Source organism: Mustela putorius, unplaced genomic scaffold, assembly GCF_011764305.1.
Source record: "Mustela putorius furo isolate JIRA1106 unplaced genomic scaffold, ASM1176430v1.1 tig00003909_pilon_pilon_pilon, whole genome shotgun sequence".
Classification (NCBI taxonomy): Eukaryota; Metazoa; Chordata; class Mammalia; order Carnivora; family Mustelidae; genus Mustela; species Mustela putorius.
Window position 1 is genome coordinate 10,164,464 of NW_025422057.1, and position 128,779 is coordinate 10,293,242.

The window sequence follows — 128,779 nt, forward strand, 5'->3', positions numbered from 1 at the left end:
GCCTGAGGAAGATTCCTCTTCCCCTTGTGGACAGACACAGCCATCTCCCAGAGCCTTTTCTTTCTTTTTTTTTTTTTAAAGATTTTATTTATTTATTTGACAGAGAGAGGTCACAAGTAGGCAGAGAGGCAGGCAGAGAGAGAGAGGAGGAAGCAGGCTCCCTGCTGAGCAGAGAGCCCGATGTGGGACTCGATCCCAGGACCCTGAGATCATGACCTGAGCCGAAGGCAGCGGCTTAACCCACTGAGCCACCCAGGCGCCCTCCCAGAGCCTTTTCCTTTTCATTTTCCAGGGTCCAAATGAAGATTACCTTTCTGACCTTGGACTACCTTCATAATTGGACAAAGATTCTAAGAAAAGCTATCAAAAAAATGTATAGACAGAGTGGGAAAGGGAGTTTAGTTTCATGGCCGATAAATTGGCTTCTATGGACTCATGCTGGTGACAAGAAGACTAAAGTTCTCACAGACCCTAGTGAATTTCTATCTACTGGCAGAGATGTGAAAGCTAAGGTGTCCTGGCCATTTCTGGGACGGTTGAAAAATAATGACTATATTGAACAGCTCCCTCTATACGCCAGAGGCAGAGTCTACTTCCCCATCCTCAGAACTTGGCCAGGCTGTGATTTGCTTTGCTTTGACCAATAAAATGTGGTAAAAGTTGTGAAAGTTCTGGGGTCTAAGCCTCAAGAGGCCTTGCAGCTTCTGCCTTTTCCTTCTTGGGATCCAGCCACTGCATAAGGAAACCCAGATGATGTTTCTGAGTGTTGAGAGACCATGCCAAAAGAAAGACCAAGCTGCAGCCGGCACCAAGGCTCCGGGGCATTTGAGTGGGGTCCCCTTTGTCTCTCCAGGCCCAGCTAAGCCACTGGCTGACTGTAAGTTGCCTGCAGTGAAATGTGAGCCCAACAAGACTAGTGGAACTTCTCAGTCAACCCACAGAGTCATGAGAAACAACAAATTATGGTTCTAAGTCAGGGTCTGCAGGCAAGATCTGAACAGATACATGTTCATGTCAATAAAGTTTTATTGGAACACCACCAGACTCATGCCTTACAAATTGTCTGTGGCTGCTTTTGGGCTCAACAGCAGAGTCAAGAGGTTACAACAGAGACCACAAGGCCCACAAAGCCTAAACTAGGTACTGCCTTGCTCTTTGCTGAAGTTTGCCTACCTATGTTTCAAACCACCAAGTTCTAGGGGTGTTCTGAAATGCAACAATAAAAACACATAGATTTAGTGTATTAGTCAGTGTTGTCTAGGGAAACAGGACCAGTAGGAGGTGGCTTAAATGATTACAGAGAAATGCCCGAGAAATGCTTTGAGCTATAGTCAGCAAGCTGGAGATCCAGGATTGCTGACGATGTAGTTCTAATCTGAGCCTGACAGCTTGAGAACCAGCAGAGCCAATAGTGTAAGTTCTGGTCCCCAAATCAGCAGTCTCAAAATCCAGCAAGAGCAAGCTTGTGTTCCAGTTCAAGTCTAAAGGCTGGAAAAACTTATGTTCCAGCTCACAGCCAGGCAGGAGGAATCCTCCTACTCTTGGGAGGGCCAGCCTTTTCATCCTATCCAGGCCTTCAGTGATTGGATGAGGTCTACTCGGAGAGAGCGGGCAGTCTATTCTCCTTGATCTGTCAAACCAAATGTTAATCTCATCTAAACACCGTCACAGACACACCCAAGTATGTTTGGCCAAATATCAGAGCACCCCATCATTCAGTCAAGTTCACCATGACATTAACCATCACAGTTGGGTGCCCATCATTCAGTCAAGTTCACCATGTAGTTAACCATTACAGTTGGTACCTAAAAGTGAGGTTCCAGAATAACAGAAACCTAAGTTAATGACATTGGCTGTGGACGAGGAGGTGGGCAGGAGATGGGAAGGATGCCATCAGCAGGGCTGGAAAGAAGGGGTGGAAACTTCTATTGGCAGCTGGAGAAAAGAGAAGCCTGGGCTATATAATGGTGGAACAATAGTCCCAAATAGTCCTGATTGTCACCTAAGGTAATTTGGAAGATAGAAAATTACCTGTTGAATTCATAGATCTGGTCAAGGAAATATCTGGACAGAATGGTGAGAGTACCCACTGTCTTTTCTTAGCTGCATATGATAGTATACACGAAGAAAGAGATGAGCTAAAGAACCTCTAAGTTTAGCAGCAGAATACAGAGGAAATGGACAAGACTCAGGACATGTCTGATTAGAAAACAAGACCGTCTCTCATTTCCAGCACATACTCCCCACCCCAGCCAGTAAGACATTCTCCAAGTGAAACAAGGCACAAATCCATCAAGGTTGTGGTTGTGAGGTCCCTTTTTAGGACCTCAGAAAGTTTTAAGATTATGCCTAAAGGAACCTCTCAGCTAGACAAAGGCTTCTAAGAACCTTAAGAGAGCATCTCACAGCAGGTCCACAGCCCAGATGAAAGAGATAGCTGTCTCAGGAAAGAACAATAGTTGTGGGGTACCTGGGTCACTCAGCCAGTTAAGCATCTGACTCCTGATTTTTGGCTCAGGTCATGAGCTCATGAACTTGAGCCCCACGTCAGGCTCTGCTCTGAGTGTGGAGCTTCTTTAAGATTTTCTCTCTTCTTTTGACTCTGCCTACCCCCCACTCCCTGCTCATGCTCTCTCTCTCTGAAGAAGAAGAAGGAAGAGTAGGGGGAGGGGAAGAAGGGGAGGGGGAGGAGGAGGAGGAGGAAGAGGATAGATGTGCTTATATGATTTTGAGGCCATAGATTCTACCCCAATCAGAATAAAGGGAAATTGACAAAGTTTTAGACACTGTATTGGTGAAAACACCCCCTACTTGTGCCTAAATGGGCAAACACAGTTGAAAATGAAAACAGCCTCTGGGTCCCCAACTTTCTAAAGGAAGGAGGCAGGCAGGAAAAAAAAAAAAAACCCACAAAACTAATCAACTGCAAGCATGTGCCATTTCCTATGGAGAAGGAAGGACAACTCAGAAGGCAGAGCCAAGACCCAGGGAGAAGAATGAAGAGCCAAGAAGAAGAACAGCTTATGGAGCAGCTTTACTGTGGACTGGGGGTTTGGGTCCCTCCAAAATCCCTATCTGGAAGCCCTAATCCCCAGTGAGGCAGTGTTTGACTTTGGGAGGTAACTGGGTTTGTGGGAGGTCATGGTGATGGAGCCCCCATGATGAGATGGGGGCCTCATAAGGGGACAAAGAGACTAGAGCTCACTCTCCTTCTCTCTCTGTCATGTGAGAATGTCATATACCAGAAGATAGCCATCTACAATCACAAGAGGGTTCCCACCAGACACAGAATCTGTGGGTGACTTGACTTGGACTTCCTTGCCTCCAGAACTGTGAGGCTGTGAATCCATGTTTGCTGTGCCAGCATCTCCCCCGTCCACCGCAGTCTGTGGTATTCTGTTACAGCAGCCCTCACTGACTGAGACCAACCCCAAGGGAGAAGTGGGCCCCAATGGAATGTTGTTTGATTGCAAATTGGAAATTTGTGCCTAGCTGCATGTCAGAATGCCATCGATCAGCAACCACCATGTACTTCCCATTCTTCTGCTTTTGAATGGAAATATCTACTGTGGTGACACACTTTACCAAGTATGTTTCCAACTTGGGGCAGATAGTAAGTCCCCTTAATTGACAGTTGACAGTTCCAGAAGAGCTGCTTCTGGAGAACAGCACCTGAGGACCTGCATCCAGGGCATCTCAGCTGTGTTTGCTTTGAGACAGTCAAGACCCTGGACTTTGACACAGAAACTGACACTCGTGTGTGGTAAAACCTCTAGGTAGGAGGTGAATGCATTTTTCGTGGGGGGGTCAATGAAAATAATTTTCCAATCCCTCCTACATGGAATCTATCCCATCACCCCTGATACTGACGCTGGCCTTGTGACTGCCATTGACCAATAGGTTATGCCAGACATGACATCAAGGGGTCTCAGGGACTTCACAGCTTCAGCCCTGTCCCTCTTGGCACATGACTGCTCCACAATAGAAAGCCCCAGCTCAGCACCACCGAGTGACAAGAGGTCTCACAAAGAGAGAGGCACAGCCAAAAACCAGCACTAATGCCCTAGACATATATATGAGTTAGGCCATCTTAGTTAAATTGAGTACACAGTCAATTTACAAACCACAGTCTAGGTTTACAGAGCTTTAAGAAACAATAAATTGTGGTTTTAAGCAACCATATTTTGGGGTGGCTTGTTACGTGGCAAGGAATAACTGATACACTTTCCAACTAATTACTTTTATGTTCACATTCAACTGAATGAAATTCAGGAAGGAGGGCATGTTTAATCTTGCCATTTATGGGGAAGTAATTATTGCATACAAATTCCAATATCACGCCTTTCTTTCTGTTCAAACCTATCAGAATCATGGGCACTATACCCATGTAATAGAAATCCAAAATTGTGAAAACATATTTGGATCCAATAGCTAAACAGAATGGTTCTAAGCCCACAGACCAAGTCACTTTATTTTTATTAAGAAATATATACTTGGATAGTTGTTCTTTAAAAATGACCTCAGAGACCTTTCATCCAAATCAAGAGCAAGAGTTTCCATCCCAGAACCTATCTGGGACAACCTAGAGAGACATATTTAGCTCAGAAAATACTGGTTAGCCACACAAAGCGAGAAAGCATTTTACTCAGCTGTAACAACATTGTCACCGCAGTGAAGGCAGGGAAAGAATTTGGGGTCATTGTCTTAAGTGTGGCTGATTACAGTCCTTGCTACTAGAGAATTAAAATAGAGCTTGACATTTGAACAAAAGTCTCTATGAGCAAATAGAGCTTTCTTCTTATTGGGAAAAAAAAAATGTATAAGCAGTGATGAATTTCCTTTTCGCGACATTTTAACAGAATGAGGGCGCATGGAAGCCATAGGAATGTTCAGTCAGCTGCTGGGGGTTTCATGTGTTTACTGGCATCCTGCCCACCTCTGGAACTTCTGTGAATCATTTTGGTTTGTGTCTATGATTCTGTTTGTAAGGAGGGAGCTTCTTTCCCCACCCAGGGCTTGGCCCATTTCAGCCCCAGGCTGTCCTGAGCAGGCAGGAACTGATAACTCCAGGATTAAATACCATTTCAGAGATTCTCCTAGTGTTACTCATTCTTCCTTAGTAGGGTTGAAAGTGCATCTCTGCTACTGACTGTGGGACCTTGGGCAAGTTATAAACCCTCTCTGAGTCCCAGCGTCTCATCTATGAAGCCAAAGAACCCCTGCCCCTTCTAGGATAGGTGCGACTATTAGAGGCAATATGGGTACAACACCTCCATGTTTCCTCTCATGTAAGGGTACTTATCTTATAGGGTTTTTATGTGAACCTAGCAAGTCAATACTTGTAAAGCTCTCAAAACATTGGCTTGCCATGGTAAGAGTTTGTTGAATAAGATAAAAATCTTCTAGATGCTGTTGTCACCAGCTAATGCTGGATCTCCAGGACTTTGCCTTCAATGGTGTCCAAGAAGCACAGAGTCAAAACCCTGATCACATTACGACCCAGGGCCAGAATGCAACTGTGCCCTGGTTTCTGTGCAATCCCCATGCAGTGGACGCCTACTGTATGCGCCATGCTGAGTATCCCGGGGAAGAACAGGGGAGGGCACAAGCATCAGAGGAGGAGAGCTTAGCCGGCCATTCTCTGAGTGTTCCCAAGACAGGCCAGGCCCACTCCACATCAATTTGGGCTGCTCTAACAAAATACCACAGGCTGGGTGGCTTCTAAACAGCAGGCATTTGTTCTTGAGACTGGAAAGTCCCAGATCAAGGCACTGGCAGCTTCAGTCTGGTGAGGGTCCACTTTCTGGTTCAGAGATGGCCATCCTCTTGCTGTGTCCTCACTTGGTGGAAGGGACAAGAGAGTGCTCTGCAGTCTCTTTCAAGGGACACCAGTCCCATTCATGAGGAATGGCCACCCTCATGACCTAATCAGCTCTCGAAGGCTCCACCTCCAGGTGCCATCCCATGGGGGCTGGGCCTAGAATTTCTAACTGTGAATTTCAGTGGGACACACACAGTCCGTAACAGCATCCGTGCTCTTTTCATCTACCTGTCCCAAGGGATATGGTGTTGGTAGGACTGTCCATCAAAGTGTCTTCCCTTCTCTGACCAAGAGGTGGCCTCCCACTCATCTAGGCCAACCAAAAGCTCTCTTGCCCTGGGATCGGAATCTTTGTCCCAGTGATACCGAACCCCGACCCGACACTCCGGCTCTGACCACTCTCTGAAGTGGTATCAAGCCTCTGGTGAAAACCCTGGAAATATGCACACCGGTCATCTATCACGGGCCCTGACGATTCCTCAGCGGGGAGCTAGAAGACCAGAGTCTGGGGGTCGCCGGTCCACAGCCAGACAGAGAGATTCCCATGACAATCCTGCCCCAAACCAGTGTTTTTCCAATCGGCAGCCGGTTAATGAAATAGATGGCTGGGTGGTAACAAGCACTTTTAAAGATGAACCAGAGTATAAGCAGGGAACAGAGTGGCGTGAAAGGGAGCGGACAGAGCACGCAGCAGACAGGGTAAGCGCAGTGTCAGGAACATTTCCGTTGTTGGTGTGAGTGTGTGCTGACTTGCAACGTCAAGTGTAAAAAATTAACGTATTTTGTCCTGTGGGCCTTGGCAAAAACCCAAAGTGTGAGCCCATGTCCTGAGGTATATTTCTCAGCCTCCCGCACCCCTGGTGATGGTCATCATCACGGAACATGGGGGAGGGGGTGCAGGGGGAAGGGGCTCCCCTGAATGCACCTAGCTCTGCGATTGACAAATAAGAAGTGCGCAGAGAAGGCTGAAGGCTCAGGAAAACTGGTCGTTAGAGCAGGAAGCCTGCACAGTTCGGACCCAATAGAAACCACTGGGCAGACGAGTGAGAAGTGGGGAGCTCAGAAACAGGTGATGACCCGGCGGGTGCCTGCTTCTGCCCCTCCTTAAGACCAAGTGTTCATTCCCCCTTTCAACTCACACCTCCAAGACGACCAAAGGGCTCTGGACAGGCTGGCTCCTTTCATTCCCGCACGTTCTGTGAGCACAAGCGTGCGAAAGCTGGACCTCTGACGTCACCGTGGGGAGGCAGAAATGGACCCTGGGCCCCTTTACCTGACCCTGCACTAGGCCCTGTGGGTCTCCCTGTCCCCCGGAATGCTGGCACCTTCCAGCAGACTCCCGCTGCTCTGTCTCCTCAGCTGGCCGGCTGTGTCCTTTTGACCTTTGCAGTCTGCTCTCATTCTCTGTGGTGACAGAAGATCCCCTAAGAGCAGGGACAGCAGAGGCCCATCGCTGGTGTCTGTTACCTGGGAGGAGATTAGCTCGGGCCTGGTATGCAAAGCTGCTGGGAAGAATCTTAATTCTCCGTCTTGTCCCTGTTCCCCAAACCCATAGCAGCTCTTACCAAAAAGGAGACTCAATGCCTCCCCATTGGGACACGGCTGTTCCTCACCACGAGATCGAATGAAACCCTGATGTGGCAACAGCCTTAAGATCTCTGCCTGATCTTCCTCTCCTGCAGGAGAAATCTTTGTCCCTCTTGGCTGAGGCTTAAGGAGCGAGCAGGTGGGTCTGATTCTTACTCTGCCTCCTGTCCAGAGGACGCAGCTGCCCCTTTGGGGGGTCTTAGGAGGAGAGTGCCCTGGCTCGGGGTTCATTCCCTGAGACCTGACAGAAAGGTGTTTGCTTCACTGTGGAAAGAGCCATCAGCGAGATGCCCTTTGTGGCCGGCAGGGAAGGCTCAGGGCCGAGCTCACCCTCTACAGGGTGTCTATCTGAAGCCTTTACGTGGGGCTTTATATCTGCCGGCTGAGTAGAAAAATGAAGAGTCTGTTCGGCAGAGATGTTCATTTAATTTTAAAGAGTTTAATTTTATATTTAATAAATGGTAAACCACGAAAATGCATGGAGTGGGTATGAGAGAGAGAGAGAGATTGTTCTAGAGAAGAGGCAGACAGAGCTGTGATCTGAGGTTCATCCTCCTGAGATGTGGGCACGACTTCTGGCTATACCGCTTCGATCTGCCTTGGAACGCTACCTGTGAGACTCGGTTTTCTTTTTCTCTGACACAGAGGAAAAGACAAAAGCCATCTTGGGTTCGGGAATGCTTGTGTGGACTCCTACCCCATGCCAGACCACACGTGGGAGCCTCTCATGCTCAGAAATGAATGCACGCCGTGCGATCCCGCTGCGGGGAGGTCATGTCCGTGGCACAGGTGCAGGTGTGGGGAGTCAGTTTCAGGGATTTCTGTGCGGTAGGCCATCGGACCTCTTGGATGTACAACTCTGCTGTACCACGGGTGCCCCAAACTTCTGTTACTGTGAAGACAAGGCTGTACACCATCCTCTCATTCATTCATTCACTCACACGAGAGCCTACACTCTGCCAGCCTCTATTCCAAGATGGAGATATGTCGGTGAATAAGACAGATAAGGTCCCTGCTCTTGTCAGACTCTTCCCTCTTCTAGGGAAAACAGATTATAAACAAGCAATAGGCATAAGCTAAGAATAAGTGCTGTGAATTATATCAACAGGCCATGGGATGGAGTGAGTTCAAAGACCGTTACTTAAAAGGGACGTGGCCTCCTTCAGAGCAACAGTGTGAAAACACAGGCTGAGTCTGACTGACTTCAAGGAACAAATGTGCTCTTCCTAGTGCCCCAAGGCCTTGGATGCCAAGTGCCCTGTGACTCTGGAAGCTTATCTTTATACCATTCCAAGCTGTTTGCTGCTAATCCTTGGTATTTTTGTCTGCTATGATAGATGTGTGTCTTAATCTTCAAAAGATCAGATAATTAGATTAAGAGAGGCCACGGGAAAGAACAGAATACATGGTTTTATGCCAATTTGAATCCAATTTAGAAAGAAACATAAAGCATCATCTCAATAAACCGTGATTTTTCTAAAAAGAATAGCCTGTGTATGTGTGGGTGTCTATGTGTGTGTGTCTGTGTGTGTGCGCACAGTGCAAATGCGGAACATCGCTTCCCGTTAACAGAAGTTCTTCCGTGGCCACAACACATCGAGGAGTGTTGCTTGTCAGCCCTTCCCGGACACACCGTGCCTGCTGTCCCTGGGACTCCGAATCACTCGGAGCTGAGGACCGAGGACATCAGGGTCTGGGTGTGGAGGGGGACTCAGCAGCAGAGCCAGATCCAGCCCCTTCCAGGCCGCACACCAAGGCCATGAGGCCCCGTCTCTGCCATTACACAGGAGCAGAGGAAGGCTCCCAGGCACGTGCCCAGCTCGGGTCCCCTCTGGCATCGTCTTTGGCCCCTCATGAACCATTTTCCGGCTGTCTCGGTGTCCCTGGCAAATACCAGAGAAGAGTGCGGGCGGCGCGGTCCCTCCTCTCACTCCACAGTCCCCCTGCTCCGTCCTCTGCCGATGGCGCAGACAGGAGCTTCACACTACAGCGGACCCGAGAAATCACGTTGCTCAGCAGTTTGATGTAACGGATTTATGCATTTAACTATTTAATTGCTTAATGGGTTTTTTGACCACCAAGCCCTTTGTTGAAACAAAACTTCATGCAGAGTTCTAACAATGTAAAACAGACACATGTAAGCCCGGGGACCCAGAACTGGCGCTGCCCTCCCCCAACCCCTCCCCAATGCCGTCTCCCTTTGGCAGCCTCTAGGGAGGCCCTCAAAAGGCTAGAGCTCTTCTCAGAAGCCCAGTTTGGAAAACCCCCAACTCGTCCAAACCCCTTCCTGTTCTAGAAGGGCCGTGAGGAGCAAAAGGCGCCGTTTGCGTGGGGAATTGGTAGGAAAATAGCTGAACGAGTCAGAGCGGGACAGCAGAAAGCAGCCCAGCGGTAGCACGAGGAGGGCTGCTCTGGGGAGGTGGGGGTCATGGGGGGAGCCAGGAGTTGGCCTGGGAAGCAGGGTCCCCACTGCCCAAGAGCTCTGTGTGCATTACCCACAAGCCCCAGGACTCTCGACCAGTGGTGACAGCTGGGGAATACATTTCTCCCCGGGCCCTCTTATGCACGTTCTGAGTTTTGATATTTTTCTCCAACTGGAAGCAGTCAGTCTGGTGTTTGTGAGGCGTGGAGGATGGGTCCCCTTCCCACCAATAATGCTCCTGGCCTCGGAGTGCTGCAGGCCCCCTGGGCACGGGCATCACACTCAGGCTCATTCCGAGATGCTTCTGGCTTCATCTGACCTGAACAGCCACCTCGAAAAGGTTTGGTCCCAAGTATCCTTGCAAGGGAGACAGACTGGGGCTAAGTGCCCTGGGTTGGGAGGCTGTGTGGCCCAGGGGAAGTTTCCCAGCCTCTCTGGGCCTTAGTTTTCTCTTTTGTAAAATGAGGTCGACAGTGACAGAGTTTACCTTGCAAGGTCAGTGTAATGACACATGAAGCAAACCCTAGAAGTGTTTCGCACAATGGCCAGCGCACGCTCAGGAAGTCCCCAGAAAATGCTGGCTGTTGTCACTGCTGCTGCCTCAGACCTGGTGAAGCCCCTTGTCCCACTTCCCACGAGAGGAGGCCAAACTGCGTTTCTGAAAACTGCCCAGAGGGCTGTCTTCTAATGACCCTCAGGAAGAATTTATAAGAGAAGCTTCTATGCGTGCTAACAAGAAAGGAGCTCTCTGCGGGGCATTTGATCTGGGTTTTGTTATTTATTTTTAAATTTATTTATTTGAAAAAGAGAGAAGGGGGAGGGGCGGGGGAGAAAGAGTCTCCAGGAGACTCCAGTCAGTCCAGAGCGACGCGGGGCTCTCTCTCGTGACCCTGAGATCGTGACCTGAGCCGAAACCGGGCATTGGGCGCTTAACCGACCTTGTGACTCAGGCGTCTCTGCATTTTGTCATTTAAACCTCGTGCTGCACCAGTGAGAAGGAAGGGTTGAAGCTGGGTCCGGGGGAAGAGAAAACTGAGGCTTGGGTAATTCTAGGAACTGGCCTAAAGCCACACCGTAGGCAGGGGAGCCAGGACAGAAACCTGGGGACTTGATTCCTCTCTGGTTCTGTTTGCTTGTTGTTTTGTAGATTTGTTTTGATTTTGTAGATTCAGGAGAGACAGGCACCCGGGAAAACAAAACCACGACTGTGCTCAAGAATGAGATGCCGGAACTCCAGTGGGGGCAACAGGGCCCCACAGACGGTGCGGGGCTCAGGCAGGCAGAGCCCGGCTCCCCCTTCGGGGGGTCCCAGGAACCACACCGGTGGGTGGAAGTCCTGGCGGCGGTGGGGGGAACAGAGGCACTGTGACCGCGAGCAGAGCTGGGGAGCCTCTTGCTAGGTTAGCCCATTCCGCCCTCCGGCAGGTGCTGGAACGGAGACCCAACTCCATTATGATCCAGCCCCATGGCCTTCAGCAGACCTCGTACCCTCCCTGCAATTTCCTTTCCTCCTTCACCAAACGGGAACATCCCTGCTGGCGTCGAGTCCTAGGCCACGCAGTTTTATGTAATTACACTCTGTAGTCATGCCCTCTCTTCTTGTAACACAGAAGGATCCCAGGTCCTGTGTGCCATGTAGCACTTGGGGAACGGCAAGTTCAGGGACGAGGAAAATGCCAGATCTCTGCACTGTTCAAACCAGAGGGATGCTTGCCATTTGGGCTAGGACAGACTTTACTGTCACCATAGAAACTCCTGAGATGTAAACCTCTCGTTTTTTTGAGTAGGAATACTTTGTGCTGAATGCTGATTCACAACCACGCTGTGGACAGAAGAGAAAGGAAGCTTGCTGGGAAGGGGCAGAGGGCAGATTTGAACCTGGGTCTGTCAAGGAGCCCCCGATGGTTCTACTACATCACGTGATCCCGCGGGGGCATGGGACTTGGGCACAAAGGAATAGTGAAGGGGATGTGATGGCTTGCTGCTTGTCCATCTTCTTCTTCCTTGCATCCTGTCTAACACTCTGATTGGTAGATGCGGTCTCTCGGGATCCTGGTGGAATTGTAGCGTAGAGAGAAAGGGCCAGCACTGTTCTGTCTTCTCCTGCTTCTGCCAGGTGAGTGGTTGCCGGGGCTCCCTGAGACCCACTCGCCCAGCTGTCTTTGCCTACCTGAACCGCACACCAATCTAGAGCTGCCAAGACGATGGTTACCTGTGAATCAAGCTTATAGCCACCCAGTCTTTTAAAGTATAGAAAAGCATCTCTCCCCAGCTCAGCCTGTGCAGATGGGCTCATTTTTCAATGCTCTCTGCCAACAAGCCGACTCTATGGTTGATTAGGGTAATGAGGCTTATGCAGGCTTCCTCTGTCCCTCCCCATCTCCTTGGCTCAGAAAGTTAGCCCACTGTCTATCAATACTGTCTGGCACCAGAAGAAAGCCCCTCTCCCTTCCTGCACCCAGCATCTGGTTGCCTGGAAACCAGGACAGAAGCCTAGAGCATCTTGGGTTTCTTTTTAATTTCCCTGCCAGGTCCCAAGAGCAAGCAGTGTTTGTTTTAAACAGAACCTTTGCACTGGAGAGACTTGTCTTAACCTTGCCCAGAATGATTTCATCAACCTGCATAAATGTCATGTGGAGAGAGACAGAGACAGCCACTCCAGGCTCAGTGTCATTTGGTGATTGGTGCACAGAGTCATAATTAACAGTGAAGGCTGAAGATGAATTGTTTCAGAGGGAGCCAGGACTAGGATCTCCTCGTGTGTGTGTATGTGTGTGTGTGTGCGCCTGTGTGCGCGTGTGTGCCCATGCACATGTGTTGAAATTGGCAGCTTTGTGACTTGCAGCTTTTGCTGTAGCCACATGCAAAAGGGAAGAGAGATTTTTCTTCTCCCCAAAGAACAAAAGCCCATCTTGAAAATGAATGTCCGGCAAAAGCCGCACAATTCGGGACAAAGGTTCCAAGACGTTGCTTGGCTCACCACCGCCCCTACCCGTTCCCCCGTTCCCCCCAACCCCTGCCCTGCTCTACCTCAACTGGAATGTGATTGTCTTCAGAAACAGATATAGGAGAGGGGAGGATTTAGAAAAGTCACAAATGGGAAGAGAATCTCCCCACCCCCAACACTTTGGCTGAGCACTGAGAGGGCCTGCCAGAGTTGGAGCCTAAACCTGGCACCCATCGCCTCGAGTATGTTCTGGCTCACGCCACCTGGGTGCTCTGTGTTTCCAGCACTGAGAGAGGCATTTCACTGGTGGTGGGTAGGGTAGCATTTCAGATCCTGCACTGCCTGTCCTCTGTGCCCCAAATGAGGCATCTTTGCAGGAACCAGCAAACCACGCCCCACTAAGGAGAACACTTCCTAGGGATTCTGAGCCAAACACCCTGTCTTTCACGGTACCTTGTCACCATAAGTGCCCTCTCATTTTACAGACAACGATGAAGAGGCCCAGAGTGGTCAAGCGTTTTGCCTGAGGTCACAAAGCTGGTGGGCAGTAGACTTGGAACTACATAGCGTCCTCAGAAATCATTACAAGGGCTACTTTATTGGACTTCCTCAATCTAATGATCTTAAAAAAAAAATCTTTCCAGGAGATACTGGTCTTTGCGCCCGCAGTCTTTTAGGAAATTCTTATCACTCAGTGACTAAATTGAAATCGAGCGAATCCTAGGCAGGTATGTAAGGTGTCTAAAAAGATCCATTTGCTGTGTCTTCTTGCTAGAGTTTTTTAAAGTCCTTTGATGTTATAAAAAAATAAATAAAGTCCTTTGATGTACTTTTTACGGACAGGTGGAAGTATAGAATATGTATGTTCTGTAACTAAATCCATATTTCCTCAATCCATGACTTTCCTGGACTTCCTTGGTCTGTGTTTTGGTGGGTCCTGTGTGTTTAGTGGTATTTTCTTAACAGCAGTTTTTCTCTTTGCTCGAAGAGTATTTTAGAGACAAAATGATGTTGAAGACAGGGGCCTCATAGGTTTTCCTCTTATAAATGGGCAAAGTGGTGGAGCAGCAAATCACTGGGAGGCTCCGTGTTCATACCCAGGCTCTGCCAGTTTCTTGCCCCGTGGGATGTGGAGCACATCAATAACCCATCCAAGCTTCAGTATGGAACCTGTAATGTGGGGATGATAATGGCTCTGAGTTATTGTAAAGTGTAGAAGAATTAACATGGGGAGTGAGGAGAATGGTGTGTGACCAACAAGGACTCCCTAAGAGGTAGCCACTATTATCTTATCAAAATAATAAGGGATTGGTGGCTATAGGGCAGGAGACTGTAGGGCAGACTAAGGCTGTGGTATAACTCAGATCTAAAAATCAGAAATTCTTAAACCTTAGAGAGCTGCTCAGAAGAGGCATTTCCTGATACAAAGATGGTTTTGTCACTGAACATGGTCTGTTTCATGACTTCTTTATTTTTAAAAATTTTTAAATCTTTAAAGTAGGATGGACTTATAGGCAAATATCTCCATAGCACAGAGAGATACTGAACACCTAAGATAATTTCTACTTGAAAACACAACACTCTAAATTTCGGTAAAAGATTTGGAAATTATGGCCTTAGAGAACAAAAAGAATTCAAGCCCAGGCCCCTTGAAGAGAAATGTCCCTTCTGCTATTTCCTATTCATGCAAAGACAGCAAGAGAGAAGAATGATGTAAATGTCAAGGAATGAATTCTTCTCATTTCTGGGCACAAAACACATCATTTTCATCTTTGCAGCTTTTGTTTTCCCTGTGCAAACATTATCTGGACCCCAACGTGTAGACATCAAGGGCGAAGGGAAACAACACACATTAGAAATAGACCTCCCTTTCCAAGGGTTAGTTTCTGGGCTCAACAGCCTTTGTCTGCATCCCCTAGGACTCTGCTAAGCCTCACTGCCCAGCCCAGCTTGCCTCCATCCCTCAGCCTCACACAGCCCCTCTCTGCTTTGGGCCAGGAGAGGATTCTACGACTGTGAAAAGCTCCTGCTTTCCTGCTCCTTGCCTTTCTCCTCCAGGACCCCAGTCACTCTGCAAGCCCCCACACCACCTATTACACACAGAACCCATGCTCTACTCCTGGGGCTCGGCAGAAAGAGAACTAGCTTCCTATAGAAAGATAAAGCTTCCTGTCTCTGTCCTTTCAAATTCTCCCTTGTCTGTCTCACCCCAACCTCCCCCAAATAAACCCAGCTCAGCATTTCACTAAAGAGGATAACTTAATATGTTTCCCTTTGAAGGGAACTGATTTGCATTTTAATGTCGGTTTCCTGGAGCCTCCAAGACCATTAGAGACACCTAAAGGATGGTGTCTAATGGTGTGAACGTTAGGCACCAAGACCTAACATCTGGGTTCATAATTTAAAACATATGGTTTCTTTCGAATCATGCCATCCACCAGCCGGCTGCTCTGCTCCTGCCAGCCTTTACCTCAGCCAGACTCTTAGCACCTTTGCTGCATCAACTTAACCATTCTTCAGTCTAAAGGTAGTTGTCCTCACTGCTGAGTCGGGGGAGCTTTGGGATGGCTGGAAAGAGCTGCCGTGTATGGCCACGAAGGCTCGGCCCTCCCCGGCCCTCCCCTCTGCCCTCCCCTTGCCGCTGATTGTCACTGCCTGTGAACGGCGGTGTCCTGCTCCCCACTTCGTAGATGAGAACAATGAGAGCCCGGAAAGGGGAAGTGCCTTGTCTGATGTCACACAGCTGGAAGCCGGGATTCGGATCATGGTTCACATGATTGTATCTGTCTCACGATAGCCCTGTCCTGGGCAGAGGAGACCCTGAGATCCATTGCCAGCTACCAGCAGCCACGAGAACAATGGACCCCACCCCCACAACACCCATGACAGTTACTAGGAACCAGGCAGTGGGCTTTGCCCACATTTGCCTTTGTCCCAAGTACCTACCCTGGAGGGCACTAACCTCACCCTCGAGGCTTGAGGGGAAACTGAGAGCTTTAGGGATTTGCCAAAGCCAAGGGTAACAGAGACCTGCTCTGTCCCTAGCCACCACATTTTCTTGCTTTATGGTTGACTCCCTGTGTGACTTTTGTCAAGTCCCTTAACCTCTGGAAGGGGAGGGGCCATTTCTCGTCTGACAAATGAAGTCGTTGGCCTGGAAAATGGTTAAGGTGCCTCCCGGGGCTTCCACACGGACCCCCGCCCCCCTGCGATGAGATCAGGAAGTGGAGGCAGCCTGGCCAGCCTCCCATCTGTATTCCCAGGGTTTATTTATGCTCCTTGTCTCTGGCGACAACTGCTAGACCATATGGGCTGGCCTGGCAGAGGACGGCCTCAGTGACAGCGCTGGGAACCAAGGTGCTGGTGGCCCCGGAGGAGGGAATTCAGTCCTCTGTCCTGCTGGTCTGTTCGAGGCCTGCAGTCCCCGCCTACACCCCGAGCGGGAGCCTTCGGACAGCTGCTCTTGCCCCGACAGCCCCACGGGGCCGAATCCTTGCTGGCGGCCTCTGCTGCTTTTACTGCTTCATTATCTCTCAAGTCAGAAAACATGAGGGCTGCAGCTTTGGCTGCAATCTGTTAACCTGCCAGCTCTCGGGGAGCGCAGCCCTGATAGCATCCAGCAAATTACCCCATTCCTGACCCTTCTCCACTGCCTCCTTAGCGTGTGTGCCCAGAGCTCTGAATCCTGGACACCCTTCTCTTCTTGGTCCCCAGTTTCACCAACAGCACTGCTCAGGCGCACCGAGGGGGAGGGTTGGGAAGAGTTCTGTAAATTCTCATGCAAGGTACTCACACCCATCGTCTTGTTGCCTGTGGCCCTGGTCGCGCAGTTCGGGAGAAAATGCTCCCCTCCCGGACACCCAGAAACACAGTATCTATCTGCAAGCCCCTGTTGTGGGACTTAACAGATTGTTCGTCGACTGTGGGTGGTTCTGCCAGATCCACAGCCGTCCCCCACCGTGGCTTTGGGGCCTGCAACAGGTGCTGAGGGCAAGCGTGACATCCGTACGGAATGAGCAAGCCTGGTTGTTTTCCTGCACTGGACGAAAGGGCCACTTCTTCAGGTCCAAATCCCCTGGCCATCCTTGGAAAAACTACGGGAAATTTGTTTCAAAGACTGGCATTATACCAATACCTCTGTTTTTAAAAAGGCTGAAAACAGCAGGAGAGTTGGGTTTCTTCTGTGACGCAGAGGAGTTCCACCTTGTAAAAACAGTATTGAAAAGAAAGACAAAAAAGGAAGAAAAGGGAAAAGAAAGAAAGCCCTTTCCAGGGCATCTGGCCTGTAGAGGCGCCCAAATGGGGCATTGCATGGGCCCTGGCTTTCTTTGGGGGTGGGAGGCTTTTCTTGTCTCCCAGGGTTTGTGGCTAACCCTAAGAGGTACAGAGCAGGGCACCTGGGGCTCCTTCTGGACTGTGTCAAGGGCAAGGGGCAAAGTATGTAAACAGCACCTGTAATTGTAACTGCCCGTTCTTATCCCCAGTGAACCTGATCTGTGGCAACCTGATCTCTGGGGCCTCCCTCACACAAGCCAGAAACTCAGCCTCCCACCCTCCGAACTGCCTCCTGTAATGGGCTAGGTTTGACGACCCTGATGGGATTAGTGCCATTTGCTTAGTTTAATTTCGGATTTGTGCTAGCTCACATAAGATCAGCACTGCTGGATGGTTGCAAGGTTTTTTCCAATGAGGGCTCTTAGAAACCACTTGAAATGGCTGCCTCTAAGGTTCTGTGTGGGGCTGGGCTCTGGAGGGCAGCAGGGCGGTGCAGGAAGAGGTGGAAGGGAGGAGAAGGGGCATCAGGCAGCATCAGCCTAGCAGGCAAGCCCACCTAGGTGCCAGGCTCACACCTGGACTCAAGGAGGCGAATGAGCTCGCTGCCCCCGCCCCCGGCCCACCCCACCAAGGAAGACAGCTGGGGCTGGAGCAGGACCAGGGAGAGGGATAAAATTAATTGAGAGGCTGAGGTGTGCATGAGGACTACCAGGCACGACAGACTGGTCTTTGGGTCTGGAATGATGATGACCCAGGGAATGTAGATATCAGCCCATAAACATGTGAAGGGGAAGCTATGGCCATGTGCACATGCCAGAAGATTTCCACCGGGAAGAAGAGGCAGTCCCTGAAACCGGAAAGAGGTAAATTGTGAGGGTTAACTCACACGGCTGCCTTTGTGCCAAAATGGGGCGGGTTTGGGGACATACCCAACAGCAATGAGGAAGTCTTCAGTGGCCGGAGGTTCTGGGCCCACGATGACGTCATAAGGTCCCCCATGAGTGGAGAAGCCCATGAGCAACATTCTGTCTTCTTCCCGCACAACGGAGGGTCCCTCTTGGCCAGGCTCTGTGATCCGCACTGGTGACAAAAGGCTACATACAGTGTCTAGCATCAAGGAGCTAGCACACCATCAAAACCCACGGTAATCATTGCCCACAGTGGGTTTTGTGTAAGACCCTGCGGGAGGACGGGAGCAGGAAGGTCTGAATGGAGCCAGGAAAAGCAGAGAGAGGGGCGTGAGGAAGGTTTGCCAGATGGACAGGTTGGGGGGTGGGGCTTAGTACATCAAGGTAGTAACTACCCTTTGTTCTGTACTTACTTAGTGCCCGGCACTCTGCCAGCTGTAGAGTAATGCGGCACAGTGCAGGGAGTGGAGAGCGGAGTTGTGCAGCGTGGCATGGGAAAGTGTGGTGTAATACACAGTAGATAACCTGGTTCAGGGCAGTACTGTATAATATCTTATTAGGTGGGAGCCAAGATAAAACCCAGTATGGCTCTGTCCACAAAGCTGGCCCTTTGCCCACAGTATTGTATGCCTTTCCTATATATAGCATCAGTCCCCAGAGGGGCAGCAGGAATTGGGCAAGCGATGGGCATTAACAATGGTCTAGGGACATGGAGGCATTCTCCCCAGCCTCTGAGGTTGGCATCTGAAATAGCAAGTGTGGCCGCCAGGCAACCACCTTCACTGCCATGGGTGAGACATGTCTATCTGGGTAAGACAGCTCCGCAGGTGGACCCAGGCACAGGCCATCCTTGCAGACCTCGCACTGCAAGTGTTAAGAAACCTCCCCAGGCAGCCAAGCTTCTGCAAATCTCTTTCTCACCCGTGATCAGCTTTGCTGAAAGCAGCCATCTAGGGCTCTGGTGGCTTAAACTCCATTCTCCGTGGAGAGAGGGTCAGTTGTCAGCATGATCATCCTTTCTCTCCAGTAATAGGCAGTGGGGAGGGGTCTGCCACCAGGCCTTGTCTTCCGCCAACATGGAAACTTGGACACTGGAACATTCTTGCTACTGGCTCCTCCTGGGATTGAGAAACTGGAGAAGACAGGGCTGCTAGAAAATGAAAAATGGTGAGCAGAAGCAATTTTGCTCATGGGCTCTGGCCCCGGAAGGACTGTCAGTCCTTGCTTTGGATGCAGGTCCCTGTGTGCTCTGTTCTTAATTTATCCTCATGGATCTGCCCAAGTGTAGTTAAAGTTAATGAAAAAGAGGAGAGCAGACAGGCAGACAGATTGGAAGGTGTTCAGACTGGGCTCCTGAACCACCTGTGTTAGAGCTAATAGTGCTACATAGAACATTCCATTCTTAGAGAGGAGCATCCCTATGCCAAGGGGCCCTTCACAGGGACACCCAGGGGGAATGGGCCTGACCTGCCTGCCCCAGCCCCTGGGAGAGTCCTGTCTGTGACCTCCCTCTCTCTGGCTTTATCAGTCATTCTTCAAAATGGGCAGGGGAGTTTTGGAAATGGTGTCCACAGTGGAAAGGAGAGAGAGTGGCTGACAGTGATGTCTGTGTTGATTGTCTATCCAGTTATACTGGAACAGATTTGGGTTTTCCAGATACTGGGCTGTTTCAAACTCCATCTTGTAGCCTGAGAGTCCAGTGAATAATGAGAGTGATTAGAGAGGATAGGGCATGAACTCTGGAAGTCCTACCCCAGGCCCTTTGCATCTCTCGCCTGAACTCTTTAGTGCATCCTGGCCCTCATTTGCCTCTGTTTATGCTCCCCCAGATCTACTTTCTATAGGAGGCTGCCAGTGAGAGTGCTCTGAAGTCATGTGGCTTAAAACCCTTCCATGCTCCCCAGCTACGGGACTAAATCCAAGATCTTAAATGTGGTGTGTAAGGCCCCTCCAGACCTGGCTGCACCTGGCGTCCAGTCAAGCCTCTCTGCCACCTCCCTGCCTCCCTGTGCTCCCTCCGACAAAGGCACAACTACTGGCACGCCCTGCCTCTGCCCCTGACCTTGCCTCCGGCTTCAGCCATGATGCCTGCTCTCCCGGAGACATTCTCCTGGCCAAGCCCTATTCCTCCTTCAGTACTTGGCTTCAGATGACTTGTTCCCTAGGAAGCCATCCCCCTCCTCCATTCCCCACTGAGTGGGTGCTCCTTTCTCTGTGCTCCAGCAATGTCCTGTGGGCACCTTTATTCCCACTCAGCACAGAGGGCACTGTCCTGTCTTGTTCCCCTGCCCTGAACTGGTGCTCAGCAGATATTTACAGGAGGAAAGAGAGATGAAGGGTGGGGGGAGGTGGAGAAGGACGGAGAGAAGGGAGGGGATGAGTAGGGAGCAGGAGGTGTCCCTCTCCTCCTCTTCTATGACCTTTATTAAGATCTTTATGGCTGTTGTCATTCATTCCCATATATTTTTCCACGATGGCCAGAGCAGTTGTAATAGAATGTAAATCAGACTCATTCATCAGTTAAAACTCACCAATGACTCTCTGGCTCTATTGGAACAAAAGGTGCAGATGATGACCGACAAGGCCCTGTCTGAGCTGGGCCCACCCCTCGCCTCCTGAATGTTCTCCCTCCCTCGGCGCCAGACCCACTTGTTGAGTACAGTCTTGGATCTCTATGGGAATGATGCTGTCGGCACCCCCCCACCCCAGGACACAAAGATCGGTTCTCATGAGCAAAAAAAAATTACTGTTTTTATTTATAAAGCGTATGTATACACACAGTACCTAAACAGGTATATATATATGTATGTATATATATATATATATATATATATATATATATATATATATATATCTGTGGTTTTAAAATTTCACTAGGGGAGCAATTTTTTAAAACTCTAAAAAGGCTCCTCAGGACGGTGATAATTTAAAAAAAGCTGGGAAACTTAATCCAGAAAAACCTTAATCATGTCAAGAAAAACCATCCCAAAACACTGCCTAAATCATGTCAAGAACAAACCACCCCAGGGCCTTTGCACTTGCTGTTTTTATACTTAAAATTCTGTTTCTCCAGATTCTTGCCGGGTTCACTCCCTCATCTCCTTCACTTCTCTACACAAATGCCATCTTGGTAAGGCCTTTGCCAGCCACATATCTAAATTGCAATATCTTGTGCTTCCTGTTTCCATTGGCTACTTCTTTTTTCTTAGCGATAGCCTACCTGGCACACTCTACATTTTACTTATTTTTCTTACTTATTACCTGGAATGTAAGCATTATTGTGTTTACAGGTCTACCTTCAGTGCCTAGAATAAGCTGGGGTGCAGAGTAGTCACTCAACACATACTCACTCCACAAATACCAGGATGGAGCAGGCGTGGGTTGGGTACTTAGTGCGCCAGTGACCGGAAAGGCCCATCCTTGTGGTTGTTTTAAATTACCCCCCAGCCGTGACGTGGGGAAATGCTTGTAGGCAGCACAGGTGACCCGAGTTCAGAGAGAGGAAAACAGTCGGAGATTCTGAAAACACAAACAGCCCTGGACAATTGAGAATTAACCGAGGGTGTCCCATCACCTAAGGTCTGTGAGGGGTGTGGGACGCCATGTTCTCCACGCCTCCTGGCCTCCTGTGACATGGCAAGGCTTAGAGGGGATGGTAAATCCTGCTAGATGGGGTATGGGAGACTCCCCCTGCCCCCCCCCCAGAACCTCCGACCCATGTGCCCACCCCGAGAGCCCCAGCAACAGCACAGAACTAGGGACAGGGACAACAGGTGGGACGTCACCACTGCCCCTGCTGACAGACCACACTGGCCAACTTTCCCCTGAGAAACGTGTGCCTTGAAGGTTTCCCCCTGCACCAGCCAGTACCTGTCATCAGGAGCTGCAAGTCTTTCTCTGGCAGTGGACCGCAGAGCGTGTGCTCTGACTAGAGTGAAAACTTCCCGCTTCTCAGCTTTGTCATCACTTCCGTCATGAGCAGGAGGCCCTGCGCCGGGCCCGTGTGAACTAATAGACTCACGGGAAGCTTGAGGCCGGGCTCTGACGGATTAATGAGCATTCAAGAAAATCACACAAATTTCTTTCTACAGTATGATGAATTATTTATAATCCTTCACAACCTACGAAGTCAAGGTTGGTTATGAAGTGCGTCTTAGGGAGCCACACTCTCTCCAAAGACATCTGGGGCTTGAGACATTTGTTGGCACGTGTCTATGCCAACAGCTTCTTAGATAATTGCTTAGACCTTCTAAATCTTCCTTTTGTTTCCTTCTCTACTCTTGTACAAGAATTGTTTTAACCCTCCATGAACCTTGTAGAAGGGCTTTCTGGTCCCATCAGCCTTGATCGATCAACGGATCTTTCTCTTCCCTTCTCGCAATTTCTTCTGAGAGACTCACCTTCTCCTCCTCCCCGCCCCACGCCATTCTTCTCCCTTTCTCCTGCCCCTCTGTTATATTTACTATTATTATTATTATAAAATTTTAAAACTGCCAATGGATGGAGGCTTGTTGTAAGAAATTTGGGGGGGAAAGGGCAAAATCCAATCCCTTGGTGATGAAACTATAAAGGTCTGTATCCTGAAAAACATTTCTATGTATAGACTTTTCATTCCCTCCCTCTCTTCCTTTTTCCTTTCATTTTTTAAACATGAGATTGACGTCCTACTAACATTACAACCTTTCCTTTTTCCCCAATTTCCTTAATGTTTTGTGGCCATCTGTAAAGTTCCTGTATCGTTGGCTAGTTTTCCACAACGTGTTTGGAATGGATGTTTCGTGTTGTCTTGCAGGGCTGAGCTATAATTTATTAAACGAATCTTGTGTTGTTGAACCTGAAGGTAATCCACCCCACCCTTTTTATTGCTATAAATAATGCTGCAAAGGACGTCCTCAAACAAAATAAATCTTTGTGCAAACGTTGGCTTTTTCTTAGAAGAAATTTCTAGAGGTGGGGTTGCAGGTCATAAAGTATGAACGCTCTGCACTCTTTTTCTTAGACGTGTGAGTTCTTGGGACCGAGATGTCTCCCATGCCCTCCATGGCAGGTGTGGTGGGGGAAGCCTGTTGAGTAGAGTGAGTTCTCAGTGGTCCCTCTATCTTTCCTCCACTGGCTTTAGCCCTGGAGATCGCCCTTCTTTCTTCTCTAGGGAAGCCATGCCAGGGAGCAGCTGTATACCTGTAAATCCACATTCCCGTTCACGCTGACCTAGGGCTAGCAGTCTTCAAAATCTGCTGGAAAAATCCTAGCAATGCCAAGTCCTGGCTAGAGTGGCCATGGTAACAGACAATGACAACAACCCTTTCTCTACTTCTCACCTTAAATCTTTAGAAGTTCTCTGAAGTCAGTTAGACACTAGGGAAATGTGTGCTTTCTTAGGGGGGCAGTTTCAACCCATCCCATCTAGCTGGGGGTCTCATAGGGGCAAAACTTAATGGCCAGCAAGATTTCTCATGGATCCTATAAAAATACCACCACTGTTTTTTTTTCTTTTTTCTTGCCTCTCCTCTGTTTTCAGGTATAACCTAAATAATCCTCCATTTCCAAAAGTCAATCCACACATATGCCTGGGGGCCTGATGTAGAAGAGGCATTAAAACATGAGGATAGAGACCAGATGAAAAAGAGCCTCTTGAGACCATCAGAGGGTATGTTAAATCAGTTTCATATCATAGAATTTTAATAAGAATAAGGTAATATGTTTTATAGTCATTATTCCTAACAAAGCATTGAAATGATCATGAGAAAAAAGCATCAGACCTCTTACATTTATTCTGTGACTTAGCATTTTCTTTTGCATTGTATATGGCACTATATTGTACTAGCGTCATGTAAGGGCCCTAGTCCCAAGCCCCCAGTCCCCAAAGGAATGGGGAGACCTCCTCCACCAACCTACCCTGGTCAATACCAGGCAGGCCAAGGTGACCCCCGACCTCTCCTCCAGGGTGGGCCCTACACACAACTCTCTGGTGGGGGTTGGCCTTAGTGTCCCATATACCTTCTGTAATTTAACACTCAAAATACATTATTCACACAGAAAAAGACTTTTACTGCAGTTTGCACACAAGGACCTGGGAAAGTCAACACTCTTCCTTCAGCTCTCCTTTGTTCTTGGTTGCTAGGCATTCTATTGCTTGGGAGTACAATATTTACTTCTATTTATTTTATTTGCCCTTGAATTTGAAGAGTCTGGGCAGCGCCCAGGATGCTGGAGCGTTGGATTTTCTGGGGGATCAAATGTTCATGAAGCCATGTGTCTGTGCCTGCGTTTCAGGGCCCAGTTCTTCCCACACAAGGTCAAGGCCCTGGATGGGTGCTTGGGTCTCTGCTTAAAGCACCAAGTGAGGCATTCCTACAGAAGTCATGAGTTCAAGGGGATTATGAAAGCTGTGCAGAGGGTTGGCCAATTCACCACCCCTCCTCAATTATTCCCACTAAGGGTTCTCTTTGCAAAATAAATACTTTAAAATAAATAGTTATGATTAAAGACTCAAATAATAATAATAAGAAGAAAATAAAATGTAGAAATCCTGCTCATTACCCAGCCCCCATCCCTTGCCGTGGTAACCATCGGGACAAGATGGTGTGATTCTTGATTCTGTAAAGCCCACAGCTCCTCAGAACTCATTCTAACGACCTACTGGGGGTGGGGGTGGGGTACAGATCCAAGAGAGACAAGCCCTGGTTTCTATGCTTAAAGAAGGTCATGAGGTTTGGGGTTGAGAAGACCTCCTCTAAGGACCCCTTTGAAGGATGAGTTTGATTCAGTTAGAGGTTATAATCCCAACCATTTGGAGAAGTGAAGGGAAACCTCACAACACTTTTTTTTTTTTTTAAGATTTTATTTATTTATTTGACAAAGATCACAAGTAGGCAGAGAGACAGGCAGAGAGAGAGGGAGGGAAGCAGGCTCCCCACCAAGCAGGAAGCCCCATGCAGGGCTTGACCCCAGGACCCTGAGATCATGATCTGAGCCAAAGGCAGAGGCTTTTGAGCCACCCAGGTGCCCCAACCTCATGATGCTTCTGATCTTAAACACATGGGCTTTTCCCCACATGATCCAATTCTCCAGCTCTGCAGACAATAGCTGGGTGTCCTAAATTTAGTTCTGACACTGTCTTCCCAGAGTCAGTGAAGACCCCGCACATTAAGGACTCTGTCCCACAAGACTGCCCCCACTTTGGATGCCAGTCCCAAGCTGTCATCGGGGCTTTTGATTGGCTATAAATCAGAGTTCCCATGACCTCTTCCTCAGGTTCAGTAATTTGCTGTAACAACTCAGAACCTTAGGGAACAAACATTTACCAGTTTATTAGAAATGATATAGTGAAGGATATAGATGGACAGCCATACAAAGCAATATACAGGGCAAGGTCTGGGAGTTTCCAAGCCTGGGAGCTTCTGTCCTTGTGGAGGTGGCATGTGCCATCTTCCCAATGTGTGGATGTGTTCATCAATGTGGAAACTCTCTGAATAACACAGTTGAGGGATTCTTATGGAGGCATGACAAATTCAACTCAAGCTCCAGCCCCTGTCCTCTCCCTGGAAGTCCACTTGTGAGTCGGGCTGAGAATTCCAAGCATCTAAATATGGCTTAGTCTTTGGTCATCAACTCCCATCCCAAAGATACCTAGAGCCCACTAAGAGTCATCTCATTAGAACAAAAGATGCTCCTATCACTCAGAAAATTCTAAGAGATTTAAAACCTCTGTGTCAGGAGCTAGGATCAAAGCCCAAATTTTAGAACAACAGTTGCTCTCAGCACCCCTATCCCTCAGGAGGTTACAAAGGTTTAAAGAGCTGTATGTTGGGAACTAGGAGCAGAGGCCAACTATATATCTTATTATGTCACAAGAAGATAGTTTGCAAGGCCAGGAGAAATCAGATGGTGTTCCAAGTTAACATTTGAGAAATACTCCAAAGAATGGGAAAGATGTAGATCATGGAGAAGGAAGACTGGCTTGGTACAAGGAGGAGGAGGAGAGCAGGGCCTGAGCCTCACATATGTCCAAAGATACAGGGATTGTGTCTGATAGGAATCTTTTGGGTGGAAATGATGGAAAATCTAACCTAAATTGGTTCAGGCCTCCTAAAGAATTTATCTATCCATGGAATTTAAAAGTTCAGGGGATAAATGGAGTTTAGGCATGGCTTGATCCAGAAAAATGTCTTTATCCCTCAGCTGTATTCTCCTTCCTTCATATGGACTTCATTTTTAGACTACATGTGGCAGATGAAGATGGTGGCCAGCAGCTCCAGAGTCCAAAGTCCTTCCAGGGAAAAGCTGTGGAGAAAAAGAACACATCTTATCCTGTTAGCTTCTGAATAAGTAGCTGATTTATTATAAAAGGACTCAGGATATGAGCCAGTCCCTGAAGCAATCACTGTCGCCAGAGACTGAAATTATGCTGACTAGTCTGAGTCATATGCTCAGAGAGAGGGAGATTAGTTGTTATTTAAAGGAGATTGGAGATTCTGATCAGAAGAGGGGTGTATTGGTATTCAAAGAAAACTATAGAAATTGGCCTCCATGGAGACTCTAAACATAGTGAGATCTTTGCTTGTCCTACTTGCAGGAGCCTGTTCAGGATCAAAAGTCTACAATAAAAAGATTAAGTTGAGCAAAGAATCATCACTTGACTCCAGGGAGTCCCTTGTGCTCTGAGAGCTCTGGGTGGGCGGGGGCCGGGGTGGTGGGTGATTTAGGAGGGATACACCTACTTCAGTCAAGGGTTTCCAGAGGCTTCTAAGGAGAAGCTAGTTGCTTCATGCACAGATCCAAGCCTCGGGGCTTAAGGTGACTGAATTGTTTTGGCTTCTGGAGACAAGTAATCATCCAACGAATCAGGATACAGGAAATCCAGGGACATCTATTCAGAGTTTCTGGCTGGATGTCTGGGTGAGCTGAATAGTGAATTGGGGGTCCCTGCCATTGGCCATGTCCGAGACAGCCACACTCTGAGCACAGAGAACACTGGGAAAGAGGGTGATGTGGCCCAGAAGCCCCAAGGGCCAATAAAGAGGCAGCCCCTTCAGTTGCCACACTGGAGCATGCCCTCAGGAGAGGCCTGAGGACAGAATCCTACTTCCGTGTCCTCCAGTAGGTTTCCAGCTACCCCCATGGGGAAGCCTTTAGTCCAGCAGGGTCACAGAGCAGGTTCATCAATGTAGCTTCAAACAAACCCCCTGAAGCCCTTGTGAATACCCTTTGATCCTTTTTCTGCTCTTCTGTAAAGACCAGTGTTGTTTTACCCTGGAATTGAAAAAGTATGGAAATAAGAGTATAGTGGAGGGAGACCCATAGAAATGAGGAAAGGAAGATGAACTAGAGTTTGGAAGGAAACCAGGAGTAGGCTTGAGATGTAAGCATTAGAAAGATTATAGATTGAATATGTTGCTTTCAACTGTCAACTGAGAATAAGCAGGGAGAGGCACCTTGGGGCTCAGGTGGAAGCTCAGGCAGAGGAATTGGGGTTTGGGTGGGGGAAATGGGTCAGAAAGAGGAATTAGCCTTTGGAGCAGCTACACTTTGCACTTTACCTAAACCATTTTGGACAGAAACACTTCAGAGTATTCTATATAGAGCTGTGCCTCCTAAAACATGGCATGTAACAGAACGATTTCTCTTTTTGTCTTCGAGTTGTCGTTATGACTATCAAATACAACCACACCTTTCAGAGTGTATAGAATGTTTGACAAACTCAGAAGTAAGCACAACTCTGAGCTGAGTATAATTTTATTTTTTAAGGAAATAAATTGAAGAACACTCAAAAGCTAGTAATAAGAGGGAACTGCCTAAGGCTGATAAAGGGCATCTATAAAAAAGCCCAGATCTATCATAATAGTGAAGACTGAATGTTTTCCTCCTAAGATCAGGTACGGGACAAAGATATTTGTTCTTGCCTCTTAGAGCCAACATTGTGCTAGAGGTTTTATCCAGGAAAATTAGCCAAGAACAGTAAATAAAAGGCATCCCAATTGCAAAGAAAGACATAAAACTACCTTTATTTGCAGATGATACGATTTTATGCATAGAAAATTCCCAGAAGTCCAAGTTTGAAAAACTATTAAAACTAATAAATAACTCCAGCAAAGTTGCAGAATATATGATCAATATACAAAATGAATTGTGTTTCTATGCACTATCAACAAACAATCTAAAAATAAATTAATAAAACAATTCCATTTATAGGGGCGGTTGGGTGGCTCAGTTGTTTAAGTGTCTGCCTTCAGCTCAGGTCATGATTCCAGGGTTCTGGGGGCTCCCTGCTCAGCAGGAAGTCTGCTTCTCCCTCTCCCTCTACCCGTCCCCTCCCCACTCATGACTCATGTTCTCTTTCTCTTGTACTCTGTCTCAAATAAATAAATAAACAAATAAAATGTTTTTAAAAAGAAAACAACTCTATTGATAAAAGTATCAAAAAGGAAAAAATGCTGAGAAATAAATTTAACCAAAGTAGTACAAGATTTACACTGAACACTATAAAACATGGTTAAAATAATAAAAAAAAATTAAATGAATAGAAAGACATCTTTGTTCATGGATTGGAAGATAACATTGTTAAAAAGACAATATTGTTTAAAGTGATCTATGGATTAAATGCAATCTTTATCAAATCTCCAACTGCCTTTCTCCCCCCAAATTGACAAGCTGGTTCCAAAATTTATGTGGAAATACAAGGGACCCAGAGTAGCCAAAATGGTCTGGAAAAGGGAGAACAAAGTTGGAGGACTCAAACTTCCTGATTTCAAAACTTACTACAAACTTAGAGTAATGAAGACAGTGTGGTATCAGCATAGGAAGAGACAGTTCAATGGAACAAAATTGAGAATTCAAACATAGAAGGGTGCCAAGACCACACAATGGGGCAAGAATAGTCTTGTCAACAGATGGTGCTGAGAGGACTACATATCAAGTGCAAGCAAATGAAGGTGAACCCCTACCTCACACCATACATAAAAATTGACTTAAAATGGATCACAGGCCAAAACAGAAGAGCTAAAACTATAAAACTCTGAGAAGGAAACTTGAGTAAACCTTCATGGCCTTAAGGTTAACCAATGATTTATTAATTATGGCATCGAAAGCACAAGCAACAACAGCAAAATAGACAAATTGGACTTCATCAAAATGAAAAAACTTTATGCTTCTAAGGATACTCAGGAAGCAAAAAACAAACAAACCATCCAATGGGAGGAAATGTTTGAAAATTATATATCCAATGACAAATTTACATTCAGAACATATAAGGAACTCATATAACTGAACAACAAACAATCCGATTTAAAAATGGGCAGAGGATTTGAGTAGATATTTCTCCAGAGAAGATACACAAATAAGCACATGAAAGGATGTTCAAGATTATGCCTCATTAGGGAAAGGCAAGCCAACATCACCAGATAGCACATCAAACCCACTAGGATGGCTACACTCAAAAAGACAGACAATAACAAATATTGATGAGGATGTGGAGGTATTGGAACTCTCATCCTCTGCTGGTAGAAAGAGAAGATGTAGCAACTTTGTAGAAGGTGTAGCAACTTTGTGAAACAGTTTGACAGTTCCTCAAAAAGCGAAACATGAAATTATCATGCGATCCATCAATTCCATCCCTAGATATAGACTTAAGAGAACTGAAGATATAAGTCCACACAAGAATTTGCATGTGACTGTTCCTATCAGTGTTATTATAGCCAAAAAGTAGAAACAACACAAATGTCCATCAATTGATGAAGGAATAAATGAAATACAGTATATTATAGAATGGAGTATTATTCATCTGTAAGAAGGAAAGTCCTGATACTGATAAATACGGATAAACATTGAAAGCATCATGTTAAGCAAAGGAAGCCAGATGCAAAGGCCACATATTATGATTCCATTTAGATGAAATGCCTCGTACAGGGAAATCTATAGGAACAGAAAGTAGATTAGTGGCTGCCTAGGGCTGGGGTTTGCCAGAGCGGGTTAGGGATGGGGAATGACTGCTAATGGATACAAGCTTTCTTTTTAAGGTGATGAAAATATTCTGGAATTAGATAGTGAGGACAGTCACACAATTTTGTCAATATACTGCAAGGTACTGCCATTTACGTTAATAAGGTGAATGATATGGTAGGTGAAGTGTGCCTCAATCAACCTATTGATGAAAAAGGCAGATAAAAAGTAACCAAGGGAGTAGAAAATTTGGGCCCTGAGAGATCTGGAGACCAAAGAGGGTTTTTGTTTTGTTTGGTTTGGTTTTGTTTCTCCTTTATTCTTCGTATGAAGTGATTGTATTTTAAAAACTGATTTATACATTTTCTAGATCATGCCACCCTGGTTTCCACCCTCTGTTTCTCTTAAAGGATTTGTTCCTGCATGTGCCATGAATTATTTTTTCACATATCTGTCCAGCACTGGGCTCCCCGGGCCCTCCCAACATTTCTAGAAGCAGACACAGAACTTGGTTTATGACTGGGCATCTGAGTTGAAGGGGAGATGTTTCCACCCCTCCTGTGAGCTTTCTCAGGGATGAAGTGGTAGGTAGTGGCATTCGTGTCCAGCTGGTGTTGTAACAAAGTACCACATACTTGAGTACCATGGCTCAATACCAGCCGTCTTGCAGCTCTTGGAGTTAAAAATCCAATGTCAGTCTCACTGGGCTGAAGGCCAGGTGTGTTGGCAGGGTTGAGTCCAGCAGGAGATCATCTCTTCTTTGCCTTTGTCAGCCTCTAGCGGTCACCTGTACTCCTTGGTTCTTGGCTCTTCAAAGCGAGCAGCTCAGTGCGTCCTGACCCACCTCCGTCCCTCTCACTGCTCCTGTTGGCACATCATTCTTTACTTCTCTAGAGATTAATCTCTCTCTATGCTTTATGTCTCCCTTGTATGTGACTTAAAAGGACCTTTGTGATTTCTCTGAGGGTCCACCCAGGTAACCCAGGATAATCTCACCATCTCAAAACCCTTCACCCAATCACCTCAACAGAGCCCCTTTCGCCATGAGTAACAAGCACAGGTTTCAGGGATCCGGGCCTGGAGCTCTTTGGGGGCCATCATTCAGGCTACCACAGTGCTGATGACATCCATTTGCAAGTCCCCGCTGGAGGCACAGAGAATGGCCAGGCCTTCATCTCTGGCCTTCAGTTGTAATGTTAACCACCCAACTGACATTGCTTCTGGACAGAAATTTCTCCCAGGGACTTTGTAACTCTGCTTGTTGCAATAATGCGAAATATATCTTTGTGAGGCAGGTGCATGCAGACCTTGCTAGAACTACTTGGAAAGGGTGGTGGTGGACTGCCAAAATCCATTTGCATTTGCTTTCCAAGAGAAAGGCCTGAGTTGTCAGCTCTGTGGTGAGTATTTCAGGGCTATTGGCCTAGAGAGGGTCTCCTAGAACTCAGACTGTCTGAATCAGGGACAGGCCCGCTGCCTCCCCCACAGAATGGCTCCAGGCTGCGGTCCTTTGATTTCTGATGTCAGCTCTGTGCTGATTCTCCCTTGTCTCCTTTGCTTTCTGCTGTCCACACCCCTCACTGAGCCTGCTGTGCTTGCCTCTCTGAGGTCCCCATGCTGTGGGGATGGGGAAGCAGGTCACATAGCTTTGGTTAAAGCACAGACAGGTAAGCTTGGCCAGGTTCCCTCCTGCATCTTGTAAGTCAACTCTGATATTTCTCTTTTAACTCCTGCGCTAGCTCTTGTGGGAACTTCTACATTTTCTAAAAACATTCCAGATACAAGGTGTTGCTACAAAGCTGGGTTCTGCATAATTGAAGCTTTAGAGAATCAATCATCCCAAAATTAACTCAGTTCCCCCCGAGGCTGACACATTTTTAGTCTGTTCTGACTCTTGAGGTAAAGATTCTATCCTTTCGTCTTCATTACAAAGATCACTGTGAGCAGGAGAAACAGACGCAAGAAAGGTTAGGAAGATTTCTGTAGAATTTGCTCTCAACTGTCCTTGAGCTCTTTGCTCTGAACAAAAAGAAAGCCGACTTTCGGCCATCTTTGACATTTGTGCTGGGATGACACTTCCCAGAAGTCCATGTGATGTTTTTATATGAGTTCCCTTCTCCCACTTTTCATGGTCTCTCTATGGTACCAGTACTGTGTAACAGCACTGGCTTCAGCAACCACCACCCAAACTCGGATGCCCATGGGGCCCTCGAAATGGTATAGTCAGAACCCACTGTGGAGATCACAATCCTCCAGAGAAACAACAATCACCGAGATGACCACAAATGGGGTACCCAGCACTGTGCTCATTTACTCTTGCTTTAAACTCTAGAAACAACTCCGTGAGGAAGCTAGTAGTGTTTCCTTTTTACAGATCAAGACACGGAGACTCAGAGGATTTCACCTGCCAAGAATCCCAGTGATGAGGTGGCCAAGATGGGACTTGAATACAACCCACTCTGGTTTCAATGCTTGCGATTTTAACCACTATCTCAATGCCCGAAGCTGTGACCCTGCTTTTCTCTGTACCTGGTGACCCTCCCCATACTGAATCTAGAGTCTGTGGTTGCCTTTGCTGAACTTTTTCTGGGGCACACGGGTGGAGAGATACCTGCTTTCTCCTGTGGTCTCTGTACAACTCTGCAAATGAAGTCCTTGCTAGAGTAGAGCCAGGGCAGGCGGTTGCTCCATTCCTTGTGAATGCTGAAGACTTGTTCAGAGAGGGGCTTCCCTTTGGGAAGGCTCCCAGTACAAGCCTTGAGGTTTCTATCCAAACAGTTTCTTTAATCATTCCCTTAAAAAGGTGTTATCTCTGGGGATGGAAAGAGTGGAAAGGTGTTAAAGTGTTCGTCTGAAATCCCCCAAAACATGGAGCTCCTGCATTAAGTTTTTGGCTTTGTTTCTTCTTTTTCAACGAAGCATTTACATCCAGCAAAATCCCAAGCCTGAAGTGTGCACCATGATGAGTACTGACAGATATATATATACCGATGTAATCCACACCTCCAGTCAAAGTACAGAGTATTTCCATCACCCCGGAAAGTTCCATCTGGTCTCTTTTCCATTAATCCACTTCTCTTCCCCTTCCCCACCCCCAGTGTTTCTTATGACATCATGTAATCAGATCTGATGTGGTTGATCCCTATATCTTTACTGGGTTTCTCTCCCACCCTCAGGAGTCCTGTGTTTAACCAAAGCCTCCCAAATCCCTTTCTTGCTTATCTGTTTTGACTAACATGATGTCATTGATGTACCAGACGAATATGATGTTCTGTGCGATGGCCAGATAGCTCAGATCCCTTCAGAACACATCATGACCAAGGGTGGGAGGGCTAAGATAACACCAGGTCAAGATCATAAATATATATGATAGTTTATCTCATGGGAATACTGACTGCTTCTGGTTCTCCTTCCTGATAGGATGGAAGAGAACACATCCTCCTGATCCGTGGCTCCATTCCCTGTACATGAGGGCATGCAGTCTTCTCTAGTGAAAATAGCACATCTAGCATCACAGCTGAGAAGGAGGTTACTGCTTGTTGAGTTCGTATTAATCTTCCAGGATCCATCTGGGTCTGCAGGGACCAAACTGCTGAGTTACATGAAAATAAGATGGCATGACCATCCCCTGAATTCTTCAGGTTTTTCTCGTCCTCCACAATTTCCCCTGAGAAGAAACATTCATTTGGGTTTACTGTCTTGGTTGGTTGGGGTGAGGGTGTGAGGAGGTGAAATTCCAGAGGCTTCCACTTGGCCTTCCTTACTCTGATAACCGCAACCCCACAGGCCAAAGAACCAACGTGTATATGTGGTGGGTGTAGGCGGTAGTTGCAGCTTGCCAATTCCAATGAGATATTCAGAGACTGGGCAAATAACTATGGGGAGGATTGATAGGCCCAATGAACTGGCGTGAACTGGGCCTTAACTGGGACCTTGTTTATTATGTGGGCCTTCTATTCCCCCTCTAATGGGAAGCACAATAAAGTTTCAGGTCCTCATATAGCAATGGCAGCAACAACCTATGTCTGGCAATCCTCAGAATATGTGAGCAGAGTCCAGACAGCCAAGTAGTGTAGGACCCTCAGGGGAAGGACTGGAGAACCATCTCCAATCATCCACCATCAACCAGTCATCTCCAGTGAGTCTGTTCCGGGTGTGAGAAAGCAGACAAGGACTGGTACCTATGTTGGGAGGGCGGCCCTCAGCCTCCTGAGCATCCATTCTTGATTTATTTCAACTGTGCCGATTGTACAAATACCCTTGTTGGCTGCCTATCTTTCCTCTCAGGATGCAAACTTCTTTTAACGATTTCCAAGGCTCTCTGTGGGTCCCATCCCCCACCTTGGTGCTCAGGAAGATAGTTACACTTTCCTTGCACCTCATGACGAGTGCTATTTCTTGGCCTCTATCACCCTCATTGCTACCAGGGAGCCCAGTTCTATACCATGATCTCCCCCAGCAGCACTAACCTTCAGGGTCAAGGGTCAACCTTGAACTTCAAGGTCATTCTTTTGCTTTGGCCAAGGCAGTGTTACTCTAGGCCTTCCTGTGGAACATATCAGCTGGTGGGTTCTATGGCTTTACATAGTATATTTACTCTAGCTCACCCACTGTTCCAAGCCTTTGGATCCTTCCTCCACCATCTGCCATGACAGATCAGGAAATCTTGACTTCACTTAGCCAACCTCACAGGACACCAGCTCCATTTCCCGGGTCCCTTGCCAGGATGTTAAATGCTGCATCAAAGGAGAGTGCTCCCCTATCGATAATGCTTCCTCTACCCAATTCCACATTTCATCTCCCTCTGCCTTGCATCCTCACGACCCCCCATGGCTCCTGCAGGGGACATGTTGACTGGGTCCCACAGCTCCTTAGGGCCATAACCCCTTTCTTCCACCAGCAGGACAACACTTCCCTGGCCAGATTATGTTGTGACTGGCCGGTAGTTATTGTTCCAGCGGAAGGGGGCGGAGCTAGGAGATTTCCAGGGACCCAGGGGAGGTGTAGGAGAGAGTGGTCACGTATTGTCTTGCAAAGCCGACCTTGTCTTTGTCTTTAGGCAAAGGCTGACAGCCTGTAAAGAGAAGAGCAGGATACTCTTTCAGGCCTGGAGAATTCCAGGGGATCTGGGCTTTACAGTGTTTTCATATGTCAACCCATTTGTCCTCCCCCTGCAACTTCCCCACAAGGTCCTGACCTTGGTATGGCAGACCTGCTACCACTGAGACTTCTCTGCTCCTTTGGGTACCTCTACTCCCCAACTCAGTTTGGGGCCAGCCTCTGAGCCACATCTGCCCTCCAGTCGCAAAAGAGAAAGGTCTCTTTATATGCTGCCAAAGAGACTCTCTGCTTTCCATATTCTGCTTTATATTGATGTTCAGTTATCACCGGCCCATTATCACCCTTCTCCAATGCACTGGAAATTCCCAGCAGTGACCGCCATTGTATAGTGTTTCTAATGACAATTTCCAAGAAATTCTAAACACCTGAGCATTCCATCAGGGCACTTTCCTCCCAAGTATGGAGTCCTAAGTCACCAGCAGTGAAAATTTCAGCAAGAGTACCACTATGGCAAACACCTACCCCAAGGGACAAGGTGATCATAGCAGGTTCTGGCAGCTGACCCAGCTTCGGCAATTCCGTAGGTCAGTTTCCCCAGCACACAGTGTGCCATGCTGTCCTGGGAGTGGTCTCCGGACCAACACCTTCAAGAGGTAGGGGAGGAGGGAGCAAGCCGAGGGAGAAGCTAAACTGTGGTCCAGTTGCAAGGAAGGCCTTAGCCAATCTGACCAGGAGCTCTGGAGCTGGACTCTCTCCAACTGAGGCACGGGGGCTGGACCTCTAGAATGTAGGCTGCCCCAGGAAAGGGATATAGCCTTGAGTGAGGCTGCTTTCCAGGGCCAAGGCCAATTCTACAAAGAAATTCAGCAAGAAGCTGGTCGCCGGCTCTTACAGAACTGGGGGAATGAGTGTCTGGATGCTGAAGGCACATCTGGGCAGCACATCTCTTCACTTTTCAAAGAGACTGAGAGATTAGCTTAGTTGTTCTTTTTTAAAAAATGATTACACAAAGACTGTAATTTGCATCCTTAATATAATATACACTGAATGAATGTTCCACCACTTCAAGTGTGAGATTTTAAGAGTAAATTCACATTTATGCTCCCCATCTTTTGTGTTATGATATCCTATGTTTTACTTCTAAATATGTCATAAACCCCATAGCACGTTGCTACTATCCCGGCTTTAACGATCACCCTTCCACACACTTTTACTAAAATCAGTCTGTCATATTTACTCACTTATTTATACTTCCAAGTGATCTTCATTTCTTCTCATAGACCTGCCTTTCCGATCCTGCCCCTACTGGAGCTAAGAAGGGGTTACGTTGGGATTCCAGAGGCTGGTGCTTCTTTGTGGGTTAAAATCTGTCCGGGCTTCTGACTCCGGGCACCCTGGGGCCTGTTTTCTGGCTCTTCTCCCACTCTGCCTCCTCGAATGAGGTAGAATATGCAAGAGGCTATGCCGGGATGGGTGATTCGTCTGGGGCTCTTCCTGATCCTACCTTCCCGCCAGCCCCAGGTCCCGTCAGACTCATCCGAATCTCCCCACTTGCGGGGGATCCTCGCCCACCTGCTCACCTAGAATCCGCTCCCTCCCCCGGGGGAGCAAGCTGCTCCCTAGGAAGGACCCACTTCTCTGGTCCTCAGTTCATTGGGTGCTCCTACATCCCACTGCTTTTAAGGAGCCTGACAGAAAATCCCACTCTTAACGTTTGCCAAGTTTCTCTGGCTGTTACCCCAGGAACAAAGGTCTTTCTCATTCTTCGATGATCTAACTGGAAGCAGAAATCCTCTGCTTCGTGGCTTCGCTTCTCTTTTCTCCTTTATCAGCTGGTGGTTGTGAGGCGCTAAGGAGGAACATAGGGTCTGGCGAGACCGGGGTGATCACAGAGCTCTGGTTGAGCCAGGCCAGTGCGTGACCGACACACGTCCCCCCAGCTGAGAGGAAGCACTGGGCAGTGAGGACACACGTCCCCCCAGCTGAGAGGAAGCACTGGGCAGTGAGGACACCCGTCCCCCCAGCTGAGAGGAAGCACTGGGCAGTGAGGACACCCGTCCCCCCAGCTGAGAGGAAGCACTGGGCAGTGAGGACACGCGTCCCCCCAGCTGAGAGGAAGCACTGGGCAGTGAGGACACCCGTCCCCCCAGCTGAGAGGAAGCACTGGGCAGTGAGGACACGCGTCCCCCCAGCTGAGAGGAAGCACTGGGCAGTGAGGACACGCGTCCCCCCAGCTGAGAGGAAGCACTGGGCAGTGAGGACACGCGTCCCCCCAGCTGAGAGGAAGCACTGGGCAGTGAGGACACGCGTCCCCCCAGCTGAGAGGAAGCACTGGGCAGTGAGGACACCCGTCCCCCCAGCTGAGAGGAAGCACTGGGCAGTGAGGACACGCGTCCCCCCAGCTGAGAGGAAGCACTGGGCAGTGAGGACACCCGTCCCCCCAGCTGAGAGGAAGCACTGGGCAGTGAGGACACCCGTCCCCCCAGCTGAGAGGAAGCACTGGGCAGTGAGGACACCCGTCCCCCCCAGCTGAGAGAGGAAGCACTGGGCAGTGAGGACACGCGTCCCCCCAGCTGAGAGGAAGCACTGGGCAGTGAGGACACCCGTCCCCCCAGCTGAGAGGAAGCACTGGGCAGTGAGGACACGCGTCCCCCCAGCTGAGAGGAAGCACTGGGCAGTGAGGACACGCGTCCCCCCAGCTGAGAGGAAGCACTGGGCAGTGAGGACACCCGTCCCCCCAGCTGAGAGGAAGCACTGGGCAGTGAGGACACCCGTCCCCCCAGCTGAGAGGAAGCACTGGGCAGTGAGGACACCCGTCCCCCCAGCTGAGAGGAAGCACTGGGCAGTGAGGACACCCGTCCCCCCAGCTGAGAGGAAGCACTGGGCAGTGAGGACACGCGTCCCCCCAGCTGAGAGGAAGCACTGGGCAGTGAGGACACCCGTCCCCCCAGCTGAGAGGAAGCACTGGGCAGTGAGGACACGCGTCCCCCCAGCTGAGAGGAAGCACTGGGCAGTGAGGACACGCGTCCCCCCAGCTGAGAGGAAGCACTGGGCAGTGAGGACACGCGTCCCCCCAGCTGAGAGGAAGCACTGGGCAGTGAGGACACGCGTCCCCCCAGCTGAGAGGAAGCACTGGGCAGTGAGGACACGCGTCCCCCCAGCTGAGAGGAAGCACTGGGCAGTGAGGACACGCGTCCCCCCAGCTGAGAGGAAGCACTGGGCAGTGAGGACACCCGTACGTGCTGCTCCCAGACCGCCGGCAGGTCTCCGGCTTGTCATTGCCTCTTTGGTCCTTTCTCATTCGCAAAGTGAAGAATTCCATCATTCTACCTCAGTGGGGAATTAAGTGGTAGCACTTTAAGATTCTAGCTCTGTTTTGCCTGAAAAAAAAAAAAAAAAAAATGAAGGGAGCATTTTGTGGTATCCGAGTTCCGTTCTGGTAACGTGAGAGGCTCTAGTCATGCTCCCTCCCTCATTAACTTGTGATGATAATGTACACACAAGGCACTAATTCTTTATTTTTAAAAAATAAGATGGTGTCTAATTTTATTTGAATGCTCCAGTCTGAGAGTACGCTTCATGATTTTTAATCCAATTAGTGTTGGAGATACTTCTGATTCTAAGGGTATCTGGTTTCTGCGTATGGTATAAGTTCTAGGCCCCGGTTCTCATGTTTCCAGAAGGGAGAAGTTGGGGCCTATAGTCGATTAAAAGGGTCTGTTTATATGGTTGCTTTGTGTTTTGTTATTAAACCCAAGCGGCAGGGGGCAGAGGCCTTGCTTTTAGCTCAGATTTCCAGAAGCAGCCAAAAACCCACCGAGAATTTCAACTTGAAAAGTTTCCATACAAATCAGCATTACTTATCAATAGGGTCTCAAAACATCCTCCTTGAAGGTAAACAAAAGCTGCCACCATGACCGCCACATTGAAGGACGTTCTGGAAGTCTCGGTCCAGAGGTCAGGGGTCAATAAGCCGGTGGGTCAGCTCCCCACTTGAGCTGAATGGCACAGGGCCAGCTTCGCCCAGTCCCTGCAGGCTTTCTCTTCACATTAAACCTCAAAGTCACTCTCCCAATAAGTAGCCTTTTCACTAAGAAGAGAGAGCCCTGAATTAAATCCTCAATTTTGTTTTGTTGGCGCAACATCACTAACACTCAGAAACTGTCTGAAGAGAATACACGCGTGAGGTAACCTGGGCTGTAGTTTTCACACTTAACATTTTCTTTAACCAACAAAGCTCTGTATCACTCCCAAGGCAATTTCCTAATGAGAAACTTTCTTCTGTCCTTGGCTGTTGTTGAGAAAAATCAAATTAAACCATCCTAGAGAAGACACAAGGTGTGTGCCCCGGGGATAAATCAGCCGACCATCCAATTTTTATGTGCCAGGAGAGTGAAAAGAAAACAGAGGAAGTGAAAATGATAAGGCAGGAAAACACTCAGTCGAGCCCATCTGCTTGAGAACGTGTTGTCTGAGCTGCGATCCTGCTCGTATATTGGGGAATAAAGTCTGTGACAAAGCACAAGTCTTGTTTAGCACTGTTGAGAGGGGAATGTTGCTAAATACTTTTTCGTGTTATTTCACAAGATGGAATTTAATATGTTTGCCGCTGCTGTGGTTCTCGGGTGACTAGAAAAGAACGAGAAGAAGAATCTTATATTTTTTTCAGCAGGAAAGCAGTTCCTGGGATATAACTTACCCACAATGCCCTCTACCACCAATCTGGGTCCGTATGTTCAATTAACTATAAAAACATAGATGAGACCAACCAAAATACTGTACAGAAATTAAACACAAACACTGTGCCATCAGTAAAGTGTTGTGGAGAGTATGAAAAACATACCTCTGTCAAGAATGTGGAAAACAGGGAGTGGCCTTGAAATAACATTTCTTTTTTTTGAAGACTCTAGGAAAATCAAAAGCATATTGAGCTTTGGATCAGGGCTCAGGGCAAAGGGGGTGGTTGACAAGATTATTTCTTCTTGGCACTCCGAGGAGAGGGATTAGTTAATTGAATCTGTGGTTTTTAGATTGAGCTGGTGCTTCTGGCATAGCTGCTGGATGGGCAAGGTTCTTGGGTCCATTTTGCTGCTGGGTCCTATGCCCAGTTCTCCAGTATGAGAAGGAAGATTCTGTGGTCCGGCAGCGCCCCGGCCTGTTGAGACAGCCTGATGCGAAATGAGACACATTCGTTATTGGAGCAGCAGGAAACGTAGATGTTGCTGAGTACCAGGAAAAAAACGGTTCTTTTTCTGTAGATGCAATCCCGTATAAGTATCTCAAACCCAAAAGTGACGGTGTGGAAAACAGTAGGATTGGTTGGGAAAGTTGGAATAAAACTTCCTCCTCCAAAGGATTCCCCAATCTTAAGATAGGAAAAAAAAAAACACACTAAAATATTTAAATACATGAGACAGAGGGTGGTAGAAAACTCACTGATTTCCCTCTTAGACCTAACTTTAAATGTAACAGTCTTCTAAAATGATTGAGCACTTAAAATGTCCTCTCACAAGATCCCCGAGTCTGGGGGGTGTCACTGAAGTCATAGGAGTTATATCTAAAGGGGAGGTGTAAATTTCGTTTCCATTGCCCTACCCTGTGTTCATCAGCACGACTGGTTATTAATCTTTATAATAAGTATGAAAAAGGTGGGCTTTTTCTTTTCTTTTCTTTTCTTTTTAATGTAGGCTCTACACCCAGCATAGAGTCTGACCTGGGGCCTGAACTCATAACCCTGAAATTGAGACCTGAACTGAGATCAAGAGTCAGGCGCTTAACTGACTAAGCCACCCAGGTGCCCCAAAAGGTGGTCTATTGTTTGTTTGTTTTTTTTAGATTTTATTTATTTATTTGACAGACAGAGATCATAAGTAGGCAGAGAGGCAGGTGGCTGTTGTGGGGGGGTGGGGCAGGCTCCCCTCTGAGCAGAGAGCCCACTGCGGGGCTCGATCCCAGGGCCCTGGGACCATGACCTGAGCCGAAGGCAGAGGCTTTAATCCACTGAGCCACCCAGGTGCCCCAAGGTGAGCTATTCTTAGCCTTAGCTTATAATCAGGGCATGTATGACCCAAATAACTTCTTTCCTTTAGCAAGATTACTGTGTCCAGTCTATTTCTCTAAGAAACCCAAAGCAAACAGATCGTGACAGTGCCTTGGAGAACATGGAGTCCTCAAACTTTATGGTGACAAGCTACTCTGATTCTTTCCCCCCACCCCCCACCCCCAAATTCCCCAAATATAAAGTTAAAAGTCTGAGATCAAGGGCAGTGCTAATGATTGGCAGACCATGCAACATCAACACACACATTTCAACTGAATCACTGTCCCACCTCTAAATGGTTAGATGATAGCAGAAAAGTCAGATGACAGGGACTAGGTCTTAATTCCTCAATCATAAAGTGATACAGCTGGAACAAGATAATCTCAAACATGTCATCTTCCCCTACCTCCAGATCTACTAGTCTACATGTTGATAAAAACTGTTTTTCTTTTTTCCTTAGAAGGTTAAGGCTCATGTTTTTAAAGTAGCCTCATGTTCTAGCACATAGGTATTTATGAATTATATACTCGAATTGCTTTTTAGAAGGCTAAATCAAAACTCATGATTCTGGAAAAATATGTAGAATGGTTTAAAAATATGAATAACTAATGGACATCCTGGTTGTATCCAAATTCTTGCGTTAAGTTTGAGAGATGAGAAAATTATTTTCCTATGGCTAGTTTATAATTTTCACCAGCAGCATATTCTTTGTGTAAGTGTGAGTGATTATCTTTCCTAAACTGTCCAACTTTCTAAATGTCCAAAAAAACCCAAGCAACCAAATGCAAAATAATAATAATGATAATAAATAAACAAGAAAGCAAAACAAAGAAAAAACAATATCCAAACTCTTGCCTCATACATCATACTAAGACAAGATCATGCCTTCAGATGTTTCCTTTTAGAATTCAGACATTTCAAGTGTTTTGCATATGATCACTCCAGACACTGGCCGCTAGGGAGAAAGGAGAACAGGAAAAATGGTTTCTCTCCAACCTACCTCTCCCAGTGGGGGGTCCAGAAGAGGGCACTTGGTAGAGTTTCAACAATAAGCAGGCTTGCCTTGATTCTTTCCCCCTCTCCTCCTTCCCCACATTCTCTGCTTTATTCCAAAAAAATGTAGAGTGTAGCATGGCATCTTTTTGAGCTTCCCATGTAGAAAATTCAGAGAAAATACTAAGACCTTGATCTACTTCCAGTGTAGGCATTCAACAGTCATGTGATTTGGGGCAAAATTTCCCCATCTGTGAGTGGAAAAGTAAAAATACCTGAATGGTCTCCAACATCTCATTCAGTTCCCCCATTGTATGGCTCTGACTCTTTGTTTTTAAATGTTTGGTAAGTTTCTTGGAGCTTTATCCTTCTTGTTTGCAGAATCAGAAACTTCTAGAAAGGTTAAAAGAAAAGGAGATGAACGTCATACTATCTAAGAAAGCTTAGAGAAGTTTTCAGTATTTCTCTTCCTCTCAAGAATTAAAAATCTTTAGAGACAATTATCATTTAAAGTTAATTGTTGAACTAGTTTAGAGTTAATTACTAAAGAAACATATTGGCACTAAGTACTTGCCCATTCAAAGATGACTAAGGTTTTAAATATTTAACTTGTAAATATTGTGATTCAGACAAACATAACTCTGAACAAGGAAATTGAGGAGATTAGAATCCAGGAACACCATGCTGCCATTGGGTCATGTCGTAGATTGTACAACCTCGTGAGCATATATTTATTGTTTGGGATAAGAGATTATAACTAAGGATACACAGCTTTGAGTTGTGGTAACCTGTTTCCTCAGTTCGTGCTCCAGTATTTTTTTTCCTTCCTTTCTTCTTTTACAGTAAGAACTGGGTGGCTCAGTCAGTTAAGGGTCCAACTCTTGATTTCAGCTTGGGCCATCAACTCAGGGTTGTGAGATGGAGCCCCACATCGGGCTCCATACTGGGCGTGGAGCCTACTTAACATTCTCTCTCTCCCTCTCCTTCTGCCCATCCCTACCCTGTTCTCTCTCGCAAAATAAAATAGTAAAATAAAATTAAATAAATAAAGTGCTTTAAAATTCTGTATCTCTCTTTGGACAGGCCACCTCAAATATCACTAAGTTTTTCGGTTTGGCATTTAACGGGGTATAGAGCACTCGTATAATTACTCAGCTACCTGCGTAATCTCAGGGCAAAAATCTCAGACCAAGTGCAACTGTGAATCAACCTGTGCCAGTTATCCATTTACTGCCTCTCTGCTCCAAATTCACCCTTAATTGCCTGCTCTGGGAAAAAGTAAGAGCTCTTTAAAACTTTATCCTTTGCCAGCGAGCGTAACATCTGGCTTTGTCCACAGAGGGCGCTGGAGAGACATGGCAGGAGGAGGAAAGCATTTTTTCCCCCCTTCCGGTTCTGGATCTTGTGCCCCATGTGACGTTTCTCTGGTGTCCATGGCTTCTCGGATACGCCAGTTCTGCATGGTATATAGTAAGCAGCACCCAGTCACTGGAGCCCAGGAGCCCGAGCTTCCTTGGCTCAGTAGCCAGAGCAATTGTGCAGTGGAATACCACCAGTGTGAAATATGTTTGCTGGCCCCCCAAAACCAAATCACTGGCAAATTCCTCATGTGGCTCCACAGCAGCTTTCCTGCCACCAAAATGGATCTCAGCCCTGACAGTGGGCTGGGTGGGCAGAGGCTCTTCCTTGGGCTCTCTACTACAGCTCCAGGGGCAGCAGTTGCTCCTTCCACCTACTATTCTATATTCCTTAGATGCTCTTGATCCACTCGCAAACAACCCCCCACCATGATTCCAATACTGTCTTGTACTTAACTCTTTATATTAAACTTTTCTGTTTAAATTTACTGGGGTTTCTTTCTCCTGATTGGACTGATTGCATTAAGTGATGCATATACCAGGGTGAAATGTACATATATTTATGTAAAAAGAGAGAAAGAGGAAGAGGAGAGAGGGAAGGAAGGAGAGGGGGAGAGAGGTGTGTCAACCCAAAGCAAAGAAGGTTACACGCGTATTCCTTTGCTAGGGCTGCTGCATAACAGAATACTACAGATGGTGTTTAAATAACACAAGTTTATTGTCTCACGGTTCTGAAGACAGGAAGGACAAGATCAAGGTGTCTGCAGGGTTGGTTTCTTCTGAAAGCCTTCTTCTGGGCTTGCAGATGGCAGCTTTCTTCCTGTGTCCTTCCACAGCCCTTCCTCTGTGAGTGCATTCGCAGAGTCTCTGTATGTGTCCACATTTCTTCTCCTTATAAGAGCACCCGTGAGACTGGGTTGGGTCCCACTGTAACAGCCCCATCTTCACTCAGTCACCTCTTCAAGGCCCTGTCTTCAAATACTGTCATATTCTGAGGTCCTGGGGAGCAATGCTTTTGAATTTAGGAACTTTGAGGGGACCCAAGTCAGTCCACAACATTACTAGTTCTTATCTTCCAACGTCTGTATTCAATATGGCGCAGGAGTAACTCTGTGGCGGCGAGAAGGTCATCAGACTTGGCTTTGGAAGACAAGTAGCAGCCCAGGTTCTGCTACTTACCAGCTGCCAAATTATTTAGGTTCTCAAATCTCAATAGTTCATCAGTTAAATGGGCTTCAAGAGCCATAATGGGGCTTCAGTGAGATCACGCAAACAGAAATGCTCAAGAACATAGAAAAGACTAAGAAAGGTGAGGTATTCCTTGGTGAGTATATGGACTCACACGTTTTTAAAAGCAATCCATTACACTTCATACTTTATACTTATTAAAAGGCAGTTGCCAACCTATTAAACTGGTGTTAAGGATAAATGATTTGTGTAGCCAGAAAGTTTCTTTGGCTTATATATTAGACACGAGAAAAATTTCTCTAGCCCCACAACTGTCTCTAACACATGCCAGGTTGTCTTAATTAAACCAAAATTTTGAATTAATTATTATATCCTCTATATGTTTTTTTTATGCTCTGCAGAAGTAATAAGTGATATGTTTAAGCTTCATGAACTTATTTGACTTGCCCTTTGTTTTTGAAAACCGTAAAAATTATATGGCCTTCAGAACGACACCCAGCAAATTTTTTGGCAATTACAATATTCACTAATAGAGGGATAGGAAAGAAACTGTGGCCTGCTTCTCGTTTCCCTCAATATCACATTTCTCCCCATACCACAGTAACTCTGTGCTTGTGGTCATGTTCACAGTGGGAAACTGAGGCACCAGGCATCATCATTTTGTTCAAGTCCTGAAGAGAAAGAAAACTCTCATTTATTGAGAAGCTTTGCATACAAAAGTCATATTGTACAAATTTCACTGAATCTTTACAACATTTCTAGAAAGTAAATATTTACAACATTTCTAGAAAGTAATTAATACCATCTTGCCGATAGAGGAACTGAGGCTCTTAGAGTATTAATAGTTTGTCCTGAGTCCTGTAGCTCATAAGTAGATCAGAGATAAGAACTGAGACCTTCCTGATCTGTCACGGGTGTCCTATCACCTCGTTAGTTGAAATTTATTTACAATGGCCACAATGTATATTGCTGTTAGCAATGTAATTGTCGTGGAGTGAAAAGCAACCAGTAGTTGAATCTAATAGAGCTTCAATTAATAAGATTCTCCAGTGGTTAGTTAGTTCAGCGTTCTCAAGCTACACTAAGGATAATAAGAGTTAAGTGCTGGGTCTAAATAAAATTTTTTTTGGCAAATATTCAACCAGTGCTGTAATGGCACCAATTGGCCATTTGCCCCTTGTGCATATATAATCATTATCTACAGTGATATGTATTCTGTGGCCTTTTTGGTTTTTCTTTGCCATCTGTGTATGTGTTGACTTAATCTATACAGCAAGTTCTGTTCACATATTTATCTGGTAAAAGAAAGTGCACTTATGATAACTATTTTCCCTTTTAATTTTTACATCAGATTGAGCAATTGAAAAATAATGAATTTTATTTTTAATTTAGACTCTCTCGTGTTTGCACTAGATTTTTAAGAAGCTTCAACTTTAGCCCTCTGTAAGCTTCACTTTGAAATCTTGTTGAAATCTGGAAGACAGATCTCATTTCAAAAGGAAAACAGAAAGAAAGATCAGATCAAACTTTTCTGAAATTGAAAAGACAAGTCATGAGGCTCAAAGGAGGAATGAATGAATGAGAGGGCCACTTTAATAGCAGGGGGTAGAAATGACATCAGTTAAATGGGACCATTCATGGGGAACCACCTTCTTTGAGGAGTCTCGTTCTTCCTTACAGGGCTCTGTGGTGCAATTATTTCAGTATTAGATTTCACCCCATACGGGAGAGGTTCCTAGAGATCAGGAGTTGCTCTACCCAGCTTCATCTCTTGTTTGACATGTCTCTGCTGCATTACAGACCATCCTCTTTTCTAACTGGACTAATATAGGGCCTTCTTGAAGAGCTCCCTCTCTCTAGTCTTCTCAGCATCACCTCCTAGTCACGATGAAATGTGATCCCATTCTGATGCCCGGATACCATCCAAATGCCTTTGCAGACTTGGAAGGCCTTGGAAACTTGGCCCAAACCAAATACTTGGTCAGCCGTGTTTCCCACCATATCTACTCTTTCCCTGACCCTACCCCCTGAAATGCTACAAAGGAAATAAACAGGATGACAAGATACCCGAAGACCATGTGGTAAGCTGGCCAGGACTCCTTTAGACTGAATGATTAGAGAGAGGCCTCTTTGAGGACGTGACATTGTGTTGGAACGTACTCGAGTTGACCATGTGGAAGAGTGGGAAAGATGTGGAGGCCCAAATACAAAGACAGAACTGAACTTTTTTTTTTTTTTTTAAAGATTTATTTTGGGGGGGCGTGGAGTGCAAAAGGAGAGGGAGAGAATCTCAAGCAGACTCCCTGCTCAGTGTGGAGCCCGTTTTGGTGCTCCATCCCATGACCCTGAGACCAGACCTGAGCCGAAACCAAGAATTGAGCACTTAACTGACTGAGCCACCCAAGTGCCCCCAGTGCTGACATTTTAAAAGGACATAATGGAGACCAGTATGTCCGGAGCCTAGTGAGGACAGGGGAAATGCAGGGAACAGAGCTGCAGATTAGGTAGAAGGTAGGTTCTGGAGGAGCTTTTCTGCCTAGTGAAAAGGGCAAAGGTAAGCCCTTGGAAATATCTATCGCATCCATGATTTTGGAAAGATTCTCCTGCCCGCCAGATAGAGTGAGATGGAGTAGGCTCTAGTTCCAACCTGTTTTCAAAGTTGCCTGTCTGTGCACAATCTGTGTGCAGATGAGGGATTATTTATGTCTCAATAATTTGTTAGAAGGGCCATGATATCTTTGTTTGGGTCCAAGTTTTGGAGCCTCCACGGAGTAGGTTAGCATTGCTCCTGGTGGTCCCTGTTTCGAGTTCTGCTGGTGCATCATCTGAGAGTCCTAACCTCCCATGTATTCTAACACTTGAGGATATCTGACACTGCATTATTCACATTGGCTTATCATCCACTGTGACCATCAGGTGATATTTTTGCTGCAGAGTCACACATTTTTCTTTATTTCCCCATTTAATTTACGTAGTTGTTTCTTCCTTTCTCATTTTTGGCCTCGAGGTCTCATTCTTTTTGATGTGGATGCTATTTCCCAGGATATTTACAAATGTGTGTATTGGCTGCCAGCAGCTAAGGGACCACTTCGGAGAAGTCTTTTTCCATATTGTGAAAAACAGTGCTTATTACATCGCTCCAAGAGTGGGGTTGACTCGGGGGTTTCCCCAGTAGTTGGGGCAGAAATTATAGTTAGACACTCATCAGCTTGAGTCTGTTTCTTTAAAGTGGGACTATACTCGGGGTGGGGGACAGACCCCGGATTTGCAAGGACTTTGGAAACTCTGAGGTATGTACCCCCACAGTTATAAAATTATATCTTAGAAACAAGTAGCCCATTTTTTTTAGGAGAACACAACCATGTTTGTTGCATTTGGGCCCAGCAGAGAAAAAGAAAATCTTGTGTTTGTCAGCAACAAGGCCACGATGCCTGTGCCCCAAGTTTAAATATCCAGGAATCATCCAGTGGTTTCCTTTTATTGTTCATAAAGTCTGTAGAGACAAACCACCTGAGTGGTTCCAGATGTGGAATCAACAAGGCTGCACTTCACAGATCTACATGTAGAAAGTAGATTTATAGACCCAAGAAAAGGCTGGGATGATTGTGCTGTTTTAGGATAGAAAGATAACTTCACTCGTTGAACAGATGAAAACACAGGACATCCAGCCTTGCAGATGGCAGATCTAGGTGAATTTCACATTTGTGAGGCCACTAGAGGCTCCAGGTGGTAATCCACTCCCCTCTGCTCTCTTTGTAAAGTAGAAATCCCAGCAATGGGCTGGTCAGCTCCAGAGGACTGGACTATTTTAGGAGATCAATTTTAACAGAATAATTTGAAGGCAACATGGCAAGGAAAAATTTCTCCACATTGACTCAAATGCTGGAGAACAAAGAAACATGAATGTGGCTTATGGTTATTAGAGTCATCTCCGTCTCATTGATATGCTGGCAGTGAAACCTACTGGTGTCCTAGGCACCTCACTTTGGCCACACAAGGTAATGTTATATGGTGGTGAGGAACATGAATTGCTTGGGTCTGGGGCCAGGAGGTTGGAATTTGTTGGCATAAATCTTGAAGCTGTTGAAGGTGTCTTATGTTCAAGTTTATCTGGCACAGCCCAAGAAGTGAAAGTTCTGATAGCCAGAATGCCTACATGGCCATAATTCGCAACCTTACTGAGTGGGGAAGAATTTTTATGGCTACTGGCAAGACTCCAAACAAAGATCCAACTATCTCGCCATAAGATATTTCAGTGGAGTGACCCAAGTTATCCGAGTAAGATTCTGGCTCATAAATCTCAGGTTGTAGTAATAACATTACTCTGTGTCCTAAATATTATGTTACAATGGCCAGAAGATGGAGGCATCTATTTTATTTACGCACAGCGCCGCTCCACTGTCAGTCTGTGAGTCCTTGTGATGATCATTCCAGTCCTTTGCATTTTGTGCAGTAGCTAAAATCTAACACTTATTGAGAGGTGATTATGTGTCAAGTGTGGCGGTAAGTGGGCTTCAAACATTATCTTGTTTAAGCCTCCCAGGTATTATGAAGGAGCTGCTCTTGACAGATGAGGACCTAAAGCACAGAGCAGCTGAGAAGTTGAGCAAATTGCCCAGGGTCCCAAGGGCCGAAGCCCCACTCAGGCCAGCCCCAGGGTCTCTGCCGGGACACAGCGTGTCACTGTATTTCCCCCTTAAAGCCTCTTTTGATGCTGATAGAAAGCTTTCTTAAAGAAATTCTTGATCCTGGGCACCTGGGTGGCTCAGTGGGTTAAGCCTCTGCCTTCGGCTCAGGTCATGATCTCAGGGTCCTGGGATCGAGCCCCGCATCGGGATCTCTGCTCAGCGGGGAGTCTGCTTCCCCCTCTCTCTGCCTGCCTCTCTGCCTACTTGTGATCTCTCTCTCTGTTAAATAAGGAAATAAAAAATCTTTTAAAAGAAATTCTTGACCCTTTTAAAATATTAAAAACATGTAAAAATGTATCAAGAAAAAAGACAGGGGGCGCCTGGGTAGCTCAGTCAGTTTAGTGTCCTGACTCTCCATTTCTGCTCAGGTCATGATCTCAGATCCTGGGATTGAGCCCCGCATCAGGCTCTGGGCTCAGCAGGGAGTCTGCTTGAGATTCTCTCTCTCCCTCTCCCTCTGCACCCCTCCAGCCTCTGTACTCTTTCTCTAAAATAAAAAAATAAAATGAAATGAAATAAATCTTTTAAGAAAAAGAAGAAGAATGACAGAAATACTCATGCAGCCTCCTTCCAAGCTTAAGAAATAAATACACTGTCGAGGTGTCACTGTGTGCCCTGCCCCCGCCAGCCCCAGGGCTACCTCCTACCCCGGACTGCACACTCCTCTTTCCCTGTGTTTGCTTTACACTTCCACACCATCAGTGTGTCCTGAAGCACTGTATATGGTATGGTTTGGCACAGCTGCATGAACTGTGCATCGGGCCTTCTGTCTTCTCTTGCCACTTCTTTCACCCAGTGCTGCATTTGTAGGACTCACTGGTGTCGATGTGTGTGGCCATTGCTTTATTCACTCTCACTGTATGAGCACACGCAGTTTATTTCTCCTCCTGTAAGGGACATCTTCACATCAAGCATCTGGTGACCTTGACAACTACCTTCTATGTTTAGCAGGACTGGTACCACTATTTTCATTTTACTGATAAGGAATCTGAAGATCAGCTCAGGGCTTCCCCCAAGGCCGCTGTCTCAGTCTGGGTTGCTCTAACACCCATGACTAATAAACAGCTGCCAGTGTTTTCTCGAAGTTCTGGAAGTTGCGAGTCTGAGATCAGGGTGTCAGCGTTGTTGGTGTCCAGTGAGGGTCCTCTTCTGGTGTGTGGAAGGCTGTCTTCTCCCTGTCGTCCTCACGTGGCAGAGATATTAAGAGAGCTCCCTGGGGTCTCTTCTATCAGGGCACTAATCCCCTTTCTGAGGACTCTACCCTCCTGATCGCCTTACCTCCAGAAGGCCCCGTCTCCTAATGCCATCACAGGGGGGGGGTGGAGGGTAGGTGAACACGAATCTGGAGGAGGAGGACACACATATTTCATTCATGGTGGCTGCACAGTCAGAAAGTGACAGAGCCAAGATTTGAACTCAGTTCTTCTGACTCATGGTCTCGGGCTTTCTGTCCCACTGGACTTTGGCCTTTTCGGATAGTCTTCTAAAAGCCCAAGCTAGAGCCCTGTCTGCTAGGGCCTTTTCTGGCTATCTTTTGGCTTTTTGTGTTTCCATTTCGCGATGAGAACAACAGAACAACTTCTTCCCTGTAGGCCTGGAAGGCAGCTGAGAGGAAAAGCAGCCTCTGGTCTCTGCGCCTCACTTACCGCCTCTGAAGCTCATGGTAGCAAGAAAGCGACAGGGGTAAAGACAGTGCCTTCCCTCAGATAGGTCTGGGCCAGAGCTCACCCCTTTTATTTTTATTTGTAAAAGAGTCTTCGAAAAATAGGTGTGTGTGTGTGTGGTGTGTGTGTGTGTGTGTGTGCTGTGTGTGTGTGTGGTGTAGGTGTCTGTGGTGTGTGTATGTGCAGTGCATGTGGTGCATGTGTGGGGTGTGTGTGTGTGTGTGTGTGTGTGTGGTGTATGTGTCATCTCTTGGCAGGACAGCATGGACAAGTGTGTCTAGGTGGCTGCTGCGCTCACACCTTGCCAGGACCAGGGGACTGAGGAAGTAGTTACATTTTGTCACAAGGTTTAACACTTGAATCTGGGGAGATCTGCAAACTGACAAACTGAAAAACAGTGGGAAGGGACTGAAAGCCAGCAGATATCATTCGGGCCGTAGTTTTGAAGAGGGTGCAGGTTGGTTAATAAAGCTAAAAGCCCGTTATCATTACCCGTAACCTCCTTTCCCGGATCCTTGGCACTGAGCATCATTCAGAAGCAGAAAGATCATTGTTGTTTTCCTTCCATAGAAAGCATTTCTAGGGTCCCCTGGGTGGTTCAGTCCTTGAGGATCTGCCTTCAGCTCAGGCCATGATCTCAGGGTCCTGGGATCAAGCTCTGCATCAGGCTCCCTGCTCAGTGGGAAACCTGCTTCCGCCCTCTCCCATTCCCTGCTTGTGTTCCCTCTCTCGCTATCTCTATCTCATCACATAAACAAATAAAATCTTAAAAAAAGAAAGAAAGACAACAAGACAGCATTTCCAGAGGAATAAAGTTGATTATTTGGGGAAGAGAGGGATATATTTTAAAATGCATTTAATTATTTGAAACTTGAGTAAAACTGGTAAAATCCAAGTAAGGTGGTCAGTGAATAAATACTATTGTACCAATGTCAGGTTTCTGGTTTTGTTATTGTGCTATCATGATACAAGATGCCACTGGGGGAAGCTGGATGAAGGGCACCCTCTGCTATTTTAGAAACCTTTATGTGACCTGAAATTTCTTTCAAAATCAAAAGTTAAAAAAAAAAAAACAAAACAAAAAAAACTCAAGCTCAAGTAGCTCTTTTGCTTGTGAGCTTTTGAACCACGCAAGCCTTGTCAGTGGGCATTTCATGGCAATGTGCTGAGGATAAACGAGGAGTGGGGATTTTGCAATAATATCTTGGAATTTGCTGAAAGCTCTGGTTAGTGCTTACAAAAGCATCCTCAGAAGTTTATGATCACCTGGGGCGCCTGGGTGGCTCAGTGGGTTGAGGTCTCTGCCTTCAGCTCAGGTGATGATTCCTGGGATCGACCCCGCATCGGGCTCTCTGCTCAGCGGGGAGGCTTCCTCCTCTCTCTCTGCCTGCCTCTCTGCCTACTTGTGATCTCTGTCTGTCAAATAAATAAATAAATAACCTTCAAAAAAAAAAAAAGAAGTTTGTGATGACCTAACCCTGTTGGTACACACTAGTGATGCAGTTCACCTCCCAAGTGTTCAGGACTCCCGAGGTTCTTAGCTGTGGCACTGCTGGCATTCTGGAAGGGACAATTCTTTCCTTGAGGGGGGCTGTCCTGTGCATGGCAGGATGTTTAGCAACATCATGATTTCTACCCACTAGATGCCAGCAGCCCCCTGAGACTCCCCCCGTGACAACTAAAAATATCTCTAGATATGGTTAATTGTCCCCAGAGGAAGCAAAATTACCCCTGCTTGAAACTCTGCTTTGCTCAGAAAGCAAATGTCTTGTTTGTACTTTTATTTTTTTTTTTTTTAAGATTTATTTATTTGAGAGAGAGAGAGTGCACACACACACGGGCAGGGGCAGGGGCAGAGAGAGAGCCCAAAGTAGACTCCATGTTGAGCATGGAGCCCAACATGGGACTCGACCCCACAACCCCGAAATCACAACCCAGGCCCAAACCAAGTCTGACACTCAACCAACTGCACCACCCAGGCGCCCCTGTTTCTAATTTTAAAAGAAACTGAAATTTCCTGATGTGATGGATTCCAGTGACCCTCGCACTCGCTCCCGCTCGTCCTTCCCACTCGCCCTTCCATTGGCCTTAAAGCACAAATTCCTTGATTAGAGACACTGGATTTTTTAAAAATGCGCCCTTTCACCCGTCCTTTAGTGTCTTGGACATAAGACACTACATTTCGGTGGCAGTACCAAAATAGAAAAGATTTTGACTCTTAAAAGACTGGCTGAGACAGATGCTTCAGAAGGAGAAATAAACACACAGTCCCCGAAGGGCAGAGTGTACTCCACGTGGGCTGTACTGAGTAATAATTCCACAGGCGAAGGTAACTCATGACATGAAAACATTCACAGGCTTTATTTAGTTTATTTTAGCCTCCGGGACGACCACAGCACATTTCTAAATATTATGGGTTTTGTAAAGGTGCCTGATGGACAAGCAGACAGCCAGTGCCCTGGAAAAGTGACACAGATTAGCGCTGAGCTTACTCACGACTTTCTCTGGAGTGTCTTTTTATGCGCTGGTGTCAGCACGGTGTCCCGCGGGCGGCTCAAGGTCATGTCCTGTGTTCATCTGCACAGGGTTTAGAAACTCTCGAAGTCTTGCTAGAGAAACATGGCCAGCCAAGGCTGAGCGTGGCTGCCCCTTCCCAGTGTCTGGTGTCCTCCCACGAAGGAACCGAGCAAAGAAATCCATCTTGAAATGAACGCCAGCCCGCAGCAGCTCCGTCCTGTGCCACATGAGTGATGTGAGTGATTGAGGCCGGCTCCAGTGTCCAGCCGTGTGTGTTGCCTTAATGTATTTATTTAACCTGGACACCGCAGAGAAGGCAACCCCACCTCCGTACCTGAAGGTCCTCGACAAAGAGAACATTCAGACACGATCCAGGGCAACAAACACATCGGGAACTCTGGCAGGGGACAGATGTTGCCAGTAGAGCACAATGCTGGGCTTTATTCCCCACGTGGAGGCAGGCGGGGGCCAGTCACACTGGAAACTGTTGCTCTCAGAGCTGCCTCGGTTGGATGGCAGAGCCGCGGAGTAAGGGGGTCCAGCTGGGCCGCGCAGAGCCCCCCCGATGGTGGCAGGTCCAGAACAACAGTGGCCTTGTGTTTCCTCTTAGGGGCTCAGTATTGGCTGATGCTGCTTGGGGGCTGCTTCCCAGGAAGAAGCTAAAAGCGGCTGTGCGCACTCTGGTCCACAACCTCCCGCTGCAACCCGGCCCAGCCCTCTGAGTCCCGGGGCCAGGCAGACGTCACACACATCTGGAAAGGGGAGACTGATGGCCGTGAACCTGCTTCCACGGACCAAGTCCTCGAATTATGGTGACTCCAGGTGATGCACTCGCCGGGCCAGCCACAGAGAAGGCTAATCCACGCTAAAGTAGTCAGGCGATTTTTACTCGGTAGACCTGATGACTGGGAGGCAGGCTTTGGGTGAAGCTAGAGGCTCTGCCACCAAGGGAGCTGGCCTTGTCTTTCCATCCAGTGCAACTGGGACACCACCCTCGGAAGTCACTCTGTGGAAGGTCAAAGGACAGAAACGCAAAGCAAACCAACTTCAACATAAAATAACTATCACACATCTACTTGCTGGGCACCATTCTGGATGTTTCCCGTATTACTGTACTCAATCTTCACAACAGCTCAGTGAGGGGAGACTGTCATTGTCCCCATTGCAGAGATCAAGAAAATGAGGCACAAAGAAGTGAAGCCACTTGCCTCACAGCCACGGAATTCTTCAGTGATCGTGCTGGTCGTCAAACCCCGGTGCCTGGCTCCTGGTTCCACAGTCTTGAGCACTAGGGAGTCGGAGCCCTTTCTCCCTGCCTGTGGCTTCCCACTCTTGTCTCTGCTTCTCTCTGAACACCTGTCTCTTTCCTTCCTCTGCGAGCGGTGGGAGCGTGGCTGCTCCAAGCCTCAGCTGAGCATCCAGGGGAGATGGGAGCCTCTTTGTCCCAGGATGTATGTATATACGTTGCTGGGCTCAGTGGGGACCACATGGATTGGCCCATCACCTGGCCAAGCCTGGGTCACCGCCTCCTGTGGCAGTTCTAGCACTGTAATGGCCCCAATTCCACACCCTTCTCTGTCTTTGGGCCTTTTTCCATGTGACTTTGCAACTCTCTCCACAAGGATTCTACTTCTCCATCACTCTGTCTGAGTTCGGCTTTGGCCAAATGGGATACTGCATGCAGAGGTTTGAGAAAGCGGTTGTCACTTCGGCATCTGCTCCTGGGGCTCAGCTTTGCCACAGGAACATGCTGGGCCGGCATCCTGAGGGCCGGGAGACTGGTGCAGCAGAGCCCAGATACCCTCATGGCCCCAAGGCTTATGAGAGGATCAGCCAAGACTGGAAGTCCTGCTCAGCTGAGCCCCGTCTAAACCATCCGCCTGCAGACCATGAGCCAAAGCAACGCTCTCACCCCCCCCTCACCCCTCGCCCTGCCGCGTTTCTGCCTCAGTTTGTTGCATGGGCGTGTTCACAGCGGGAGGGATGAGGCATGCATTAGTACATTTTACACTGAAATTTTAAAACTGAAATAAAGGTATATAAGTGTCACGTTTAGGAATTTATCTTTCTAGATGTGCAAAATTGTATACATTTAAGAATATTCACTGTGGCTTTGTTGGTAATCAAATAAATGTTTGGAAACAGACTAAATGTGCCTTAAGAGGGGACTGTTTAAAATAGAGTACAATCCGTATAACAACAGCAACCAACCATTTAAAAATGAGAATATTATCTATGTGGTCATGGGAAAAGGTCTTTCGAATTTAACATTAGATAAGCAAAGCAGTAGAACAGTGTGTGTGTTACACGATCCTGGCGGGGACGGGGGTAGGTGAGTGGAGGTATACATCTAAGCCCGCGTGTATATGCTGATGACTGCACAGAGTATCTCGGGATAGACCCTCAAGAAAATTGGGGACAGCTGCTCATTCCAGGGTTGATAGCTGGAGCCAACTTTTAATTTTACACCTTTTGTGACTTTAAAAATTTGAGCCATATTTTATGTAACTTAGTTAAAAAAATAATGAAGAGAAAAATGAGTTCTCACTGATTCGTGGTATAAAGAATGACCACAATTGCTTCTTAATGTGAGGGAAGAGAATGAATCTCACCCCTCCAGTAGTTCTCTACAGGAAAGCACGGGTGCCATTTGTTAAATGATAGTTCAAAGATCTGAAAGAATGAATTAATACTCCTGCCCCCCAGAAGCACGGTTGCAGCTCCTGGAACAGAGATTTTTGCATAACACCATTGTTAGAGTAGACACTGTATCAGTTCAACCTAATTTGCTGAGGGGCCCTCATCAGCCAGGTCTTCTGTCAGGAGCTGGAAACAAGAATACTCCTAAGACTCTGTCTTTGATCTTAAGATAGTCGCAGAGATGACTAACACTCAGTGATGAATTTTAGGATGCTGGAAGGCAGCAGCCATTAGGGTTGTCTTTGTGTCTGCAGCATCTAGCATAGGGTATGTGGAATGGAGGAAGGGAAGGGTGAAGGAAGGCAGGCAGTGCTGCACTGGGTTTGGACAAAGGAGACAACTCTAGGGAGGGAGGCAGCTTAAGGAGCGATGAGCTGGGTTGTTGAGCCCAGATACCCTCACGGCCCCCACGCTTGTGAGGGGATCAGCCAAATTATGCAAACCCACAGCCTCATTACCTGTCACTAAGACTATCACAAAAGGTATCACGCAAAAGGTTATTCATTTTTTAAAAGATTTATTTATGTATTTATTTATTTGAGAGTGAGAGAGTGTGTGTGTTAGTGGACTGATGGGCAGAGGGAGAGAGAGAGAGAGAGAGAATGCACAGGCAGACTCCCCACTGAGTGCAACATGGGGCTCGATCCCACCACCCCTGAGCTGAAACCAAGAATTGGCCGCTTAACCAACTGAGCCATCCAGGTGCCCCGAAAAGTTGACATGAACTAAATTCCGTGGGTCAGCAGGTGGACAACTCCTGGTTCTCTGGAAGAACATGTACTTTGAGGCCAGAAAGACTTGTGTTAGAAACCAAAATTCACCATTTATCACCTAAATGCCCATAGGCAGCTCAATCTTTCTGAGCCTGTGCCTGCTCATTTGTAAATTGGAAATAATCTTACCTAACTTACAGGTTAATTGTGAGTGTTCAGGATCATTGATTCATTTACTCATTCACTGAGAAACACGGAGCCATGAGTGGGTGCCCGACATTGTGTTTGCACGCACAAAGTAGAGCTCAGTGGTTAAACCCAGCAGGTGTGAATGTAGGAGACCTCCTGGGCTCTCCATATTGCTTAGTAGCAGGTCACTCCTTCCACTCTGTAATCAGGAGGAATCAGGAAAGGGTAAGAGGGCACTTTTGTTAGTGTGAAATGAATGGAGCGAGCTTCACAAAGAAAGTGCAAGTCAGGGGTGCCTAGGTGGCTCAGTCGGATACATGTCTGCCTTCAGCTCGGTTCATGATCCCAGGGTCCTGGGATTGAGTCCCACATCGAGCTCCCTCCCCACTGAGCTCCCTCTCTCTCTATCTGCTGCTCCCCTGCTTGTGCTCTCTCTCTGTCAAATAAATAAATAAAATCTTAAAATAAAAAAGGGAAAGGGAGGTGAGTAGAAGGATAAATCCATTTGAGGCTCAATAAGTTCAGAGTTATTCAAATAGAGAGGATTTGGACTCTCATTCATAGAGACAATAGGGCCTTTGGGCAGGAGTCTCCTGTTCCTGGTGTAAGATGTGTGACTTCTTTTCAAACATAGTGGGGATGACCAAAGGCACAATCAAAAAAAGTGGAACCAGGAGTCAATGATCTTCCTCAACAGCCTGCACCAGCTTTTAGACCCTAAGCTCCCTGCTCCCTCCACTTGGCTGGGGAGGGTAGGGCTTTCACTCACCACTGAGCCAAGGAGACTGTGAGGATCGACAGGTCAAGCAACTTGCTGACCTTTTGTCACCAAGGGGTTGGGGAGTGGGGTGGAGAGTGGCTAGAATAACAAAGGAAGTGGGGACGTTGTTGGAGAAGAGTTGAAGGACCAGTGTTCTGGAGGAGAGAGAGGACAGTTGTCTAAGTGGCATTCCCTACCAGCCATGGGAGGGCCTCCGAGAGGATATCCCGAAGCCCTGGTTGGTGAGACCTTCCTCTGTGAGTGGAGGCAAGACACGTAGACCAAGGGGTTTAAGGACTGATTTATTCTAAACCCTCATACCCCAATATGTTGGGTTTGGATGAATTACAAGAGACATTGAATAATGACCTGTTTGAAACTTCTGTGTGGGTGGGGGCACATGTGTGCACACGCTTTGCAAAATGTTGAATAGCTGATAATAATAATCAGCATTGAGGGCAAGAATGTCCATGCCCATAAGGATAGCTCCAGATGGGCTCATGGCTGCAGGGAGACCCACTCACAGATGCCCCTGGGTGCTGAGATGCTCCCATGTGTCGTAGATGAGGGACTTATAACAGGGGCAGTGATGACAGAGCTGGCATTGGGACCTGGCCTCTGCCTCCTTTCCCAATCTTATCTCCTGCCTCTGGCCCCTTACATGCAGGGCGGTAGCCCTAGCAGGCCTTTCCCTTCTCACTCCATCATCACCTTCATACAGGATGCTCCTTCTGTCTTAGACATTTTTGCTAATTCTGTGTTCTTCAAAGTTCAGATTGCGGCAACCTCCTCCAGGAAGCCAAGGTTGGTCATCACTTCTTTCACCTGTCCATGAACACCACCCCAAGCTGGTTCCCTGCTCTCCTAAGCAGTATACACTTTACCTTAGGTTCCTCAAGTTCCTTCCTTCTCTGACTCCTCTGCTGGAGTGTGGACTTGAATATAGGTAATGGGTCTTAATATTATATATATATATATATATATATATATATATATATATATATATAGAGAGAGAGAGAGAGAGAGAGAGAGAGTGCAAGAGGGTGGAGGTGGGCAGAGTGAGAAAGAGAGAGAAAATCTTAAGCAGGCTCCACGCTCAGCATGGAACCCAATGTGGGGCTCCATCTCACGACCCTGAAATCATGACCTGAGCCGATATCAAGAGTTGGATGCTTAATCATCTGAGCCACCCAAGCACCTCTAGATAATGGGTATTATATTGTCACATCCCCAGAACCTATGGCAGTATTTGGCATGTAGTAGGGACTCAAAAGTGGTTAGTTTGAGCGAACCAGTTACTGAATGAGTTTGGAAAATTTGACCACCACAGGAAAACTATCATTTTCAATCAGGTTTCTTTTTCAAGGAGTTTAAAGTGCTCCATTGAGATGACAGACCAGAGTCCATACTTCACCTCTTGTAGGATGGAAATGAGGGAGCAAAAGGACCTGTCCTCAGCTGCTAAAGCTACAGGGGTGTGAGAAATTGCCCAGATAAAGGGACAGAGCCAGATAGAGTCCACAAACTAATTGGTGGCTTTATGAGTTTTTCCCTGGAGGCAACAATTTCAAATGCCAATTCCAAATACTGAGAATGGTCCCTGTGGAATGGTTCTTGAAAAGCATTTTTTCAGTGAGAGAGAAGTTAACAAAGCTAGAAACACAGGACTTCACTGAGAGGAAGTGATTCCTTTTCTTTTCTTTTTCTCTGTAGTTGAAGAATGGAAAACCCAACCCCATGCCTCTTGAAGATTTACAAACAGATGTAGCTCTCATAGCACATCCCAGCTGCTCTCTTAGAACCAGCCGCTGTGTGGCTTATAGAGAGCAGCTTGTCTACAGGAACCCACCGCCATCCTCTCCAAGGGCAGAAACCCAACCAGTTTCCTGCATGAGGTCATCCCTTCACAACAGGGCTTAAAGCTATTTGTTTTTAAAACAGCTGGTTCCAACCTCGTTCGCATCAAAATGTAAAATTCCAGAACGATTATTAGTATCTCACATAGGATAAGTGCAAACAATGGGTCAAGGCATGCGCTTGTCTTGTTCTGGTCATCAACACTGCTGAGCCAAAAGAGGCCAAAGATTGGACAGAAATGTTTTGATGAAGGAAGGGGGGAGAATTCATTCTTAGGTGGTTTTGCTAAGACCCCAGGTCAAGGACCCCTGTCTCTGACACACATACCCTTGAAAGGTTCTGGAAGGCTGCTGTGGCATGGTTATGAATTGAGAAGACTGGCATCCCTCAGAGGACCAGTCACCCAGAGGATTAGGCTTGTAACACAACCAGCACTGCTAGATGCAGAAAAAAGAGATTAAAATGGAATCAGGCTAAATTTTGCTGAAAACAATTTGAAGGAAATACATTTGTGCTAGCTATTGATAATGAGGGAAGAAACACAGTATTTAGCATTGACAGGTTTCATTTCAAAACTCTAGTTTCATCAACAGAGAGATGATTTGGGGCAAGTTACTACCCAGACAGAGCTTTAGTTTCCTCCTGTTTACAATGGTAGTTATGGAACCTACTACAGAGAGCCTTGGAGAAGATTCGAGGTAGTGTACAGAATGCACTCAGCACAGTGACCAACACAGCAAAGACAAGGTATAAACTGTGACATTCATAACGGCAAGGCAGTATTTTGCTTTGAAAAACTCTTTTCAAGTAACCGGGCAACTCACCACGAGTCCAGGAAACAGAGAAAGGCAGCAGGCAAGATAAAAGTGATGACAGGGCCAAGGTCATGAGATCCCATTTTATTAAGGAAATGACAAGGTGCATATGGCCTGGTCTAGTACCTTCTTCTTTATGGGCTCCTGCCATGTGTTCATGTGTTGACTAAGGTGAGGCTAAAGGTCTTTCCATATTCATAGTCCAAGAAAACTGGATTATTTCACTGTCAGATAGAAGCGCAGCCTGCTCAGAAGGGAGGTTTATTTGATCCATACTCCCTAAGGCCCCAGTTTCCCAAGGGAATTCCTCTCCATTCCTTTCTTCCCCGAGCAAGAGCTTGGTCCACACAATCAGTCTATCTTTTGGCACCTGAGAGATGCCTGGGAGCAGGTGTATCTGCTTAATGTCCAACCTGTTTTTATTGCCAATCCCAATGACAGGAGTGAGTTCAACTGACCATGGTTTTAGAGGAGTCAGAGTTTGTCATTGTTCCAAGAATACAGTTTCATAACAGCCATAAAATGAGGACTCTGTTTAGCTCAAGGATATTGAACTGGGGTGAAGAGCTCCAGCTGTGAGACGAAGGATGATAAACTTCTCAGCAAATTGGCAAGAGCATTGTTATACCAGTCTTTTGTCTTCTTGGAGAAGTCAGGAAAGACATCCAAGACACTGTGTTTGAGTTACAATAAAACGAAGATTCCCTTATCCCCTGATCCCTGACTCAGGGGTGCCTTCTTTAGGACTCCCAGTGATGCTCAGACAAATAATAGTCTTGGACTGTGTAGAAAGGGCATTTAATGAAATCCTTTCGACATGAAATGCTGAAAGCATCAACTGAAGGATATTAGCAATAAGCCTGGGGTCCAGTGTCCTGAGAACCACTCACTGACCACCTGGTTCAGGCTTGGTTCAGGACAAACCAATACAGCCATCTCACTGTGGACACAAAACAGTGACCCCCCCCCCCCCCCCAAAATTATACCCCAAGGTCAGGGACGTTAAAGAGATGCACCTGAAACAGCTGGCCGAGTTGTAAAACCACCTCCTTTCAAAGACAAAAAGCATCTTTTGTTTACTGCCAGCCAGTATTTCCCATTAGAGAATCACCCCTTCACTTGCTGTCTGTCCGTCCCCATGGTTCTGCGGAAGTGGACTCCGTCCTTGATTCTAGAGGTTGAATGATCCAGGTCTAAGCCAATCAGCTCTTATTTTCCCCAGCCACTGATTGGTTGAGAGATGGGCATGTGACTCCTACAGAGCCAATGAGGTTTTCCAAGGGAATTCTGGGAAACTCTCATTGGCTGTGAAATGAGAGGGATGTGAGAACCAGGTGAGGGCTGAGGCGACTAAAGAAGGAAGCCATGGGCCGGAAGAGGCAAGTAGTGGAACGAGGTCTTCGGGCCTTCCTCTGGCCATCCGGCCCCAGCCAGCCCTCCTGCGGACTCTCCGGTTCTGTGAGTCAGCAGCGTCCCTTTTCTGCGGGTGGGGAATTTTTGCCATTTAGGGCCCTCTATGGCCCCAGTGTCTACTCTGGCTTCTGAACACTGCGTCTTTTCACGTATTTTCTCATTTTAAAAGCAAAGTATACTTATTTTAGACAATTTCATAAACACAAAAAGGAAGAGACAGCAACTTTCCCAGGACCACACAGCTCTCGGGTGGCTGAGCCGCGATTCCGACCGGGGCTGGCCGCCGCCCGAGGCTGAGTGCCTCAGCCTGCCACCTGCTGTGGCCTCTCACAGATCTGCTAGGCCTGTTGTGGAAACCTCAGTCTCTTCCTCCCTTTCGAGGAACAAAAGCTTTTCCTCATGAGCCTATCTAATTATTCTTTTGCAAAATTGGGATAATATTATATATCTGGTTTATGTAGATTTTTAACTTAGGAATAGATTATGGACATTTCCCCAAGTCATGAAGTATTTCATAGGAACATCATTTTTTTTAAAGATTTTATTTATTTATAAAATTTTTTAATTTATTTATTTGACAGAGATCACAAGCAGGCAGAGAGGCAGGCAGAGAGAGAGGAGGAAGCAGGCCCCCCGCTAAGCAGAGATCCCGATGCGGGACTCGATCCCAGGACTCTGAGATCATGACCTGAGCCGAAGGCAGCGGCTTAACCCACTGAGCCACCCAGGCACCACTAAGATTTTATTTATTTGACAGAGAGAGATCACAAGTCGCAGAGAGGCAGGCAGAGAGAGAGGAGGAAGCAGGCTCCCTGCTGAGCAGAGAGCCCAATGCGGGACTCGATCCCAGAACCCTGAGATCATGACCTGAGGCTTAACCCACTGAGCCACCCAGGTGCCCCATAGGAACATTATTTTTAATGGCTGCATGATATTCCATCTGAATGAATATAGCATAGTTTATTTACACATCCTTGGACTGTTGGACCTTCAGGAGATCGATACTGTTTTTAAAAAAGAAAATAGGTGGAGCAAGTAGATTTTTAAGGCAAGTGAAATTGGGGGGGGGGGATAACACGTCTGGCATTTGTCAAAGCCCATAGACTATTCCACAAAAAGAGTGAACTCTAATGTAAGCTATGTACTTTAGTCAGTAATAATGTCTTAATATTGTGTCCTTAGTTGTAACAAACACACCACGTCCGTGCAAGTTATTAATGATCAGAGAAACTGGAGGACAGCAGTATCTTGGTTCTGCTCAGTTTTTCTCCAGACATAAAACTTTTTCATAAAATATTCTATTCATTAAAATTAATTGATCAACAGTCTAAACAAACAAGCAAACAAAAAGCAACTTAAATATAAACTTCTCACCAGTTCTGATTCTTTTCTTTTTTTAAAAAAAGATTTTATTTGTGCGATAGAGAGAGAGTGCATACAAAAGCAGCCAGAGGGAGAGGAAGAAGCAGGCCCCTGGCTGAGCAGGGAGCACAATGTGAGACTCTATCCCAGGACCCTGGGGATCATGACCTGAGCCCAAGGTAGATGCTTAATGACTGAGCCACCCAGGCACCCCATATTTTCTTCTGTTGAATTTGTAAGAGTAGAATTACTGAAACAAAGGTTAAGATATTATACACATAGTACAATGATTTCTTTACAGGAAAAAAAAGTACCACTTTACATACCACCAATGTGTTAAGGAGTGTCTAGTTCATTCAATTCTTGTTAACACTGAAAGGTATTGAGTTTTTAAATCTTTGCAGATTTAATGAGAAACTCATGATGCCTACTTCTGATTTGCCTATTTTCCTTAACTATAAAAATCAAAACAATATGTTAGAGGTTAATCGTACAGAATAAGTATTTCAGAAATAGAAAAAAGTTCTTGAAAAATGTAGCATCACAAATCAGTGGGCAAAAAAGGACAGTTTCTCAGGATGAAGTGAGAACCGCATCTCATACCTCATCCTGTGGTCCTTAAGCATGAGTGTACATCCAAATCCCCTGGAGGGTTTCTTCAAACACAGATTGTCCAAGAATCACACCTTGAGAAACAATCCTTCATACAACCAACTCTAGAAAAATACAAAGGGTGAATGAAAAAAAGAATCAAGTATCTCTCAATCCGTGACACATCAAGAGTGTAAAACTCATGGAGATAGATTACCTTAATAGTATGATTAATATATTGTTTATTATGTACTTATAGAAATTTATGTGTTACGTAATTGTATTACAGAACGTATGTTCTTTTTGTGTACTTTTGAAAGGATTACAGATCTTAATGGTATCTTAAGCATAAGGTCCACATTACCATAAAGGCAACCTCAATATATATTTTGAGGAGGGAGGAGGGGCAGAGAGAGGGGGAAAGAGAGAATCTTAAGCAGGTTCCATGCCCAGTGTGGAGCCTGATGCAGGGCTTGATCTTATGACCCTGAGATCATGACCTTATCCGAAATCGAGTCTGACACTTAACCAGTTGAACAACCCAGGCACCCCTCAACATATTTTTTTCCCTCAACATATTTTTAATAGTAGAAAAGGGATTGATCACATTTTCTGCCCAAAATGCAATAAATCTAGAAATGAATGAGTGGAAATTAATGATGATAACATCCCAGCCACTTGGGAAATATATCACTCTCTCTCTCTCTCTCTCTCTCTCTCTCAATACATATTTGCTAAAACAACAATGATGAGATTGCTGCACACCAAAATGTACTGTATTAAAGCTACGGTGTTCTCAGGGGAAAATCTATAGCTGTAAATTCTCCCATGACTAATGAAGAAGAATGACACCAAAGAGCTACAGAACTCAAAAATTTGGGAAAAGAATATCAAACCTAGAGCAGAAGGAATTAAACATAAAAAGCATGAAGCTGAATTGAAACTAAAAAACCTAAGAGCAGTAGAATTGATTAACTCAAGAGACAGAAAGGAGAAAAAAGACAAGTCATAATCTACCTGAATCAAAGAAGCAGAAAGAGTAGAAAAATGCAAATATCCAAGATTAGACCAAAGAGAAAGCCAGAAGTCACAGATGCAAGGGAAAGAGCTCAAAGTATTAGAAGATACTTTGTAAAGCTGTGGAAATAAATTTACAAACTGACATGGACCATGATTCTAGGATTAAAACCTTTCCTCCATGAGGAAGAAACAGGACAGCTAAAATAAGCCACAAGATGAACATGAAGGAGCCCATCCCTAGGGAGGCCGGGCCCATAGAGCCTCCTTGGCTCCAACCGTCAAAGAACAGAGAACACAGAAACTATTTAAATTGTTGCAGAACTCAGAAAGAAGGACTGTTTCTCAATGCTCTATTGTTTTTACAAAGCCAGAAAAGCACTGTGACAAAACCTATCAAAGATTCCCCAAAAAGAGAAAGAAAACCATAGACTTCATTTCACCTGTAAATCCTAAACAATGTATTAGTGAGTAGAAAATCCAGCCATACCAATGACCGGCCGGTCTTTGTCATTGTGATCCGTAACATCTGGCCAAGCCAGCCCGATAAACCAAAACAAAAGGTGTATGTATTAGAGAGTAGCAAGCAAAACTGTCATTACTCGAAAAAAAGATGATGATATACCAGAGAAAACTCGAAAGTAAACAGAAAACTATTCAAAACAATAACATGACTCTAATTCCAAAACAAATAGGAAAAAGTAGTAACTTTCATAAGAACCAGTTAGAAAGTATAGTGACTAAACAATTCTATTCATAATAGCAATTTATATGTATATGTGTGTATATATATAGATATTCTCTATAAAGAAATATATATATAAGTATTCTCTATAGAGAATCTCTATAAATATTTCAACAACAAAGCCTTTAGATGGACAATAAAGAGACTGGAGAGGCAGGCCTGGCAGATACACTGTCTTTGTGAAGTCAGGAAAAAAAGCAGGTGTTAGAATTCTAAGACTTGACAACAGAATTTCTCCTGGGAGAGAAGAGTGCTTTTGTTAAGCCAACACCTTTGGAAAGGTAGTGCCTGTACTTTGCTATAAAGGGTAGTTAAGATGGTGAGATGGGGTTGGAGGAGAGTAAGCCAGGAAGGGGAGAGATCAAAGGGGCCCAGCTGGAACTTAACAAGAAAGTGAGAACCCTCTTCCTGTGAGAGTACAAGTAAAGGCTTTTAAGAGTAAACATGGAAGGGGCGCATGGGTGACTCAGTCGGTTAGGTGTCTGCCTTCGGCTCAGCTCGTGATCCTGGGGTCCTGGGATTGAGTTTTGCATCAGACTTCTTGCTCAGCGGGGAGTCAGCTTCTCCCTCTGCCTCTCCTCTCACTGGCTCTCTCTCTCTCTCTCTCTAAAATAAATAAATAAAAATCTTAAAAAGAAAAGAAGTAAGCCTGTAACTATGTCCAATATTTAGTTGAAAGTCATTGGTTCTATTTCATTATCATGTGAGCCGTTTGTGTACCCTCTGCATCTTTGATGATGAAAGTAGCAGTGGTGGTTGGGGTGATGATGATAATGGCCCATGTTTATTGAGCATCTACTTTCTACACAATGCACTAAGCATTTAAACTGTTTATATCATTTAATTATCAGAGAAATCTATTTCCCATCACAGATGAGGAACTCAGGCAGAGAGAACTTAAGTAACTTGACCAAGTGCCCAGCTTGCCAGTGGAGTTGAGCTGTTGACCCAGACATTCCGACTTGAGAGCTCAGACTGTAACACTACCCCGAAGCCGTCTATCTAGTGGGCTCGTGGCCTTGAGTTAGTGCCAGCGAAAAGATCAGATGGTCTCCAGTGGGGTGCCGTGGACTGGAGCAGGGACAAGTGTGCACGGGTCAGAGCCAGAGCAGAGATCAAAAATTCCATGGCAGCCGAAAAGTGGAACTGGCTTGGGGAAAAATAAACACCAAACCCCTCCACTGCCCCAAAACCCCAGAGAAACTGAGAAGCATGTTGGGACTCTATCAGGCGTGAGATGGCGTGTTGAGACAATTTCATTACATCTTAAAGTAAACGATTACTTCAGCTGGCTGCATAATATAAATTCATCCACGAGGCTGAAATATGGTTTATAATTATTAAAATGCCAGTGTTGGCTAAACAAATCTGTAAAATTAAATTCAAGCACTCCCAGATTCCAAGGGGATTCTTTAATTTGCCCAAATTATTAAAAATATATTTAATAGAATAAATTTGTACTGATGGCCAAGACAGAGCTAAAAAGAAGTGTTAAATTGTTCAGGGTTTTTTCCTGTTGAGTTGTAAGAATGCTTTATATATTTTGGGTATTAACTCCTTATCAGATATATAATTTGCAAATATTTCCTGCCATCCATGAGGTTGCCTTTTCATTTTGTTGGTTTACTTTACTGTGCAGAAGCTTTTTAGTTTGATGTAGTTCTACCTGTTTGTTATTTTTTTTCTCTTACTGCCTTTGCTTTTGGAGTCAGATTTTTTTTAAAGATTTTATTTATTTGACAGAGAGAGATCACAAGTAGGCAGAGAGACAGAGAGGGGGGAAGCGGGCTCCCCACTGAGCAGAGAGCCTGATGTTGGGCTCGATCCCAGGATTCACCTGGATCATGACCTGAGCCGGAGGCAGAGGTTTTAACCCACTGAGCCACCCAGGCACCCATGGAGTCAGATTTTTAAAATCATCACTAAGACCTATGTCAAAGAGTTTTTCACCTATATTTTCTTCTAGGACTTTTCTGGTTTCAGGTCTTATAATCAAGTCTCTAATCCGTTTTGAGTTCATTTTTGTGTATGGTGCAAGATGTGGTTCAGCTTCATTCTTTTGTGTGTGGCCGACCAGTTTTCCAGTGCCATTTGTTGTGGAGACTGTCCTTTCCCCACCATATATTCTTGGCTCCTTTGTTGTGAATTAATGGACAATACCTACATGAGTTTATTTCTAGGATCTCTATTCTATTTTATTGATCTATGTGTTTGTTGTTGTGCCAATACCACTCTGTTTTGATTACCATAGCTTTTCACTACAGTTTGAAATCAGGGAACATGATGCCTTCAGCTTTGTTCTTCTTTCTCAAGATTGTCTTGTCTTCTTGGGATCTTTGTGATTCCATTCAAATTTTAGGATTGTTCATCCTATTCCTATGAAAAGTATCACTGGAATTGTGATTGACATTGAATCTGTAGATTATTTTGGGTAATATGGACATTTTAACAATATTTATTCTTTCAACCCGTGAGCGCAGCATATCTTCCCATTTATTTGTGTCTCCTTCAATTTCTTTAATCCGTGTTTTATAGTTTTTATCGTATAGGTCTTTCATCTGCTCGACTAGTTTTTTTTCTAGTTATTTACTATTTTCAATGCAATTGTAAATGGAATTGTTTTCTTAATTTCTCTTTCTGATCATTATTAATGTGTAGAAGTGCAACAAATTTTTGGATAGTGTTTTTGTATTTTCAACTTTATTGAATTTGTTCTAATAGCTCTATATATATATATATTTTTTTTTCTATGTAGCTCTAGTAGTTCTATAATAGAACTATAGTTCTATTAGTTCTAATAGTGTTTTGGTGACATCTTTAGGGCTTTCTATATTTTATCATATAATCTGCAAATATTGACAGTTTTACTCTTTTCTTTTTAATTTGGATATCTGTATTCTTTTTCTTGTCTAATGGCTCTGGTTAGGACTTCCAAAACTATGTTGAATAAAAGTGGTGAGGGTGGCCAACCCTGTCTTGTTCCTGAACTTAGAGGAAAAGCATTTACTTTTTCACCTTTCAGTATGATGTTAGTTATGAGCTTGTCATATATGGCCTTTATCATTTGGACGCACATTCCCTCTATACTCATTTTGTTGAGAATTTTCATCATCAGTGAATGTTGAATTTTAACAACTTTTTTTCTGCATGTACTGAAATTGTCATATTATTTTTATCCTTCATTTTGCGAATGTAGTGTATCACACTGATTTGCAAATGTTGAAGCTTTCTTGCATCTCTGTAATAAATCTCACTTGATCATGGTATATGATCTTTTAATGTATTGGTGAATTTGTTCTGCCAATATTTTGCTGATGATTTTTGCATCTATGTTCATCGTGGATATTGACGTATAATTTGTTTCTTTGTTTTAGTGGTGTCTGTCTGGTTTTGGTATCAGAGTAATAATGGCTGTGTCAAATGAGTTTTAAAGTATTTCCTTCTTCTCCATTTTTTGGAAGATTTTGAGAGGATTGGTATTAATTCTTTGAATGTTTGGCAGAATTCATCAGTGAAGCCATTTGCTCCTGGACTTTTATTTGCTGGGAGGTTTTTGATTACTGATTTAACCTTCTTACTATCAATCACTCTCTTCAGATTTTCTATTTTTTCATGATTGAGGTTGGGAGGTTGTATATTTTTAGGAGTTTACCCATTTCTTCCAGGTTGTCCAATTTACTGGTTAATTTAAAAATTAACTGAGGATCTACATAGACTTTTTTTTTAAAGGAAGACATATAAGGATGCCTGGGTGGTTCAGTCCGTTAAGCATCTGCCTTCAGCTTGGGTCATGATCCAGGGTCCTGGGTTCAAGTCCTCCATCGGGCTCCTTGCTCAGCGAGGAGCCTGCTTCTCCCTCTGCCTGCTGCTTCCTTGCTTGTGTCTCTCTCTCTCTCTCCCTCTCTCTCTCTGGCAAATAAATAAATAAAATATTTTAAAAAAAAATAAGAGAAGACATACAGATGGCCAACAGGTACATGAAAAGATGCTCAACAAGTTTTGGCAAGAATGTGGAGAAAGGGAAACCCTTCTGCACTGTAAGTAGGATGTAAACTTGTGTAGCCACTGTGGAAAACAGTATGGAAGTTCCTCAAAAAATTGAAAATAAAACTTTCCTATGATCCAGCAATCCCACTTCTGGGTATTTACACGAAGAAAATGAAAATGCCAATGCAAAAAGCTATATGAATTCTCATGTTCATTACAGCATTATTTACAAGAGCCAACTTATGGAAACAACCTAAGCATCCATGATGGATGAATGGGTAAAAAGAGATGGTCTATCTCTATAGTGGGATATTATTCAGCTACAAAAAGGAATGAAATCTTGTCATTTGTGGCAACATGGATGGAACTTGGGGGCATTATGCAAAGTGAGATAAGTACAAGACTGTATGATTTCACTAATATGTGAATTTTTAAAGTTAAAAAAATAAAAAGCTTATGGGTCTTCCTCTCTTAGGCCGAGATTGATGACTACAGAGAACAGATTGGTGGTTACTGGATGCAGGGGTTAGGGGAGGGGCAAAATAGGTGAAGGGTGTCAAAAGGTACCGACTTCCAGTTAGGAAATAAATAAGACCTGGGATGTCACGTACCCTACAGTAGCTATAGTTAATTAATACTGTAGTGCATATTTGAAAGTCTCCAAAAGGGTAGATCTTTAAAATCCTCATCACAGGGGCGCCTGGGTGGCTCAGTGGGTTAAAGCCTCTGCCTTCAGCTCCCCAAGGTCCTGGGATTGAGCCCTGCATCGGGCTCTCTGCTCTGCAGGAAGCCTGCTTCCTCCCTCTCTCTCTCTCTCTCTGCCTACCTCTCTGCCTACTTGTGATTTCTCTCTCTCTGTCAAATAAATAAAATCTTAAAAAAAAAAAAAAAAAAATCCTCATCACAACAAAAAAGAGGTAATAATTGAGCTGGCCCCGGTGGGGGAGGGGGAAGCCAGACCTGCTCTACACTGGAAGACTCTCTAAGGCAGCATCAGATGCCTCTAGAGGAGGAATGAAGGTAGCGCAAAACCCAAACCAACCCAAAAGAAATGGGTGTCTGGGAAGCTGCCACCGCCATTGAGCACCAGGCGGAAATGCAGAGCCCCAGCCAGAGGGGGGGGTGGGGGCGCACCAGGCAGGGCTGAGCACGGGGCTGCCGTTCCGGGCAGGGGGCCGGAGGACAAGTGAGCTTTCACCTTTTGGAATGCCCCCAAAAAAATTCAGTCCAAAAAAAAAAAAGAACAGAAGTCCTGCCTCCAGGTGGGAGATGGAAGGCCCTGCTGTAGAGGATGCGCCCGGCCCAAGAGAGGAAGACCTGCCGTCCCGCCAGAAGCCTGCGGTTCTCAGACTTCACCCTCAGGCTCAGAGCTTCCAGTCAACATATGCTTCCTATCCCCGGGGCGGTGAGCTATCACGCTGCCCTCGGGTCCCCGCTCAGTCCCCTGCTTTGGAGTCACAGAGGCTGGCCTGCTGCGCCTGGCCTGTGGACCCGGGAGCTGACGTCCCTGCTGGCCAGGAGCTTCTCTGCCTCCTCTCTAGGCCCACCTCCAGTAGGGCGACAGCGGCTGTAGGATTTCCCTGCTGGTTTCCACCTGGGCCTATCCCTTCTCATAGGGGAACACCCGGCCTGCTGCGGGCACTGCTCCAGGAGGAGGGCCCAGCCCAGATGCCTCCCCCTTGGCTGCCCAGCATCTCCGCAAGACCTCACAGGCAAGCAAGGCCCCCGTCACACTTGAAGAACACCAATACCCTGCAAGAGAGGCCATAGACTCAACAAGGGAGAAGGCTAAAATCCAAGTAAATTGAGTTACGAGCATAGAGCAAGACTTATTTAAAAGGTATAATCATCAGAGGCTTAAGAGTGGGCCTTACTCCTCTACAAACAAGAACATGCTGGTATAATTAGGGATCTTAGAAGTTAACTGTAACAATCACAATTAAAAGGACCAAGTGACAAGCCCACCCTAAGTTTGAATGATTGAGCTCAAGAATCAAACCAAGGATTTCTTTTCTCTCCCAAACACAGTTCCAAAGGACACAAAGGGAGAAGGTACGAAAGGAAAGAGTCTTAGAGGCCAGATTCTCACATCTCATTCTTTCCGGATAAGAGATTCGCAGAAAAAAAAGCAAACCAGAGAGGAGAAAAATAATCTGAGTTATTATTTCAAATTTCCCAGAGCTTAAGAAGAGACACAAGTCTTCAGATTCAAAGGTGCCACGGAATCATATTCTGGGACTTCCCTGAAGGTTTATAAGACTTTTTAAAAAAAAGTGCTTCAACTCCCTTAAAGAATTGGCTCTGTGCTTATTCTGTTTTTCCATGCATTTAAGATATAATAAGTTCTCACATTTTTTACAAGTCCCTCCACACATATTTACCACTTGGCGGTCTTATCATCCCTTGCCTTGATTTCTGAGTTCCTGTGTCAAATCTCTGACTTACTACACTTTGCCCCTCCCTGTGGCTTTGCTCTTTTAGCTCCCAAAGCAGATCTACACAGTCACTGTTTGATCTGTTAGGATTTTAGTCTCTAAGAGGCAAGCATATATGAGTTCAAGGGAAGGAATATCACCAACAGGGCGCTCTATTTAAATGTGAGTCTTCGCCCTGGAATATCCTGCTGGTGTTTTAGCATAACTGTTCCAAGGATCATTTCTGCCAGACTCCAGTGTGCCTCAGAGGAAATTATCACTGCCCCCTCATAACTTTTTGGTTGTCGATTTTGGTGCTTATCAGGTAAGAGTCCACAGGTGCACACATGAGTCTGCACAAAGTAGGACAATTGTTGGGACGGGGGTGGGGGGGGACCAGGTCCCCATGTCTAAATTCAAGCTACATATGGAACATCTAAAGCACAGGTCCAATCACACATCTTGCAGGACAAATCTGTAGACAGGTCGTAGAAATATTTTGTTTGGCCCACATGGTATTTTTTTAAAGATTTTAATTGGTTGCTGGAAAATCAGTCTCAAGTGCCTGCAAGGCAATAGCAGTGAATGTTCCCTTTAGCCAGAGCATGTGCTCACCCCAACTACCACACACCAATATAAATGGCAGCAAAGCAGCTCAAACTACATTATCTTCGTTAAGCAAAGTAGAGAATCACTCCACACTCATCCATTCAACACACTTAGTAGACACCTGCTGTATGACAAAGAGGATGCCAAGATGGGTAAGACCATAGGTTACCTGAGCAGAAAGGACCTTAGAGATCATTTTCATCAATTTCCAGATAGAGAAATAAAAACTCCGTGATGTCAAAACCTTTGCTCAATTTCAAACACCAGCTGGTGGCAAAGCCAGAAGAAAAATCTAAGCTCTTAACGTACTCAAGCGTTGTTATATGTGGTTGACTTCATCGCACTTATTCTAATCTGTCTTTAAAAAGCGCAGTGGAATAAAAGGTAATCGGATATTAAAAAGAAAACAATTCAGTTAGTCAAAAGGTAGGGGGCGATTTTTAATAAATAGTACTTTGTATGACCTCAGTTCCTTATAAAATGTCTTGTGGAGATTATTGTTCTACCATTGAAAAGGATATTCTATGTACATAGAGACTTGAGTATTTATTTTTTTCAAATCTTAACATTTTTAAAGGATAGGTGAAACTTCACAAACATCAAGGAATTCAATATGAGGAAGGAATTTGGACTGTTTATGGCTTTTCTCACCACTTGGAAATGGTATACTACTCCAGGGTCTGTGGATCTCTGGCTTGGAGGTGCTGTTGTATGGAATTCTTAAAAGAATTTCTTACCATTACCTTCCTGTATTTTTATGTTGAGTGTTGTGGGGCATGGTGTGTTGACAGTGGTCCGTTATTCACAGATGAAAGCCATTCTGCTCTGAATTGGATCTAGCACCCCTTTGGAAGGAACCAGAGAAGAAGGCCTTTGCTGCGAAAGGCGCACATTTGCTTTTAACTACATAGTAGAAAAGCAACACAAGGGACTCCTGAGTCACATTCTAAGAGACAAGTAGCTGGCACAAATTGCATGGCTCAGTCTGTTTATCTTTCTATCAATCTATCATCATCATCATCATCTATCTACATATCTATCATCTAAGTTTCTATCTAAAGAGGTTAAGTTTCTCATGAGCTTCTCTCTTGAATTATTCCTCCTGCTGCTTTGCCTGTTTCCCTGCTCTGGCCTGAACTGCACACACAGCTCTGGGCCTCTTCCATTAGATCACGCAGTTTTATGCAGTCCCACGCCATCTTGCCCAAATCGTTCAACCTTTGATTAGAAGGTATTGGTTTGTGTTTCCTAGATACCTGGGATCTCTGCTAAAGTCTTCGATATCTGAGCCCCATCATAATAGATGAAGGAGGAAGGGCTTGGTGGAGGTGAGATTTCGCTTGCAAGGCTAGAAAGTAAGGCTTCAGGTGGTCATGGTTGAGTCCAGTCTACCAACTGGGTGCCTCTGTTACACAGGATGAATGCTCAAGGTCAGTCTTCCCTGTTTGTTTAACCTTAGCCTTTTCCTGCAGCCAGGTTACTGTGCTTCTGTCCTCTAGACATCTGTACATCCTCACCTCCACGCATATGCTTATTTCTCTGCTTCCCATACTCCGGCTTCATGGGAGTACTCCGTTTCCTAAACCCACTGTGGACACTCATGCGTTCGACCCTTTCTGCATGCCGTTCCCTCTGTCTGGCACATCCTTCCCGATCCTCTTTGCTTCATGTGGCTTTCGCTGCCCTCATGACCCACAGGGAGTTTTGGTCACCCTTGCTTTGTGCTTCCACAGTGTGAGCTTCTAGATCAGTAAAAGCCTCACCTACTTAGACCACTGCATCTGGTCAGGGTCTGCTTGCCTTTGACCATGACTCCCTCTGGAGTAGGCCCTTCCTGAAGACAGAGATGTCGTCAGTGTCATCAGTTCTTTCGTGTCTCTGGTGCTGCTACATGAGAAAGTCTCATTTCAAAATGAATAAGAGCATGATTGTCAAGGGTGGTCTCAGACCTGTTCATAAGGGTTTCCTTTTCCATTGAGTTGTTTTCTGAACACTTTTCTGATTTTTAAGGGTCTGTCCTTAACAAATTCAGTAGATCTTTCTTACTCTAATCATTGTCAATTGCCCACAATTTCACTAACTTCCCATGATCAGAGCAAAGGGAGGGACTTCTAATTTTACCATCAAGCATCTGCCTTGCAATGGATTTTCAGAGAAATCACTTCCTCCACTTTATGTAACCTTAATTACAATAGGTTAACCAGGTGCAAATAAAAGTACTCATGAAGGCTCTCATTTGCCCTATGAGAAAAAGTGGCCATAATCATGATAGAGGGGTGAGGTTTTCTTTGCCATACAGGCTACAAGAAACTCATAAAGTAAGAAAAGAAACTCCTCTAACTCAGAATTATAGCTCCATTGAGCCAATTGGCATAGATCCCACAGTCCATTCAGACGGGATCACCTATTTGCGCTATGCACAAAATCAAACAATAACATGCAGCAAACCTCAAACCCAAAGTCATGAAGATGAAAAAAGAGTCTCCAGATTTTCCCTCCCCACCACCTCCTCTCTGCCCTCCCAAGATAATCCCAAAATTGCCATCCTGGCACCGGGCTGGTGTGAGAAAGTCTTGGGAGACCAGCAGAGAGCAAGTTGTTCCAGACACCTGGCAGGGTGGACGTGAGGGCTGGTGAGGGACATGCCACTCGACGTTATTGCCATAGACTCCAAATTTGGATCCTTTTCACAGTTTTGCGAAGTCCGGATAAGGTTTGGAATTCTTTTTTTTGTAATTACTTTCTTGGCCGAGAGACTATGGTTCTTTGAATGAGATGCTGCCCACGTGGGGTCCGGGATTTAGAAGGGTTACAGAAACAATGGTGCTCCCCGCTGGGTTGGCTCACAGACTTATCTGCTGAAACATGCCTACTGTATACTGCACAGGCATTCTCCTAAGGGAAGATAATTACTATGAGAACGAAAAGGAAAGTAGGAAATGACACGTAATCTATAAAATAGTTTCTGAGAAGAAATCTATTCCTGCTTGGCACAAATAAAAGGATCTTTTTTGTTGCCAGAAGAAAGTCAAGGCTGGTTTTTAAGACTACGAAAACCTCAAAGTTTTGCCTGGAGGAATTTCCTTCTACAGGAGAATTCTGAAAATCTGGACTTTGATCTGCCGTGTTTGATCCATGGAGAAGCAATATCGTCAATATCTCAGGGTTCAGCGGAGTACCCCATTAACCTGACATCACAGTGAAATGATTACTTCTGCTTAAGCAGAGGCATATTTAAAACGAGACAGAAGCCTTCCACCAAAGGCATCTCATGCATCCTAAACCATCCCATGTGGTGGACAAAAACCATTCTCGATAAACTGAATAATCCAGCTGGTCTACCAAAGTGCCCACTGATGACAGTATAGACTGGGGGTTTATCCCGTGCTTGCCAAAGCCTGCTGCGGGGGGCAGGCTGTAGGCCACCTCTGAACCCTCCATCTCAACAGCACTTATTGGTAGTAAAATCTGTTTTATATCTGGGGCCACCTTGAACAAAGGTGGCTGTAGCTGAAAAAAAAGATGTTTGAAAACCAGGAGAAGCTCAGCCATCACTGCAGATGGAGCCTGTTTTCAAACGATGTCAGTTACTTGGAACTCAGCACACTTTTCCCCTCTCCCAGAATCAATATTAAAGATCACATGAGGGACCCCAAACAGGTCCATAGAAGTCTGTTTGTTACCCAAAGTGTCCTGGAAAAGGCAGGACAGATAGCGGAATGGCCACTGCAAACGGGTGTTCTCGAAGCAGGAGGCTTGCTCTAGCTCTCATAAGGGAAAGAAAATATTAGTAATGATAAGTAATATTATTTATTGACCACGCTGTATATGCCAGCCTGTCTTCTGGGTGGTTTCTATGAGTCATCTTGTGTGTTATTAATTAGAGTTGACCCTACTGAGTTCTTTCTGTGTGCCAGGCACTTTTCACAGATTTTTCTCATTTAGGCTTCTCAATAACCGATTTTATAGACAGAAAAATTAAGTCAGAGAAGTTGACTAATTTGCTTTCATTTGTTTGTGTTTCGATCATGTTTTTTTAACAGCTGGCAGAGTGCTTGTTTTCAAGCCCTGTGCCCCAGCTGGGCCCTGTACCTACAGAATGGCACTTTGGGCCACGACAGGAAGGGGAACAGACCAGAGGGTAAGGCCAGCTGGCAGTGAGGCATCGGGGCTGGGAGACATAGCAGGCTTATAGCCCGAGTCTCCACTTACCTGCTGTGGGAGCTCAGCGAGAGGGTAGCTTCTCTGAGCCATTGTCCTCGTCTGTTTACCAGGGATAACAGTAGGGTCCATCTCTTGGGGCCTCAGGGAGGACTAAGTATACTTTCAGGGAGGCATGAAATGTCTTAGCATGGTGCCAGGTGCCTGGTAGCTCTCTGAGTCACTGAGTTAAGAGCTCTAAGCCTTACCTTAGCCAATAGGGACTCCTGACCCACACAAGACTCAGGCCACTTTTGGTGATTTCTGCAGAGGCCTAATTATATCATCTAACCTCACAGTAGGAAAAGTCCGTTATGTCCAGGATATAAAAAATGGTGGGTAGGGGGCTGCCTCCCTCCAGTTCAGTTCCATGGTGGTAAATTTGAGCCCCGGGGCATCCACCCCCCTCCGTCTTTTCTAGATTGTCTAGAAACTCCTAAAGAAGTAAGCAGGGCCTTGAAGCAAACACTGCAGAAGAATGGCCATGTCATCTTTCCTGATGACAGTGTGTAAAAAGATGGAGTGTGTGAAGGCCTAGACATGGGTCTGGGTCACAGGCCGGCATGTCTCCGGGTAAGGGACAAGGGTGGCTTTGAAAGGCCTCTAACCAGGGCACTTGAGGTCTGCTTGTTGCAAAGGCCTGTGGGATGGGGCTTCTCCAGAAGGTCTTACTTATATCTTTCTCTTGTTTCTTCTCAAATGTTATGAGTGAGGGGAGAGAGAGATTATCTTTAAAATGAAAACATGTTTTGTGAATCCACGAAGGGAAAGATTGGAAAGGGATTGAGAACTGCCTGGTGGAGAAGTATGTCTTTGAGTAAGATAAACTGATGAAGGGGCACCTGAGCGGCAGTCAGTGGCGGTCAGTTAAACGTTTGCCTTCGGCTCAGGTCATGATCCCAGGGTCCTGGGATCGGATCTGGAGTCCTTGCTCAGCAGGGAGTCTGCTTGTCCCTCTGCCCCTCCCCTTGCTCGTATGCACACGCTCTCTCTCCCTCCTTCTCTCAGATAAATAAATAAGTGAAATCTTAAAATGATAAATGGATGGAATTCTCCAAAGACAGTAGGCCACAAGCTGAAGGCAACCCAGCGCTCCAACAAAAGTGTGCAAGTGTATGTACATAAGTTCATTATGACTGGAACAATAGAAAGGAATACAGCACACAATTTATGAAAGATAAAATATTCAGTAGTCTTAATTGTAAATCCCTTACACCTTACACTTTCAAGGTGACCTTCGTTTATTGCAAAATCCAGTCTTTGTAATTTATTATTCAAGAGTGTCTCAAAATCAGACTATGAATAAACACTCAAATACAGTTTGAATCAGCAAAGTCTGCTGTGTCACCGATGATGAGCGTACTTCCAGTGACCATCCAACAACGCATGCTGGTTGCTGTTTTCCATGAGACAGACGGGACACCATGAAGACACCTAGTGGAACTTCACTCATTTGTCAGTGATGTGACCAACTCCTTTGCTGAATCAAATAATAGTTTTCTAATACTGCGAGAGAATTTTGTTGATTCTTTTATACTATTCACAAGATAAGTGTTAAATACAACAACCTCACATTTAACTGTATTACTAACATTTTCTCAGGCATTCTCGTACATCAGGACAACAACAGTAGCTCACACTGGTTCCTGTGTTGTAAATACTCTTGTCATGGCCATTTCAGGCTACTCAAATGACATCGCTCAGTGATGCCCAGCACTACCGTTACACTATATTTCCCCCAAACAGATACAATAGATGCAAATATAAATAATATTAAAGAATAAATTTATAAATAGTAAAAGTAAATATATAATTGTGGATGAAGTGTAAAAGAGCTAGGAAGTAATGGGTTTTGAGTATTTATTACCTTTGACTGTAAGACTAGAATGCATTTTACATATACCTTAATTTTTCATATGATTTTCTTTAGCCGGATCACCAAATTCTTGAAAACCTAGGACCGACTCGTGGTCCCGGGCAGGGGGGCCTCCACTGCACACTGGCTGAGGGGGTGGGAAGACTGGCAGGAGGCCTGAGGGAAAAGGCCAGGCTAGGCCACTGCTCCTGGAGGCAGAGCTGAGACCCAGCTGGGGGAGCAGGTGCCGAGAGTGCGCTAAGCTGTGGGGAATGGACCGTGGCTTGCAGAAAGCCATCTTGACCAAAACCAGGAAAGCGAAACCCAGGGAGCACCAGTTTGCCCTAGGGTGGTTTGGCATAGAGGGATTGCGCCCTCTTTGCATTGCTAACTCCTGCCTCGAAGCTTCTCACCTCTGTGGACCTAGCCTGAAGGCCACCCCTTCGTTTGCCACCCGTCGGTCCCCTCCCCCTCGGCATCACGCATGCCCACACAAGTGCATCTCTGACCTCGGCCTCCCGGCAGAACACGAGCCTCTTGAGGGCAGGCACCGCCTGGTTTCCTGCCTTGTCCTTAGCGCCCAGCGCCCAGCGTGGCACTTGGGAGGTGCCCAACCCCCTCCTCTATGAGCCATCAAGTTAGATGGCTGATTCCAGTCTGGTAATGATGCCAGACATGGCCCTCCTCAACCTTATCTTGGGCCCCAGCTTCCTGTTTGGGTTCAGGTTGCAGATTAAAGGTGCAGGTGAGTTGCTTGGCCTTATCAACTGGGCAAACTTAGCCCGGTCACTTTCCAGATTAAAGAATCTAGGGGAGGGGATGTTTGGGCATGAGTCATAGAGGGAACCTCTTACTTAGGCTGGTTTCCTTAATCTCAAAGCCGTTTTGTTTTCTCATTGATGCATTCCTTCCTTCATGCTTTCTTCCATCACTTAACAGCTTTTCACACCAACTCTGTGGCAGGCCCTGCATAAAGGTCTCGGCACCTGATACCTTCTCAGTGACCAACAGAGCAATATTTGTAAATAAGTCTTCCGGAATTAGTCAGACGTGGCTTCAGATTCTGGGTCTGTACTGATTGCTGTGAAAATCTGGGCACGTTCTGAACCTCCCCGAGCCCCAGTATCCCTCCTTGGTGCAAAAGGCTAATCAAGTTGATCTTGCAGGGCTACTGTGGGGGCCACAGGTGATGAATTATTTAAAACAACCAGCTCCAAGTTGGAGCTCCCGGCTTGTTGGTTGTGAGCCCACTCCGCACGCCTGCCCAGCTCCAGCACAGTTCTGAGCAGCTCGCACACCTCTTTTTCCAAAGCATTTTCTCTGTCGAGCGTTAAGCCATTGGAAGACCTGCCAGTCCTTCAGTGTCCTTCAGAATTTCTCAAGGTGCAGAGTCCAGACCACCAGCATCAGTCACCTGGGGAGCCTGTTCACATGCAAATTCCTGGGTTCCTGCAAATTTCTGGTTAGCTTTCTAGAATCAGAACCTCTGGAGGCTCTGCAGACGGCATCGCGAATACGTTCCTGAGGCCGGAATGCCTGTACTGGATACTCCTAGCCTCTGAGAGGTCCTGTGGCTGCAATGGTTGATGCCAGCCACAGAGACTTGGCTTGCAGAAAAAGCAGAATCTGAAAGCCTGGGTGCTTAGCCAGGAGCCTGGAAGAGAAGGCATGAAGCTCTGTGATGAGGTGGGCACAGCTGAGCTGTGGCGAGAGGGTTGGGAGGGGGGGTGCCACAGTGTCCTGGCTGGGCAGGAGCAAGCAGACACGCCCTGAATCTGGGGGTGGAAACCCGCCCCGCCCCCTGCCATGTCCTCCAGGAGTTACAGGGGAGGGTCGGGAGCCACACTGAGCCCTGCAGGTGGTGTCCTTGCAATGCAGTTCTCCAGGTCCGCCCCAGTTTCTGCCACCATCATGCCCCTCTCCCAGGTTGTGTGCCCTGTCAAGGAGAGGCTACCGCTGAGGGAGCACTTCCAGTGAGGCTGGGGTGGAAACCAGCCCGGAAATTCCATAGCCCCTTCTGCAGGCTGGTGTTGGGCATGCGGAGGAGGAGGGGAGGCCCCTGGCCAGGGAGGAAGAGGGCTGTGGGTCCACAAATCAGGTGCACCCGGCCAGCCTCCATGACTCCAAAGCAGGGAGCCAATGCAGGACCTGAGGGCGGTGCTTGGCTCTGGGGACAAGGGCAGCTCACTGCTCTGTGGGAAACTCCAAGAGCACTGGGACTGGGCGGCCACGCCATGGTGGAGGTCCTGGGTGCCAGTCCGAGGTGGCAAAGCTAGGGCTGGACTCCCCCCAGCACCTGGCCCTCACACATGAGCTATTCTCACTGCGCCCTGGGGCCTCCAGAGCGGCAGCCAGCGCCCGGTGCAACAGCTCTAGGAACCTCCCAGAACACCAGCCACCCTGTAGTTAGCCCTCTGTGTGTGCCAGGCACTTGCTAAATGCTGTGTACATACCCATCACTTTATACCATCGCCCTGGGAACCCTGGAGGGGGATGCCGGCGATTATCCACATTCCCGTTGAAGAAACACAGCTGGGTGGGGGCAGAGCCTGCGGGGCTGGGGTGTGAGGCTGCGAGGCCCACCCTGCAGACACGCTCATTTACATTCGCTCCACCAGCTTTCCTGCGGGAGGCACGGAGGCTAGAAGGGGACTACAGATCTCTCTCTGACACACATAGATACTGTCACACACACAACAGTCTCCGATGAACACGTGACCCCATAGAGCCATGGGTACTAAGAGAGATTTGAGTTCCGCCAGGAGATTAGGGAAGAATGGTCTCCTTGAGGGGGGAAAGGCCAGTGCCTCCCCCATCCCCTCTGTCTACAATGCCTTCAACTCCTTCTGTCTGGTTGACCTCCTATTCTGTTCAGAACTCACCTCCTTCAGGAAGCCTCCCCTGATTGCCTCCAGGCTGGGTAGGGCATTGCTTTCTCAAAGTGCCTGTGCCCTGCCACCTGGTCTTGTGCTGTATTGGCCTGTAGAGGGCCCAGCCTCCTCCCCTGGGCTGTGGGGTCACCGATTCTCACTCACATCTACATCCTCATTTCTCAGCCTGGGCTAAGAAGATCACAAGTGTTTAGGGAACGTTTATTGAGCTGTAGGGAGGGAAAGAGATGAGCAGAGGAGGGAGAAGACCAGGCTTACAGGTGATGAGAGTGCCTGTTTTTCTTGGAGCTAAGAGTCCCCACAGGAGCAAAGTGGCACGTGGCCCTGGAGAAGTGACTTGGCCCCATTCTGGTCTTCTCAGCTACGGATGCTACGCAGGAATTTGGGGAAGGTGCCATGGCTTCCCCCTCATTCCTTCAAATCAAATCTGGGCCCGAAGCCGTAGGCGGCTCTTCTGTGCAGAACCGTGCATGTTTATCTTGCCACCTTGGGCTGCTAACTCCAAGGGCTCAGGATACAGCCCTGGCAGGCCCCAGGGTAAGCAAGTAAGGAGGCATTTGTGTGTAGTCGGGGACAAAGACATCGGACAGTGTGGTCAGGGCTGAGGTCTCGGCATTAATTTCACGTTTCTTGATCCTGAGACTGAGAAAGAAAACACCCTCTGATTTGGCTTGGGGAACACACTGAAGCTTCGGTCTCATCCTAAGGAAACCATCTCTCTGTTGTGAACTCTTGGCATGTTGGGGAATCCTGGAGCTGGCGCCGAGCCCCCCAAGCTTGGGCATCAGCTCCATCCAGGTGGGGACGGAGAAGTGCCGCCTCTCTGCAGTGGCCCATCCCTGCCCAGCAAGGGGGAGGAGATGCTGGCATGTTCTCGCCCGGCTTCTGCCTATTGTTCCATCCATCCTCTCTCCCCTAGCCTCTCAGACCCCTTAGGGACAAGGATGCATCTCACACATCTTCACTGAGCATATGCATATGTCTTTGAGAAAGTGCAGGTGGAAAGGGGAACTTAGGTGACCCGTAGAAAAAGTCAGGGAGCTGGAGACATCTTAGACCTTTGGCAAATAATCCCAATGGATAACTTTCTAGAGCACTTGACAGTTTTCTAATCATGTACAAATGTGCTAGCGCCTTGTGAGTCTCCAGTAGCCAATTTCACCAAATCTTTAAATCCAACTGCTGACATTTACTAAGCACTTGGACCTTAATACAAACCCCAGGAGGTAGGGAAAATGCCAGAAGTTTCCCTACAGCTCAGCTAAAGAGAAGCAAAAATGAATCAGAGAAATAATAATAAAGCCAATTGTAGTTTCCACGCGGCTCAGCTGGTAGAACTGCTGCGCAGGGCTTCTCCTTGTAAATCTGCCCTGCCAGGTCATCTCCTGCTGTTACAGATGACCGAAGTGTCCCTAACATAAGGCGTCTGCTCAAAGGCAGCTCTGGATCCATGTGGCCAGGAAAGAGCAGAGCGGCAGTCTGATTCTAGAACCTAGGTTTTTCTCACGCTCCCAGTGGAAGGATGCTTCCAGCGTTTTGTCCCAAGGTGGTGGATCCAACTCTGAGCCCTTTCTCTCCCTTTCCTACGTCAAGGCCACTTGCACACAAGGGTTCTCATTCCATGGGCTTGGGCTGAGATGAATCTACACATGGGCTAGATTGTGTCCCGCTCCAATTCCTAGGTTGAAGTTCTAACTCCCAGTGCTTCAGAATACAATGGTCTTAAAAGAAGTGATTTTATTAAAATAAGGTATTTACGGTGGGCCTTAATCCAGTATGATGGTGTCCTACAAAGAAGAAATTTAGACACATGGAAGATACTAGAAATGTGCACATGCAGAGAGTTGCTTGTGTGAAGATACAGTGAGAAGGTGGCCATTTCCGAGCCAAGCAGAAAGACCTCAGAAGAAATCAAATCTCTTGACACCCTGATTTCAGACTTCCAGCCTCCAAAATGGTGAGAAGAAAAATCTGTTGTTTAAACCACGCAGCTCGACAATTTCATTATGGCAACAGGAGCAAACTAACACAGGACCCCAACCTTAAGTTACATGGCCATATGCACCTATTAGAATGGCTAGGAGTAGGGGTGCTTGGGCAGCTCAGGCGGTTGAGAATCTGACCCTTAATTTCGGCTCAGGTCGTGATCTCAGGGTTGTGAGATCGAGCCCCACATCAGGCTCCCTGCTGGGCGTGGAGACTGCTTAAGATTCTCTCTCTCTCTCTCTCTGCCCCTCCCTTCTCTTTCTCTCAAAAATTAAGAGAATGTCTAGGAAGAAAAAAGAAGGGAGGGCAGGAGGAAGAGGACATTACCAAGGGTTGAGAAGGAAGCAGAGTGACTAGAATTCTCACACGTTGTTGGGGCAGCGAGGGAAATGCACGATGATAAAACCACTTTGGACAGTTTCATATCAAGTTAACGTACCTGTGTGACCCAGCGATTCTACCTCCTGGCGTTTACGCCAGTTCAGTGACATTTATGCTCACACAAAAGCCCAAACATACATGTTCCTCATCCATTCACCCTGACAACGAGCCAAATGTCCTTCAGCTGGTGCAAATCTCGTGTGTTACGTCCGTGCTGTGGGAGCCTTGCACAACAGTAAAACCCAGCAGCTTGTTGGTCCACAACCACTTGGGTGTATCTCAGATGTGTAAGGCTGTGGGGACAAAACTGGCGTCCAGAGGCTCATATGTTGTGATTCCATTTATAAACCACCCGTTTACATTTCACTCGTATCGCATAGAGCCCTACTGTATGCTTCTACTTGTGCATTATGGAGGAAAAGGCAAAATTCTGGGACTCGAACACCGATCAGTGATTGTCTCGGGGTTGGGAGTGGGGGGCGGACTTGAGACAGGAGGAGAAGGAAATCTTTGGGGCTGGAGCAACTCTTTTGTGTCTTCATTGTGACGGTGGCGACATAGAAATGTACACTAAGAAGTGTATGTAACTGTATGGAAATGCACACCATTCCTTTAAGTGAATAAAAATATGGCTACAGTTAAAAAAAAATCAAACCAAACCTGCAGGGCCAGGAAGAGTAGAAAGTGGATAGCAGCCCCTTCCTGTCTAGTGCTCGTCCTGAGCATTCTCTCTTTGACTCTTTGACGGTCTGTCATCCCCTCAGGCAAGGCACCGGGCAGAGTTGTCTCCTGTCACAGAGGCAGCAACAAAGAGGTTGGAGATCCATCCTCAGGATCGGCACCTTGGCGATCCAGGCCGTTCTCACTCATAGTCCAGACATGACAGCTCCCTGGAGCCCAGGAGAGACACGGGAAACACGGGGGTTGACGCTGCTGCCTGGGGTCCCTTGGAGGGCGGGGAGGGAGGAACTGAGTCAGGTGTGCTGGGCCCTGGCAGTGTTTCGTGCTCATCAGCCGGGGGCAGAATCGAAAAGTGGTCGAGGGTTTTGGTCTTTTCGGACCTGGGCAGACAAGCAGCTCACAACCCACCCACCCACCCCCGCCCCTGCCTGGGCAGTGCTTGGTTTCGCAGGGAGGGGTCCTTGCCCTCAGAGTCCAGCTGGGCTCAGCCCAGCAGTGTGACAGAGGACAGAGGGCACTGCTCTGGCTGCCCATGTGGGGGCAGGGGGTGGTTAGACACAAGCAAGAGACTTTCTCGTGCTTTCCATGAAAAGGAATAGGTGACAAAAGGTCAGCAGTTTGGCAGTGGCTGGTTGGAATCATTTCAGGGGGCTCCACGGTGTAGGGGCTGTCCCAGTGACTAGGGCAGGGAAGGGGGGTGGGAGTGTGGAGCTCAGTAAAGGAGCTGATTGGGCAACTGTGGGGGCCAGTTGTTTGCAGTCTCCGAGATCGGGCCAGCCGGGGAGGCACAAACCCTCCAGGGTCAGCAAGGTCTGCAATCTGTCAAACCATGAAAAGTACAGAATAAAAGGCCTGTTAGCAACAGCCAGCCCCCAGATACTCAGCCAGGTGCTAGGGCTCTCTCAGCCTGTCTTCCAGGACACCCCACAGACAAGTTTTCCCGTTGCCCCTGACCTCACCCTGGAGCTGGCCACACAGGCATTTGAGAGAGCCGTACCTAGAGGGACCAGGATTTTCTCGAAGGTGTTTGTGAGTGTAGACAAATGGTAAGGCTGTCCCATCCTTGTGGGGTTTTGCTGTGAGAGAGAAACCTCATGAAAATGTCTGTTAAAATCGAATGTATTTTCACAGATAGCAGCTGGCAGTCCCACAGTCGATTCATGAGGTGATATTATCATCCCCATTTCACAGATGCGAAACTGAGGCTCAGAGGTGTGAAGGGACTGACCCAGGTTTATAGCTAACCTGTGAGCCATGCTCAGGGGCACCGAGGTGTGGCTGAGGCACAGGTGGCCCGAGACAAGCAGCCTCTGGAAGCCTGGAAAGTCACAGCTTTCTTGGGAAAAATCGGTCACGAGCATGTGAAAAGGCTAATGTAGAGCATACAAGGAATGAATGGAATCTGGAGAGTGGGAAGGTTCTGGACAGCTGAAGTGGTCGGGCGGACTTCGGAAGGTGTTGCAGGTGGGAGCACGCTGGCTCCCAGGAGACGGGCTGGGACAGTAAGCAGCTGGGATCCGTGGACGGGGGTGCGGGTTAGGGGTGCAGGGAGCGGGAGGGAGGTACTGCGGTGAAGAGGATGGGCTGAGGACCGCTTCAGACAGCACGGGAGGAACAAGAGCCATATTCTGGCATACGAGCGAGCCACTGGGGATAACTGAAGAGGCTTTCAAGCCAACTGGATGGAGGTTTTAATCCCCTGTTCTATCACTTACGAGCTGTTCTACCTTCTGCAAGTTGCTTAGCCTCTCTGGTCCTCAGTAGCCTCATCTACAAAATAGGGATTAACACTTGCAGTTAATACTCTCAGAATTCTTGTCACTATCAAATGAAATACCACCTTAGCTGTTCACCTTATCCAGCACAAGTCAGGCCCTCACAAGAGTAAATAAATACCCATTGCTCATCCGAAAAGAAACGTAGTATCTCTGAGCTTCAGCCGCTTCAGTCTACAGCAAAATAACGCCAGCTGTCGAGTTTCTCAAAACAAACACCAGGAGAGTTTTTGAGGGAGCATGCCACCTTGACGATCTTAGTGGCTCTTAGTGGCGTCTCCGAAGGGGAGAAGTCAGGGGAGTGGAGTGACAGGGTTTGAAGTCCCGGGTGATTTTAAGGCAGTTCTGGGAGGACTGGAAAAACAGAATTTATAACAATATTTCTTGACTGGTGAGCACGGTGAGGCGAGGGTCTTGAGGTGAGTATCGATGAGCAAGCATGTGGTCTGGATAAGAAAGGGGGCAGGGGCCGCCTGGGTGGCTCAGTCAGTTAAGTGTCTGCTTTTGACTCAGGTTTCTGGGATCGAGCCCCTCATTGGGACTCCCTGCTCAGCTTCCTCTCCCTCTGCCCTTCCCCCAGCTCATGGGCGTGCACGTGCTCTCTCTCAAATGAATCGATAAAATCTGTAAAAAAGAGGAAGAAGAAGAGTCAGGGCACCTGGGTGGCTGAGTTCCTTAAGCTCTGTCTTCAGCTCAGGTCATGACCCCAGGGTCTGAGGATCAAGACCCGCCTTGGGCTCCCTGCTCAGTAGGGAGACTGATTCTCCCTTTCCAGCTCCCCATGCCTCTGCTCTCTCTATCAGATGAATAAATAAAATCTTAAAAAGGAAAAAAAGAAAAATTTTTTAAAAAGAAGAAAGAAAATCAATCTATAACCTACTGCCAGCCTCAAGTACTTCCTGGAGTGTGCAGCTGAATTGTTTTGCATAGTCCTGTTTTTTCCTAGCACAAAACCCAGAAAGTATGCTTTGTTCCAGTATTGTCTGGCACAGGAACGGTACAGTTAATTGGCATCAATTATAGTAATAGCCCATAGGATCACTGGAGAAATCAAGGGAAATCATGTAGAATCTGTGCTTAAGACAACCTCTACCCAATAACATGTTTTTATTTATTTTTTTAAGATTTTATTTATTTGACAGAAGGACACAGCAAGAGAAGGAACACAAGCAGGGGGAGTGGGAGAGGGAGAAGCAGATTCCTGTCAAGCAGGGAGCCCCATGATCCCAGGACCCTAGGACCATGACCTAAGCCAAAGGCAGACACTTAATGACTGAGCCACCCAGGAACCCAACATACTCGCTAATTAGGGAGAGGCAGACAGTTCTAGAGCAGAATATGATAAGGCAGTTTTGCTAGGGTGACCAGTCCCCTGTTTGTCTTAGGCTGAGAGGGTTTCCAGGATCCCAACTTTCAGCTTTGAAACCAAAACATCTCCCCCCAACCATCCGCTGGCAACCACCCTTTTGCTTTCTGTCTATAGGAATTTGACTATTCTTGGCACCTCCTGTGTGTGGAATTCTACAATGTTTGTCTTTTTGTGACTTAGCAGAATGCTTTCAGGTTGCATTGATGTGGCATCTGCCAGTGTCAGAACTTCATTCCTTTTTAAGGCTGACCGGCACCCCGCTGCAGGGCTACCCCAAGGCTTGTACAGCCAGCCATTCTTCTGTCAGTGGCTTCCACCTCTTGGTTATTGGGACTAATGCTGCCATCAACATGCATCAACGTGGGGGCACTTTAAAAAAAAAAAAAAAACTTGAAGTGTGTTACATAAAGTTTGTTTACAAGTCACAGAGTACAAAGGAAGCCCTTAGTGAATAGAGAGTAGAGTCTCCTGAGTAGCAAAGGCTCTATCCCTCAGCAAGCCTTTGCTAGATTTTAGCTTTGGGGTCCTCACTGAGGATGCTAAGACAGCCCTTTGGAAGCACCCCAGCTCCTCCTGGAGATCCTGCACGGGAAAGAAAAAGGCCCTGAGGGGATCATGCTGAGGGGAGTCTGAGATCCTAAACCAACCAGAGACACCCTTGGCATCATAGGTAGAGCTCTGCTTCCTTCATTTCTCTCTTCTGTTCAAAGGAAAAACTGGATCTGAGTGAAGAAATGCCCATAATTGGGGTTAAAAATAAAGCAACTGGCTTCTTTTCCAAAGAAATCATGCAGATGGCCAACAGACTCATGAAAAGATGTCCGACATCACTAATCATCAGGGAAATGCAAATCAAAACCACAATGAGATATTACCACACACCTGTTAGAATGGCTAGTATCAAAAAGACAAGAAATAACAAGTGTTGGCAAGGATGTAGAGAAAAGCCCTTTTGCACAATTGGTGGGAATGCAAACTAGTGTAGCCATTATGGAACACAATATGAAGGTTCCTCAAAAAATTAGAAATACCATGGGTGCTTGTGTGGCTCAGTTGGGTAAGCAACTGCCTTCAGCTCAGGTCATGATTCCAAGGTCCTGGGATTGAGTCCCATGCATGGGGAGTCTGCTTCTCCCTCTGACCTCCTCCCCTCTCATGCTCTCTCTCTCTCAAATAAATAAAATCTTTTAAAAAAAGTATATAAAAAAATAGAAATACCATATGATCCAGCAATTCCACTTCTGGGTATTTAACCACAGAAAATGAAAGCATCAATTTGAAGATACATGCACCCCTATGTTTACTGTAACATTATTGGCAATAGCCAAGATATACAGGAAACAACCTAAGTGTCCATTGATGGGTTAATGGATAAAGAAGATCACACACACACACACACACACACACACACAGATGGAATACCATTCAGCCATAAAAAAGAATAAAAGTTTTGCCATTTGCAAAGACATGGATGGCCCTTGAGGGCATTATGCTAACTGAAATACGATAAAGATAGCTACTGTATGATCTCACTGTATGTGGACCTTACAAAACAAAAATTAGAAAAAAATAAGCTCATAGATTAAGAGAATAGATTTGTGGTTTCCAGAGGTTGGAGTGAAGGGGGTCAAACAGTAGAAACTTCCAGTTATAAAACAAATAAGTCAGTGGGATGTGATGTACAGCTTGGTGGCCATAGCTAATAACACAGTATTGCATATTTGACAGTTGCTAATGGAGTAAGTCTTAAAAGTTCTCATCACAAGAAAAAATTCTGTGTGTGTAGTGGCAGGTGTTAACTAGACTTATTGTGATCATTTCACAATATATGCAAATTCTGAATCATGTTTTCCTGAAGCAACATAATATTGTATGTCAATTACACAGCAAAAAAAAAAGGCCGTAGGCTGCAGCGTTAGACATCTCCCCGATTCCTCTTTCCCCAGATGGAGACCAACACCACTTGCCAGCTTACTGAATTTCTCTGCTAAAGGCTTGGCGGGCACTGGCCCATGTAATTCTCACCACTGCCCTGTGAGGAGCTGAGGGTATTGCTACCTCCGCTTTCCAGACCAGGAAATTAAGGTTGGGAAGGGTTAGGTGCTAGCAAAAGGTCACACAGCAGAAGGGACAGGGGAGCTCGGATTCCAATGTGGGTTCACTGAGAGAGAACCACAGGCCTTTCTTCTTGGCCTCCTAAGTGTGAGCCATCAACTGCTGGGTGGGTGATCAGGTCTCCAAGATTAATGAGTCATCAGGACTCTCAAAGCACTATCTGAAGGTAAACAAGTCAGGATCACCTCCCGCTTAGGGTTTGTGAGTGAGTTTTCCTCCCTTGGGAGAGCAAGGGGGCAAATCTATACCTAAAGGAGCACAAGGCAGGGGCTCAGGTTTCTCCTGGGTCCACCTTGCTTCCCACCCCCTGGGGATCCTGGCTAGGTGCTATTCTCAGGAGGGTCCCCCCCACCCCGCTTGGCAGGGAAACTAGTGCAGGTTGACAGGACCTCCGGATGGAGGGAGAGCCCTGGGGGTACTTGGCTTAAGCCAGATCTGAACTGTTTACCTGGGTCTTGCTCCCCAGGCAGGAGGCCCCCTGCAAGGTCCTAGCTACACTGATCTTATCTCCTCCTGGGGAATTTTCCCACAGGGAGGTGGGAAAGGTCATCTGTGTGTCCCCCGGAGCCTTGAGTAGGCTGAATCCCATCTGTTGCAGAGAGGCTGTGGCAGAGGTCCTGGAGCCGCCACGTTTGTCCCAGAGCTCCACCCACTCGGGCCCCTGTGTCCTTCTAAGGCACACCAGGGAGTTCTGAGTGGGGGTTATCAATGTGGTACCTGTCCCGCCAGTAGCTGAAAATCATTGTCAGGTTTATTAAGCTCTCCTCTGGCAAGGTTCACTTGGCTCCAACTGGAACATGGGTGCAGGATGAGAAACTCCATCTCTGTCAAGGAGCAGGTCTGAAGGGCCACCTCTTCATAATCCATATACCGTATTTGCAATTTCTGCCACATATGCATTCCACCAGTAGTGTTGCTTCAATTTTTACTTAAGTCTATTATTTTATTCCTTAGTCATTTTTAAAAGTGTCAACAGAGGTCCGTGGAACCAGTATCCATGTATTATACATAGAAAGTCACCATAAAGAAAAATAATGATGAACACTGCTGGCCACACAGATGAGCAACTTACACAGACACACAATAACGCAGATCAGTTTCACCAACAGAAAGCTTCTGCGCAGGAGCTGGGCCCGGGCGGTTCCATTTGCACGAATGTTGTGAAAAACAGGCAGGTGTAACCTACGCTCTTTGGGGAGGGAGGTGGTGACCTGAAAGGGAACGGGGGAGGGGGCTTCAGGGAGCCCAGAAAATTTTGTTTTCTGAGTTCAGAATTATCTGACTGCTGGTTTCACAGATCATTCAGTCTGTGCTAATTCGTGCAGTTGAACACCACTTATGGTGCTAAACTTCAATATTTAAAAAACTTAAAAGTCAGTGGAAACACAGTGAACCAGAGAAGGTGCTCATTAAAGTCTAGGGGAAAGGATGCTGGGCTAGGAGCTCTGAGCCCAGCACCACGGCTCCCTGTTGTCAAGAAGGAGGGTCAAAGGCCAGATTTCAAGTTCTAGCCCTTGGGAAGACACGGAAGGAGGCAACCTACCCTCGGCTCCAGGTAAATGGTTGCCGTAAGGTCTGGGTAGGGAGCTGGAGACAGTGAGTGCCCGGCAGGTGGCAAGTAGAAGGATGGGGCCTGGGGGACCAGTAGATGTCAGAGCAGGAGCCACAGTGCTGGGAGCTAGCCGGGTGGGGTGGGGGAGGTGCACCAGGCCCCACAGGGGTTGCTGGCTTTGAGGACTTCTGGGTGTCTTGGAGCAACCAGGTCTTGGCTTTGGGCTGCTTCCGCACCAGCACCCTTATCTCAGGTCTGGCCTAAAAAGTGGGCTAATGCCTCCGCCCTCCCAGGGCTAGGCCAGCTGGTGGAAAGGATCCAGTTTCCCAGGTCGGTGCCACCTCCGTGCCCCCACATTCAGTCTAGATTCCCAAGCGCTTGGAACCTAAGGGATGCATCTACCTACCCTGGGCGTCAGCAGGAGGCCGCATAGACACTGCCTCCGTGGAAGCCCTGACTCTGTGGGAAGCCCGGAGAGCTCCCACCCCCAAGCGCTGAGCCAGAGCCTCTGGGGCGCCCTCCACCCCCGACTTGGGCGGGCCTCCTGAGGCTGCTTTAGTATTAAGCGTTAATGATTAAATCCCGGGTTCTCCATTAACCCTGCCGCCAGCCTTTGTCCCCAGGCCGCCTAGGAGCCTCCTCCTCTGAAATGCCACATAAAAATGATAGATGCTCTCTTCCTCCCTCCCGGGATCGGATCGCCAGGCCCTCTTTCCCTTTAAAGTTTAAGTCAGGCGCGCCCAGCTTAAGCACAGAAGCGCGAGGCCACCTGGGCCGTGCAGGCCAGGCACTGCCCGGGCCAGAAGCAAGCGGAGGAGTGGGCTGCGCGGGGACTTAGCCGCAAGGATCTGACGCGGGAACCAGGGCAGCCCCCTCTGGCCAGATCACGCCCGGCTTAGGGCCGGCCCTGCCTCTCAGCCTGGGATCACGTGCACGGCGGTAACAGTAACACGCTCCGCTGCAGAAGAAAGCTTGACCCGTCCACAGGGCAGAGCGCCGGAATGAGCATTGAATGAGAAAGGGTGTAGACACGGTTGGGTTGGTGAATTCCGAGTTCTGCACCACTGCCGCACAGAGAGGGGTCCAGGGACGGCGACACTGGCACCACGGGCGAGCTTGTTAGAAAGGCGGGATCTCTGGTCGCTGAATCAGAACCTGCGCTTTCTTCAGATTCCCAGGCGAGTGCTGCGTGCCCTGCGGTCGGAGAAGGCCGTCTTACCCGCATAACCAGAGGTGCTGGTCATAGGACTAACAATATGGGCTAACGCGTCTTGAGCGTTTGTCAGGGGCCAGCATCGTTCTAAGCACTTAGCATAATTGATTCTGTTTCATCCTTGCAACGTGCCGGATAGACCATTTTGTGGATGCCAAGGTTGAGTGAGGTGCAGGGAGATGTGGTGACTTGCCACAAGTCACATGCGGGAGGATCAGAAGCCCGAGCTGGGACAGCCTCGCATACAAGCCCCCACGCAGAAAGCCCTTCCAGTTAGCTTGACTGCATGCGCCATATCAAGTTGGGGACTGTCCTTTGGATTAACCAGAGACGGACTCCTGGAGGCTAGGAGTGCACCCAGTTGAGATGAATGAGTCGGAACACACTTGGCCAGAGAGACACATGGTCCTCGAGGCCCCCACCTGCAGCCGCTCCAGACAGATGAGACCTCTCATCTCCACAGGCCAACATTTTGACAGAAACACCAGCGCTCTGTGTAAGAAACCCCCCCACCCCCCCACTCCTGGCAGACCTACCCCCACCAGGTCCACTGTGGCCCCACAAAAGGGTTAAATTAGGACTCAGCCACTACATAAATCTGTGTTTATCTGCTGCAAAGTAAGCTATTTAGGTTTCTGATTTACAATCCTCCGTTTTCATAAAAGTCAGTCATTCCCAGTAAAAGAATGTGGGTTAGATTTATAGGATCTGCGTTAGTCTTTAAAGCCCAAAGCTGGTCTATGACTCACTCCCTTTAATGTTTTTGCTCTAGTCCAGAGATATTCATGTGCAAAGAGAAAGATTCAGATCTCTGCCCTAAAAAATAAGACTTTTGGGGGGAACTAATTATAATGGCGTCAATTGTACTATGCTTGTAAACTTGCCCTCGGCAGGCCCCCCTGGAACCTGTTTTCCAAGGGTTTTATTCCACAATAAAATGTGCTCTGGTTTGCAGCTTGGCATACAAGACCTCCAGTGGTATGAGCGCATGTTTTTTCCTACCAAATTATTAGAAATAAACAGCCCACCAGTGGAAGGGCAGAAAAATTATAAGCAAGGAAAATAAATCTTGGAATGTTTGCATTTGGTGCCTTTAATAAAATCGGTCACTTAGCCCAACGGCCCAACTGGTGAAATGGAGCCAGCCTGGTATTTTTATTTTAACTTGAGTTTGTGTTTTGCCAGTGTAAAACGGGGTCAAGGCAAGGCACCATGGAAAAAGGCTTTGATGTCTCCTTCAAAAATATTTTGCACTGTGACTTTATGGTATTTCGTGCCCTCCTCCCCCTCCGCACCCCCAGCCCCCAGCCTGATGAACTGCATGTCTAACTCATGACCATCGCACGTAGTCAAATAAAGCCATCCCCAACAGTCCTCTTTCCGGGCCTCTCCCCTCCCCCCATGAAGTCAGAGTTCAAGGCAGAATGCTTAATACACAATAAAAATGCTGATCAAAATAATCAAATAGAATTAAAGAAGATGGAAGAAACTAGCCTTTTAAACTTTTTCCAAAGCCAACCCAAGGTAAGGGGCCCAAGTGCAAGCGGTGGGGAGGGAACGAAGGGCTCCCGGACTGGGCTTTGGGCCAGGTCTGGTCAAACTGCGTTAGGAGCGAAGGTTTGCCAGCGTGTGGAGAAGCGGAGAAGGAAGGGCTGAGAGGGTGACGGAGAGTGCTGAGCCCAGAATGCAAACAAGCTCTCCTTCACCCTCTGCGTGAGAGAGAAAGGCGTGCTTATCTGTAGTATCTGCGCTTCTCTGTAGAGAAAAGTGCGCTTCTCTGTAGACTTGAGTTGTGTGTCAGCGTGGGCACAGGAGAGAGCGCGCGTGGTAAAGCAACAGACTTTGAAGTATCTGCTCAGTCATGGGCAGGATGGGTTTCCTGTGGGCCTGCAAAGCACAGGCTGAGGCCCCTCCAGACACACGGGTGCATGTGACCTGCCCTTGACTTTTTCCGAGACTAGTGCGGGAGCAGACGAGTTGGCAGAGGGTCTCGGAACAAGCAAGCAGCGCCCGCAGAACCTTCCAGATCGACCCTATGTGGCCCATTCATGTTTCGGTGGGGCTACAACAAGGATCCCGCCGGGCTTCTTCCTTAATTTGTCTGCATCTTCACCTGAGTGCCGAGCATTCTGGTAGGTAGGTCCTCCGGTGCTCTCGGAAATGAACAAGATATGGTTCTGGCCTGAGTTCTTGGCATGGAGAAGTATCCAGAGCCCTCCAGTAGGCCACAGAGAAGCAGATAAGGGCAGTAAAGAGAGGGAGAGAACATGCACAAATCCAGAAACCAGGGAAGGCTTCAGGGAGCAGGTGGCATTTCTAAGCCTCTTGAGGACTCAGTAGTGGCTCACCGTGGAGAGGGGAGGAGTGAGGATAATCCAGAAAGAGAGAAGCATGAGAAGAAAAGAAGCTTAGCAGTAGGAAGGTTGGCCTGTTTGGAAGGAGGCAGGAGCTCTTAACAGGTGCTTCTTGGAACATGGGAGGAGACCAGAGGTTAGGAACAGGAGCCCAGGCCAGGATGAACAGTCCTGTGCACTCACTGAGGAAACGGGACTCAGTCCTGCCAGTTACTGGAACCTTCCCTGACCCACCGAGTCTGCAGCTGTGTTCTTATTTGTGGCCCCAGCGTACCCAATCCCTCCCTCCGTATTACCGAACTTCTTACCCCGCGGTGCAGCACCCTGTTTGTCTCCCCTATTGGATCGTGAGCCCCCAGAGCCTTGTTCACTGTTCCAATCCTAACTCCTAACACGATGTCTGGCATGTACTATTATTATTATATTTAAGAAATATCAGATGCAGAATGAATGTACTGGGCTTTTCATGCTGATGAACTGAAGGCCGGCAGCAGGGACATTGGACTTTGGGTTTTGGGTAGACTGGAGCAGAACCAGGACTCAAGGATCTGTTGGTGTTGGCCCGCAGCTGGGGAGTGTAGTCATTGGAGGCAGGAAATAGAAGGGGTCAGAATGCAGAGAAGTTTGGAAATGAGGAAGATGAGTGAATCCCTGTGAATGAATGAATGAATGAATGAATGAATGAATTCAGTTAGGGATACGCTGCATTTCAAGTGTGCTGTGCCTCTCAACAGAGGCTTTGCGGTAGTCAGTTAGAAATTTAGTATAGAAACATCTGCACAGTGAGCTCCAAGAGAGACAATGCAAAGAAAAATCCACAACTAGAGCCCAGGAGGTTGGCTGTTTTGGGGAGATGGAACATCAGACACTAAATCTGGAATTCCCTTTTCTGTGAACCCTTCTCCTCTACCTATTTGAGTTGAAATCAGTTTGGATTCACAACGGGTTGGCCAATTTTCCTCTGATGTTGTTTTGATCTTAGACCCCCATAAATTGGAGGTCTCTCTAGGCATTTGAAGTGCACCCCTCCTCCAGCACACTGGGAAGTAGCCCAGTTGGCAGAAACCTTGAACTCTGTGTCACATTGTGATAAACAGCCCTGGATAATGCACAGGCCTCCACTCTGTATGCTCTGCGCATTGGCTCTTTTGCAGGACACAAGCATTATGTACTGTGAGAAGCATCTAGAAGCAGGTGTTTTCTGCTCCCATGATGGAGCTGGTTGATAGGATCCATGGGTAATGAACTGAGGGATTAGCCCTCTTAGCCAGGGAGCAAGGAAATAGAAATACAGTTGACTACAGGTCAGAAATGACAGTGAGAGGGGCGCCTGGGCGGCTCGGTTGGTTAAGCATCTGCCTTCAGCTCAGGTCATGATCCCAGGGTCTTGGGATGGAGCCCCACATCGGGCTCCCTGCTTGGCAGTGAGACTGCTTCTCCCTCTCCCGTTCCCTCTGCTTGTGCTTTCTCTCTTTGTCAAATAAATAAATAAAATCTTAAAAAAAAAAAAAAAAAGAAAAGAAAGAAAGAAAGAAAAGGGAACTGATAGTGAGGAAGCAAAATGGAGTGAATGGTGAATGGCCGGAGATGAATGTTTTAAAACAAGGAAAGATTGGCCTAACCTGAGCCTGGGAGGAGAGGGTGTTTCTGGAGATTCTGGGTAAGTGAGTCAGCAAGGAGAGGTGACAGACAAGACCCTGCCCAAGGAGCCACATCAGCGTAGATCCAGGGCCTCCACCTGAATGACCAGCCAGGAAGGGCCTGGTGTCCTTATTGGCAGGGGGTGGGGGAGCATAGAGTGGGTAAGGAGTGAGGGAAGGCTGTCCTGGACAAGGAATCCCACACGACTTAGAAAACAAGAGCTTTCCGTTAAGCTGACCTCTGGAACCTTCCGCCCAGGCCTCATCTCTAGCAAAACAATCTTTCCTCTGGGCAGATTATCTGGGGGTAGTGTGAGATTACTTGTTTACTCACCCCTGACATCCCTGGTGGGGATGTCCAAAGTGCCCAGGGTGGCCTCAAGTATGTTTCCAATGTTACTCAAGAAGTTTCTGGAATCTGTGCCTCAAACCAGCTGCTCTGTTCTCATGTCATGCTCTGGTAAGCAAAGGCTGCTGAGATGAACTGACCATCTTCTGCAGAGGATTTATTGACATTTCCAAGAGAAGACGTATTTTTACAGGAAGGATCCTTCCGGAAGTAAACAGCAGCGGCTCTTCTCAGGGGCCAGACCAGCTGACGTAGAGGCTTTGGCTATTGGAGTTGAGGTCACCTTAGCAGAATCTCCAGAGTCCCGGGGAACTTCTCCCTGGCAGGAATCATCGGCATATTTAAATTTAAATATTTAAATATTCCTTTAAAAAGGAATTTTTTTATACATACCATAAAACTACCATATAAACCATTTTAAAGTGTGTGATTCATTGGTATTTAGTATGTTCACAACATTGTGCAACCATTACCACTATCTAGTTCCAGAACCTTTTCATCCCCCCGAAAGGAAGCCATGTATGTATTAAGCAATCACTCCCATTCTATCTCCCCACAGCCCCTAAAAACCACTTATCTGCTTCTTGTCTCTATGGACTAGCCTATTCTGGACATTCCATATAGGTGAAATCATATAATAGCAGTATGTGGCCACATCTGTCTGCCTTCTTTGACTTAGCACCCCTTTCCAGGGCTCATCTCTGTGTAGCATCTACCAGGACTTCATGTCTTTTAATTGCCCAGTGATATCGGACTGTATAGCCAGCACACGTTTTGTTCATCCTTTCATTCATTGACATACATTTGAGTTGCCTCCACCCTTTGGCTGTCGCGAATAATTCTACCAGTAAACATTCATTCTAGTTTTTATTTGAATGCTTGTCTTTAATTCTTTGGGATATATACCTAGCAATACAAGTGCTGGGTCATATGGCAAATCTATATTTAACTTGTTGAGGAACTACTAGACAGTTCTCCGCAGTGGCCATTCCATTGGACGTTCCCACTGGCAAGGAATGAGGGTTCCACTTTCTCTACATTGTCACCCATGCTTGGTTTTTTCATTTTGTTTCCATGATAGCCATCCTAGTGCGTGTATCTCACTCTGTTTTGATTTGCATCTCCCTACGGATAAGGATGGTAAGCATCATTTCATGGGTCTGCTGGCCATATTTTCTTTGGAAAAATGCCTACTCAGATCCTCTGCCCATTAATTAATTGGGTTCCTTTCCTTTTTATTATTGAATTGTAACAGTTCTTCATATACTCTGGATATGAGGCTCTTCTCAGATATCTAATTTGCAGATGCTTTCTCCTGCTTTATAGGGTGTCTTTTCACTTTCCTATTAGTGTTCTTTGATGAGCCAAAGTTTTTGATTTTGATGAAATCCATTTATCTATTTTTTTCCTTCTGTCAATTGTGTGTGTGTTTTTTGTTTGGGGTTGTTTTGTTTTGTTTTGTTTGGGTCATCTACGAGTCTACTGATAAATCCAAAGGCACGAAGACTTGCCCCTAAGGGTTTTATAGTTTTAGCAGCTATATAGTTATGTCTGACAGGAACTTTTTCTTTTCTTCTTTTTTTTTTTATTTTTTTAAAAGATTTTTATTTATTTATTTGTCAGAGAGAGAGAGAGCACAAGCCGGGAAAGCAGCAGGCAAAGGGAGAAGCAGGCTCCCTGTTGAGCAAGGAACCCGGTGTGGGACTCTATCCCAGAACCCTGAGATCATGACCTGAGCCAAAGCCAGATGCTTAACCTATAAGACACTCAGGCATCCCTGACAGGAACTTTTTCAAGAGGTGTGTGCTGTGTTAAGGGAAACCAGTGAGGAAGGGAACAGGACCTTAGGGCAAGGCAGCCAGGGGCACTGTTACGATCTCTAAATCTGGGGACAGAAGAGGGAGAGGACCAGTGGAGCCGAGTCTGCAGCTGAAGAGGGGAAGGGACAGACAGCCAGGCGCCGTGTGATCTGGGAGAGGGATGCACCCAACCACAGCCCACCACCGAGAGAAACTGGGGGATCTTCTCTGTTTTCTGATCTTGGCTGATACTTCCAATGGTTAAGCCCCACCAGAAAGGAAAGGACAAGGGAGACACTAGATGCAATTGCTATGGGTCAACCTCCAGGGGCAATGAGCAGTTTGGAGGAGGTGAGGAGTATAAAATCCGGGCGCGGGGGGTGGGGGGTTGGCTAGCGAGATCATAGCCTCCAAAGATCTGGTGGTCCTAATCCTCAGAGCCCATGAATACGTTGCCGCTGTGCTTAAGGAGCTTGAGATGGACTGATTGTTCTGGGTTGGCATAATGTAATTACAAGAGTCCTTATAAGGGAGGGCAGGAAGGTCACTGTAAGAGTTTGAAGATGCTACTGCCTTGGAGATGGAGAAAAATGTCATGACCCAAAGAGTGTGGGAGGCCTCTAGAAGCTAAAAAGTCAAGAAAACAGATTCTTCCTTAGAACCTTCAGAAGGAACGTGGCCCTGAGGACTCCATAATTTTAACCCAATGAGACCCACTTTGGACTTAAGACCTCGAGAACTGTAGGATAATAAATACGTGTTGATTTAAGCTATTAAGTTTGCAATAATTTCTTCTGGCAGTAATAACTAATGTGGGAGGGGCAGGTGGCGTTTCTGTGTCCCTCCCTCTGCCTGGGGAGACCTGGGGTCACCAGTCCTAGAAGGACTCCAGGCGACCACATTTACCTTCTCTGAGAAGACGGCATTTCACAAGTCTTGGTCGCTGCTTTCTCTAGAGGGGAAGGCACCGTAACTGTCCTTGGTGATCGAATTACCCAGAATTCACTCAGAGAGTAAATTTCCTCTGAGGGATAGAGATTCAGAGATTTAGTCTAGGAATTGGGTTTTACAGAATCTGGTAGAAAATTCTGTGCAAGCTGTTGCCTCTGGTGTTGAGCCTGAAGTGGATTTTAGGTTAACCAAACCAGCAGTGAGGGAGGAAAGCTGATGTGAGGTGTAGGAGAGAAGGAATCAGCTGGAATCCACCAAGGGAGCTGGAACCCAAACCTGTCTCCCATGCAACTTTGAGGACATGGGATGCCCTGTCAGAGGAACTGGACACTGAGCCACAGAAGTCATAGGCACCCAGTCCAGGACTTGAAGACATTGAAGGAGGAGACCCAGAGGGCACTGACAAAGCTGCCCCAGACCAACAGAGTGCCCTATACCAACCTTCAAGAGCATAACATGGCCACTGCTCCATTGTGTCTCCCAAATTTCCTACAGATGTGTCCTGTGGTCAATCTGAACGCAGAGCCATATAGAAAAGGGACTTTTGGGAATCATGGTTGAGTCTAGGTAGGTTAGTATGTTTCAAATCAGTGGTGTGAAAGGGTAAGCATTTATTAATGCTTTGCAGACCCCCACTCCGTTATGTCATTCAATCACCTTGTGATTATGTCTGTTTCACAGGCAAGGAAACCACAGCTCAGGAGGACAGACCTTCCCACATCATGTAGCTACTCCAAAGAAGATACACAAATGGCCAATAGGAGCATGAGAAGATGCTCAGTGTCCTTATCTACTAGAGAGAGGCAAATCAAAGCCACAGTGAGAGGCCTTTTCACACCCACTAGGATGGTTGTAATTAAAAAAAGAAAAAATAGATGGACAAACCCTGTATTGGGAAGGCTGTAGAGAAGTCACAACCTCCGTGCACAGCTGGTGGGAAAGTAAAGTGGGACTACTGCTTTGAAAAACAATCTGGCAGTTCCTCAAAATGGTATACGCATTGAGTTAGCATATGACCCAGCCACTGGACTTCCAGGGACAGGAGAAATATAAGTGTATCCAAGTGAAATGTAGCACACAAATGTTTTTAGCCGCCTTATGTGCCATAGCCAAACAATGGAACCAACCCAAACGTCTGTCAATGAATAAATGGGTAAATGTAAGATGGTATATCAATGCACTGGAATATTACTCAGCCATAGAAAAGAAGGGATAAGTGACAGGCAACAACGTAGAAGAACCTTGAAAAAATGAGGCTACATGAAAGAAGCCGGACACAAATGTCTGCCTAAGTTACAGTTCTCTCGACATGAAACAACTATTGCCCGCAAATCTATGGAGACAGAAAACAGACTAGTGGTTGCTTAGGGCTGAAGGGTTAAGGATGAATGGAGAACAACTGCTAATGGGCAAAGGTTTTTTCACTTGGGGTAATAAAAATGTTCTACAATTGATTGTACAGATAATAGCACAACTCTGTGAATGTACTAGAACCCAGCGGACTGTGTGTACAAATTACATGGGTGGATTGCGTGCTGCATGTATCTCAACAAAGCTGTTTTTAAAAAATCATGCCAGGGTGCCTGGGCGGCTCAGTCGTTAGGCATCTGCCTCAGGCTCAGGTCATGATCCTGGGGTCCTGGGATCGAGCCCTGCATCGGGCTCCCTGCTCAGCAAGATGCCGGCTTCTCCCTCTCCCGGTCCTCCTGCTGTGTTCCCTCTCTCTCTCCCTCTGACAAATAAATTTAAAAAAAAAAAAAAAAATCATGCCACACACAGTAAGCCAAGCACAGAAGCCAGCCAGGGTTGTCCTGACTCCAAAACCGTGCTCCCCCTCAGGAAAAGCAGATTGCCTAACTGGGTAGGAGGGTCATCCAGTGAGCTTGTCACACAGATTCCCCGGCCCACTGTGTCCAGTTGAGTCGAGGCAGTGAGGCTGGGAGTGGGGTGGGGGGTGCTCCATGCTTAAAAACATCCCACTGGGTGGAGGGCAGGTGGTCTGCGGCCGCGGCTGGACAACCATGGTCCCTGGCTCTGCGCCTCACAGCTCGCCACGGACCTTCGTCGGTGAGCACGCGGGTGAGCGGAGGGGAAGGAAGGAAGCAGAAAGAGAGAGACACGGAAGCTCATGGGCCGGGAGGTGTGTCGGAGGGAGATGCTGTGGGGGGCCGGGTCAGAGAGCCGCTCACGGGAGGGCACATCAAAGAGAAAAGGAACGTCAGAGGTGTGTGGAAATTTCTCCAGAGGGGAGAGAGAACAAACACATCCTGGTCAAGTTTGCCACCTGCCTGGGTCTTCCGGAATGACTCGCTTCACGCTCAAGTGTAATCCTTGAAAGGAAGAGAATTTCAGCGAACTTGAGGTAACCCATTCTCTGGGGCTTCTTTTTGAAGAACTAATCTGAACAAGCTTGGAAAGCACCCAGCGGTGGTTAAATTTCAATCTTTTTGTGCTGTTACATCTTTGTTCCCTTTACCTTCTCCTTGAAGTGGAAGTGATTGATGCTTGAGTAACTTTGGCTGTTGAGTAATGTTTATTCAGACCGCAGGGGAACAAGATAGGGTTTAAGAACGAGGTGGGCACGTTTCCTTTGAATGGCACAAGTTGAGGCTTTGAAAGTCAAGTGTATTCCCAATTGCACAGTATAATAACGAGAGAGGGGCCAGTGGGTAAAAAGTATCCTGCAGACAATCCGTGTGCAGAACTCAAGTGCAGCTCAAACACTATCCCAAAGCCACCTGAGTCGAAGTCCCGGGTCATAAATATTGACTGGGGCCTGGAACGTTCTGAGGATATCTTAGGTCTTGCGGTGAGCACTTTTGACCTCGGAACTGGAGGGCTTTGTAAAGAAGCTTCTGAGGCTGTGAGGAAAGAGGCAAGTCCTGTTTCCATATTTCAGACCTTCTGCAGGTAGTGGTGGTCCCAGCCTCACCTGGCACCTCAGGGGTCTGCGGAGACTAGCGAGAAGAAGGAACCTCCCCTGAGACACCCGTGATGATGGTGATCGCCTCCGGAGGAGCCCCAGCACCTCCATGTGTGGGCTCCTTCCTGTCCCTTGGCTCCAGTGGGCCAGTGGTACAGCCAACAGGGCTCAGACCCGTCCAAAACACACCCAAGGATTTGGCTTGGCACGCTATTATTTGATCTCAAAATCCAAAAATATGCAAGCAAAAGCGGGAAAGAGTAATTGTCCTCATTTTGCTAGGGTGGTCTAATACTTGAAATTGGTCCTCTTTGAACCTCCGGGTTGGAGATGGAGCGAGAGCCCTACATGCTCCAGGGAAGCAAAGTTAAGAGTTTTCTGAGCTCTCGGTTTGGGCTCCATTGATAAGCGTTGGTGGTGCTTGAAATGGCCCTCTCCTTCTGGGGGGCGCTGCAGCGGTGGAGGGAAGAGCTGAGGGCCTCTGCCTATTCTCCCCAAGAGCTTCCAGAAGGAATGCCCCCCGGCACCAGCTTGAGTTTAGCCTGGGATGCCTGTGTTGGGCTTCTCACCCACAGAACCGTGAGACAGGCTAGTGTTGTTTCAAGCCAGGACATTGGGACTATTTGTTACCTCACCAACAGAAAACTAATATACGGGTTAGGATCATGGGTGTACGAGTTCTTTGACAAGTGCTGTCTAGATGGAAGCCGGAAGGGTCCCTGTTGCTCAGAGGCCAGGAGGCCTGGGGACATCCGCCGAGTCGACACCACATCCCCACAGATGAACGTGTCAGACTCGCCCTCCCTCTTTGTTTAGGCTCCTCTCCGCATGGAGAAAACTCGCGGAGACCTCGGTGTCCAACGTCACCCCTCCTGCACCCACTGAGGCACGTAACTTCGTCCCCAGCAGAGGGGAGGGCCTCGGGACAGCTGGGGTCCTTGGCCTTAGCCAGAGGTTCTCAACCCTGGTGTCACATTAAAAGCACCCAGAGACCTTTGGAAGCCTGCCAGTGAGCGGGCCCCCACCTCGGAGACACCGATTGGCCTGGTCTGTGGGGCGGCCTGGCCCCGAGCATCTTGTAAACACTCCGGCAGCAGCAGCCAGTATGGGGAGAGCTTGCGGGGGCCTGGGGAGAGCTGGAGAGAGCTGGGGGGAGCTGGGGGGCTGGGGGGTGCTAGGGGAGTTGGGGGAGCTGGGGGGAGCTGGGGGAGTTGGGGGAGCTGGGGGGAGCTGGCCAAGAGACGCCACCTCACTCATGGGCCATGCGGGAGAGTTGTCCCTCTCACTCTGGGGGACTCCGGTGTCCGATTTCTCCAGCCCATGCAGCCTGGCTGGCGTCAGTTTGCCCGCTAAGCCAGCTCCTCCCAGACAGGCAGGCTCAACCATAAATTTTAATTCAAAACTTTTCCTTTTTATTATTTTCAAATGCTCAAGGCCCTCAATGCGATGCGAAATTTCTCCCCTGCTCTGACCTGCAGAAGAGCAGGGTTTCCCTGCCAGTTCCCCTTCCACAAGGGGTGCCCCCGGCCCCCCGCACACATACACATGAAACTGGTGATTCTTTGCATCTGTGGATACTGTTCCAGCGCGAGGCCAGTGACTTCACCCAGCTAAACTCTTCGTGTGGCGGCTCCTTCTCTGGGGCCAAATGGAAAGCAAATCCGGATAATCGTGGGTAATGTCAGTGCGCCGGCAGGGGCTCAGGACTCCGCCTGCACGGGCCGCCTCCTCAGGGAAGCCCAGGAAACTTGTCCAGGCACGAATGGCCGCTGCTCCATTCGCTGCTCATGGCCCATGAGCTCACCCGCATGCCTGGGCCGTTGTGTGTCTTGACTGCGCGCCTGAAGCCGCCGTGTGCCCAGCGGGGACCGAGCGCTTCCCACCTGGCCTCCGGCCTGGAGTACGGGAAAACCTCAGCGGAAGGCTTGCGTCGCACCTGGAGACAGTTCCTGGTTTGCACCCCCCAACCCATCCTCTGGGGTGCGAGCCCAAGCATGGGATGGTCCGTCCTTGAGATCACGCTGCCCCAGGGAGGGACCACTGTTGGCCCAGAAATCCTGGGGAAGTCACATTGCTCTGGTGAGCCAGAGAAATCGGATCCAGTGGGTCTAGGGCCTGAGGTTCCGTGTTCCGAACAAGCCCGTCGGGGGCTGCTGACGCTGCCTGCTCTGGGGTGAACCACACTGAGGGACAGTAGGGCCTGGGGTGGGGGGGGGGGAGGGGTCGGCTCTGACCGGCTCTAGAGCTGGGTCCCAGCCCAGCTAGAGCTTCCATGGAAACATCTCTAGTATAGAGGCGGGAAGAGGAGCCCTAGAGTGCGTGGAGGGATGCATAGCGGCGTGTCCCCGCACGCTGTGGCTCGCGGGTAGCAATGATGTTGCCAAAAAGCCATCAGCAGAGGCGACCTCCCACCTCCCTGCCCTCCTTGCCAGACTCTACTGTGCAGCAGGGAAACCAGAGTCTGTTCCCTTGTCGGCTTGCTCTGTGGCTCCCGGAGGCGAGGTCATCCTCTCCCAGAGGCTGGAGCAACCCTCCATCAGGGGATGGACCACCTGTCCGGCCTGAGCCCCTGGCTGGCCTCCCACCCGCTCTCAGGCCCGAGCCCAGGGACACCCTGTCATCTCAGAGCCCCAGCCACAGACACTTCCTCTGTGTGGTCTCCCCAACTTCGGCTAGAACTCTTGTGCTCTCCGGGTCTCAGAATGCTTCGTACCCCTGCCCATCTCTGGAGCTTTCCTTGGGGTGCTGTCCCTGTCTCCCCTGCCAGCCTCTGGGCACCTCAAGAAGACCACCCGCCAGGCCTGTGGCCGGCATCCAGCCGATGCCTGCTCAAGACGGACATCCTAACGAGACAGGGAAGTGCCACCCGGTTTAGCTCAAGGGGGCCCAGCGGGCAGGGTGGAGAGTTACTGCCCGGAGTGGAGGGGATGTCCAGCTCTCGCGCTCACTCTGACACTCCCCCTGCTCCTTCCTCAAGGAAGAAGCCCCATGTCTGCAGCCAGCCCCATGAGCGGGGCCAGTTGGTGGGAACCTGATGCTGAGGGTCCCTTGACGAGGATGCGTGTCCCCAACAGTGAGGCCAGACCGCTCATGTTGGAACACGTCTCTGTATGAATACTGAAGTCAAGTGAGGGTTGATTCTCAATGTGAAATGGTCTGTAGGCGTTAAATTCAGCAGGAATTCCTTGTAGTTTTTTTACTCCCTCTCTTTGAAGGAGGGGTGTGGCTTAAGACTTTCCCTAGGGTCCGGGTCCTAAGTAAGCCCAGTCCCTCTAGAGGTCCTGCAGACACCCCCAGGCTGGGGATCGGGGGCCGGGGGGCTGTGGGGGCTCAGGGGCAGGGAGGGAAGCCTTTTCTCCTCTTCCGTTGTCTTCTCAGTGGAGCAGCAATGTGCCCGTCTAGAGCAGCTAGTGGCTTCTCTTTCCTGCCTCCGAGCTGACCTCTTCCTCCAGCTCCCTCCTCTCCCAGAGGGAAGGGAGTTCCCTTCAGGGTAGCTCAAGCCAGGAGCTCAGGGACAACCACGGGGAAGTCATGACCAAGAAATCAACATACTGTTTGACAGCGGCCCTCCGGGGGCGATTATACAACTGATCCTGGGTGTTGTACAGCCCAAAGCCCCTTCCAGGGGCCTGGCTGGTGCTGGCCAGAGTGCTCATGCCGGGGGGGCTGTCCGCCCCCACCCCACCCGCAAGTGTATGAGTCCCTCTAACCCCAGGTGTCTTCAATGCCCGGCCCCTGCCCGGCGCCCCAGGAAACACACCTGCAGCCTGCAGCCTCCTGACCTGGGCTGGGCCAGGCAGGTGCGTGCTCCCGGCGCCCCGCCACTCCACATTCCACCGCGCCTCACCTCCGGGCTGGCTCAGACAAGCCGCTACCCCCATCCCCCACCAGCTCCGGATGCCCAAACAGAGGCCTCTCCCTCTCCTCAACTGGGCGTAATTGCAACCTGAATGTGTGTGTCGGGAGGGTCCAGGGAGAGCGTGTTAACAAGCCGGGAGGCTCCTGCTCTGAACGCTTTGGCAGTCAGGACTCGGGCACCGTGCGTAAGGCCGAGAAGCAGAGAGAGTGTAGGGACGGAGCTAATTAAGCTGTAAACCATCCCCAGAGCCCCAGTGCATTTGTAATTACGCTCTCTGATCTCAGAAGCCCCTCGGGCACTCCGGGAGAGCTTGGGGTGGGGGGAGGAAGGGGGAGCCGATGATTGAGAAGTTCATCAGGGCTTTGAGAATGGATTTTCATGAAACTGACATTTACACCGTTCTTGGAGAATCTGCTCCCTGAAAAGAACCATAAACCATGCCTAATTCTGCCACGTGATCTGAGGAGCTCCAATCGGCCGGCCCCAGGGGGTCCTGACTTGTTTTATGTAGGTCAGGGGACCCCTGTGTGGTATGATTTTGGAAGCCCCCCCTCCCTTGCTCCTGCCCACGGAAATACCCCAGCTCAGCGCACTGGTGCTGAAAATCGTATAGCTGTTTAATTCTGGTGCTTTTAACATTGCCAAAACCCAAACATAGTGGCTTGCCTTCCCCACGCTGCACCTCAGTGGGAAGGAGAGTAACCCAGTTTTAAGGGTGGGACCACATTGCGGTAGTCCCAACCTGTCCTCTTTTTTTGAACAGTCAACAAATCAAAACACGATCTAATACTTAGGTCTGATTTTTTCCTGTGGGTAAACTGAGGACCCGAAAGAGCCGGGGACCTCGTTCGAGAGCACACAGGCAGAAAGGTGGCAGAGCGGGAACGGCAGCCAAGTCTGGCTTCAAATCTAGCAGACTCTGCAGTTTCTAAGAAGCTGAGTGAAAAAGAAGAAGCTGGAATGCTGAGGACTTGTCAAGCATCGTCCTGCAGAGGCCGGGACTGGGGAAGGCTTCGATCCACAAACGGCAGGAGCCCGAAGTCGGCTTCCATGATCACCTTTGGTCATTTTTCGATTTGTTGATTGTTAGAAAAAATCCAGGCTGGGGACGTAGCCTTGCTACAAAGGATAAATTACAAGCAGAAACTCTCACGCCGATACGCTGGCATCTGTTAAGCCCATCCTCTCGCGCAGCAACTGGCCCTGCGGACAACTGACTCGGGTCTGGGCTGAGCACAGGTTCCTCCAGAAACCCCTTTCCCCAGACAGTCCCACATAACTAAATAGCAGCAGCTCATCTGGGCTCAACCTTTGAAGAAAACCAGATAATACTGGGCTCAACCCAGTTTAGGCAGCGACTATTTCTTCTAAAAACAAAGAAGGAGACAGACAGAATTCCTGCCTGAATCCGTTCACCCTGCCCCTGCGGCCAAGCCCCGGGAATTCTGCCCTGGCGGGGAAGATTCAGACAGACCTCAGCACTTTTCTGAGAAACGGGGATTTGGGCCAGAATCTCCTCCCATGATTCTGGTTCCCAGAGCGGCCACAAGGCACGTCAGCGGGAGCCGGCCCTCCAGAGCCTTCCAAGTCCCCGGAGCAAAGCTCGGGAATCTTGAGACTTTTTTCTATTTTTACTACAAATCATAAAGGAGAAACAACTAATTTTTCATCAAGCTTTACTGTGAATTGAAGAGTTGAGGAACACAGCCCGGTCCCTGGCATCAAGTAAGCGCCCCCAAAGTTGTCATTATCAAAAGAGTACGTTTCTGGCTATCAAGGTAGCTCTCTCATTGTAAACAAACTTGTAAAACCCTGAGACGTACAAAGACGTCATTAAACTCATCTATAATCCAAACTCCCAGACACGGCACCTTGTGGATCTATCTCCTTCCAGATCTTTTTCTACCTGTAAACTCAATGTATCGATCATATAGACTTGGTACGTCGATATCACACACCGTAAGTGGAACAGATCTACTCGCAAAGATGGGATCGCGGCGTAGGTGCTGTTTGACTCCAGTTCCGCTGTGCGTCCTTCCATAAACCCCTCTTGGTGGTAACAAGCATTCTGTAATAACATAACAGCTCTCCGATGAGCATCCTTGCACAAGGACGCACATCCTTGTCCAGCCTTCAATCTCTTGCCTGATGATTTTCTCTGGATAATTCCCAGCAATTGGGCTGTCAGAGTTAAAGATTTTAGGGACGCGGTGTCCAACTGTCCTCCAGAAGGAGCACACCAGTTTCCCTCCCGACATCTTTTCGGGTGTCAACAACACCTTGACATGCATTGACCCTCACTATTCATGGGTTCTGAGTTTTTGTATTCACAAGAATTGGTCCAGAAAGTCTCTATAGAGAAGACAACCCAAACTTTTTATCTTTTCACCTGTGATCCCCCTGGTACATAGTAAACACTCAATAAATGCAGTGCATCTTGGATGAATAGGAAGAAAGTCAGAGGTGGTTATACAGTTTGGACCCCGGGTCAAGATCCTGGAGTTTTTGTTTTCTCTTTTTTTAACCGGTATCTTTCCCTGTCCTGCCTTCAGCTGGTTCTCACAGGCATCTCTCGGAGGCAGAAACACCCCTCCCAGAAAAGCAAACTCCAGATGTCACCCTTGATCTTTTACCACTCATTAAATCGTAAGGCCACCAGTGGCATTGATGTAGCATGGATAATCGTATTTTCCCAACTGAAGAGTAGGAAACAACGATGTTATCTGATTTATAAATCTATTTATGTGGAAGAAGAAAAATATTTGCAGAAGAATAATATTTTGTGACACGTGCAGATTATGCAGAGTTCAAATTTCAGTGTCCATAAAAATGGGGTTGGAATGCAGCCACGCCCATTTGTTCCCGATCGGCTATGGCTGATTCCGCTGTTTTACCACGGAGTGGAGTAGTAGCTATGGGAAAGGGACAGCCCCAAAACCTAAAACATTTACTCCCTGGTCCTTACAGGAAAGTTTGCCGGCTTCTCGCCTAGAGGTAGGCTACTTGGTGACAGCATACTTTAATTGTATGTGTGTGCACACAGAGACACGAGTAGTGCAAAAACACTTTTGTTGAGAAAAGCGGTCCTCCAACTACTTGGCCTCAGAATCCTTTTCCATCTTGAAAAACACTGCAGACCTAAGAGAGCTTTTGCTAAATGTGGGTTGTATCTATTGATATCTGCCGTATTTGAAATTAAATCTATGAAGCACTTAAAAATTGATTAATTCACTGAAAATAACACAATAATCCCACATCATATTAATATATGTACCACATTTTTAATGAAAACAAAAAAAACCCCTATATTTTCCAGAGCAAAAATGTCAGTGGAGAGGAGTGGCATAATTTTAAGTATTTGCAAATCTCTTTGAAATCTGGGTAAATAGAAGACAGTGAGATTCTCATCACTCCTTCTGGGGTCACTCCATTGAAACCTAACATGTGACACAGCCTGCGGAAAACTCTACCATGAGGGCAAAAAAAAGAAAAATAACATCTTAGTAGTACTATAAAAAATAGTTTTGGGGCACCTGGGTGGCTGAGTGGGTTAAGCCTCCGCCTCGGGACATGGCTCAGGACATGGTCCCAGGGTCCTGGGATCGGGCCCCGCATCGAGCTCTCTGCTCAGCAGGGAGCCTGCTTCCTCCTCTCTCTCTGCCTGCCTCTCTGCCTACTTGTGATCTGTCTGTCAAATAAATAAATAAAATCTTAAAAAAAAAAAAGTTTTGACATAGTGGATCCTCTGAAAGTTTCTTGGTGAACCCCAGGGGGCGCCTGGGCCACACTTTGAGAACCACTGCTTTAGAAACAGTGTTGGCAGGGTGAAGTCTCTGTAAGAGGGCTGACTGAGCTGGAGCCAAGAGCACACCTTTGCCCCTGCTCCCAACAAGGTAAGCAGAGTCTCGGAGATGGAAAAGGTTAGGACAACCCGGGCTATCCCCTCACACCTGGGCTGGGGACAGCTGCTCACTTGCAGCCCCAGCAGCCAAAGTCGTGAGAGAAGCAGGCAGGGCTACAGAGGTGACCGCTCCTCCTCCCCCGGTCCCAGCCTTTCCACAGGCTTCCTCCGTCTTCCTCCTGATTTCTCCTCCTCTCTACCCTCTCCATGAGCTGGGGGAGAGAAGCCAGGTGACACGCCCCCCTTTGTGTCATTGGGGAGGACCAGGTCAGTTTGCATTTCCCACGGATCCTTCCTTCAGCGGGGGGGCCCTTCCCCAGAGCCTGCACGCCAGTCCCTTCCTGGGGCTCCCCAGGCGCCAGCTGCACCAGCATCTTCACGATCCCAACTTCTCTCACATGGTACGTGAGAGTCAGTCAATTTCCCAGCTTGCTTTTTGCTCTTTTTTCATTTTTAAATTGTTGTTACTATTGTGCAAAGACAGCACAGTCTGTCTACAGACCCTGAGCACAGAAGTAAAGTGTCCTGAGCATGAAGGGGAGGTCTAAGACGGGCTAGAAGCAGATTGCTGCTTCCAGCTTGGCGGGATTCTGATGAGAGCATGAGTCTGCCTGTACCGTCCACTCACTAAGTACCAAGTACAATGTCAAACCCTGAGACCGCAGATTGCACACCCCGCCATCTGCTTTTCCCCTTTCCTTTCCTTCTAGAAGCCACAGTTGTCAGTGAGGCACGTGGCTTCCCAGTATAGAGACAACATCTACGTGCCTCCCTTGTATCCAGGTGTGGCCTCAGGACTAATGTTGGGTCAGTGAGTCAGTGAGAGGTACAGATGAGCCCTGTGCCTCTGTTTCTCTCTCCCGTTCCTTCCTGCTAGTCGCAGTGAGGTTCTGATGACTCCGGGCTTGGTGACCATAGGGGGCCGAGCGGTGGAAGCAACTTGTCGAAGGAGTTGGAGCGACAGGTGAGAAGGAGCCTGACAGTGGGAATACACCAGCCTGGATGGCCTGGCCGTCGTCTTTTGAAGGAAATAACTATCTTTCTTTTGTTTTAAACCACTGTCTTCTGTTATGGTTGAATAGATTCACAATGAAGATCTTTAAGAGTCATTTCTCTTGAACCTAGTAACAACAGTGTGACATGAACACTTTCCAGGCGAGGCCGATAGAGATCATGTAACAAACCCAAGGCCGTGTAGCCAAGGAGGGCTGAAACAAAGACTGTAGCCTGGGCACTCGGCATTCCAATCCTGTGCTTTTAATAATATACTTTTCTCCCCACTATTTCAATAAATGACTGGCCTTCTTCCTTTTGAAGTTGGTTTTTCTGACTTCCTTCATTTCCTGTTTATAAAAATCCACTGCTTGATACTAGCTTCTAGAGTAGGGCCACTGGGTTGCCAACTACAAATGGGGCAATAATACCCTTATTTATTATAAGGGAACTTACACACACACACACACACACACGTAAATGCTAATGGTACGTATCAATCTCAAATGAAATGCTGGGGGTCTTCCTCGCTGCTCAGACATTGGCTTTTAGACTCTCTACACACTGATCATGATCCTAAACCCACAAACCGATCCTATAATTTGGGATCATACTCTCTGGAACGTCGAACCTCCTTGATACCATGGAAAGGGAAGAGAACCCTTGGATATCCCACCCTCTTCTGTTTTGTGCTTCAACCCAGAAGGAACAGGTCACTTCCGCTCACAACCCATTGGGCAGAACTGGTCACATGACCCCAACGATCTTCCAGGGGGCTGGACGTGGACTCTTGATAGGTGTACGGTAAGCTGGAGGTCTTTGCCATCTCGTGCAAGCATCAACATGTCTACAGTCATGAGTCCTCCTAAAAAATATTCTGAGTTCTTTCCTTAATCTCTGGTGGATGCTGGTGGACATTTCTAAGCTCCAGTTAATGGGAAAGCACAGACGCAGAAGGACTTCCATGGGCATTTCTGGCCAAGTGACAGAATGGGTTAGGATTTTAATATTTGATGGTTAGGAGCAGTTAGGCAAGTGGTGCCTGAGAATTAAAAGAGGATACGTAGGGGCACCTGTGTGGCTCAGTGGGTTAAAGCTTCTGCCTTCAGCTCAGGTCATGATCCCAGGGTCCTGGGATTGAGTCCTGCGTCAGGCTCTCTGCTCAGCAGGGAGCCTGCTCCCCCCGCCAACTGCCTGTCTCTCTGCCTATTTGTGATCTCTGTCAAATAAATAAATTTTAAAAAAAGAAAGAAGAAAAAAAATAAAAAAGATAGTGGCCCAAGAAGAAATAAGGCTATTGATCCATCCGGTTCTGACTTCCAGCCACCGGGAAACCTTGGGCAGCTCCTGTGGCCCCTGCCCACTCTTCTACCCACTCCAGTCCTCCCATAAGGTTGAGAGCAAATGCACACACAGATTTGGAATTTGGACTTTGGAAAGAGATGGACTCAAGAATATGAATCAAGAGAAATGTAGATCATTATTTATATCCTGAGTCCTCCAGTCTAAACACATTAGATTTTATCTAGAAGTTAGACTAGAGGAATGGTCAGCTTCTCTCTTTTATAGTTGGCCAATTCCAATTAGTACCAAGGATCTAGTTGAACCAGGGGCTGGCCTGTTTTTGCTCTGGATGGCAAATCAGTCTCTCAGATATTTACGTTGTCCCTAGCATGTGCATGGTACAACGCTAATGAATAATGAATACTTGCATGTTTGTGAAGGAACAGTGCAATGCACTCAAGGCAACAAGACAAGTTTTATAGTCAAACATGCCACTTGGGTAATATTTACAAATAGCCCAGAAAACCTCACTCTTCAAAGTCTTTTTAGAAGTTTACACGCTTTTTTCTTTCTTTCTTTCTATCTTTCTTTCTTTCTTTTTTAAAGATTTTATTTATTTATTTTAGAGCGTGGAGAAGGGAGTGATGTGGGGAGGGGTGGGGACAGGCAGAGGGAGATGGAGAGAGAGGGAATTTTAACCGGTGTGGAGCCTGATGTGGGGCTCGATCTCATGACCCTGAGATCATGACCTGAGTGAAATCAAGAGTCAGATGCACGACCGACTGAGTCACCCAGCGCCCCGTGTGCTTATTTCTGAGATGTTGTCTTGACATCCTCTTTTGGAAATATCTTTAGGCCCTGGGTAAGGATAGTATCTGAAAGTTGACCCCACGACCGCTCTAATGTCTTTTCTGGTACTGTTGTTATCCATTAGTTCACTAGCATTGGCTTTCAATACATTTTGTGTGTTCTCAGAAATCAGATACATGCTCAGCAGAGAGAGAAAGAGTAACCATGCCTATGGAATATCTAGAAAAAATGTGCCATAGCCTCTAAAGGCAAATCCTTAATTACACTTCAAAACTCTACGACAAATTATATTTTCCAAAAGCTGTACTTCTCCTCCTATTTCTTATCCCATTACTTTCCAAGAAACTTGACACTCTCCCACTGATATGTGGAGTCTAATCCCCTTCCCTTGCAAGTAGGTGAGTTTCTGACTCGTCATCAGCAGAAGGCAGGGAAGCGATGCTGTCGGACTTCAGAGTGGGGTCATAAAAGGGAATTTGGTTCTGCCATGTGAGTCAAACACCCTCACCGGAGCCCCCAGATCACCATGTAAGGACCTTGACCACTTCTGGGGTATAAATACCCCTACACCCGTCAGTGTGGTGAACATAGAATTGGAAAGAGACGCACACAAGGGTTATACTGTCCCCAGTATAACCCCCTAGCCAGAGCTGTGGCAGAGCCTGGAGGAGGTCAGCTCTGTGGGGCCAACAGGTGCTCCTTGGTGTGTTTCAAAGTTCCTTCCTGTTTATGGGATGCAGCCCAGAGCCAGGTAGCACTGAAATCTGTGGGGTTTATCTGTGCTTGCCTCTGGCCAAGGTAGAGAACGAGACACTTCTGGCTTCACAGTGGACAAACAGAACTGAACCTCTAAGCCATCCAAAAGGACCCCTAATTGGGCACTCTCTTCCCATGATACAGAAGAGTGTTGTGGACAGTGGCCGGCCTCCTGAGGGGTGACACGCAGACAGCCGTGGGCAGCTTGGGGCCTCAGCTCTCTGGGGTTCTGAAGGCCCTGCCTCCCTAATGGGGCTAAGAAAACCTGTCCTGAGGTATTTGGCTAGCATGGAACACATTTGGTGGGCAAAGAGCCATGGGAGGACTGGGCCCACTTTGTGACAGCGTAGCCCAGTTTCTACTGAGACCACGTGCCCGCACCCACTGCCTGGGACAATACCCACCCCCTCCCACCGACACCTGAGTCTGCATGAGGGGGTCAGACAGAGAAGGCCGTGCTCTTTGCAATGACATGGTTTCTATCTTAAATTAATACATTGCATTTGGGGGGGGGGCGGAACTCATAAAAGAAGAAAATTAAAATTGTACCCAATCCCTCGCGCTGCCCATTAAAAATTCTGGCTTTGTTTATAGTCTTTTAGAATATGCAGTCTGTGCAGGTTTTATACTCAAAGTCTTTCCTGTAGCATTGATCACACCATGGTCATCTCCCCATGCCCTTAAATCTTAAAAAATAACATTGGGGGCTGTGCCAGGGTGGCTCTGTCACCTGAGTATCTGACTCTTGGTTTTGGCTCAGGTCATGATCTCGGGGCCATGGATCGAGCCCCGTGTTGGGCTCCACGTTCAGTGCGGGGTCTGCTTGTCCCTCTCTCTCTGTTCGTGCCCCCCCCAAAATAAACAAAAAATTTAAAAATAATAATGGTGCATAATATTCCATCATTTGGAAGAAAACAACTTTTATTTCCAGCTGTAGAGGCTAACTCTGTTTTTCCATGATGGAAAACCTCATACGTCCGTCTCGTGCTCTTAGCAGACTGTGGCGCACTTGGAGCAACAGGAGAACATGGTGGAAACATGTTAAGGCTCTTGAGAAACATCACTGTTTTGCAGAAGGCTGCTCTCCAGTGTGAGCTCCCACCCGGGAGGTGGACCCGCGCAGGTCCAACAACAGTGAAAGGGGCAACGTGAATTTGCATGATTGGCTTGGGATCTCCACTTTTGATGAATACAGAAGCATTGTACATGTCTGCTGACCATGTGTGTTTCTGCCGTTGACTCACATTCTCTGTCCCTTTCCTTACAGATATCTCAGCCCTTTTACGAGTTTTTGCAATAGCGTTCCACATCAAAATACAATTCTTTGTGATATTTAGCATATCTTCCCAGTGTTACGGACAGCTACACTGAGTTCCAGTTTCTGTGGTCCGTCGCAATCATCTCTTACTTTTTAACTCACATCTAAACCTTTATTCCTACGTGGTCCTTCCCTCTCAAGATCTGAAGTTTATGTACATCTTCGATTGTATGTTAAAAATGCCTATAGACTTAATTTTGATATATGGGGAGAACTAGGAATTATCTTTAATCTTTTCCACATGGTTGGTCCTAACATCATTTGTGGACTGACCTCCCTTTCCTCACGGATCTTAACCATGTACTAATTTTTTATCTATAGTATTTCTATTAGGGTTTGTGTTTGAGACTCTGTTACCCCCTCCATCTGCTGATTGGGCTGTTGAAATTTTTATAATATCTTTGTTTTTCTTCTTTCCCCTCAACAATATAATACGTTTACTATGGTTCCTTCTCAAAATATTCTCTATCAAGCTACAAAAACTTCCTGCTTCAGGCCTCCTCCCATTAAATTCTTGTTGATCAGAGCAAGTGACAACTTTTCCCTGAGAAACCACTCTTTTAATTTTTCCCTGCTCATCCTGGTCTTGGGCTTTGGGATGGAGAAGCAAACAAGAGTGAGTAAAGAGAGAGCTTGGGCCTCATGAAGTCACCTTGACAGGAAATTCATTTGAGTTGTCACCTTCTTCTTATTAAGGGTCATGTGCCTGTTGTTGCTAAAATGCAACAACTTGCATTTAGCTTTGTCTCTGCCGTCTCCCAGCAGCGAGACACCCAAAATTGAGAATAGTAGCTGCTCATTCAAGAACAGTCAGCAAAGGGACTGGGCTTTACTTGCAACTTTATCATGAAATTATCTCGGACACACTGCTGTCGTACTCTGGAATTGTGCCACACCATCTGTAAAATGAGGCTTCCAGACCGGACTGCCTTCCTGCTGTAATGCTGTGCAACTGGTCATAGGCGGCCCCATCTAAATCCTGCCTTTGTTTCCCTGAAGCCAGCATCTGTCAGAACTGTTCAATGGTTCTGAGTTCAGACATCTTCACATTTTCCAGAGTCTTCTTGCTTGGTGAACAGTCCTTTCAAGATCCAAGGAAGAAAAGCACCCCAAAACGTGAAGCAGATAAAAAGAAATAGCTATCCAAGAGAAGAAGAAATTTGTGTGTATGTTTCTCTCTCTCACTCATTAGTATGACTTCTGACTGATTCAAACATTTGTTACACTTTTCCTGGAAACTTAGAAGTTTAATTTGGAATACAGTCATGGAGAGAAAATTCTGCTGAGTATATAATGCAAAAATATGGTTGCTAATGAGTGCCATTGATTTAACAGGAAATAAGGAGAAAAATACAAATTTTGGAAGAAAATAAGCAATTTCAAAACGTTTCAATTTGCTCCAAATCCAACTTCATTGCTTCAAGGGGTAGCTTGGAAATTCTTCTCATGAAAACGCAGTAAATATTACTGTAGACTGTTTTCTGGCCTGGAAGACGTGGGTAGAAATGACAGATTTCCTAGAACAACTTTTGGGAAATTTGTGTTGATGGTACCTCTGATTTTAAGTTCTTCATTCTTTCTTCCAGCAAAAACACACCAAGTCATTGCAACAACACAGAACAGAGTTGCAAATTCCTGCTTCTATAATTAAAAAAAAAAAAAATCTTTTTGGTCTTTGTGTTCAGATCGTGTGTGTGTATGTGTGTTACACATGTTTTGAGATAGTTTGGGGACACACGACAAAAGAATCTCCTTCTTCCCTACTAGGAATTCTTGATTTTACACCATTAATGGGCATTTTCAAAACATTAAGCACCAGGTTTGAAGTCTACAAATAAAATGCAAGTGCAGATGCCGTGTTTACGCTCGCATTAACACTTCATAAGCAGTTCATTAAACTGATAACACTTTAAACAGTAACACTGGCTCTTTCAGACTCTCTCAGCCTGTAATTGTCCCGAGGCACCAAATGAACCCTTTCTAGGCTGGGAACCACAGGAATTTACATTCTTGACGTGTGTCTCTTAATTATGGACACCCTGGGCCCTGGCCGATTCAGAGAGGGCCTGGCTCAGGCCAGCACGGCCCACTGACTGCAGGCACGGGCACAGGTCAGGGGCTGTCTGCTGGGAGACAGCCACCACGCAAGGAAACGGGCCTCGGGACAGGGCCGGGGCAGTAGCCGGAACAAGGTCACCCCACGACTTTCCTGAAACACTTCAGCTGGGTTTGTGCTGACCCTCTCTGACCAGAAACCAGTTTCCAAAGGACCCATCTCCCTGTTCATTTCTAGTGAGTTTCCTTTCTAGAAGCAGCAATCCCCACAGCCCCAGTCCTCTCTAGAAACGGGAGAGCCTGTGCAGGCCTTCTCCCTGGCATGAACTAGGGCCCGAGGGGCTGTGTTATCAGAGTGGACGTGGACCGGCGGGCACTTCAGTCCTCTTTCAGGAACGACATCAGGATGACCTGTCCCATCGCCATTGGAGCTCTGCATGCCCCTCACTGAATTCCACAACCAGGAGGTTCTTCCTGTTTGGGAAGACGACACAGAGGCCTGCCTGGCCACAAAGGGATGATGATTTCAGATCCCCCGGGGCTTGAGCCCAGGGCGTCCGCCCCAGTAAGGCTTTTCTAGCATCATCTCCCTCATCCTGCCAACTGGTCGGGACTCGTATCCTCGCTTTGCAAAAGGGGAAAGGGAAGCAAAGGCGGAGACGGAATTGGAACTCAAGTCCACCCCCGCTCCCACGACAGGGCTGTGGCCTCTACGCCATGGCCCCCTCTGAGGGCACGGGGTGTGCTGGGCAGTGAGTTAGAGGTTCTCAAAGCCCGGCTCCTGGAGTTTCAGCCCGAGGGCAGTGAGAACGCGGCTCCTCTCGCACCTTCTGCCAGGCCAGGGCCGCTGCCCCGAGTTCGCAGGCCTCCAGCCCTGGGGCTGATCTCCAGCTCCGCGGAACTGATGGTAACTGATCCGTGACAGGTGAGTTGCTGAAGGGTAACTGACCTGCTGCTGGTTAACCTCAGCGAGGTTTCGGCGAGCATTCCTCCCAGAGCTGGGGCGGGGCGGGGGGAGGTGTCCCACGGCCCTTCGGAGGCGGGAACCGAACCGGGAATCCTGGGCGTGGAGTCGGGCCCGGGAGTCCGCAGCTAGGGCGCCGCAGGCCTGGACACGCGGAGCCCGCGGCCGGGCGCACAGCGCCATCGCGTGGCTGGAATGGGAAGCGCAGCTGGGACCGCGCTCTCAAACCCTCTCAGGGACCAGTGAGTTAGTTGGGTGATGCCTGGTTGGGGAAGGACCAAACCGTCCTTTTGGGAACATCCCTTGATCTCCAGCTCTAGGCTCAGGCGGTCCGTGTGGCTGTAACAGCAGGAGGAACTGCGCGGTGGGGTGCTGCTCAGAGGGGACACTTTGGTCAGTCCTGCAGTCTTCCGTGGAAGAAGCAAGCCCCCCACCCCCGCCCCCACGTGGGGCAATGGATTTATTTCTCCTGAAGAAAGGAGCAAAGGGGGCAAAGGATCCCGAGAAGCCTTTAGCGGTCGGGGAAGCCCCTGGGCTCCTTCTCAAAACATCGGCAAACACATAAAATAAGGTACACAGAATTACGAAGCCACCAATTATACGAAAACACAGTCCCCCAAATATCTTCTTAAATTGTGACATAGTCGTGTTCTCTGTTAATACACCATGTAGCAAGATCTACAGACCAGAATGCGAACTATTGCTATTCCGTATGGTGATGCGCACGTGGTATTTCGAGACAAGTGCACCAACAGGGATGTGATGTGCAAATAGCCATGATTTCTGCCAGTGACAAAGTCACAGGCTTTGCGGATAGGCTGTGACGAATTGCCTGTGTTCATAATTGAAGAAAATGTTAAGTTTCTATGAGAGGTTAGGGAAAGGAATCACAGAGTCCCTGGATTTCAGCCAGGGACGACTTGGTGAAGAAGCTGGTGGGTGAGCAGCTTGATTAACAAGTAAACAAACAGGTGAGTGTAGACGGTGCTGGACGCTTTGCGGGAAATCAGCAGGGGGATCCAGACCGTGACAGCAGGGGGCGGTGGTCCCGGGAGGGCCCGCAGGAGAATTCATAAGAGACTCTTGCAGTGGCGGGAAGTGGCCACCAGGGGGCGCAGGTAAACCCACAAACCACACAGTCTGCACCATGGACTCCCGCCGGCAGGACCGGTCTCCACCCTTTGACCGCAGTGCCCCGAATTCCTAAAGCCTGGGTTCAGTTCCATAGGGCGGTTAGCAGAGGTCCCGAACGTAATCTGAAACCCAGGATCTCTGACTTTCTTTGGGAATCAGGCTCCTTAAGGTTTGCAGAACCCCCTGAGCCTTCCAGGTTTGTGATTCCTTGGGGACCCCCTACATTGGCGGGTGCGAGACCTCTGCTCTCCTCCTCAGGTCCAGTCCAGGGGGCATTTGTATGGGGGCTGGTGAGCTTAGGGCCGGGTCAGAGACGGCCTTTGTAGTTGGGTATGAACCAGTGTGGCAAGCTTGCGGGGTGATGTCAGGGGCTGGCACTGGCAGCGAACAACTTTGTTGACAAGAAGATTAATTAGACCAATGTAGCGCCCATCAGTAACGGCCTCCGCCTCCTCCGGGGTCAGCTCCAGTCAAGCCCTCGCTCGAGGTTCTTTTCTCTTCTTCTTCTTCATCTTTTAAAAAGAAAGCTTCATCTGTTAACAAGGCAGCCAAAAAACAAGGCGTGCCAGCGAGCAAGTACGTACAAGCAGGTTCTGCAGCGAAGTCTCTTGCCAGGCCTTGGGCTGGCCCAGCCTGGGAGCCAGCTGGGGCCTCTTCCTTCTACCTGTACAGACCCGACCCCAGGAAGCGTGTTGAGCCCTGAATCCTTCCTCGCGAGGGGGGACGCCCTGTCTGGGAGCCTCTCGGTCTCTCTTCCTCTCTGCCTTTCATGAGCGCATGGCCCAGAGAGGGGCTGGCCGCCCACCATGCCCGGGCTTCAAGACCTGAGGCTTCCGCCACCTACACCTGGCCTTTCAAACACCCTCTTTGTCCAGCAGGCGCCCGTGTCCCGTTGTCTCAGTCCGGGAAGTGAGAGGCATCCGCTGAGTCGTGGTGGCCCCATTCGTCATCCAGCAGATACTCACCGAGCCCATTAAATGCCAGCGACACTGGCGAGGGAGGAGTGGTCTTGACACATCAGGCCCTTGCCTGGGGGCCGTGGAGGGGGGCTTACATTCCAGAGGGAGGCAGAGCCGTGAGTAAAATAAATACAAGAATGAGCTAGCTGGTGCCTGTGGTAAAGGCCAAGAAGGTAGAGGAGGGGATGCGGTGGAGAGGGCCTGGAGGTGGCAGCCATTTTGGAAGGGGCGTCCCTGAAATTGCAGTTGGGACCCAGGGAGAGAGGGGATCTGCGTGGGGAGAGCTGGGGAGAGCTGGCCGTTCCTCAGCCCTGGGAGACAGGAGTCTGGTGGTGTCTGGGGCAGGAACACTTGGTGAAGACCAGTTGACTGGATGAATAGAAAACGATTTCCAAGCTGTGCCTCTCACCCTTTAGTGCACATCTGAATCTTCTCAGGCACTTGTTAAAATACTCACCAGGCTGCTAGAGACTCGAGAAAGCCCTTGCATGGCTGGGGGTGCCGACAGCATCCAGGCCCGGTCTGGGACCGGCGGGGGCACATCCCAGCCTCAGCGTGGCCAAGACACGAGCCCACCCAAGGTCTGTAACCCCAGCTGCCTTGGAAATGACAAATGCATCTGGCCTTCTCCTAAAGGGGCCGGGGAGGGGTCTCTGGAAGCCTCCTAGGGCTGGGGGCAGAGCTGGAGGGCCACTGAATGGTCCTGCCAACCACCACCCCTCCCAGAGACTTCCTAAAGCCTCATGGGGCCCTCTGAGCCCTGGGGCTCTGACCTCACATCCTTTTCCTCTCAGAAAGAACTGAGAAGCGCACCTTGGAATCAGGGCAGCAGCTGGGAGCCCGGGGGCTGAGGAGGACATGCCCACACGCAGGGACCCCAAGGCGTGCAGGGGAGAGGCTGGGCCTTCGAGGAGTGCAGTGTGCTGATGGGCACCGAGCACGGTGTCTTCAAGGGAGGAGCAGGCAGCGTGGGACCCCTGAGGTGGGCTTGGCTGGAGACCCCAGCCAGAGGGGGAGGATGTGCCTGCTTCCAGGGTAAGGCCTCCCAGGACAGGGACGCGCCTCCCGGGCTCTTCATCCTGACCTCCCAGAGTTTGTCTTGGGTATCTGGAGCCTTGACCCGACCCCAGGCCTGTGTGGCCTTCTCTCCTGTGCGTGGCAGCACAGCCGGCTGTGTGAGTGGTGGGGATGGGCAGGACTTGGATGTGTGGGGCTGCGGGTACACATGCGTGAGCAGTCACACGCGTTCACGTGGCCCCTGGTGGCCCAGCAGAGCGCTGGGGGTGAACCTCAAACGAGGCGGGTCAAAGTCCAGCTCTCTGCACTGCTTGTTTTGAGAGGCGACTCGTAAGATTTCTAAATTTAAAACTGGCCTTCCAGATGATGAGGAAGACGTAGTTGTCAAGGTAGAAAAATAACTTATGTCTCATCTACCAGCTTGTTATCTCTATTAATGCCTTTTTAGTAACAGGCACACATGTTTTGCTCTTGGGCCTCCCAAACATCAGGACAGTCAGAGACAGTTGGAGGAAGTTACCAGAAACAAGGAATGCTCCTTCCAGAGGGTGAGTGATTCTGAGGACAGAGACAGGAGATTTCCAGTCTTGGCCTGGGCTCTGGTCTTCTCTGCACCCAGGTTTAACCTCGATGCACTGCTCCTCCAGATGTGGCTGGGGAAGACTGGCCTGAGTCTCATGGGAGCCTAACACACACATCCCAGGGCCACCGCCAGACCTGATGAGTGGGGTCAGGGGACTCAGAGTGCCTGGGGAGTGGGCCCACACCAGCAGATCCACACTTGGGAAGTGAGCACGGGGCGCTCTGTTTGAAGACCTGCTGTACGGGAGCCAGACCAGAATCCTGAGCAGTCTCTGACTAGATGTTTGGGGACCCCGGGGCAAATACTTGTAGGGACCTCTTTTCCAACTGCACATGGAGGGGGTTTAAACTCATGGGGCCCAACTCAAACCACTCACATCCTTTCCACACCCAGGCCTCTTCTGGAGCCCCCGCACCCCGCCCCCGAGACCCATGGCAGAAAACTCAGAAAACTAGCCTTTAAGGCCACCTGGCTGGGTTCTAAGAGCAAATGCAAAACTCACAATGGGACAGAGTGATCGGCTTGGGCCTTATCCTGAGCCGGTGGCAGTGTGCGGCCAGGGGCCCTTTCTCCTTCTCCGCGCCTCATTCTTCCCGGTGTGCAGGACTGTAAAGGTGGTTTACGATCACCTGACTACTACATAGGTTTCCATGTGAAGCATCAATTTACCGCTCCGAGTCAAAAGAAAGCGCAAATGGATTAGGACTTTTTTTTTTTTTTTTCTTTAGTCCTTTGGTTAATGTCTTTCGGAGTGCTGAGCTGCCAGATGGGAGACCCAACAGAAGACACTCCAGTGGCCTACAGAGTTCAGTGGAGGGGTTGAGCCGCCCAAGGAACTCCATTTCCCAATCTCTGCTGCCCTCTGCTGTCCAGTGCTGGCTAGGACATGCTGACAGGGCCGCCCCAGCCACCTTCCCAGGCAGTTTTTTTTTTTTTTTTTTTAATTTTTATTTATTTATTTGACAGATAGAGATCACAAGTAGACGGAGAGGCAGGCAAAGAGAGAGAGGAGGAAGCAGGCTCCCTGTTGAGCAGAGAGGCCGATGGGGGGCTCGATCCCAGGAACCTGGGAACATGACCTGAGCTGAAGGCAGAGGCTTTAACCCACTGAGCTACCCAGGTGCCCCCCTTCCCAGGCAGTTCTTAAAAGGGGCCCGGGATTTCCTCCAGGGCTGCTGCTCCCCTCCCCCAATCGGCGGGGCAGAGTGGATGGCTCCACGATCCTTCACAGGGGATGCCAGGACCAGCAGCGTCAGCGGCCCCAGGGAACGGACTAGGAAGGCGGCGGGCTCAGCCTCCTGCTGACATCTTCTCAGTTAGAAACTGTGGATAGGGCTCGGGGCTCAGCATTTTAGTAAGCCCTCCTGGTGATGCTGACGCACAGGCTAGAGAAGAACTTTTGCTCTCTCTTTGGAAACCGAAGTCCGGAGGGGAAATAGTATATATGTATTTTAACTGAATGGTGCACCTTCAAAATTAAAATAAGACATGAAAAAATGTAGGAGCTTATTTTCATATTTGGGAAGACCAGTGCTCTGAGAACATCAGGGTCCCCACATCACACAGGTGGGCTCGGTTGGAGCTTTTGCAGAGAGCAAGACTCCTCGGGGACAAACGTGTAAGAAGTTCTTCTCTGATCTAGATGATGGGTGTGCTGCTCCAGCCGGTGAGAAAGAGCCTCCGCGGTCTGGCAGGGTTTCTGCATTTCAACGGGCTGCATCTGATGGCCAACGACATCAGGGACAGGGATTTGGACTTTCAGACAGTCCTGATTCGAGTGCATTCACCTGCGCACTTAGTGACTTTACTCAGCACTCACCATGTGTTCTCAAGACAGAGCTAACCCTGGGGCACTGGATTCCTACCCTTGTGGAGGCAGCGCAGTGGGGAAGACAGACGGTAGACCAGAAACTGCACCTGAGAAAGTGGACACGAACGGGTCCCTGCTGTAATCGGCACTGTGACGAGGATGTTCTGCAGGTGCTGGTAGGCAGGAGGGCACCGCCGAGCGGGAGGGAGGCTTGTAAAGCCCTGTGATGGATGGCACAGCCTCTCAGGGAGGTGGTCCTGGGGCTGTGGGGAGCGTGGGACACGGGAGACTTCACCTTCCCCCTCCCCCACCCCGTGGCCTGCACAGGTTGGGGATTGGTGGGCTGGATCTTTTTGTCATCAGAATTAAACAATACAGTGTTACTAATTATGAGAAAAATTTTATTGTTAAAAAATCCAGAAAATATAGATAATACTGATAAGGTGAACATTTTAAACCACCCAGAATCCCACCATGTAGACATAACTGCCAACAAGAATTTGTTGTAGAGGTTTGATTTTTTTTTTGATGTCGTTATATGTGATACTACATTACATTGGATTAATTACATAAGTGGGGGGAGGGGCAGAGGCAGAGAGACTCTTTTTTTTTTTCCTGAAGATTTTATTTATTTGACAGAGAGAGAGATCACAAGTAGGCAGAGAGGCAGGCAGAGAGAGAGGAGGAAGCAGGCTCCCCGCTGAGCAGAGAGCCAGATGTTGGGCTCGATCCCAGGACCCTGGGACCATGACTGAGCCGAAGGCAGAGGCTTTAGCCCACTGAGCCACCCAGGCGCCCCGAGGCAGAGAGACTCGTAAGCAGGCTCCACACTCCGCATGGAGCCCAACACGGGGCTTGACCTCATCACCCCAATATCACGACCTGAGCCAATAATCAAGAATCCAACACTTAATCGACTGAGCCACCCAGGCACCACAGTAATTCACATTTAAATTTTTTTTAAATTTTAATTCAACTAATTAATATGCGATATATTGTTGGTTTCAGAGGTACAGACCTGGGATCCATGTCTTCAAGGACACCTGGTGCTCATTAACCGCGCGGCCTCCTTCACGCCCGACACCCGCCTAGTCGTTCGCTTTGTAAGTGAAGAGCATGAAGACTTCCTTCCGCCCGCTGTTCCCCTGCGGACACCAGTCTGTGGCACCGGCCATGCAGGTGCCTCCAGTGTCATTCCCTTCTGATACCTGCCAGGTTGTCCTCCCACAGCTCCCGAGCATAGTCTGGACTGGAGGGATTTTCCTTATTGAAAGTAGGGTCCCTTTGGGGCGCCTGGGTGATTCAGTCATGGTAAAGCGGCTGCTTTCAGCTCAGGTCATGATCCCAGGGTCGCGGGATCAAGTCCCTCGTTGGGCTCCCTGCTCAGCGGGGAGCATGCTTCTCCCTCTGTCCCTACTTCTGCTTGTGCTCTCTCTCTCACTCTCTCAAATAAACAAATAAAATCTCTTTTTAAAAAAGAAGACTCGGGGAGCCTGGGTGGCTCAGTGGGTTAAGCCTCTGCCTTCGGCTCAGGTCATGATCTCAGGGTCCTGGGATCGAGCCCCGCATTGGGCTCTCTGCTCAGTTGGGGAGCCTGCTTCCCTCCTCTCTCTCTGCCTGCCTCTCTGCCTACTTGTGATCTCTGTCAAATAAATAAATAAAATCTTAAAAAAAAATAAAATAAAAAGAAGACCGTATAGTCACTCTAAGAAGACAGTGGCAGTGCCCTGGGGGTTTTGAAGTGAAAATGATCCTATGCTCAGAGAGAACAATGCCCCGAGGGCCAGGAGAGCAGAGAGTTTGGATCTCTGAGGTCCAGGGCAAGGGCAGCGACTGGGAGGGGAGGGTGGGGAGGTGCGGCTGCACTGGGAGAGCCAGATCTGGGGAGCCTGGGAGGGAGCCGAGAGGTGGGGGCGAGGCTTTCACACCCAGGACCACTCTGAGGGGCGTTCAAGGTGTCTCCGTCAGTAACAAGGACCAAAGCCTCCTCCCCACAGGCTGTGCCGATCATCATCGGTGAAGGGCTAGCAGGAAGCAGCGTGGAGCATTTGCTGGGGAGCAGCGGGCGGGGTGAGCTCAGACACACAGACAGGTCTGGGGGCAGGAGAACACCCAGACAGCCAGCGTCGGTCTGCACTGCACTCTGCAGTCTGCTGCACTCCATCAGCATTCGCTGCACCCCGATGCTGAAAGCGCAGAATTTCAGATTGTAGAGCAAAATGCCTGATTCCGCCAGCGAGTGACAGGAAGCACTGACTCCATACTGACTCCCGACGCCGCGTCCCGTGCTCTCTCCTCCCCCACCCCATCCCTGCAGTGAGCCTGGAGAATGGGCCCTCGAGGCTGTGGAGGGGCCAATGCACCCTGATGTTGGGAAGGCGGCCCCTTCTAAGCCGGTGGGGGGGCCCTGTGAGGAATGGAGAGGTCGGCATGGGCACATCCGCTCTCACTCCAACAGGAGGACAGGAGAGGGAGAAGCAAAGTACCCTCAACCCTGACAGCAGGACAAAATGGTCTGGGCACCGTGCGGACCTCAGACGCTCACACCCCGCCCCTCGGTCCTCCAAGTGCACAAGGCTGCAGGGTCGTGCATATTGTTACAATTGCACCTACAGCTCAGGTGACCGGGCAGAAACACCTGGGACGCAGGCTAGCAAGCTGCCCAAGCGTGGCGGGGGGCGGGGGGCGGGGGGCGGGGGACCGTGCCCCGCAGGCAGCGCAGTAAGACTAAGGTGTTCCCAAGAGCTGAGTATCTTCCAGCTCTTTGCTTTGCCTATAAACATAGGGAAGTTACCAAGTAAAGCCCAGTGCTGGTATTTTCCTGGTTTTACGACTGTGAGAGTCACAGACTGTTGGCACCAGAGCCAATTTTGGCTCAGGGGTGTATTTTGTTCAGCTTGTACGAGATTTTTTTTTTTTTTTTTCTAAATCAAGCCAACACTTAAATTTAAGTCTGGATATTCTGTGAAGTTATTTGGACTTTCAGCTTCTTTTGAAACTTCAGATCTGACACCCGGAGCCTCCGTCTCCTGCTACGAACCTTCCTTCCTGAGCCTGGGGCCCCCAGACCCCTCACAACCGCACCCTGCCCGTCTCACTCATGCTTATGACTGACCTCCTCCCCGCCTCCTTGGCAGCATTTGATTTTCTGATTTGTTCTAGAGCATGTTATCTGTAAAATAAAAAGTTATGGTGCATCTGAACTCAATCTATACTAAAATCAAACCACCCAAATCAAGCTGCAGCAGAAACACATGCACATTCCATCCCACCCCTGAGCCTGCGACACTGTATGGTCTCATCTTTTAAATATGATGGCCACAAATCTAGGGGGGGAAAAGCCATAGACCTCAACACTATGGGTCATTTCCGAGTGCCCTAGTGCCCTGTTAGACGCCACGAGGAGGAGTGGAAGGGGAGCATCGTGGGACCTGGGGGAAGATCGGATCACGACACGCTTTTGCTGAGTGGGGAAGGTGCCTTGCCTGCCAGTTCCCGCCCAGCCAGCTGTGGGCTGTGGCCCGCTCAGTGCAGGTCCCAGGGACACTGGAAACTTACCCCCTTCTTTAAGAATGGTCTAAAATGGTTTTTTCTGTGTTTAAGAGGTGACGGAAAGGCTGTGAACCTACGTGGACCTTTCAGTGGACAGAGTGGGGTTAGGGACCCTGAAAGGCTCCTTACACTAAAAATAGAGTCAACTAGAAATAGACCAGCCCTCCCAAAGGTCAAAGCCCATTTAGGATCATCTCAGTCCACAGCTGGATCAACATAACCCAGGACTGCTAGGGCATCTCCCTTGGCTGCCTGTGAAAGGCTAAGGAAAGCCCCCGGAGGAAGACAGCCCCATCCAAAGCTTCAAACTACATGAAGTTTTTTATATAGAACATCTGACCATCAAAGATTATCAGGCATATCAGAGACTGACAGTGGGCTTCTCCGTAGAAATTGTGGCCGCAGGAAGATGATGGAGGGTCTTCAGAAAGAAAATGATCACCAGGCTGGACTATGCAGTGAAAATATCCTCAAAATAACGGAGCTCAGAGATGATTGTTTAAGCTGGGATATGGGTACACAGAGGTTCATTCCATTGTGTTCTCTATTTTTGTATGCCTGAAATGTTCCCCCAAAGAAATGGAAGCAAAATGAAGACAGTGAAGACAGAGGGAAGCGGAGAGACATCACCGGCAGATACAGAGTCAAGACCCCAGTGGAAGGTGTTCTTCAGGGAGAGGGAGAGGGGTCCAGAGGGCAGTTGGGTAAGACAGGAAGAGCCCATCCTGACGTGGGCAAGTCTAAATGGATACTGACCACGTAAAACAGTAATTATGTCTCGAGGAGGTCTGCAAATACAAAGAATTAAAATACATGGTAACAATATCTCCTGAGCCAGAAGAAGGATCAGCAGAATTAGCACGTTCTAAAGTCCTTTTCACTGTCCGGAAAGTGGAAAGAATACTAATTTATGTTAGACTTTAATAACGAGTTGGGATGAGTGTTGTAATCCCCCAGATAATTGTGAAATGAATAGAATAGAACATATAAGTAACAAGATAATAGTGGGGAAATGCGATATTAAAAAATACTCATCCCAAAGTCCAGGGAGTGGGGGGGAAGATATCAAATAAAAGGGAAAGGTGAAAGCCGTGAAGATGGCGGATACCCACTGCATCGCACGGAGTCACGCCGCTGTGTGTGAGGGGTCTAGGACTCCGACTGAAAGAGTA

General features: G+C 47.8%; 3 long non-coding RNA genes across 3 annotated transcripts; 1 reads left to right on the forward strand and 2 right to left on the reverse strand.

The window, feature by feature from the left end:
* Positions 1-11,926: 11,926 nt before the first annotated feature.
* Positions 11,927-18,321, reverse strand: LOC106005704. Its single transcript, XR_001179275.2, has 2 exons — positions 17,982-18,321; positions 11,927-13,947 (listed from the first exon to the last, which is right to left on the reverse strand). It is a non-coding gene; the product is annotated as an uncharacterized LOC106005704 (long non-coding RNA).
* On the forward strand, positions 17,213-101,148 carry LOC101685684. Its single transcript, XR_199352.3, has 3 exons — positions 17,213-17,915; positions 23,479-23,607; positions 100,371-101,148. It is a non-coding gene; the product is annotated as an uncharacterized LOC101685684 (long non-coding RNA).
* LOC123388764 lies at positions 37,499-42,508 on the reverse strand. The gene is made up of 3 exons (XR_006603272.1): positions 41,999-42,508; positions 39,802-40,126; positions 37,499-39,587 (listed from the first exon to the last, which is right to left on the reverse strand). It is a non-coding gene; the product is annotated as an uncharacterized LOC123388764 (long non-coding RNA).
* Positions 101,149-128,779: the final 27,631 nt, after the last annotated feature.